We start from the raw sequence: 144,179 nt of genomic DNA, 5'->3' as shown, positions 1-144,179 counted from the left end.
ACCCCCATTTAGAACAATGTATTGCCATTTTGACCCTGCGCTCCCTGTAAGGTATTTCTTTCAAGTGCCAGACTCTCGACTGTGCTGCAAAACCCACCCAACACACCCACTACTAACCTTAAGCATTTTACTACAATATATGTTTTTTTCTCATACTAATAGGTTTGAAGTTTAGGAGATACGTGAAACACAGCTTGATTCTTTTTACATGCACAATAAAGGTCAAGGCCTCTAATTAAAGCCACAAATTACCCAATTGTACTGACAATAATTATTATGTGTAACTTGTGTACAAATATGAAAAGTAGCATAAAATGTTTTAGATAATTTGTTATTTAGTGTTTTTCGAATGCAACATATCAGCTTAGGTAGTGACCACAGTGACCGGACCCTGACCTGCGTGGAGCACAAGATATTTGACGTCCGTCATCTCGTCAGCCACTCAGCCAACCAGAAGGAAGAGATGCCACCCACACCTACAGCACCACACCGCCTGGCCAATCGGGTCCATTTAGCACTTTTTGTTAGAGTTACTTTAATTGATATATATAAGAGTATGATGTAAATGTTGGGGAGGGTTTTTTTGGGTTATTTCCTAGCTGGAAAAATAAACCATCCTTTGAACTCTTGTAGCTGGGTCTCAGTACCTCCTTCCCCGACAGGGGTGGTTATTTTATTTTCTCTCACACATAGTAAGCCGGGGAAAGGCACCTACATCCCATAGAAGCTCAAAAAAAGATTCTCCTGAATAAGAAATTGCATCTCACAAACATAGAAACCAAGAGAGGCTTTGGGGGGTGATTCCTGGGGATCAAGGGCACCTGCGAAGGCAAACGTGTCACTCTGGCCACCCTATAAGCACCCAACTCAGGCCAGATACATTTTTTGACTCAGATCTTCGGGGTGTTGGACGAATGGGCAGAGGGAGCCGTGATATTGGGCAGTGATTTTAACCTTATAATGGACCCCAAACTAGACTGGTGGACAGCGAGAGGGGTGGAGTCAAAAGGGGTCACCAAAGATAACCTAGCGCTGCAGACCCTCCTAAAAGACCATTACTGGGTAGACGTTTGGCGCTCGGCGTATCCGGGCCTGGGGGCTACACCTTCTTCTCTCCCTGACACTACACATACACGAGAATTGACCTGCTCTTGACCTCAGAGGAGGGGTGGCTACACTCCCAGAGGTGGAAGCAATAACATGGTCCGATCACGAGCTGTTGGTGGCAACTTGGTTGCTGCCCTTGCCCCCGAGATCATCACGCTGGCGCTGTACTGACACACTCTTGAGGGACCCAGTATTCAGGGACTTCTTAAGAAACGAAATGGAAGCATACTTCGAGACAAATGACAACGGAGAAACAGACATGGTGACAGTGTGGGAGGCAGCAAAGGCCACCTTCCGGGGACTCCTCATAGCTGAGGGCTCCAGGCATAAACGGGAGAGAGGGCTCATTGAAAACAAGATACAAGCAGAGTTGAAGGCTCTGCGTGCTAGGCTCAACCGGGATGGGGAGGATAGGGAGTCCCTCCTGGCGGAAATGCGAGAGAAGAGACAAGCATTGCATACAGTCCTCGTAGGGGAGGTGGTCAAGAAATTAAGATACAGGATGCAGAGATACTACGAAAGGGGGGACAGGGTGGGGACGCTATTGGCGCGCAGAGCCAGGAGATGTAGAATGGAGAGGAGGGTGGGACCTACCAGGGATGGGGGGGCAACGTGCGCAACAAAAAGGAAGACATAGTAGACTCCTTTGCTGACTTTTATAGGGAACTCTACACAAAGCAGGGGGGGAATCAGTGGAGGAGATCCGGGGATACTTGGAGGAACACCCGCTACCCCGGCTGACTGAGTTAGAACGTTAGGAGTTGGAGGGGGATATAGCGGTGGAGGAGGTTGAGGCAGCCATTAAGAGATTAAAAGTGGGGAAGGCCCCAGGGGAGATGGGTACACGGCGGACTTCTATAAACAATTCCAGCCCACACTAATGGAGCCCCTAGCCAAATTGTTTAACCAAATCAGAAATCAAGACAAAATCCCGCCCACTTTCCTGCAGGCCCTCATCAGGGTAATCCTAAAGCCAGGTAGAGACTTTGCAGATTGTGGATCATATAGACCCATTTCCCTCCTGAACCTCCATTCCAAGATCTTCACCAGAATTCTGGCAACCCACTTAGAGAAATGCCTACCCCGCCTGATCCACCCGGATCAGGCAGGCTTCATCCTCAACAGGCAAGCCTCTGACAGCATGCGTAAAACTCTCCACGTGTTAAACTCAAGGGTGGCCCGAGACGAGGGGGCTCTACTGTTGGCTCTTGACGCAGAGAAGGCCTTCAATTGGGTTAGTTGGGCATTCATGGGGGTGGTCTTCTCTGCGGTAGGGATGGGTCAGAGATGGTTGGGATGGATGTTGGCATTGTACTCCACCCCTGTGGCCAGGGTAGTTGACAATGGGACGGAATTGGAGGCCTTCCCACTATAGAGAGGTACGAGACGGGTATGCCCGCTATCCCCCCTGATATACGCCCTGGTTATGGAGCCCTGGGCGATCTCTGTTCAAAACGACGAAGCAATTAACGGAGTGCGGATAGGCGACTCCCACTGCAAAATCAGCCTATTCGCCGATGACGCTCTCCTCTATGTCACTAAACCTTCACAAACGGTCCCTCATGTGTTGTGGGGTCTGTCGTGCTACGGGGATCTCTCAGGGTTCAGGGTAAATCGGTGGCATTCATAGGGGGTCACCTGTTGGAAACCGAGACAAAATATGTGGAGGAGCTCCCCTTCCGGCTCAAAGAGATGGGTTCCGATACCTGGGAGTTCAGATCACAGCCAACTCGATCGACCACTTCCCCAATAACTTCACCCCACTATGGACAGAAGGCAAGAGGGACACAGAGAGGTGGGCGGGCTCAGGGTTTTCTTGGATGGCATGCCTAAATCTGATTAAAATGGTAGTCCTCCCCAAATTCCTATTCCTCTTTCAGATGCTCCCCGTTCAGGTGCCCAAGACCTTTTTAATGGCAATAAAACGCACCTTGCTCAGGTTCCTCTGGGCGGGCAAGAAACATAGGATCTCATATGACGTACTAACGAGACCCAAGGAAGACGGAAGGGTGGGGTTCCCAGACCTTGAAAGATACCACAAGGCGGCCCAGTTGAGGATCGTTATAGATCACTTCAACCCCGGGACAGAAAACCAGTGGGTGGCATTGGACAATAGGGTACTCTCCCCGGTCACGCTGGATGAGTGGTTATGGGTCTCAAGATCACGGGTCCCTAGACGGTCCTAAACCATCCGGTGCTGGGGGTTTTGTGGTCTATCTGGAAAGAAGGGGGTTACTATAGATGGCTCACCACCTGGCCATCCCCGTTGAGCTGCATTTGGGCCCACCCGTTCATAGACAAAGTGGCCGAACCGGCCGCCTTTCAGTAGTGGTATGAGGCGGGTCTCACCAGGGCGGGTCATCTGTGGGTGGATGGATCCTTCATGCCCTTATTAGACCTTGAGTAGGCCCTGGGGTTGGGTAAACTATCACTGTTCCGTTACCTCCGACTTAAGGGAGTCCTCACTGAGCCCGCATGGGGTGACACCCTCAGGAGGGACCTAATGGACTTCGAGAAAATGATCATCTCCACCCGGGGCTCCAGGGGGGTTATATCCCGCCTATAAAAACTCCTCCTGTTCTAAACCCATGGGGAAACCCCACCAGCACGGACACAATGGGAAAAAGACCTGGGAGAGGTAATAGACGATAAAATGTGGACAAAGATGTGCATCCGAGCCCATCGCTCAACGACCTCGTCTCAATATCGACACCAAGCCTTAAAAGTATTACACAGGTGGCACTATCCCCCACAGAGGATCGCCAGAATGAGCCCTGGCTACGACCCACATTGTTGGAAATGTCGCGAAATGAAAGGGGACTATATAAACATGTGGTGGACATTCCCCAGGGTACAGACATATTGGGAGAGGTCCTATCCTGGATCAAGGGGGTTGATGGAGTGTGCAGGCCCCTGTGCCCCTGGCTGCTCCTCTTTGGGATTGATGTAGGTGATGACCACGAGGGTACCCAGGGCCACATGTTACAGATCATGTGGGTGGTGGCCAGCTGTTGCTTAGCCCAAAGATGGAACAACCCATATATGCCAGAGGAGAAGGAATGGGTCTCCAAGGTTCGGGCCATTTATGACATGGAGTTCCTAACACATGTCCTCGATGAATCCAGGTCCAATATCGAAGAACTTTGGCTCCCCTTTTTTGAAAAGTATGAGCGCCCGACCTGAAGTGAGAAAACCAAACCTGAGGACCTACCCAGTCACCAATGAACAATGGGAATGATGTCCCATAGACATGAGACAATGAACAGATGATCTTTCCAATGGGGCATCAACAAGCCGAGCCCATGACACGTGTGCACAAGACCATTTGACAGACTGAATCTAGGAACGTTCTCTGAGGCGCCTATTGGACAAACGAGATATCAATGCTCGATCATTGGCTGCGGGAGGGGGTGGGGGGAACGGAGATAAGGGTTATTGTTAAAATGTTTTTGGGAAATTCACATTGCTGAAACGTTATGCATGATGTAATAACCTAAAAATTCCAATAAAACTTTATTTAAAAAAAATAAATAAAGGGGCCCACTAAGCAGCCCTGTCGGACTCCTCTCTGAATACGATTCTCCTGCGACAAGTTGCCTGCACTAGATAATCTTACTCTTAGGGTGGAGTTATGGTGCAATTCTATGAGGATAGCCAATAAGGACTCGGGAATCCCCCAGGTCTTCAGTTTCCACCACAACCGCTCTCTGTTTACAGTGTCAAAGGCCTGGGATAGATCCACCCAGGCCCCATAGAGAGGTCTCCCCCTTGACTGTGCTTCCAGAGCTCAAGCAAGTAAGGATGAGGTTGTTGAGTGTGGTAGATAGACCTCTGTGGAATCCCATCTGGAATTTGGAAAGAATTCCCTTAGACGTGGCCCAATTTTCAGGATCTCTCAGGACCAGGGCAGCAAATATTTTGCTGTCCGCGTCCAGAAGAGATATCGGACGATAGTTAGCCCCCGCTAGGTGATCTCCATACTTACGGATGAGGCATCTCCAGGAATCAGGAATGGTAGCTGTTCTGATGATGTTATCAAATAATGCCTTTAGGGCCCTGGTCCAAATATTTGGATTCGATTTTAAGATTGCTTTAGAGAGTCCATTAGGCCCTGCGGCCCGTGACACCAATGATTTGATTATTAGTGATTTGACCTCTTACACAGAGCAGGCCAGGATCCAATTCCCACAAAGTGTATTAAACAACACGTTATTCTCTGGTGAGCCGTAGATCTTAGGGAAATGCTCAACCCAGTATTGCGCCCGTATAATAGTTTCTTGTCCTTGTATATATTTTTTGTTAATCAGGGACCAGAAATTACGAGAGTTTTTGAGACAACCCGTTTTTAACATTTTCTCTCCGTCTCTCTGTGCTCTGATTGACTGGTGCGATCTCATCTAGTTCCTAAATGTATAATTTATCTGCCTGGCCTATAGGGAATATTGAGTTTTAGCCTTATTAGATGTTTTTAGGAGATAGAGCTCTCTTCTTCTTCTTTCTCTCTTTTTATTAGGATCTCGATGTTAAAGCAATGGGTATGAGATGTTTTCTTTTTAGCAGACCCAATTTGAGGAGGCGCCAGATTCCATAACAGTTTTACAAAATAGTTTGGCTCCAAATGAAGCAGATACTCCTGCTCATTACAAGCAGAGGTCATTCTATCTAGCCTGTCATTCAGATTTTGGACCCCCTTATCAAATTTAACCAGCCTATTACCGGTTACATTGCAAGAGAGCTTTGGGTGGTGACCTGTAAAGAGTGGTTGTAGAGTACATTTCAGACGCGATAGAGCAGCAGAAGTGAGCTGGCAGGTGTGTATGTTTGGTTCTGCATGTGAGGTCGCTGGTAGAACATGGTAAAGTTTTGGATGTGTGATTGGAGATTGTGCAATAAAAAGTACTGGGTGCTGTGTGTGCATACTGGCAGTATGGCAGAGGGTATGGTTGAAGTGTAGCTTGTATGGGTTCTTTACTATGCTGTGTGCAGATTTGTTGAAGTAGGGCCAATATTGTGAAAATGTTGTGGTTAGGTTGGTAGTGACACAATACATTGTGAATGGCAGTGGGTAGGAGTGCTGGAGGCTGTGGTATGTTTGTGGATGCTGCTAATTGCGACCTGTTTTTGTGAATGGAGGTTTTATGGTGTGAGGAAGTTGGGTTGAAGTACCGCTACGTATGTTATGTTTGTGCACAATGTTAGCTGCCCACATGGTCTCATGCATGGATTCATAGTGTTGTGCTGGGTGTGGGCAAGGGTGGACTCTTGTGTGCATGGCGAAAGGTGTGCTGGGTGTGCCGCAGGATCATTGTGGATGCTGAAATAGGGCAACCTGTAGGAAAAGGTTGTGGTGGAGGGGCTTTGGAAGCAAAGGGAATGTGCTCTCAGAGTGTTTAACGGGAAATATGGAGTTGTGCACAGAAATGATAGTGTGCAATGCCGAGGTGCAGTTATGTGATTGGCGCAGGCGTTTTTGAAATCTTATGCTTGCCAATACGCGCCACTAAGGGAGTGTTGGAAAATTCAAGTGCAAAGGGAAGAAGTATTGTGTCTGCTTTACTGGGGCATGGCCCCAGCTGTAGCTGGGAAAGCGCACGTGCCACATGTTGGCCTTCTGCGCATGGAGCCTTAGCAAATGAAACTGTGGGGATTCTCCATTGAGGATTCGAGGATGTGGTTAACCGGATGGGGCAGTGACATATTTACCCAAGGTTCGATGCAGTGAGGTTGGCTTTTTGGGGCACAGTTTATGAGTGGGGTTTCAGATGCATGGATCTCCTTTGCAAATGTGTGGCCTCTGTTGGTACTGTAGATGTGGTAGTCGTGCATTTAGGAGGACTACATTTGTGGCACATGTCGTGCTCATGTTTGCTCGCTTACTTAAAGAAGTTGATGACAGCTGTGATGCAGATATTTCCTACTGCAAAGGTGATTTTCTCATCGATGACATCAAGAGGACAATGGGAGCATGCCGGTGTAATTTGTCCACAGCCAGAGGTGGGGAGATGTTGGATAAACAGAAGCATGTGCGACTTTATGTGCAGTGCTGGGATGTTCTGCACCGACTATGAAAGCATTAATAGCCAGCAAGATTTCCAGTGGTTTCAAGGAAATGGCATTTTTTTTTACCTCCATTGGCAATGCTGTTGTGTTTGCCACTCTGCACGAAGCATTGCACAGAATTCTGTAGAAATGTAAGATAAGCGTTCATCTTCAGTCGAGAAAAATGTCAGGAGGAGAAGCAAAGAGACAGTGAGCAAAAGTGAGAAAAACAAGAAAAAAACAGTGCATGAATGCACATAAATACATAACAAAAACACGACAAAAAGAAAAAAATATATAACTGTTTTTAGAGACAATCCTAAAGACACAATCCCCACCCCTATTTCACATCCCCCCACCCCCAAACACTCCGTCAACCACCTCCCCATCCAGTTTATAGCACAGGAATGCTGCAGATTCCGCAGGACTTTGAGGATTAGACGTGGCACATCTGTCTCTTTTTAGGATGGCAGCTATGGTATGATATGATAGTTTATTTATATAGCGCCTATACACAATGTGTTAGCCATTGGGCAATGTGGTTGCTGGTTGTGGTGTGTACACAAACACTGTGACAGAAGGTCTGTTTGTACCGATAAATGTAGGAGGCTATGGTGAAAGTGTGCAAGATAAGGGGCATGCATCCTTTTTGTATGCATGCATTGCACGCACTTGCATAAGGTTGCTAATATTCATTCCCTGCTGCTTTTGTGGGATCACTTTTCCGACATTTGTAGTACATGAATTACAGTGGGAGGACAGAGCATATTGTGAAGTGTACAAGGTACCTGGCAGGCATTATGTTGTCATGAATGCAATGTGTCCATCATATGATATGATGTGCTATGGTATTTTCTGCCATTTGTATCACGCCTACATACGAGTGTGTGAAGGCACGCCGAGGAAAGGGAGCTGGAGCAGAGGCCATACAGAGACATTGATTCCTCTAGGCCAGCTGACATTGAGAGTGTGGAAGTGAATAGAAAGAGGGAGGGCGAAGTGCAGTACATGGGAACAATACAAAATAGAATACCATGGCAAGAGTTTTGTGGGAGTGTTCTGTTTGTTGGTCGTGCTGTTGCTGGTGCCGGAGACGACACGTGCAGTGTTTCTTTCATTGCAATTATTCGAGGAGGAGATTTCCATTAAAACACCCACCCCAAAGCGGAGCGTTGCAGAGTGTCGTGCAAGTGTTCTTTGTGCAGGTTGTGCTGTTGTTGGTGCCGGAGACTGACACGTGCAGTGTTTCTTTCATTGCAATTATTCGAGGAGGAGATTTCCATTAAAACTCCCACCCCGACGCGGAGCTTCGCCGAGTGTCGTGGTAGTGTTCTGTGTGTTGTCGTGCTGTTGCTGGTGCCGGAGACCTACACGGCAGTGTTTCATTCATTGCAATTATTCGAGGAGGAGATTTCCATTAAAACTTCCACCCCGACGCAGAGAGTTACGCAGTGTCGTGGGAGTGTTTGTGTGTTGGTCGTGCTGTTGCTGGTGCCGGAAACCAACATGTGCAGTGTTTCTTTCATTACAATTATTCTATGAGGAATTTTCCATTAAAACTCCCACCCCAACGTGGAGTGTCGCGGAGTGTCGTGGGAGTGTTGTGTGTGTTGGTCGTGCAGTTGCTGGTGCCAGAGACCGACACGTGCAGTGTTTCTTTCATTGCAACTATTCGAGGAGGAGATTTCCATTAAAACTCCCACCCCGATGTGGAGCGTCGCAGAGTGTCATGGGAGTGTTCTTTGTGTTCTGTGGGGGCCTAGCGGGGCAAAGAGGACCAAGTGGAACAGTCAGAGGCCATGGCTGATATGATGAAAATGGACTTAAAGAGAGTGAGTGGGCAGCCCCTGACACGCTCGCAGCTTAAGCGCTGGGACTCTGCAACCGCTCAGAACGCTGATAACACATGTGCCTCAGTCAGCCCAAAAGACACCGGGAGCCTAACAAGTAAGTAAGGCTATGCAGTGCGCAGATGAAAGCGAGAGTGAGATGGTCATACAGAGTGGAGAGAATGTACATTTATTACAGCCGACTCGAGTTGCCTCTGCGCCGCCCTCCGCGTGATTCACAGGTGCCTACAGTACTCCATATAACTAACAAAGAAAACGAAACGAAAGAAGATGATAGCAAACAAATGCTAAGTCATCAGGTAGGAGTGGAAAGAAAGAAAGCAGGGCTAAGTAACAAAATGGAAATCATGAAAATTCCTCCACTAAGGGTGCTAGCATGAAGGGTACATGAAACTGATGACTCTATAAAGAGCCGAGAACGGCCCCTTTTAAATGAGTGCACCAAATAAGAATGGAGCGATAAAGGTAGCGGTACAGTATCCGCCTAGTTCTGAATTATGTAGAGAGCAGCTAAATACAAGTGCACCCTTCGGTCAGAATGAAAAGTGGCACTGGATAGCAAACGAAGGAGTTCATGCAGAAAGTAGTGGACTCGTTAGACAGCTAAATAAAAACAACATAACTGATCTAGAGGACAACGTCTTTAGTGACAAGGAGTGGATGGACAATAACGATTTAGAGAATGGCGAACACAGATATTTGAGTAAAGAAGAAGGCGGGGTTACGTTTTCACCCACGACAAATACAAACTCCCAAAAATATGCCTCGTAAGAAGAGTCTGAGAGTCACAATGAGAAAAGAATCCTGACTGAGAGAAATCTGAGAAGTGACTCCATTGCAGTGGCGGATAAACTGATTAAAGATCTAATAGCCTTGAACGCTCAAATAGGGTGCAGCAATTTAGAAACCATGACGCAAAAAGAGGCTCTTTTAATAGAAACATCTAGTGGAAACCATGTAACACAAAAAAAGGCCTGGAATAGAAACTGAAGTGGAAACAATGGAAAGAGTCTATCAAGGCCAAAGACGACCAGCTAAAAGAAGATGCACTGATTCGAGCCCGATCCCGGCAATTTGATGCTTGCAAAAAAGACATACTCAAGAAATGAAGAAGATCGACCATAACAAAGGGAATTCATGTAAAAAGGCTGGTGTCAGAGCCAGAATGCCAAAATTGAGTAATGAAAGTGAGAGCTCATCGTTTGATGAAGTAGCTACTGGCTCATCTATGGATGATAGAGAGTATACCAAATCCAGACGATATGAGTCACAAAGACAAGAATGTGCCAAGCGGGCACTGGAGAAAAGCAAATTTATGCAGGATGTGATAGAAAATCTCAAACCAAATATAATGTCTGCCATGTCCATCGCTATCACTCCTTTGTCTAAGATGTATGAACAGTTCATTGAAAATTATAGAGATCAAAATACCTTAATAGCCTTGGTCAACTCCAAAATTACAAAGCTTGAGATGGATTTATAAGAGGTGAAATATCAGATCCAGAATGATAAAAACAAATATGCTACAGGAGTCATTAAGAAATAATGGAGAGGACAAAAGACTATTAGCAGAGGTTGCTAAAGAAGCCATAATGATATTGAAAAGAAATCAGTCAACTAGAGACTTGGTGAGTCCCCCAATTGTGGAAACAGTACACATCAGAGACGACGGATGTATCACAGATGACGTAAACCAGTAATGCGGGAGGGCTTCACCCACTCCTACACTAGATGTGGGAAACCTTTCACAGGAACTGGCTGTGAGATTGCAATCCCTGAAAAAAGGCCGCTGAACAGGCCAATCATGTGCCAAAGAAAGAGTGATGCTAACCTTGTGGAGGTGATGAGAAGGGATGTCGAGAACAGGTAAAAAAATAAAGATAAGTCAGATGGCAATCATGACAATGAGACAGAAGATATTGAGGGGGATGTGCGTACCTCGACATCAGCAAATGCATCCGCAAATGCAGAAGGCACGAGTGTGAAACCTGCTAATTGGCCAGCAGTGACCGTAGAAGGTATCGAGAAAACAAGTGAAAACTATGCAATTTTTCTAAGATCAAAAAAGGAACCAGCACGAAAGCAGAAAAGCGATCCTGTGACACATATGAAAATGAAAAAAATACATATATGACAAAAAAAAAAATGCTAGAAATTCCTCTAAATTTCTAAGAAATATTAAAGCAGTAAATGTAACAATACAAACTAACAATGAAGTCAAACAAAAAGATAAAGATAAAGAAGCAACATCGAATAAACAAACAATTAAAAAACCTACTGAAAAACAGGAGAAAATGAAAAACATTTCTGAGCAAGAAAAAGAAGAGGCGTTACTCTTGGAAGAAATTTTAAATATGTCAACATACAAAACCACTGAAGATGAGGGCGAAGAGTTGCCAAAAGTGGCAGAGAAAATGAGAAACATAATATGCCAGAAGTGGTTCGAGAGACGGAGGGAGAGTCTCATCAGGAGTTGGTAGTACAGCTTGACGAACAAAGCAAAAAACAAGAGTGGTCTTTATGTCTCCGCCACCAAAAGAATCAATGATTCGGATATTGAGAAGTTAGAGAACTGACGCCAGTAAGAGATGAGTTCATTACAATTGAAGAAAGAAGAAAAATCCTCATACATAAATTATTACTAAAGAATCAAAGAAATCTAGCAATCAGGACGTGTAAAACTACAGAAAAGATAAAGGTAGTGTCTAAAAACAGTCACATATGCTCTCTGCAAATCAGAGTAACAAAAGAAAAATGATAAATAAAAGTGAAGAGGATGAGTCGTGGAGGAAGGATACACATCTCAAAATTGCATTGGAGGAAGTGGAAAGAATGGAGAACACACAAAAGAAAGACAATAGCTTCTGTTTGTTGCTGGATAGAAACATACCAAAATGCGATGGCTTTATCCTGAATAGATACACGGCCTCATTTCGAGTCCGGCGGTAACCGAGGTGGTAAAACCGCCTGGTTACCGCCGGACTCGTATTACTATTCCGCCTCCGTTATTCCCGGAATTACCGGGGCATTACAACCCTGGTTTTCTGGGAATCACGGAGTCGGAGTGGTGTTAATCCCCATTCCCATTGAGTCCTATTTGACTCAATGGGAATGGGGATCATGGAAATACCGGCAGCATCTCGTAATGCTGCCGGTGTTTCCTCGTCCGCCTGGCGGGAACATCACCTCCCACCTGCAGGAGTCGGGATCAGGTGGTCCGGAAACAACATTGGCGGCGGGTTTACCACCACCGTTATTCCCAGACCGCCTGATTTGAAATGAGGCCCACAATGTTTTACAATTATTACACCATCTGCCAGCGCTTAGCTCGATCAGTTCGAAAGATCTAAAGACAGTGGAATTCATATCAGAGTCCACGTTTGATCGAGTACTAATACATATATACTCGAGAGAGGTTCGGGACATCATTCTAGACTGTGCATGTGATCTATGGAATTTTGGATTCACAATTAAGGAATTAGAGCCAAAACCTGTGACATCTAAAAGCTACAAAAAAACAAAGATCACCCAAAAAAAGATAAAGAGTGCATATTTAAGGAAACACAGGAAAAAGGAAAAATAAAAATTACCAAGAAGAAACAAGTGAGTCTGAGGTCGAGATAACGGACTCAGAGTCCGAAGACAACGTATTGGCAGATATGGCAGAGTAAAAAAAAAACAATAAAAATTATGATTGTTAGCAATAATCAATTGACTATTGCAAATAGTAACACTGACGTAAAAACAATGCACAACAACAAAGATGAAAATTGGAGAAGGCTGGCGGAAGTGCTAAATTAAAAAATGAAAGCTAATGTCCGGAAAAACAAACAGAGGCAGTAAAACAGATGGGATCATGGAACACAAGAGGTGTCGCCCATCTAATTGAAAAGTCATATAATATCTTGAAACCATTAGATATTATTTGTTTGCAAGAAATGTGGTTAGTAAATCCACCATGTGTAGAGGGATATGAGATGGCTTTTAATCCTGCAATCACACAAAGAAAAGGACAGCCGATGTCCAGATTAATGACTTTGGTAAAAGGGAAAAGTGGTTTGCGTATAACAAGCGCAAGTAATCCATCGTCATATATTCAGATGACGACAGTCGAGGCGAAAAGTAGTGTGATTGGAACCCACATGTAGATACATATCCTCAATGTCTATTGGCATCGCGCAGCCACAGGAAAGATGGCATTTATCGATGAAATATGTGATATCTTGTACAATGTCGCCATTGGTCAGTTAAATGCACATATCATCTTATGTGGTGATCTTAATATAGCTTAGTGTCCTTAGATGCAACAAACAAGGGGTGTAGCCCAAATAAGAACTTGAAAAATATGCTAAAAACAACCTGCTTAGAAGAATTAGATGTGAGAAGTATGGTTATATTGAACGGAAATATACAAGGTGACATCCTGGCTAAAGCAACATGGGAAAGGGAACCCATGAAATCAATCATGGACTACTTTGTCATTTCAACTAACATGATAAAAAATATAAAAGAGCTAAACATAGTTAGAACGCAACAAAGTAGTGATCATAACCTAGTCAAAATCCTTCTCAACGTTGAAACATCCAAAGAAACATCTTTGTGGAATCCTCCCATAAATATAGAACCAGGGTGCAATAGACTGAGACTGAATTCTTCACAAATCAGGATGATGACAGAGAAGCTATATGATAATGATAGCAAGCAAGGAGAGAATACCATTGAATATGGAACCCTACTGAAAATGTATAACGTAAACAAGAAAACAAATACAAATGCAATAGTAAGAAAACCCGTTTTTGATCCAAAAAGGGTCCCAAAAAAACAGGAACTACGTAAAAATCTGAGAAACATCACCAAAAATCAAGAGCCAAATTGGGAGAAAGAAAAAAAGAAACTGAAAATGCAATATAAAAATGGTATAAAGTGGCATAAAAGCATAATGGAGCAAAATGATGCAGAAACCATGATAGAAAGCCTTTGACAGAGAAAGTCCAGGGATTTCTGGGACATCTTAAATGAATTGGAAAAACCACAGACCATGAGCCTTAGTAATAGTGTAACTGAAGAACAATGGATTCGACATTATGCAAATCTCTTTCAGAAGCAATGTATAGACACTGAACCGGTACTAATATCACGGGACAAGTGGAACGTTGTAATCATGAGAGATGATATATATGACAACATTAAGAAGCTAAATACATCCAGGGCACGCCATGGCGGCCTGGCAAATCAAATCTTAAAACAGAATCCAGAAGAATGGGCCGACTTTTGCAATAAATAGTTTCAGAATATAATAAAGAAGAGCCAAATACCAAGCACATGGAAACGCACAATAATTGTGCCTATTTTCAAAAAAGGATCAAGGATGGAGCCACACAATTATCACCCCATAGCGCTACTGGATGTAGTAGGAAAAATCTTTGCCACCCAGCTGTTAGGCCAGTTAACATCGTGGATCAAACAGACTGGTGTGGCTGATCGGCGTCAGTGTACTCTGAATCTCTTCATGCTAAATATACTAATAATTGAGGCAATTAGAAAAAAAGGACCTTTATATCTAGCCTTCATAGACTTGGCTACGCATTTGATGGTGTCGATAGAGAGATGCTCTGGAGGAAAATGGAGAAAAGGGGTTGTCCAAAAAGTCTTATCAGTGCAATAAAAGAGCTGTACTCGGAAACCAAAATACAAATGTGTCCAGAGAAAAATGATGAATTGACATCGGCCATAAAGACATTTCAGGCGTAGCAGGGGTGCCCCTTAGGATCAACCATCTTCAATCTGTTCATATCAGACGTAAGCCCTGTACTGGAAGAAGTACAATGATTTCCACCAAAGATCAATGGAAATTGCATCAACTAGATGCTATATGCCGACGATATTGTGCTTCTAGATTTAACCCCTATTGGCCTCCAAAGAAAGATAACGGCACTAAAGGCATACATAGATATTAATGGCCTGGAAATCAACGTGCTAAAACAGAGATCCTGACAATTAAGAACTTGTAAGGATCAAATAGAAGATCTAAAAAAATACAGCTTTAGATGGGAGCTGGGAAAAAATATCTTGAAATGTTTGCCTGAAGCGCAATATCTAGGAACGATATTGAACTCGTCCATCAATGATATGCATATGACCAGAAAAATCGTATAAAAAAGTAGACACCTCGCTGCACAGGCTGCCATGATACATAAAAAATCTGGGAAATATTCACTGATGCCTGTCAAACGCTTCTACAGAAATAAAGTAATTCCCATGCTCACACATGGAGCTGAATCAATGCTGGGTTGCTCTTATAAGCTGTGGTCGCAATGTGAGCACATCATTTGGAAGTAAATTCTCCAATTGCCAAGGGGCTTTCCAACTATCTGCATGAGATATGTGATGACCCTGACTTCTATTAATGCAATAGTGACATGGAAGATCTTAGCATTATATAGAAAAGTGACTGGTGCAGACAACTTGCCCCAATTTGAGATCTTAAATAACTCGGAAGAAAATGATCCCAATTCGCTTCTGAATCAGTGGAGAAAAAAACAGAGAGAATTTTGGAACAGCTAAACCCTGACAGAGAGACACTACAAAAAAATCTGGATGCAGTTCAAAAGAAACTGTTCGGACAAGAATGGATAGAAACTTATGACACAAGAATGCAATACAAACATATGAAGAATGCACCTGTGAAGGCAAAAGAACTAAACGTAATACCGAAATACATGGTAACATTTCTGTGTGATAAACGCAGAACGACATTCTTAAAGTTTAGATTAAACTTATTTAAATCCAAAGACACGGATTATGAAAATAAAAAAGACAGAGAGGCGGATCGATCATGTAGACTGTGTAAAGGCACGGAGGAAACCTTGAAGCATCTTGTGTTGTGGTGTCTGAAATTGGACATAGAAAGATCTAAGTAAATGGGATCTGAAATTGAGAAGTATCCATTGCGAACAGTTTAGCACTGGTGGTCAATACTGCATGAAGGGGAGAATAATAAAATGATCTTCTCTCTAGCCTTCTTTCTTGATGATTTAAGAAAGAAACTGTCAAGCACAGATGTGAGTGAAGAATAAGAACAATAATCGAAAGTATATCATCTATCATACACACATGAAGAAAACCTAGAGAAAGATATTGCGTCCCTCCATGTGCATGTCTTAAATCCAAGTAATTGCAATATGCAGTATATGATATGAAAATATGAGTATATGAAAGTATGTTTTAAAGTAATTTATGTAAAAGAAATTTAAAAGTTTATAAACTAAAAAAAAAAAAAAGAATACCATACAACTACGGCCGGTGCTGGCAAGCGCAAGGATAAATGTAGACATGAAGTGGTGGCTGGACTTTTATGGTTATAGGAAGCAGTCCCCAAGTGTGGGGATTGGTAGAAAGCCAGTGCATGGGTGGAACTGTAGGGATGGAGGTGGCCTGGAGCACAGATTATAGGGTAGGTAGGAAACCAGTGTGCAATACCTTTTAGCCAGGAAGTGAGTAGGGGAGAGTAGGGGAAAAAGAAGAAGCACATAGAAAGGTTTTCAGGTGCTTTCAGACCCTACGATACTTCTCCTCAAGGTCCAGGGAGACAGAGAGCGTGTTACACAGGGAGGCCTCAGCAGAAGAAACACACCTACCACCATCTGATTGCATGTAGAAAGAACTGACCCTGAAGGAGTACAAGGCAGATGAGGGAAGAGCTGGAGCAAGCAGATACTTAGGAAGTGTGAGTGCAAGGTAATGAGGTCCCAGGGACTAGAAGGCCTTCTGCATTATGCACAGGGCTTTTATTTTATTGTTCGCAGCCACTTTGAGCTATTGCAGATATTTTAGTCCAGCAGAGATACAATCCCTGCTGTTCAGGCAAAGGACAAGTGCCGCACTCGTCTCATGGATGAGTTGCAGGCGCAGAGTGGAAGCTGGCAGATTTAAAAAGAGCCTGTGGCAACAGTGCAGTGTACAAAGCGCGACAATCGTGCAGCCACTGACCTTTTGGAAAGTGACTGTAGGTTGCTAAGATACATTTAGTGGTGGCTTTAGTTTCCTTCTTTTTACGAGTTATGTAGTAGGTGGGTTAGTGGGGAACAATTTTCGTAGCATTGTCAGAAGGAAAGAACAGAGTTCCTGTTTCGCTAATATAGTGTATGATATGGGTAAATGAAAACGTTGCAAGCACATATCAACAAATTGCCAGTTTATGGTAGGAGATGGGAGGAACATCAGTATGGTTTTTTAATCACGCAGTGGATGCTTAGAGGCAGGTATCGTGCGCATAGGCACTTATAACAGAGTTGTGCAAAAAAAATGTGCATGGATAATTGCTGCAATGTTTCACAGAACTTTCCACTGGATGTGCTTTCCAATAACAGCACACGTGCAGGCTGATTTTGTAACGGTACATATGAAGTCTTGTGGAGAACTGACATTGTAAGATGCTGAAGTCTTGGAGGGCATTGGTGGAATGCGTGTGTGCGTACTTAGCAATACCTAATAAGGTCGTGGTGGGAAGAGGATAGTGGAAAGAGAAGAAGAACTGTTCATGATTTACTGGGGCGCGGTCTTTACAATACTTTGCAAGGCGCACGTGCTACATTCTGCGCTTTTGAACATGTTGGCCAATGGAAATGCGATTGTTGCAATTGTCCAATCAGATGGTTAGAGTGTGCGTCACAGGAAAGGGCGGCCATATTTTGTTACATTACTCTGTGTAGTGGGGCTGGCAGAGATGGCGAGATGCACAGTTTTCATAGTGGGTGATCGCTTTGTGCTATATCTGGTCCAGTATGCTGTTGAAAGATGCCTTAATGGCAATTTCAATTTGGACAACGTGGAGACTTTGTGGTGCGGTGTCGCTGTCTGTACTTTCGACCATTTGGTTGCAGAATGTCGACGAGTGGCCAATTTAGGTACTGTACACGTTGTGGTACTGCACTATGGAGCATTGCTTTTGGGTTCCATAGCTTGTGCAAGTGTGTACCGTCCACTCAAAAAGATGATGAAAGAAGTGCAGCACATGTTTGCCACTGCAAAGGTGCTTTTCTCATATATACCACCAAGTCCAGTATATAACTATCCCATTGAATGTTGTCGTCAGCCAGAGGTGGGAAGGTGTCTTATCAACAGAAGCATCTGTAACTTTTTGCGTGCTGCTGGGATGTACTCCTGTGACAATGACAACATTGATTATCGATATGTGCACCATCTCAATGGAAGTGGCATTTCATTGTCGCAGAGTGGCAATGACATTTGGTTTTCCAATCTACAGCCTGCACTGAAGAGGCTATTGTAAGAATGTGAGGTGCAGTGCAACAAATAAAAACAATTATAAAAGTCCAAACAAAGAGTTATTACTGTGGAAGCTGGTTTAACCTTTTTTCTTTAAAACAGCTTTTTAAGAGCCACCACTACAAAGATGCCATCACAAATCTCATTCATGACATCAGTGATGACATCACATGTGCATTTAGTTTTAATAGGAAGCCTCCACAAGGGATTGGTATAGTAATGGTGGCAGAAAATGATCAAAGATTATTGGAAGAACTATCATGAGAGAAGAAGGTCATGGAGGAATGCATTGCTAAACACACCATTGTATTACACACTTCTTCTACACACTTCTTCATTGTACATGAAGGAACTCATGTGCAAACGTGGCCATTGTCTGCACCCACCATGCCTCATGGAAGTGTAACCTTCAACATCTTTTCATGTTACATAGTGAAATCATGAATGCATTTATTTTAGAGTGTCGGTACTGTGAAACATGTAAGAAGTAGCTACCATTGCCTTTATAACTAAATAATTGCACTACTCCACAGAAACCATAAAGACACCACAATGCATACAAACATGACCATATACAAGGGAATTGAAGTAAGCTGAAAATGAGCAGTACTATCAGAAACTTTTCATAACATAACTGATTCTCTTCATGCACAGAAACCAGTGCTGTGTTTTACGCTTTCCTCTTCCCCTATATGTATACGTATCATATGATGTGAGTGACCCATAAGGAAAGTAGTTTAAGAACATATGAGAAAGGTGCCGTACACCAATATAGAACCTTTTGAATTGTTTGTTCCTGACTGTTAGTGAAGAAAAGCACCTGCCCTACTTATGGTAGTGAACAAAACAGAGGGAGCCACACATGTGATGTCATCAGTGATGCCATGAATGAGATTTGTGAGGGCATCTTTGATGTCATGGGTGTTAGTCCTTGCAGTGCACGGTGGTGGCGCGAGTGATGGTTGCTTAGCTTACCATAGCTGTCAAATTTCGTTTTTTTTCGGTTTTACCTGTAACCATAACGTCCCTGTAACAACATTTTTCCATTGAATTTCATAGGTTTTTGCTAGTGCAACTTAACCATAACGTCCCTTTAACAACGTTTTTTGTTCGGTCTTCTTTATGACTGCTAAGTAGTTCCCCTGGCTGACTTTGCAAGGTACAGCAATATACTTTATACTTAACAGTATGCGATGTTCCTTCCCACTCTGTTATTACTGTCAGCATGCATAAATGAGTAGCCCCATTTGCTTAATTGTGCCACATTCAGTATAGCTGAAGGCCATTTGTAGCAGGAGAAGTGATGCTGATTTGATCAATGTTAGCAGAAAGAAACAAACTGGTAGAGAAGAAATCAAGCTTTATGCTTTTTTTATTTTTTTTAATGAAAGATGTATTAACAGAAAAACAATTGCAAACGTAGCCAACAGCATTTTTCTTTTGTGACAACAATTCTAAAACAATGGCACTTCTGAGCAGGTTGGTTGCGAAAACCATGTCACCCACACACGTCAACACTGAATGCTCCACTGAGGATGACTTCTCCTCTCTATCTGTAAAGAGAAGAAAAATGTAAGGCTCAACAAAGGGTGGGATGCATAAATAACCAGCACAAGATAACATATGACAGCATGAACATATTAATCAATGATTGGGTATTTATTTCAAATGCGCCTATACAGCAAATGGTGTTTCAAGGCGCATTTATAATAGTGTGAAATTCAAAACTACACCGTGCATTTCATCATAGTAAGCAAAACGGTATGCAGGTTCAGGGCCAGATGTCCCCTGGCAAAGGATGCAGTAAATTGTGAGCATTTTGTCACAGTTGTTGGGGTCTGTTCTCCTGAGGTGTTCCAGCATCCTGTTTCCCACATTTCCTAGCTTCTTACCTACTTTGTTCTCTCTCCCAGGTGGTAGTACAATATTTGGAGTCTTGGAGTGGATTCTATGTACCCATTTAGCATCCATGGGAGAGGCAATGGCCAATCAGGTAACCAGGAGTGGTATATGTCTGTCACTATATATCTATGTGTGTTTTTATCGGCTATGTGAGAAACCGGAGGACGTTCTCACATTTAGTTCACAGGGATCCTTTGCTCAGGTGGCCAGGGAAAGGCCATTGCTTGTGGATCCCAACTCAGGGGCGGGCAAGCGAGGGAGGATCACCCGAGTACAGGGTCTTTGGAAGTAGAAGGGGAAAAGTCCTCGGTGAGACTCAATATGAAATGATATGATATGGCATTTGTAATGCGCCTATACACAAGTGTTTCAAGGCGTGACGAGCAAAGGAAGGGGGATCAGAGGGAAGACAGAGACAGCGATCTTACTAGGCCAAGTGACATTGAGATTGCGTAAGTGCAGGGGAGGGGAAAAGTGCCAGGGGAAAAGGCAAGGGGCACTGCTGTGCACGGGATCAAAACAATAACAAGAAGTGCGGCCAGCAGGTTGCAGGTGCCAGGGTAAGTGCACATAGTAGGTGTCTAAAAGTGCAGGGAGAATATAATATACCTGAGATGTTTTTGTGATATTGGTATTCCTGTCCCATTAACCTGGGAAACATCTGGTAACCACCCCAACATAGAAAAGAGAGGTACCAACCGAAAACATGATACCTTCCATTTGCTACTATTGACTCACCCTACTTAGGTAATAAGTCCAGAGCCGGGGGGGCCATTACTGTGTCAGGTAATGCCCCGGGGCCCATAGTTACAGGCCACAGCAAAGAAAAACAGGAGACCGGCGCGAGGGACATGCTGCAATGTGTGAGGGCTTACCATAAGGTAAGGCTCGGAAATGCACCAATCGGCGCATTGTTTTCATTATGTTTTACGCGCACTGGGTAGTAATGTCCCTTAGTGTTTCGGGGATATTATCAGCCTTATCCTACACTGCCTGCCAAAGTTCGACTAATTACTGAAAAGAGGAAAAAGCCATCAAAAGCAAGGCAAACTTTGTATAGAGAACACCACAATAGGATTGAGGTGAGGAAGAGAGGATTAGACACATCACACATTTATCCTCAACAACGCATTGACCTACCCATGCCCCTTCAGCCTTCATGGGATACTGCAAGTCCCAGAAAACCTATTCCCCACCGTACCGCTCAAGGACTGAAACGAGAAAGAGGGAGAGAAGTCCCCTTAACAAGGTCAGATACTTTAAATTGACCATGCCCACCTGCAGCATGTTACTACTCCACAGGAGTATAAAAGGAGTGATCAGAGAAAGCAAGTTGAACGAGTAGAAGAGTGAGTCAGAGTCACAGTTGAGCCGGAGCAGCCCAGAAGGTAGAGAATGGGACGCTGAGACGCTTATCGACTGCAGAGTGAGGCTGCGAGAGGAATGTGGCAAGGGAACTGTGTCTCAAGGGAGCCAGAGTACAAAGAAGCGGCCCCAGAGGCGTTGTTATCCTTTTGTGAGCCTACTAAATTGCTTGTTCGCCTGGGTAGAGAGGTAAGAGCTCAGAAGTGTCTAAGGGGCAGGAGGTGAGATGCTGACCTCAGCCGTTAGAGCAGAAGCCAACTGAAGCAACAGCAAGACCAGTGAGTTTCAATCAGAAGAAGAATCCTGGTATGCAAGTTAAAGTTGCTGAATTACATTGTGTCAATGCAAACGCATGCAGGTGGCATATTAATAGAAAGCTCCAAGTTAAAGCAAACAAATGAGATACAGACAATGAGATAGTAAAACCTTGTATCAGAGCGGTCGCGCTTAAGAAAAAGCGTTCTCGAAAGTCACTGATATTGAAGGACAATTGAAAAGTATCCATTTTATTAGTTTAGACGAATGAAAGGAATTGAGAATGGCTGTTAGTGTGAAACAGCACAAGGAGAGCTACGCAAAGATGTGAAGTGTGAGAAAAATCCCACCAAAGCCAGATAACGAGGGAAATGGCTAAAGAAAATAAAATGTGAAGAAGGCAATAATGTTTAAAGATGATGAGAATTCTTAAAGATAAAGAAAGAAATATATAAAAAGGGGATATATTTTGTGAAATAGAATTACATGAGGAAAGCACATCAAAAGTCCTGGACACATGGTTGCGCAACCTGTAATGGGTGGTCCGTGCGGTCTGACAACAGCGTCAAGACCAGCGGCGAGCCCGTTGAACAAGTGAACTATGCGACAAGCTAAAAGTGTACAAGTCAAGAGGACTTGGAGTTCGGGAAAGGGAACCCAGAGAGGCCCACAGAAGTTGTGAGAAATAAGGTACTTGACAAGTGAATCCGGAGTGTCTTGAACTTGGGGAAGGGAATTAGAGGAGCTCCAGTGCCAAACTACTTTTACTTTATACACTATTGAGTTTATCAAGTCCCCTACACGTTGTTATTTTATAGAAGTGAGGGCAAGCATAGGTTTTGACACAGATAGTATTTTATTTTGGACTGCTAGCCTCAGACTTCCCTTAGTTTACTTTCATGTAGGGAACATTCCCACCTTAGAGCTAGGGAAAGGTAGGCATTACACCATCCTGACCATTAAAAGAAAGGTTTTTGGACTTCATTTCACTTTTCTGTGTCATGTCTTGATACCAAGCCTGTCTCACATCTACTTTAGTGCCTTCCATGGATATCCATTTTCTGTGTCGGTCATTAACCTGGCACGGCTTTCCCCCTTTACGCCTCTGCTATTCCCATCCCCCGGAATTCTACACCCAACTTCAACATCATACCTCCACTTCTCTCTGTCTCTGACTTCTGCTCTGGAGCGGCTCTGTGCACATGTTGCTAATCGAATTCTCTTCATGAAAATAGTAAAGGCACATTGTCACTTTACTATTTCCAGGTACCCATCCCTCCCTGGAGGGAAAACCTGTAATGCAGGGCAGCCAGAACTCCAGGATGTTCGGGGTGATGTCCCTGGAATTTGGTGCCTGTCTCCCGTGTTGGATGACCCTCCCCAAGTCCAGCGGCGATCCCAGTGAGACCCGGCAGGGTCCCTATCCGTTCTCATAGGGAAACGATGTAACGCATGCAAGCCAGAGCTCCGGGACAGCCGGGGGGTTCTGCCTCTGGGTTTGGGCGCCTGTCTCCCTTGTTGGTCAACCATTCCCAAGTTTAGCAGTGGTCCTAGGTAGCCCCGGCAGGGTCCCAACCCCTCCCCGGATGGAAAAGCTGTAACACAGCCCAGCCAGAGCTCAGGCTCTGTCTCTGGGCTTGGGTGCCTTTGTCCCTTGTTGGTTGATGATCCCCAAGTTCAACGGCGGTCCCAGGGAGCCCCAGCAAGGTCCCCATTCCTCCCTGGAGAGAACACCTGTAATGCAGGACGGCCAGAACTCCTGGACGGTCTTGGGTGATGTTGGCAGCCTTGGGCGCCTGTCTCCCATGTGGGACAACCGTCCACCAGGTCCAGCGGTGGTCCTGGGGAGCCCTGGCAGCGTCCCTGTCCTTTTACAGTTTTTCCCTCCATGAAGGACACGGATTCCGGCGGGGCTCCCTGGGACAGCCGTTGAGCTTGGGGGACATCCACCCAAATGGGACCCAGTCACCCAAGGTTGGGGACATCACCCCAGACTGTCCTGAACCTCTGGCTGGGCTGCATTACAGGTTTTCCCTCTGGGTAGGGATGAGGACCCTGCTGGGGCTCCCTGGGACTGCTGCTGGACTTTGGGACAATCGACCCACATGAGACACAGGCGCCCAAGGCCAGGGACAGCACCCCCGGCTGTCCTGGGTTCCATGTGATTTCATCGCCTGCTCTTTCATCGTGGGGTTTTTAAAAAAATCTGCGGCAAAAAACCCCGCGAAAAAACATCAAGCGATGAAATGACATCGTACCCTGTCCTGGACCTCTGGGTGGGCTGCGTTTGAGCTTTTCCCTCCAGGGCGAAAGGATGGGGATACTGCCGGGGCTTCCTGGGACCCGCTGCTGGCCTTGGGCTCAGTCAACCTACATGGGTTCCATGTGATTTCATCACCTGCTGTTTCATCGTGGTTTTTTACTGCAGATTTCTTTTAGAAAAAAATCATTGCATTTTTTTTGGGGGGGGATTACTCCCCCAAACCCTCCATCCCCTTTAATTATTTGTATATCCCCGTACACCCACACCCAATTTATATAATTTTTTTAACCCCCCCCAAAAAATTCAATGAGTTTTTCAGAAAAAAAATATGCGGCAAAAAACCCCACGAAAAAACATCCGGCAATGAAATGATGTCGTACCCTGTCCTGGACCTCTGGCTGGGCTGCGTTTGAGCTTTTCCCTCCGGAAAGGATGGGGACACTGCCGGGGCTTCCTGGGACCACTGCTGGGCTTGGGCACAGTCAACCTACATGGGTTCCATGTGATTTCATTGCCTGCTGTTTCATCGCAGGGTTTTTTACTGCTGATTTTTTTTTTGAAAAAATCATCACATTTTTTTTTTTGGGGGGTGGTTACCCCCTAGTCCCCCATCCCCTTTAATTATTTTTATATCCCCGTACACCCACACCTTGGTCTTTATCATCTTATTCAGTTGCTCATTCATGTTACCGCTCCTACCCCCTTTGATATGTCTCAGTGCTAGCGCTTACACTTATGTCCAGGGGCAGCATCTGCCTACAATCACAACTCTCTTTGGTCCATGCCCCTGTTGATATCCACAGCTTAATTAGTGTGGCAAGTGCTAATGTTAACCCAACTATATACAGGTATGATCTATAGTAGCATTTGCCGAGTGGGTGAAGGTTGTTCACTGGGAGATGGCTAAGGACGCTGGATTCTGCCCTTATGGGTGTTACCTCTCGTTGTAGTAAGAGTTTCTTTATAGTAGATAACCATGAGGTGCCACATTTGTATAATTATTTGAATATTTTGTTTTCAGTTAAAATTCAAACTTGTCATAAAGTACTCCTCCTGATGAACCATTATGAAGAGATGGGAAATCACGTGTCGAGGGAAACTGTTTGAAAGAAGGAAACTGTTTGAATTTGAAATAAAGCAAGCATATGAAAACACAAACAAGGAAAAGTTTTTATGACTTGATGAAAAGTGTGGAAACAAAAATGACAAAGGGAAATTGTTTGAAACTGAAATACAATCAGTACATGACAACACCAATGAAGAAAATAATCTATATTTTGATGAAATCCCAGGCTTTTTAACTGAATCGGCTGGCAACAGACAAGGCCCAGGAGAAGGCGGCCAATATTCCACCTTCAACAAAAGAGAAGACCGACGCTAGTATAGGTTATAGACACATGGTTCACTGGGTACTGATGGGATTCTCACATCTGTAAGAACAGTGCAAATCTGAAAAGCGGAAGTTCTAGGGAAATACAACCTGACTTCATTGGTAATTCTGTTAAAAACAACAATTTTTAATATAAATAGTAATTGTAAAAAAGCACATAAAAACTAACATAAAGAACTGGCAAAAGTGACAAGTGCTTCATAGAAAGTGCTTAGTGTTCAACAAAAAAGACTGGTTTTGTGCAAAATTCGCAATTGCTCAATGTCTCTTTTCTGAGATACTCTAATAACATCAAGCATACAGGTATACATGTAAACAGTTTTAGATACTTGTAACATTGGTTCTTCACTGAACATTAAACCACACAATGTGTACATACAGAGACTGTCATTATCTAATGTCTCTGGTTATGATGCCTAAATCAACAAATACCTAGAGTGCATCGAGGTTGGTTGATACTCATTTAGATACTGCTCAGTTGTATCTGTGTAAACCCAACATGTTTCGTTCCTTTCAAAATTCAAACTAGTCATAGGAACTTCTTCAGGGGAATAGTTGAGCCAGGGCGATAAGACACCTTTAGCCTAACTAATGGTGGTAACGAATGGACACTTGACGAATTGATGTTGACATAACAGTGAGAATTATTGGTGGCTTATCCCTTTCGGCACTTCATTGAAATGCTGTTCCCACTCCGTTGGAGTTAGATACAAAGAAGTGGATCCAGTGTCAACCGTTTCTCAGTGTCGGTTAAGCATCCTTAGGATACTGCACTGGGGTTCCAAGTCGCAGTTTTAAAGAGAGGACCTTCACTCGTGTCTCTAATTAAATTTGTAGGTTGTCGTAGTAGCAGGAATAGTGGTGGTTCATGAGAGACATCGGTTAGTCAGGGAGGTGGATCAATCTGATAATGGTTGATCTCGGCATGCGCTCGAGCATAGAGGCTGCATGTGGTCCTCGCTCCGTGACGGTTCCACAATATTCCACACCCCAAGAGAGACAATCACTAAAACCTGCGTTTTTTCTCCAGTTAGTTTCAACAAATTGGAAGTCATCCAATGGAAGACAAGCAATTCCGAAGTTTGGAAGCAGAGTCTAACACCAGAGAATTAAGGCGGAAGAACACCTGTGTCTCGTCTGCAAATATATACAATTGCACCCCTTGACTAGCAACAAGATCTGCTAGCTGACACAGGTATAAATTGAACGGAAGAGGAGAAAGAGCGTAGCCTTGCGGGACACCACATTTCAATGCCACTGGGGGAGATTTGAAAGGAGGGAGAAACACTGTTTGAAAACGGTCAGGCAGAAAGGAAGAGAACCAAAGAAGTGGATAGCCTGAAATGCCTGCCCCCTTCAGCCTCTGTAGCAGAATTACATGATCAACAGTGTCAAAGGCTGCAGAGAGGTCCAAGAGAATCAAAACTGTGACCTTCTTGCGGTCCTGAAGTAGGGCAAAATCGTTAAGGATGGAAATTAGCACTGACTCAGTGCCCAAAAGAGGTCTAAAGCCAGACTGAAATGGGTGCAGAATACAGTGATATTCAAGAAATTGTGACAGTTGCAGGGTAACAATGGCCTCCATCAACTTCATGAGAACTGGTAAAAGAGAGATGGGGCAGTAGTTCTCTCTCATACAGGGTTCAAGATGGGCCTTCTTTAACAGCGGAGAGACCAATGCATGCTTTAAAGGCTAAGGGATTGTCCCGGACGAAAAAAGAATGGTGCAAAGCCGTCACAAACAGAGTGACGGTCTTCAAAGGGAGCGTGTGGAGGACCCGCAAATGGAATCGAGTCAGCAGGAGATGCAGGCCTAAGTTTAAGTAGAGCAGTCTGGGTCACCTCAATGGTAACTGGCTCAAATTGAAACAAACTTATAGTGTTTCCCTTGGGCAAAGATTGAACTAGTTCATGGACGTCATTTGGGGGTCGCCAGGGGTTGCAGCTGCGACGCCCGGGTCACAGTTTTCAACCCCTGGGGACAGCCTTGCGACCTCAATTATTTAAAACAATAAAAATATGTTTGTTTTTTTAAATGGAAGCTCCTGGTGTAGTGTGGGCCCCTGCAGCCCCTGTGGTGTGGGTGCCCCTTCCACACTAGGTTGTGGGGGGCGGCCCAGTCCACAACCATCAGGGTGAAGACTGGGCTGGAGAGGTGCTCAGTAGAGGTTGGCGTTAGAGCCGACCATGACATGTGGCACATGTCACATGCCACGTTCAGATTCAATCCCTTCTCCCTCGACTTCCTGGCAGCTCACATACATGAACTTCCTGGTTCCTGTTTTTGAGCAGCACAGAGGAGCCGATGGTGGCCTGGAAGGATAGACCGAAGCTGCAAGAAAACAGTGAGAAGGCTTTAAAAATAAATATGATGTATATTTTGCAATGCATGTGTGAAGTGCTTGTTAGATGTATGTATGTGAATGGTGGGTGAATGAGAAGTAATATGATGTGATGTGTGATTTTGAATGTTCTGGGTGGGTGGGTGTGTGCCTGTGTAGAGAATGCAATGAGTGGATGTAAGAGAAGATGTGAGTGAATGACTGGTGGGTGAATGAGTATGAATGTGATGGTGTGGTTTTGAATGTTCTAGGTGGGTGGGTGGGTGTGGGCATATGTAGAGAATGCAATGGGTGGTGGTAAGTAAACTTGTATGAGTGAGTGACTGGCTAGAATGGCATTTTGGTGCAGTCAGTCTAGCCATTGCTTACTGTGGCATGACATTTACTACTCTGCATCTTTAAAAAAGCAAACGTGATAAGTAGCATTTTCTCACTAGACTGATGTTTTGGTGTAGCGGCCTGTATATCTTTTACTGTAGCATGACTTTTTATTAACTGAGCATCTATGATGAATTAAGCAAGATAAGTGTTCTTATGGGTCTGGACTGGCTTACATTGGAACGAGTTTGGAGAGGTTTCCATATTGTGACATGTCACTTTTAATAGCCAAACCAACGGGATTATGTACTTACATAGGAGTGCTGGCATATGTTGGCAGAGCCAGTTTTGTGCCCAGTGCCAGTAATGATATTATAACAAATAAATATTAAAGCAAACATAAGCATGGTCTGATATGGGAATACTAGCATATGTTGGTGGAGCCAGCATGGAGATGTATGGGCACAGCAAGCAAGAAACCGTTTTTTATGCTGGCATATATTGCAGGGACTGACATGATAATGCATTTGGAAATGCCCTGTGCACTTTTGGTGACTTGCATCTATTGTACTTTTTTATGATTTACCCTACACTCTACAAAACCGATTGTTGGCCTTTTACCCAAATTGTTGGCCTTTTACCCAAAATTTCACTGAAAGTGTGATGTGTAATGCACCATTTTAACCCATTATTCAAAAAATGTTCTCAGGGGAGGGGGTAGAATCCCCCCTAACGCCCCCAAACCCATTTCCGTTGGTTCGAGCGCCCTCGCTACGATCGGTGGCAATTGCATACTTGTGGCAAATATTTACACCCTCCAAAATAATGACTCACCAGCACCGACCCCTTCTTTCTACGCTACGTAAAACATTTAAGCTTTGATTAAACAACATATTTACTTACTTCACTTTCAGCAGTGCATGCTCCTGCAGCGGCATAATCATCATGGACATTGCGCACACGTGGTGGTCCGGGCCAGGCCGGGGTGTGGCATGCCATCCGTGCCAAGAAAAGGGCCCACGTCCAGGCACGGTTGTCAGGTGCATCTAATACGGCAGAACTTTTCAAAATCTGCAGGAAACTAGCCAACCCTTTTGCAGTCTCGTCCTCCCATCTTCCTTCCCAAGCCCTCTGCAATGCACTGGCCACATACTTTGCCACCAAAACTCAGGACATCCTGAACACCCTTGTTACTCACCCAACAAACCCATGCCACACCCCCTTCCTCCTTTGGCCACTCCCCCTCCTCCTTCTGCCTTCTCCTTGTTAGGCAGAAACCTGTGCAGTTCCCTTAGGGACCACTGCAAAAAAGTTTAAGACCACAGGTGTTAGCAGTAAACCCAATTGGTAGCAGTCTGTACCACCCAGATTTACCTGGTAGCTGTGGCTGAGCAGTCAGACTTCTCTCAAGAAGAGTTAGGCAGTATATAGAGTATACACATTAGGTACAAAAAGACAGTAGCACAAGCAAACACTGACCAGAGCTTTGGTATAAAAGTATATAATTATTTATTTAAAAACACACTTGTAAAAATACACTGGCACTAATATGTCAAGCAAGTTCAAACACAGTCACTAGAAATATATACACCTCTCTAATTAATTATTTGACAAGTCTAGGTTAGTACACCACTTATTTAGCAAAACAGAGGTGAGCGCGCAACCATAGATGGCACTCCAATAATGATCTAAAAAGGGAGAGAAAAGGCAGAAATAGGAAAACACACAATACCAACACTTTTAAAGAACCACAGCAAGTCAAGAAAGGAAGAGTCTACTGTAGAGCAAAAAGTTCATAGGCCAGGCCCACTCTTGGAGAGAGCAAGGCGGAATGTGCCCAAGATCACACAGTTGAAGTACACTTTAAAAGTCTTTTCAGATAGTTTAAAAAGGAGTTAGATCAGTTCAGAAAGGTAATGTTAACGGGTCCGAGGTCACCCCAGGATAGAGAGTCAAGGATTTACGGGACACCTTGAACAGTCTGTTTCAAGGGAGACCAGGCGGGACACAGTACCTGAAATGGTGAGAAAGCTCCAGCGGGGGCAGTTGTTCCTTGCAGCGGGTGCAAGTCAGTGCTTCGTCCAGGGGAAGAGAGGATCTCGACGTGGAGGAAAGCTGGAGGTCGCTGCACTGCCAGGAAGGAAACCAGCCGCAGAGTTTATCGGTTAAAAGGCACTACCCTTTTATTCGCGATAGTGGTGAAGTGCGGCTATCCAGCCACCGGGGTGCTTGGCACGGGCGATACAACCACGAGACGATCCAGGAAGGCGAAAAAAGGTGAACTGGTTAACCCCACCAGCTCAAAGGAAGAAGACTCTCCTGGAAGAAGATCTTCTCTGTTGTTGGGAAGCGGTGAGTTCGGTTCAGCAGAGCTCCACCGGTGGTGTCGTCGTTGCAGGTCGGCTCAGCTTCTCCCTCTTCGGATTCTTTAGGTCCTGTGGCGACTTCTGAAGTTCCAGTCCCCAAAGCCCTGCTTTTATGCAGAAAACCCCAATTCATCAGTCCTAGCTGTCACTCAAACATGCTAAGTGGTGAGCTGGGCGGCTCAATACTGGGCCAATCACACAAGAGTGCGACTTGAGTTGCCGAGGCAACTCAGTCCAGGGTGCCTATTCCCCCCTCCCACACATCCTGTAGACCCAGACAGAGTGGCACCACTTTTGGAGGCTTCTGTGCAGAAGCCCGCCAAAAGTGGAACAAAGGGCTCGACTTGGGTTGGAATTACAGAGGCGAACACAAACGCCATTTTGAAACCGAGTCCTGGTAAAAAGTCCCAACCGGGGAATAAATATTAAATAAATAACCCAGCGGTATCTTTAACATTGCACCAAAAAAGTGGTGCGTTTAAAACGAATGGGAAAATGCCATAGGAAATATTCCGGTGGAATATTTCGCTTGGTAACCACTGCCACCAGCCAGAAACTCAACAAGGGGGGATTGGAAAGTGCCCCCTTGAAAAATAGACCCTGGGGCAATCGAATTACCCCTACCAGTATTTCCACAATATGATGGTCTGTACTGGTTCTCTTCACAATTTAAGACTAGTAAAGTCAATGGTGACTTTACATGCCCTGGGAGACATTAGTCAGTCCCAGGGTATGGAGTCTATGTTTGGGGGCCACTATGACACCCCTGTGTTACTGCACTGAGGGTGCTTACCAAAAACACATGAAGCCCTATGGATTAAAAGACCCCATAGCCCATAAAACACATTACAAAGTCAAAGGACATTCTCAAATCATGTCTAAGAGTGGGAGAAAAAGAGTCTCACTTTTAGCAGGAGAAAAAATTAAACCCCAAAATCCAGCAAAGCTGCTGGGGGACTCACTAGGTTTGGGAAATTAGCCTATACAGAGAATTCTCCCTAACACTCCTCCTTCACATCTGTCACACCTGAAAAAGTTACCAGAGTTGTCTGCTCTATGAAGGCTTCTTCTAAACAGGTTCCCCCCTGCTCGTCCAGAACCTTCAAGGACAACATTGGCTCACTTGTCCCCGCAATCACTGATTTCTGCAATGACTCTTTCACCACTGGCTCTTCCCCTCCTCTCTCAAGCATTTCCTTGTGCGCTCACTATTAAAAAAGCCTTCGGCAGACCCTATCTGTCCATCCAACTACCGCCCTATTTCAATCACCCCCCTTCCTGCGGAAACTGCTGGAGAAGCTGGCCTTGCCCCTACTCAACTCGCACACTGAATTTGTCAGTGGTCACCACGATCATCAATCTGGATTCCGAGCATCCAGAGGCACGGAAACTGCTCTTCTGAACACCTTTGAAGAACTGCTTGCATCCCTGGACTCCAACTGCCCAGCTGTCCTCATTCTACTTGATCTCTCTTCTCCCTTTGACACTGTCAGTCAACCATTCCATCCTTATACAAAGGCTCCATGATACCCTTGGTATCTTGGAACGGGCACTGGAATGGCTGACCTCTTTCCTAACTGACCGCTCTTCCCATGTCATCTTGGGCACCTTCTCCTCTCCTACTTCCTTCTCCACCTGTGGTGTCCCTCAATGATCTATCCTCTCCCGATGGCTCTTTAACATCTACCACTTCTCCCCCAACTTCCAGTGTTATGCAGACGACACTCAACTCTTTTTCAGACTTCCTGCTGACTCACTGTCATGATGCCTACCCCCAGGCATCCGGATTTATGATCACTTATCGACCAGGTTGTAAAAATGGCAAGGCAGATGCCTTATCGCGAATAGGGATGGGAGAAGCATATGCGAACCCGGAACCGGTGACTATAATTTCAGAACAAAGAATTCTTGGCATAACCACTCTACAGACACTAGACGATATTCAAGTAAAGATCCAACAACTCTTCGATCCAACAGCCCTGCAGGACTGGGTGAAGAAAGGCCCGGACTACTCAGTCATCAATGACCTACCTTATTATCAAGGGCGACTATTTCTACCACACAAGGAACTACAAGAACTAGTCATCTCCAATTATCATGACACCCTGATGGAAAGACACCCAGGTATCGCAAAAACTGAAGCTAAAATTAAGAGACAATTCTGGTGGCCCACCTGGCGAAAAGACGTAAAGTCATTTGTAATGTCTTGTGGCATTTGCGCCCAAAACAAAAGTCAGAAGAAAAAACCAGCTGGCCTCTTACAACCTTTGGATATTCCACCTACACCATGGCACACCTTATCGTTAGACTTTATTACAGATCTTGAGGAGAACCATCTCCGGTTCCGGAAGCACCTCAAAACCTTCCTCTTCGCTTCTGCCTTCTCTCTCCCTCTCCCCTGCTAAACCTGCTTAACTCCCCACTGAATTCAGCACTAAACCTGCATCTGGGCCACTCTCAGCAACCTCGGTCCAGGGCCCAGCCACTCTCTACTTGCACTGCCTCCCTGGCTCCCCCTACACTGTGGGACTGTCACTGTACCCTACAGCCCCCTTCCCAGCACTTGCTCTGCACTTACCTCGCACTTGCCACCAGCTGGCCCTTTTTATTTATTATTTATTAATTATTATTTTTTACGCTACTTACCTTGTACTGCACTTTCCCCCCCACCTCCTCCCCCTGCACTTCCTCCTTTTCCCCTTACCTCTGCACTTGCGCGATCTGAATGACACCTGGCCTAGTAGGATCGTTTGTCTGTTTTCCCCTTGTTTCCCTCCCTCCCTGCCTCGTCGCGCCTTGAAACACTTGTGCATAGGCGCGTTACAAATACCATATCATATCATATCATATCATATCTACCTCCATGTAATGGATTTAACACCATTCTAGTTATTGTGGATCTTTTTTCCAAGGTGGCCCACTTTATTCCTCTAAAGGGATTACCTTCTGCTTCAATTCTGGCCAAGGAGTTCCTCGAAAACATTGTTCGAATACACGGATTTCCTTCCGTATTGGTCTCTGACCGAGGTAGTCAATTCATTTCACATTTTTGGAAGAAATGTTGTCAACTGGCGCAAATCGACGTGAGGTTATCAACCAGTCACCCTCCCCAGACCGATGGTCAGACGGAGAGGACCAACCAGACCCTTGAACAGTACCTACGTTGCATGCTACACCAGACCGAAAGTAATTGGAAAGATATTTTATGGATTTCCGAGTATGCATACAATAACTCTGTACATTCAGGAACCGGACAAAGCCCCTTTTATACCATATATGGACATCACCCTCGAACCTCAGAACTAGATTCGCCTCAGCATTTAGAAATGCCTGCAGTTAGTCATTTGCATTCTACTATTACACAAGCCTTTAAAGAGGCAACAGAACATTTGAAACAAACAATAGAAAAATATAAGAAAAATGCTGATCAACATAGAAGTGAAACTCCACAATACCAGATTGGGGATCAAGTTTAGCTGGCTACAAAACACATACCTCTGAAGGGAATTCGATATTTGGGACCTTACACTATTAAGGCCATTATCAACCCGGTAGCCGTCAAATTGGAATTACCCTCTAATATGCGCATTCATCCTGTCTTTCATGTTTCACTTTTAAAACCAGTTCAACCAGGAACAAGATTGACCAAACCACCCGACCCCATCTTGATAGATGGAGAACCTAAATTTGAGGTAAAAAATATCCTGGACTCCAAGTTGGTTAAATCAAAACTTTTTTATTTAATCGATTGGAAGGGCTACGGACCACAAGAAAGGTCATGGGAACCTAGTGACCACGTCCAGGCACCTCGGTTGGTGAAAAGATTCCATCGGAACTTCCCAGACAAACCAGGGCCCAGGGGAAGAACAACTTTAGGAGGGGCTTTGGGGGGGAGTGCTGTCATGATGCCTACCCCCAGGCATCCGGACCAAGCCCATCAGCCCCGGGAGCAGGCATCTAGACATTTAATAAAAGCTCAGCAGCCCCGGCTAGGGGCTATCTGGGTTCAATCCTGGCACCTTAGGCGCCAGACTCATAGTAGGAATCAGTCCTGGCGCCTAAGGCGCCAGGCTCATAGTCATTACTTACCTCAGGCAGACCATGCTGCAAATGACTCCAATCCAACATGAAGCCTGAAGGGGACTATTTTTCTACAGGGACTATTTTTTACTCGGGTGTGGTTCTAGGGACTTCTTACCTGGGACTATTTTTGAGGCTATTTAAACCACACCCGACCAGCAACACACGCTTCGCGTTATTCTGCATCCAGCAGCGTAACACTCACCGTGCCTGCAGCCTGCATCCAGTCTTCTGCCACGCCCGCCTCGAATCCGGAGCTCCTAAAACAAAGAGGAAAGAAAGGGACAAGGTTAGAAAACAAACTTATTTCTATTCCACACCTGATTCTGGATCCATCTTGTCTCCGGACCTGTAAAGAACATAATTTCGGCACGCGCCGCACCTCCAGCTGCAGCGCCGCGCCATACTCACCAGTCTTCACAGCATCCTTCGGGTCGGCGCTGCCTCCATCATTTCTTCGCCGAACTTCGGCAGCTAGGAGACAAAAGAAAACCACAAGGTGAGCAGAGGGAACCAACAAATATAATTCTTACCACCATAGACTTACCTGATTTACCACCGGAGGCATCCTTTTGTGACTCTCCATATTTTCAATTGCCGCATCTGTAAAGAGAGACAAAACAACACGTTTTCCTCGTGCAACATTTACCGGACAGCGCAGGGTAATACAGACTCTTACCTGAGCGCCACCAGCTGCCACAAGAGCATCTTTTCACGAGCCAGCTGCAAGACAAGAAAGGAAGGGGGGAACAAGAGTGAACATCGGACATATTGAACTCTATGAACTTAATACTTACTGGTCCTCACCAGGAACCGCAGAGTCAATACTCTCCGGAACTCTCCCGAGCCTTCAAACCAGTGTAGTAACTGGAATCGACGCACCCCTGCAAATCCACGCAGGATGGAGTGCTCATCTTTCAAGAATATAAGGTGAGATTGCTGTGAGGGCATTTCAGAGGTGATTAGTTGGGGAGGACTGTGGGGGTGCCATCACTTGAATCCACAAGTGGCTAAATCCATCTCTCCACTTGCAGGAGAATATTTCTACGGGTTAAGCAGACAAGATTAGGAGGGCAGATCCAGTCAGTCATCGCTGCACTACGCCTCATGTGGGTGGAGACCGCAGCTGTCCAGGTCCGACGACTCCCCTGTGGGAGCCAGGTGAGCGTAACACTCACTCGCACCTTCCTTCATCCCTGGCTGCCTTTCTGCCATGCAGGCTTGGTGCTCTTCCAATGATCTCTGCCTCAATGCCAGAAAAACTGAGATCCTTCCAATTGGGACCCCTGCTCCCTCCTTCTTCCTGGCCTCCCACCTTGGGCTCTCCCCCTGCTCCTTCTTCTGAAAGCCAGAAACCTTGGAGTCATCTTTGACTCCACTTTATCCTTCCTCCCTCACACGCAGGACATTGCCAAGAAGTCCCACTTCCAACTCTTCCTTCTCAAAGGAATTCTCCAAATTTTCACTTTCACCCAGAAGCTCAATGTTTCCTGAGCCCTAGTTCTCTCTAGGCTTGACTAGTGCAACAGCCTACACCTCAATCTACCTTCTTCCATTCTGCGACCCCTTCAGATAATCCAGAATAGGGCAGTGAGACTTATCCTTGGCCTTAAACCAGGGACCGCATCTCTCCTGCTCTAAAAACCCTCCACTGACTCCCGGTTGCTGCACTGATCAAATTGAAATCCCTCTGCATCATCCACAAGGCTTTCTGGGGCTGAGGACCACACTATCTGCAAATCTCTCTTACCAAATTCTCTCCCCCTAGACCTCTACGCTTCTCTGGCACCAACTCTCTGTGTGTAAAGCGTTTCGTTAAACAGAGAGCAGGAGCCCGCTCACTTTCCTCACCTGGATCCCTCCTTTGGAACAGCCCCCCCTCCCTCTGCATCTTAAGCAGGACCTTCTTAAATTCTGAAAGCAACTCAAGACTCTCCTCCTTTCCTGCTCCTTCACTTCTTCCTTCCTCTACTAATTTCACAGTTGCTGTGATTGGTGTCTTGGACCTTTTTGCATCCTAAGTGCCTCTAACCATTCACACCCAATTTCTCCAGCTTCTGTCATCCTTCGGCACTTGCCTCGGCACACCCTTTCCACTCAAAGCGGCTCCTGGCCGCATTGCACTTACCATATCTTGCACTTCATCTGTGGCTCAACTTTGAGCACGGACTCCACAGCACCTACCCGACTGCCCTCTTCCTTGCTGCACTTGCACGTTCTGAATATTCACAAGGCATAGTATGTTCGGGCGTCCCTTCCCCCACTGAATTGTTTTGTATTTAATTGTACTGCTATCCCATGTTCCCTCCGTGGTGCCCTGAGGGTGCTTTGAAACAGAATATATTTCCTGTATAAGCACCTAACAAGCAAACAATGAATAAATAACTAAATGTTGTTGACATGTCTGCAGCATTTGATCTGGTTGATCACACATTGTTGGTCACAAGATTAAAAGAAGTTGCTTATTTTTCTGACAAGGCCGCACTCTGGATTGGTTCATTCTTGAGCAAGCAATGGTGTAGAGTATGCAGCAAGGAGGCAGTGGCCAAACCAACCCACCTTGATTACGGCGTGCCTCAGGGAGCATGTTTATCCACTTCACTATTTAAGATTTTTACGGTACCCTTTTTTAATCTTTTAGAAGAGAATAATGTTGGCTTCACTAGTTATGCTGATGACACGCAATGTGTCGTCCCACTATCTGGGAATCATGCTGAGGATGAAAAAATTGTTAATAAAGTTTACGAACATATTCAAACATGGATATTGGGTAATTATTTGGTGCTCAACAAAGGAATAACAGCTGATGGTGGTCGGCACTGAAAATAAAATACAGCGATTGAGCACAGATTATAAGCTATTTTTAGTGGCCAACTGTAGTATCGAGACACAAAAGAAAGTCAAAATGCTTGAGGTCCATTTGGACCAAAATCTTAACATGCGGGCCCAAGTCAGTAGTTTAGTCTCCTCTACTGCCTATTATATTAAATTGCTGGTGCAACTACGTCCTTACATCTCGCGAGCAAATTGTGAGACGGTGGGTAGGGCCATTGTGGGTTCTAAAATTGATTATTGCAGTAGCCTACAGGTGGGCATAGCCAAATCAGATTGCACAACACTGCAAATCATACAAAATAGTGTGGCTAGGGTTATCACTGGCCTTAAAGGAGAGATCATGTCTCCGATGCTAGGCATAGTTTACATTGGTTGCCTATTGAAGCAAGGCTACAATTTCACTTATTATTGATGACCCACAAGTGCTTGATTAGTTCTAGACCTTTGTACCTGAGTGAAGTAGTGCTTCCTAAACCATGTGTCAGGACCCTTAGGTCCAATAATACCAACCAGCTTGAAATACCGGCCTGTAATCTGACCGAGGTCATGAAAGGTGCTTTTTTCTAGGCTGTACCAAAAGCATGGAATGCGCTGCCCCCTGACTTGAGAGCCCAGACATTGACTGCAATGTTGAGAAATAAACTGAAGACCCTACTGTTTAGATAATGCTTTTGGTTATATTGTTTGAGGACTGTGATATCTCTTGTACCTATTGTACTGGTTCTGACTATTGCATTGTTTTGTCGTCTGTTCTATTATGTTTTGTCCCTGTTAATTGTTTTTTGTCTGCACCCTTAAGCCTCTGGGTCACTGTTGTGCAATACAAATCTATTCAAGTAAAGTAAAGAACTTGTTTCCAAAATTCAATGTTTCTAGCGGTCATACAATGTCCATGGCAATTATAGAAAATGGAACTTTAATGATTGGGAGTGGTTATAAGGGCACTGGTGGTGGCATATGGGTTCTAGGCTTTTGGCAGATTGCACAGAACTGTACAAAAGTCTTGATGTCTGTGTGAATTCCAGGCCAGTAGAATTTGTTGAGGATTTGTGCCTTGGTTTTAGTCTGCCCTAAATGACCCCCTGACAGACAACCTGTTTATGACTCTTAGGTATGACTGTGTTCTCACCATGCCTTCTGAAGTGGTGTCTCCCCTGTACATCAACCCATGATTTATAAAGAAAAAAAGGTCCTCCTTTCTCATGGCCCTCTCGTTCTGGTATGATTTGCAGGAAGGCTTCAGCTAACCGTGGGTCATTTCTTTGTGCAAAGGCTAGGTCTGGAAGAGTTTCTGGTTCTTCTTCCATATCCCTTCTGGGCTCAGGTTTTTGTGGGGTGCCAGGTACTTTGTCACCCGCCCCAACACCTTGGGTGACTCAGTCTGTTATTTCTTTCACAGCCTCTTCCTTTACCCTAGCAAACCTTACAATTTTATCTCCCTGATGGATCTGGAAGGGATCTTTCCCATGGCACTGCAGTAACACCTTTATGTCTCCCCTAAAGCCTGGGTCTATAACCCCTGCTAACACATCAATTCCAAATGTCCATGCTAACCACAAATTGGGAGCCAATCTGATGTATGAATGTGGGGGTGGAATCAAGACCAGATCAGTGGGTACTAGTCCTCTTTCACCTGGTGGAATGGTTTCTTCCCTACTGCTGCAGATATGAAACCCAGTAGAGCCTTCTTTGGCTACTGAGGGGTCTGATGCTTTGGGACTTCTCAAACTTTAGGGTTCCCCAACTCGCATCGGTTGAGCCGCATCCCACAGCTGACACCATTTGTTAAGGCATCATGAAGTAGACACAGACAACTGAATTAAAGTTTGGATTACAAACTTTTATTAATAGAAAAAGGTTGGAAAAGGGCCTTTTGGATGGATTGTGTCCTCCCATGTATTTCTCATCTTTAGATATGTTCCCTTCCAGCTTTAGCTGCTTTCCAAAAATAATTCATCTGAGGGTGCTGTGCACCTATGCGGTCCACTCGATGTCCCTCAAAGGCCTGTCGCAAGGTCGATGTCCTCACAGATAAATATAACACATGCAGCACTCGTTAGCTTCAGTTCAGTTTTTCTGCAATAGCTAGCGCTTCAAGCTTTATGGCACGCTTCAGTTTCCTCAGGAAACATTTGGCGCTGAGGTCAATCAGACTCGCACAGAAGGCCTTTTTGCCCGCTGTATGTGGAAAGAATGTCCTGATAATGGCAGACCACACAGTGGCCATGTACTACCTCAACAAGAGAGGAAGTGTAGGGTCGCTACCACTGTGCAGAGAGGCACTGCACCTCTGGTTCTGGGCAATACAAGAAGGAATCTCCCTATTGGCAGATAACCTACCCAGAGAGGAGGATACAGCGGTGGACGCTCTGAGCCGGCAGAGCACAATCTCCCATGACTGGGAACTAGCTCAGGAAGTAATTCAAGAGATCTTCACCCTTTAGGGAACCCCTCAAGTGGATCTGTTTGTGACCAGTGTCAACAGGAAGTGCAAACTGTTCTGCTCCAGGGAATTTCCCCCAAGAGGATTTTTGGTGGATGCATTCGTAGTGGCCTGGGAGCTTCAACTCCTGTATGTGTTTTCTCCAGTCTCCGTCATTCCCCAAGTCATCAGGAGGTTGAGAAAGTTTGGGAAATCCATGATCCTAATTGCTCCAGATTGGGCCAGGAGGATGTGGTACCCAGACCTTCTGGACATGTCCATCTGCCCTCCAATGTGTCTTCCGCAAATAGAGAACCGTCTCTCGCGAGAGGAGGGTCAGATTCTTCATCCAGAGGTCCAAACACTCAACATTCATGCATGGTTTCTGAGAGGTTGAGTTATAAGGATTGGGACCTTCCACATGACGTAATGGAGATTGTCCTTTCAGCCAGAAGGCCAGCAACAACATCCTTGAAACCGCTGCCCTTGGAACAAATTCTGCAGCTGGTGCAGGGAAAAGAATGTGAACCCTTTTCAGTGCGCTAAACCTATTGTGTTGTCTTTCTTATTACATCTGGCAAATCTGGGGCTCCAGATTGGAACCATCAAAGGGTACTTGACGGCGCTTTCAATCGTCAAGCACATGTCTGAAAAAGTTTCATATTTCAAAATGCCACTGATTATACAATTTCTAAATGGGCTCACAAATGTGTTCCCTCCTACACCAGTTCAAGTCATTTGAATCTTGTACAAGCATTTCTTATGTGCGCTCCATTTGAGCCGCTCCACTTATGCCCATTGAGACTGCTGACTTTTAAGACCATCTTATTTGTCGCTTTAACATCAGCCTGCAGAGTGAGTGTTAAGACTTGATGGTCGTGTAGATGATGAAACCTCCGTCCCCAAGTACCACAAAGGCAAATAATAAAATCACTGCCCATGCAATCTTTGAGGCCACAGATGTAGAGTACCATCAGCCTGGAAACAGGAACGCAGGAAGGACCCCCCTGACCACTGCAAGGCAAGCAAGGAGGTTAGGCAATGGAAAACGATTCTAATGAGACCAGTGAAAAAAGGCACACAAGAAAGCTTACCCGGATGAAGGTGACAGGATGCCCTGGGTGTAGCAAATGGGTAGGGGTTTGTAGTGGTCGACGGCAGCAGGCGACAGATGGTAATCAGAATGGCACTCTAGGTAGATGGTGCACACCTGAAACAGCAGAGGAGCATGAGCATGGTACAATGGCAGGAAAATCAGTAAGCAGTCCAGTACACAATCCGAGGTCAGAAACCAGGAGGTAGCGTCTATTGCAGGGGAAATCCAAGAAACAATCCATAAGACAAACCAAGGTCAAGAGTTCCAGGTGAGGCAAAAAATGCAGAAGTACCAAGGAGAGACAAGGAGAGGTCCATGCAAGCAGTCCGTGATTGATTGAGCCAAAGGAACGATAACAATGAAGATGCCAAACAGTACCTGGCGAGAGCAGCTGTGAATCGTTGTCTGGAGTCCGCTCAATTCATTTGAAATGGTAGTGTGGTCACATGATCAGATCACGTGACGCGAGCACCGTGTCACGTGCTATTTCCACTGGGATGCCTTCCTGATCATATGGATCACGTGATGTGTGATCAGCGTCCCTCCTTCCTCTCCTAAGTTACTTCCTGGTCACGTGCTGATGCAAGCGACGAGCCCCCAAGCACCGCCGAAAACCATGGTGCAGCGTGGATAGACACCACGGCAATCGCCACCGGAGGAAAGGAGTCCGCACCGGGCACAGGATCCTCCCATGCCTGCGCCAGGATCTGTCGCGCAACTGCCATCGCCGGGTGTGTGGAGGCAAGTGGGAAGCCGGGGGGGTTGGTTTGTGACTGAGGATGTGTCAGGGGATGTGACAGAGCCCCCCCCCAAAGGTCCACAACCCTGTGGGCTGGAAGGGTGATCCCTATGAAAACGGGCGACCAACAGCGGGCCATGGACATCCGAAGAGGAAACCCAGAAGCGGTCCTCAGGACCGTAACCCACCCAATCCACCACGTACTGCAACCGCCCCCGGTAGAGACGAGAACCCAAAATGGCACTGACCTTCAACGCAGCAAGGGACCCTACAGAAACAGAAGCAGGAGGAGAGACAAGGCGGGTTGGGCCCAGGCAGGGTTTGAGCAATGAGGTATGGAACACCGGATGTAGCCGCCAGGCAGAGGAGACAGCGAGACGGTAAGCAACCGGATTCAGAACCTTGGAAACCCGATAGGGCCCAACAAAACGCAGAGGTAGTTTTCGGCAACCAGGGATATGCAGATGGCGAGAGGACAACCATACCCGTTCACCCACACAGTAAGTAGGAGCATCCACCCGCCTTTTATCAGGAGCTGCCTTCATGGATGACTGGGCCTCACGGAGTTGGACTAGGGTCTGGGCATGAACCGTGGCCAGATCACGGGCACAGGCATTAGCTGCAGAGGTACTGGTGGGGGCGAAATCAGGAAAAGGAAGAGTGCGAGGGTGTTGGCCATAAAGGGAATAGAATGGGGAAAAACCAGTGGAGAATGTAAGGCATTGTTGTATGCGAATTCCGCAAGGTGAAGCGAACTAAGCCAGGTGTATTGAAACTGGAGGGACAAGCAATGTAGGCACTGCTCGAAAGCCTGATTCACCCTCTCAGTCTGTCCGTCACTCTCAGCATGGTAGGCGGAAGAGAAACGCGCATCGATGCCAAGAAGCTTGGTAAGGGCCCGCCAAAAGCGGGACGTGAATTGGAAGCCACGGTCTGACACGATAACCTGCAGCAAACCGAACAGACAAAAGACAGACCTGAAAAACATCCAGGCTAGAGAGGGAGCAGAAGGGATACCTTTAGAGGGGACAAAGCGAGCCATCTTGGTATATGAGTCCACCACTACCCAAACCGTGTCGAAACCCTGTGTGCGAGGTAAATCAGCGATCAGGTCCATCGAGACCGTATGCCAGGGCCTCAGAGGTATTGGCAGAGGTTGTAGCAGTCCCAGTGTGCGGCCTCTTCGTGATTTGCATTGAGCACATATCGAGCAGGAGTTCACGTAGTTCTCCACATCGCATCTCATCGATGGCCACCAACACCATCATTTCAGCAGATCTAAGGTGTGCCTTTGTCCCGGATGGCCATTGATGAGAGCGTTGTGGGACCAATCCAGGGCTTGATTACGTGTGTCACTGGTCGGCAAAAATAGCTTCCCTTGTATGAACGGCAAGCCATCCTGAAATATTCGGTACCACTCAGTCAATGCTTGGGGATGTTGCAACACCCATTGGCGTATGGCGGACAACATGGGTTGTGAGGGAGAGCACGCACATACTACGTGTCCCTGTTCTAACAACGTGTCCGGAAAGGACGGGAGAGACACCCCCCCTGGTGAACGGGACAAAGCATCTCTCTTACCCTGACCCACCCCCAGCCTGTGTTTCACCACAAAGTCGTAGGCAGCAAAGAACAGATGCCAATGGACTTGTCGGCTGTTAACACATTTGAGTGATGCCAGGTCCTGTAGATTCTTGTGATCGGTGTACACGACAGTCTGGTTTTTAGCCCCTAGAAGATGGTGTCTCCAAACCTGAAAAGCGTCCTTGATGGCAAGGAGCTCTTTCTCCGTGACCGTATAATGTATTTCGGTTGACTTGAATTTTCGTGAGTGATATGCCACCGGATGCAGATGACCAGTCGTTGGACAGGGCTGAGAAAGGACAGCAACCAATGTGAACAAAGACGCATCTGCTTCCACAATGAAGGGGAGTTCTGGGTTCGGGTTTTGTAGGACCGGAGCTGTAGTGAACGTAGTCTTAAGGGTATCAAAGGCAGCTTGGTGGTCAATAGACCAGGAGAAAGGTACAAGAGGACTGGTCAAGGCAGTTAAGGGGGCCATAATAGAAGAAAAGCTAGCGATGAAACGTCGGTAAAAATTAGCAAACCCTAAGAAAGATTGGAGTTACTTAAGGTTTTCTGGAACCGGCCAGTCTGTGATTGCACGGATCTTAGACTGATTCATCGCTAACCCTCCTGGAGAGATATGGAACCCCAAGAATTCGACTTCCCTAGTATGAAACAGACACTTTTCAGGTTTCGCGAATAACGCGTTCTTCCTGAGTTGGGATAACACTTCTCTGACGTGGAGGATATGTTCCTCTCTGACGTGGATGATATGTTCCTCAAGTGTAGAGGAGAACACAAGTATGTTATCCAAATATACCACGACATAGATGTCTAAGATGTCGCTACATACATCATTAATAAAGCGCTGAAAGGTGGCCGGAGCGTTACACAAGCCGAAGGGCATCACAGTATACTCAAACAGAACTTGGCGAGTGCAGAACGCTGTCTTCCACTCATCCCCTCTGCACATACGGATCAGATTGTAGGCCCATGGAGATCCAGTTTGGTGTATATAGATGCATGGGTTAGTTTATCTAAGAGCGTAGAGATGAGAGGGATTGGGTAGCTATTTTTTATGGTGACAGAATTCAAACGCCTGTAATCCACACAAGGGCGTAGATCCCCCTCTTTCTTCAGGACGAAGAATATGGGGCTGGCTGCGGGCGAGGAAGAGGGTCTGATGTGGCCCAGAAGTAGGGCTTGTTGGACGTACTCTTTCAGGGCCTGTTCTTCAGAAGGCGACAGGGAATAGATACAGCCTTTTGGTATCGAGGCCTCGGGAGCCAAATCAATGGGGCAGTCATATGGCCTATGCAGTGGTAAACCCTCTGCCGATACCTTATCGAACACAACGTGTAAATCGTGATAGACCGAGGGTGTGCCAGTTAGGGTCGCCCCTACCGTATGTGAAACACCAGCCGATACCACCTCCCCGAGTGTTAAAGAAGCCACCGCCCCAAGAGCCCTTGCAGGGTTGGACATGCCCTCTGGTTCCACCAAACAGTAGTGCTGACATACTTCGGACTCAAAAAGAACCTGGCCCATACCCCAGTTAATAAGCGGGTTATGCTATCTCAACCAGGGCATGCCGAGTATGATCCCAAACTGTGGTGTGGAAATGAGGTCAAAGGATAACGTTTCCTTATGGGTGCCTTGAATGACTACCTCCATAGGGGCGGTTTGTTGTTTGATCGGACCAGATGCAAGTGAGGTACCATCAATGGCCTGGACGGGTTCGGGATGCTTCTTGGTGATCAGTGGTAAATTCAATGTGTTGGCCAACGCGATATCAATGAAACAACCAATAGCCCCTGAGTCTATGACTATGTGTACAGAGTGTGAGCACTACCTGGTGGGGTATAGCAGAGCATGGACTATGACTGGTTTTATAGGACCAAAGGTCGGGATAACCTCGGAGGAGTTTTGCAACAAGCTCGCCTTGTCCCCTGATCTCAAGGGCGAGCTTTCTGAAAATCCGGATTCCTGTTTTTTGGGCGATGGGGACACTCCTTGACATAATGACCATTGAGACCGCAATAAAAACAGGCATTGTCTGTTCTTCTGCGTTCTCGCTGAGCACGGGTGATGGGGCTGCGTATTCCCCCTATTTGCATAGGTTCACTGGTAGTATCTGACTGAGGGGGGATTGGTTGCTAGAAAGGCCGGCTTCTGCCCGACGCTCGGTTCTCCGGGCGTCTACCTGCAGGGTCAGATCGACCAAGTCAGAATAAGAGGCTGGGAGGGATGGAACAACCGAGAGGGCATCTTTCAAAGCACTGCACAAACCTCTATAGAACACCACGGCTTTCTTGTTCTCGGGCCAGGATGTTTCTGCGGATAACTGGTTGAACCGTGTGATGTATTCTATTAGGGTTTGTCTGCCCTGAGCGAGGTCTAATAGCTCTAGGTCCCGGGATTGTGCCTTATGCCTGGTTTCAAAGACTTTGGACATCTCGCTTTTTAAGAGGTCAAAATCGTAAAGGGCCGAGTGGTCACTTTCCAACAGAGGGTTCGCCCAAGTAGCAGCTACAACCGTCAAGTGTGAGAGCAAAAAGGCCGCCTTGGTGGTTGAGTCATGGAAGGCTTGGGGCCGGCAGAGGAAATGGAGTTTGCATTGGTTGAGGAACGTCCGGTACTTCCTGGGATCGCCCTGATACCTTTCTGGGGCAGCTAGAGGGAACGGGGTAGGGATCACCACGGGAACCGGCGGTGTGGGGGGTGTGGAGGGGCCAGGGTTTTGGGGTGTGGAATCACCAAACTCAGAGTCCGCCGGTAGAAGGTGGCGGGCACCCTGCAAGGAATCCAGACCGTGATGGATAGCAGTAGTGGCTGCAGCCATGTCCGTCCTAAGGGCTGTGACGGCTTGCATTAAAGCGGCCACGGGGTCCCCAGCTGAGGCTTCCATAATCTAGACGACCTGTAGGCTTCAGTCAAGTTGGGAAGCACGAGAGGGCTGCATACCTGGTTTCTTGGTCTTTGATCTTGCCGTGGTCGCCAGTCTGTATCCAGTCGAAAGACGAGCTTGTGGCACGAGAGACCAGCCTCTCCGCCACCCAAAAACTGATACTGGGTGGAGGATGGGCCGATTCCCAATGTCACGGAAAGCACTCTCCTGATTAACGTGACGAAGGGACTGTGCAAGCACAGGCAGGAGAGGCTACGGTCTTGTTGCAGATCACGGGCAAGGATGGAGTCCGATGGAATAAAGTCCAAAGTACGAGAACTGAAGCGGAGGTCAAAGATTCCGGCGTGGCAGATATATTCTTGGTCCACAGGAACGGATGAAGAGGGTAAGGCCGGACAGGAAAGGAAGGAACCAAGGCTGAGCAGGAGATCTAACTGAAGGAGCACGAAAGGTTACTCTAGGGCAGCAATCGCTGGGGACCTTGGTCAGTGTATGCTGGCAGACCCAGGGAGGTCCAGGTAAAGGTATGCCGGCAGGTCCTGAGTTTTTTCTGGTAAGTTGCTGGCAGAACCAGGGGAACCCAAGTATGATAAGCTGGCAGGCCCAGGGAGAACCCAGGTAGGGTAAGCTGGCAGGCCCAGAGAGAACCCAGGTAAGGTAAGCTGGCTGGCCCAGGGAGAACCCCGGTAAGAAATGCTGGCAGGCCCAGGGAGAACCCAGGTAAGAAATGCTGGCAGGCCCAGGGAGAACCCAGGTAAGGTAAGCTGGCAGGCCCAGGGAGAACCCAGGTAAGGTAAGCTGGCAGGCCCAGGGAGGAACTCAGGTAAGGAATACTGCAGGCCCAGGGAGGAATTCAGGTAGGTATGCTGCAGGCCCAGGGAGGAACTCAGGTAAGATATGCTGCAGGCCGAGGGAGGAATTCAGGTAAGGTATGCTGCAGGCCCAGGGAGGAACTCAGGTAAGATATGCTGCAGGCCCAAGGAGGAATTCAGGTAAGAAATGCTGCAGGCCCAGGAAGAAATTCAGGAGGTAGCAGGCAGCCCAGAGCGGGCTCAGGTGAGTGGCAGGCAGCCCAGGTTGGAAAGCTCGCAGAACGAAGCAAACCGTGTTGAGACGCGGCTTGCCTCGGTCTGCGACTCCTTTTATGGGTCGCAGGCGCCCGTGAGGCTTGGAACGCAAGCCGCTTCACCTCCGGGCGCCTGCGTACCCAAAGCGAGTCCTGGAAGGCAAGCCCTTCCTAGGGCTCGAGCCCAGTCCACGGCTCATGCGCGGAACCGAGACAGAGGTCTTCCGCGCATGCGCCGTAGCCCTCCGGCCCCGACACCCAACGCTCTCCCTCTGGCGAGCCCCCAGGCGCGGAAGTGCGGGTAGACTCGCCAGGAGGTGAGGGGAAGAGCGGGCGCGGCGGACCCCGGTCTCCAATGTGGCGTGACACTCTGCCCCCTCCCAGGAAGGCCTGGGGCACTGGATTTCCAAGGAAACTGCCTATAGAACTCACGCACCAAGCGGGAAGCATGAACATGCCGATGTGGTTCCCAAGTACGATCACAAGCTGGGTACCCTTTCCAATCCACCAAATAGTGGAGCACCCCCCTGCGATAACGAGCATCGCAGATCTCCTGTACCTCAAATTCCGGGACGCCGTGCACAATGACTGAGGTTGGGCGAGGGCAGGAGCAGCCGTAGGTATCGACAACATAAGGCTTCAACAAGGAGACATGGAAAACTGGGTGTATATGCCAAGAGGGAGGTAACTGGAGACGGAACGCTACTGAGGACAGCCGCTTGGTAATAAGGAATGGACCAAAATAACGGGGAGCCAGTTTGGCAGGCAAATTGTGAAGCGGCAGGTTCCTAGAGGATAACCAAACCTTGTCCCTGACTTGAAAATCTGGTTCCACACTCCTCTTCCTGTCCGCCTGAGCCTTCATCCTATCCTTGGTTTCTCTCAGGATCTTGCGCACCAACTCCTGTTGCTGTTGGATGCTTGAGACCAGGGCATCAGCGGATGGAACAGTACTGGCGGGTACGGGATGGAAGGGCATCACTTTGGGATGTTGGCCAGTTGAGCAGAAGAACGGACTGACCCCAATGGAGGCATGAACAGTATTGTTATAGGATACCTCAGCAAGGTCTAACTTAGCCTTCCAGTTGGACTGAGTAGCGTTAGCAAAACAGCGGAGGTACTCCTCCAACCTCTGATTAGTCCTTTCGGTGAGCCCATTGGTCTGTGGGTGATAACCCGAGCTTAGAGCTCTATGAATTCCTAGATGGCCACACTCCAAAAAGAAGAGATGAACTGGGAGCCACGATCTGAAATGATCTTTTCCGGAAGGCCATGTAACCGATACATGTCATGCAGAAACGCTGAAGCCATTTGGGTCACCGTAGAAATCTTGTTAAATGGAATGAAATGAGCTAATTTGGTGAAACCATCCACAACAACCGTTATGCAGGTAAATCCTTCGGAAGGGGGCAGATCCACAATGAAGTCCGTGGCGATGGTATGCCACGGGTAGGGTGCCACTTCAGTAGGTACCAGCAATCTCAACGGCCGTCTTCTCGGAATCTTGTACTGGGCACAAACAGGACAGCTTTCGACGTATTTCTGAAATTCGGTAGCCCATCCAGGCCACCAAAACTGTCGGGATATCAATTCTCGTGTAGCTCTCATTCCTCAATGACCTCCGATAGATGAATCATGAAATCCATGCAATATGCTATCCCGGATTGTTCCCTTAGGAATGTACAGCCGTTTCCGGAAAAACAAGAGCCCATTATGTTTGTACACTGACCGACGTCTGAGAAGGGCTGACCTTTCAGGATCCGTCCGGGTGGCGTCAGCGATTGACTCAAGGTGAGGTGACAAAGTCAGTAAAAAATGCTGAGGGGAAATCAGTGGCTGATCCGGACAGGCCGTCTCTACCTCTTTCTCCAGGGATCGGGAGAGAGCATCTGCTTTCAGGTTGGAGGTTCCCGGAACGTAAGTGACATGAAACACAAACGGAGAGAAAAAGAAGGCCCACCTGGCTTGACGAGACGTTCGACATTGTAAGGAGTGTAGGTACTGCAAATTGCGATGATCAGTCCGAACTTCCACAGAAAAGCGAGCTCCGAGTAGATGATGTCTCCATTCCTCAAAAGCGGTCTTAATAGCCAACAGTTCCTTTTCAATAACCGCGCAGTTTCTCTCGCTGGGATTCAATTTGCGAGAGAAATAGGCTAGTGGATGTTCTACTGACGCCTCTGGATCTTTCTGTAGGAGAACAGCTCCGACAGCCAAGTTGGAAGCGTCGGCCTCCACAATGTAGGTTAGATCATCCTGTGGATGGCGCAGAATCGGGGCTGCCATAAAAGCTGACTTCAAGGTGTCAAAAGCCTGAGAAGCAGAGGAATCCCACTTGAAAACCACTTTACTACTGGTCAGCCTGGTAAGGGGCGCTGAGATCTGAGAAAACTGTGGAATAAAGCGCCTGTAGAAAGATAGCGGGTGCATTGTATCCCACTTGAAAACCACTTTACTACTGGTCAGCCTGGTAAGGGGCGCTGAGATCTGAGAAAACTGTGGAATAAAGCACCTGTAGAAATTGGCAAATCCCAGAAAGCGTTGAAGAGATTTCACGTCGTGGGGTGGTTTCCACTCTTGTATTGCTTGCACCTTCTTAGGATCCATCTCTATCCCATCTTGGTTTATCACAAATCCTAAAAACTCGATACTAGGCTGATGAAAGCAGCATTTTTCCGCCTTTGCGAATAGATGATTACAGGACAACCGGCGAAGGACCTCTCGAACGTGTTCCACATGCTCTTCAAAGGATTTGGAAAAAACCAGGATATCATCCAAATACACCCAGACTGACAAACCAATTAGATCACCAAAGATGTTATCCATAAACCGATGGAAGATAGCGGGTGCATTGCATAGACCGAATGGCATAACTCTATATTCATAATGCCCAAAAGGTGTCTTGAAAGCCGTTTTCCATTCATCTCCACTCTTAATGCAGACCAAGTGGTAGGCCCCGCGTAAGTCCAGTTTGGTGAAGATCCGAGCTGTGTGTAAAGTTTCTAGGATACTGCGAATCAATGGTAATGGATAACGGTCCTTTGCAGTTATGTCATTTAGTTGCCGTTAATCCACACAGGGTCTCAAGGTGCCTTCCTTCTTCTTCACAAAAAACATGGGAAATCCTGCGGGCGACTTGGACGGAACAATGTATCCTTTCTGCAAGCAATCTGACAAGTAATCCTGCAGTACTTGTCTTTCGTCCCGGGTTAAAGTATACAGTTTCCCATGGGGAATGACACAGTCCGGCAACAACTCGATGGGGCAGTCGAATGAACGATGTGGCGGAAGAGGTATGTCGCCTGGTTCAGAGAATACCTGTTCAAAGTCTGCGTACTCCTGCGGGATCAGAGAAGTGGCACAAAGACGGACCCCACTGCCATATGTTTCCAGAGCGGTTGAGAAAACCTGGGTAGGAGCTGATAATTTGCATTTCTGGGCCAAACTGCGGAGGAAAAGGTCAAGGTCTGTGTTCTCCAATCTATAACCGGGTTATGGTGTTGTAGCCAAGGTAACCCCAGGACCACCTTATAGGTAGGAGACTTGATAACATCCAAGGCGAGTTCCTCAGAATGACCAGCGATCTGGAGGATTAGACCTCTACTGGTAGGGCGGTGAGTCTAGACAAGAGGCAGGCCCAGGGAGAACCCAGGTAGGGTAAGCTGGCAGGCCCAGAGAGAACCCAGGTAAGGTAAGCTGGCTGGCCCAGGGAGAACCCCGGTAAGAAATGCTGGCAGGCCCACGGAGAACCCAGGTAAGGTAAGCTGGCAGGCCCAGGGAGAACCCAGGTAAGGTAAGCTGGCAGGCCCAGGGAGGAATTCAGGTAAGGTATGCTGCAGGCCCAGGGAGGAACTCAGGTAAGATATGCTGCAGGCCCAAGGAGGAATTCAGGTAAGAAATGCTGCAGGCCCAGGAAGGAATTCAGGAGGTAGCAGGCAGCCCAGAGCGGGCTCAGGTGAGTGGCAGGCAGCCCAGGTTGGAAAGCTCGCAGAACGAAGCAAACCGCGTTGAGATGCGGCTTGCCTCGATCTGTGGCTCCTTTTATTGGTCGCCGGCCCCGTGAGGCTTGGAACGCAAGCCACTTCACCTCCGGGCGCCTGCGTACCCAAAGCGAGTCCTGGAAGGCAAGCCCTTCCTAGGGCTCGAGCCCAGTCCACGGCGCATGCGCGGAACCGAGACAGAGGTCTTCCGCGCATGCGCCGTAGCCCTCCGGCCCCGACACCCAACGCTCTCCCTCTGGCGAGCCCCCAGGCGCGGAAGCGCGGGTAGACTCGCCAGGAGGTGAAGGGAAGAGCGGGCGCAGCGGACCCCGGTCTCCAATGTGGCGTGACAGCTTCACAGTCTGTTAAGACTTGATGGTCGTGTAGATGATGAAACCTCCGTTCCCAAGTACCACACGGGCAAACAATAAAATCACTGCCCGTGCAATCTTTGAGGTCACAGATGTAGAGTACCGTCAGTCTGGAAACAGGAACGCCGGAAGGACCCCCCTGATCACTGCAAGGCAAGCAAGGAGGTTAGGCAATGGAAAACAATTCTAATGAGACCAGTGAAAAAAGGCACACAAGAAAGCTTACCCAGATGAAGGTGGTAGGATCCCCTGGATGTAGCAAATGGGTAGGGGTTTGTAGTGGTCGATGGCAGCAGGTGACAGATGGTAATCAGAATGGCACTCTAGGTAGATGATGCACACCTGAATCAGCAGAGGAGCATGAGCATGGTACAATGGCAGGAAAATCCGTAAGCAGTCCAGTACACAATCCGAGGTCAGAAACCAGGAGGTAGCATCTATTGCAGGGGAAATCCAAGAAACAATCCAGAAGACAAGCCAAGGTCAAGAGTTCTAGGTGAGGCAAAAAATGCAGAAGTACCAAGGAGAGACAAGGAAAGGTCCGTGGAAGCAGTCTGTGATCGATTGAGCCAAAGGAACGATAACAATGAAGACGCCAAATAGTACCTGCCGAGAGCAGCTCTGAAGCGTTGTCTGGAGTCCGCTCGATTAATTTGAAACAGTAGAGTGGTCACATGATCGGATCATGTGACGCAAGCACCGTGTCACATGCTATTTCCACTGGGATGCCTTCCTGGTCATATGGATCACGTGATGTGTGATCAGCGTGCCTCCTTCCTCTCCTAAGTCACTTCCTGGTCACGTGCTGATGCACGCAACAAGCCCCCAAGCACCGCCGAAAACCATGGTGCAGTGTGGATAAACGCCACGGCAATCGCCACCGGAGGATAGGAGTCCGCACCGGGCACAGGATCCTCCCATGCCTACGCCAGGAACTGTCGCGCAACTGCCGTCGTCGGGTGTGTGGAGGCAAGTGGGAAGCCGGGAGGGGGTTGGTTCGTGACTGAGGATGTGACAGGGGACGTGACAGTGAGCGAGTTACAGGCCTTATCTAGTAAACCACCGTTCCCAACCTCCTATTAGGACAAAATTGGTTAAGTCTACATTTCTTCCGAAAGTCGGATTTTCCCATCTCTCAGAATAATTGTTTTGCTGACATTTTATCTGCCTCCACATCCTGGCAAGGAGGAGGAAAGGCTACACAGACTAGATCCAAAAAGGGCACTTAGTTTTTACATTTCACATTTGGCTAAAATACGACAAAATGACCAACTCTTTGTGTGGTACACCGGACACAAATTGGGACTGGCAGTCACAAAGCAAACATTATCCAGATGGATAATACTAGGCATTACAGAATGCTACAGGCTTGCAGGAAAAGATCCCCCAGAAGGCCTGAGAACTTCCTCCACAAGCAGCACGGCTGCGTCTTCTGCTTTGCAAAGAGGGGTGCCGATAAATGAAATATGTGTGGCAGCCACCTGGTCTACTGTTCACACATTCACAAAACGCTACTGCCTGGATTCGTCTTTAGGCCAGGAAGGAGGATTTGGAAAAACGGTTTTACATTCTGTCAATGACAATATTTGGGAGTCTATCTAAAGATGAGAAATACGTGGGAGAACACAATCCATTCGAAGAACAAGTTACCTAGCCCTAGTAACGTTCTTTCGACTGGATGTTCCTCGCACGTATTCCTCACCACCCCTCCCAGCCTACCCTGCAGTATTCCATGCATTACACCTTGCGCTCCTTCATTGTCTGATACTGTCTTGGACACACTAATGCCGGTAATCTTATGAGAAGGAGGTGAAAAAACAGAACTGAAGCTAACGGTGTGTGTTATATATACCTGTGATGACATCGAACTCGAGACGGGGCCTTTGAGTCGACTGCATCGACACACAGCGCCCTCTGCCAAAAACAATTTCCAAAGCAGTTAAAGCTGAAAGGGAAGATATCTAAAGATTAGGAATATGTGGGAGAACATTCAGTCGAAAAAGCTTTACCAGGGGTAAGTAACTTGTTCATCTTGCCCTCTGCTAAGGTGGAATTTCCCAACCTAAATAAACTAAGGATAGTCTACGTCAGGCAGTCCAAAGCAAAATTTTGTCTGTGTCCAAAACCTATGCTTACCCTCACATCTGTTTGCATACAATATGTAGGGATGTCAGCATCAAAATGAGAAGTGTTCAAATAAAAGTTCAGAGTTTCTTCCAGCTCTTGGTTTTTAAAGGGTTTCCCTTCTCCAAAGTTCAAATAGTTCACAATGCAAAGGGGTTCCCTTCCCCAAGCTTTCAAGTCTTTCAAGTCATTCACAATGCAGTTCTTTATACTACTTATCAGCTCTTCTGGTTTGGTTATCTCTCACCAAGTTCACAAAGTACAGTGCCTTAATTTCAGTTCTTACCAACCTTCCTTGATATTAAATCACAAGCTTCTTTGTAGGTATTTTAAGTGGCTTTCTCATATGTAGATGTCCTTGGTCTAGGTGCAGTTATCGGACCACACGGTCCACCCATTACAGGTGTGAGGAATTTGACTATCTGCACAGGGAGTATGTGCTCGCCTGGGCTTTTTTAAATTTGGTAATGAAATTGAATGATGGGAGATCAACCTCTGGAAAATGTTTGGGGCGAATCTGCACACATTTTCCTATGCTTGCCGCACTACAAACACATAGTCATGTGTTCTCTGGTTGGACACAGTCCTCCTGTGTTGTTCAGCTGGAATGTGACAGCCACAGGTACATCAAAGCATCTCAAGAAGGGAGAAGGCAAAATCTTCCTCCTGCCATGGCCAGTGTCATTAACTGACAAAGGCTCCATGGATCTGCCTTATCCTTTGTCCACCCTGCTGGTGGCAGCGCATAATGATGAGAAGTTAATTGAAGCAGTCCTGCGAGAGGCCTCGTCACACGACTGACAAAGGACACCTTTTTGATATGCATCTGTGTCAACCTGAAGTTAGCTCCTGCCTCTTAGTATCAAGGGTAGCAAAATGTCATGTCTGGGACAACTGTTTACAGTGGTCATCTCCACAAGGGGACCCCATTCAGGAAGGTACGAGTATGTGATTTGGCAGCGACCATAAGTCTGGTCTGAACGCCACTTAAAGGGAGACCTGGCGCTTTTAATCAACAACCACAGAGAGATCAATTAACCAGAGAGACACTTTGATCCACAACAGACAGGAAGACAGGTGGGACTTAGTAGTACCTGTTGTCACTTCTTTACCTTTCCTGTTGCAAAGCACCCCGGTTATGACCTCACGCATAACAGAAGATTGTTGGTTGGGACCGAGGATTGGTTCATTAAGGTAGGCTTAGCCTGCACCAATCACTGTGGCCAATTTGGCTTTAAATGAGGGTTGTGCCCCTCTTTTAGCAGATCATCCGATGACTTCGAAAGGAGTAAGAAGAAGGACTTATTTGGACCCTCGCTGAAGGTACAGTCTGCCTTACAGATTCTGCCAATGATGCAATGCCATGATTTCCAAGAGGGAAGCATGATACCTCCCCTAAACATCTCACAGGAAACAGAGGGAGATTACGAACTTAAAAGACACATTCAGCAGCTCCAGAACCATTACCCAGCCAGCACATAGCGTGCCTTACTAGGTTCTGCCAGCAAAGCTTCTTTGGTGGTAAGTGCCAGAGAGTCTCTAAACAAAGGACAAGGCCGTTGCCTGCAAACACTCTCCTCAGCTTTGGGCCGTACGCCTTAAAGGACGACACAAGCCCAGCGAAGAAGCTAGAAGGAGTGCCACCACAAGCATCAACCAGCATCCATCTTTTAAGGACATTTTCGGGCAGTCGAGCCCTTGAACCCCGACCTGCTGCACCACTGACTGTTGTCATGCTGCAGTCACTGAAGCTGTCTGAGGCGCCTCAACCAGCATTCCAGATCCACCAACCAGCACAGAGGCAAAGATTCTTGACCCAGAACTGCTGTGTAGGCCAGCCCGCAGTCGTCCCTCCATCCTCACTTGGCGAACTGCCTACCACCTGATACCCACAGCTGTCTCCCATCTTGTACTCTGTCGTAGGAGCTCCAAGTGCCTTGGAATTGACTCAACCCTGTCGAGCATCAAGAACATCCCAAGCACCAGTTACATGGTGGTTCCGTCCCCCTGGTCCTTCTCCGAAGGCCCATAGTGACATTTACAACCCATTGCTCCCTTGGTGCTGAAACCAAATAGCATTGAACAGTTATGACTGATTGCTTTACCGACTACCCTTCTGTCAGTATCCAGAGTGCATCCCTTTTCCTTTGTGAAACTGTACGTCCTCTGTGTTCCTTTACAGGATGGGTTGTATTTGTAGTTTGCTAGAACTGCCTGTTATAATGATAATAAATGACATATTTGTATACAACCTTGACTGGACAGTCCCTTTTATCATTGGATAATAATTGTATTTTCACTGTGTTGCAACTATCCAACGATCATGCGGAGATAAGCCTGCCGTTCCGTCCACATTACCAAAATTGGACAAGGAGGTTTATAATTGACTTGTGGTTGCAATCTGTTCGGATCTCTTTTGGTCTACTAGAGGTGTGGGCATGATTGATGGTTTAGAAACCGGTATTCATCCCTGGACCACGGGTGCCCCGGTAGTTGATTCGTCACAACAGGTCACGCAGCCGAGACACCTGTCTTCTTCCTTGTATGCATGTTGCCACTGTTTCAGCTCTACAGTGATGCCTGATTGTTTCTTATTTCACATCCAAATAATGATTTTTCATTTGCTTGCTTTGCCACTATTCACTTGTTGTACTTTCACATCTTCTTGTGGCTCTTGCCAATGCTTGTTCTCTCAAATTATACAGATCCTTAGCAGCATATAATTCCACAAAACTGCTTTCATTCAGCTCAGAGTACTTGCTTTTCATTCGGTTTGGTATTCATAAGTACTTCCATTTGCATTTTTCTTTTATATAGCTCTACGAACCCTCAGGTATCTGAGCGCTGCTTATTATTACCCATGGTGTGTGGTTCTCATTTATCGACCCCGGAAGGATGAAAGGCTGAGTTTGGCCCTGACGGGATTCGAAGCTGCGTTGGCAGGCTCTGCACGGATGTCAATGCGAGCCCTCCACTCGCTGTGCTATCTGACCGACATACTTTCTTGCTTTCATTCAAATTGATGTTCAAAAGTGTTTGCTTTCTTGTTTTCATTCAAATCGTTATTCAAAAGTACTTATTTTCCTTTGGATCGACATTCATTAAAGGCTGTACCAGTGTAACATTCTCACCTGCCACCCCAGTGTCCCCCTTCCTAGGTTGACTCACTGGTCGATGCTTACGGCACTCCAGCAAGGCTTCCGGCCGCCACAAGCTCGCTCCTTCTCTTGTACGGCGCCTCGCTCTGTCTCCACAGCAGCTCTCCGTGGCTTTGCTCCCGCCACTGATGCGTCTCTCCCAGCCTGGCCATTACAGTGAAACTTTGCTTGGTGATGCCAGTTCCCGTTCCATAGTTTGCTGCAGGCCTCCAGTTTCTTTCTGTCTTGCTTCCCGCTGCATACACTCTGCACCATGCTGGGGCTCTCGAGTACTCTGTCTGCCACACCGCCTTGCAGGAGTGGTCTGCGCTTCTCCAGCAGTCCGTAGACCTGCTTCCACAGCTGACTCAATTTTCATTGTTTTTGCTGCTTTTAAACTTCCTGCCAGGTTGATTGGTCAAAAAAGGACTAGACCTCTCATTGCTGACTTCGAAGTTCTGCATTGCTCTTGCTTGTCTCCTCCTCATTCGGTCAACAACACCCTGTCCCTTCTCCAATGCAGCTCTCGCCACCTACCACAATAATTGGGCAGGGGTTGGGAGGAGGGATTATATTCAATTAAAGACACAGAAGTCAGGATTAGTATGCAGCATAATAATCTGTTAATGCGATGCATAGACATTTTTTTATTTTTAAATGTATCTTCTTTGCTGCTAGAACATACATTTTTTTAAAAAAACATCTTCCATGCATCGCATTAACAGTTTCCAAAGAGATATGAAATGGAGGGTAATTATGTCAAGCGTTTATTTTAATATGATAAATGTTTTTCTACTGGCGCCTCACGAACTATGCCTTACAGTACAGAGCTTCTGCAGGCTGCAGTGATTGTCCTCATGCGAAATCTGGAGTTCTGTGCTTCATCGCACTTCCCTTTTCCTGAGACCTGTGCTCATGTTTCTGTCTCCCTGCCCAAACGCTTTGACCAGCGGCTACGAGCTAATTCATGAGGTTCTCTGCAGCGTCTCTCTGGTTACTTCAAGAGAGAAACTTGGGTGTCAGCCCTATACCGTCCCCCGTGATCTGAAGCTGCCCTGTAGAACGCTGCAGGTGACCATGGCTGTGAAACTCCTGTAGACTGCCCCACTCCTACTTACATAGCAGTCCAGTATTTGTGCAAGATCGGTCTGAAACTCTGCTTAGTTCCGCTCTGATGAGGACAGTGTTGTGTGTGGCACATTTAATGGTGGGTGCTTTGCCCCTTTAAGAAAGTGTGTCATGACCTTGTCATGACTGTTCTCTATACAAGGGGTTCTGCTGGCACGTGAGAGGCACTGCAGCAGAGCCCCACGAAGTGGCAACTCTGAGTCTGTGTGATCTTTGGATTCAGACCTCTGTGTGAGCATGGCCCATTGTCGCAGCCCCGGCCTGGGTGTCCCCAGAGCCTAGGCTACCATCAGCTGGGTGCCCCCCAGCTCTGGTATCCGCATCCGGTGATCCAGATGTCACAGGGTGTGAACGCAGCGTGACTGTAATTCCGGGAGACCCCGGTAATTGGTGAGACCTGCCCGGAAGCCAAGGGACAGGTTGCTACTTTGGGGAAGAGGAGGGTGGTCCAGGGCCCGTACTTTGTTATAGTGCGGGCTGCCTGGTGCCCACGAGGACAAAGAAGAAGTGTCAACCACGTGTGTGTGGGCATGGCCTGGTGTGTCCTGGGCCCATGGCGGTGAAGGTGTGGAGCACCGGGGCCAGGTGACGACTCCCTGCGGTCCGTGCTCTGTCTCGTCAGGTTTCCAGAGGGGAACAAGAAGCAGGCCAGGAAACACAACCCCAGATTCCTTCCGAATGTTTAGTTTTGGGTGGAGCATCGCATGAAGATGATTTGTAAGAAGAGGTCCAGGAAAGCATGAGCAGGTTGAAGATGAGAAATGGAAATGACTAGATCCAGCTTGAAAACTGAGAGATGGTCTGCCCTATTTAGATTCAAAACTCTTCCTTCCTACCAAAGCTTTGAGGGAGAGAATTCTGAAGGAGTGCCACGAGTCAGCTCAAACTGGTCACCCAGGTTTTTGTAAGACTCTAGAATTGGTTCAGAGACATTTCTGGTGGAGTACTATGTGAGAGGATACACTGAACCTTGTGAAGAAATGTGAAGTTTGTGCACAATCCAAGAGTCGAGTTGGAAGACCTTACATATTGCTGGAGACACTTCAAATTCCTCCTCAACCTTGGCATACATTAACTTTAGATTTTATTATTGACCTTCCGAAAGATCAAGGTTGTTCAACTGTTTTAGTGGTTGTTGATGTTCTTACAAAGGAAGGGCATTTCATTCCCATTAAAGGGGAGGTTACGGCTCAAAGATTGGCGCCCATTTTTTTTCAGTAGGTGGTGCGTTTGCACGGTTTACCCAGTCAGGTTATTTCAGACAGGGGTGCTCCTTTCTAAGTTTTGGAGGACGTTCTGTAAGGAACTGGGGGTAGAGGTGAAACTCACTTCAGGATATCATCCAGAAACTAATGGGCAGGTGGAACGAGTTAACCAAGAATTGGAAAAATACTTAAGGTGCTATCTGAAGGCAGGAGACAGCAGGGTGGATTTATTTTGGCTAGCTAGGTTTGCTTACAATCATTCTGCTAAAGATTCCATTTCTATGGGCCTAATTACGAGGTGGGTGGTAAGGGATTACTAGCACCGGTAAGGGCACAGGTGCCGGTAGTACCGTAACGCCCTACTATGAGTTCCCTTTGCGGGTCTTTCTCTAACGCCTGGTTTTTCCAGGCGTTAAGGACGGGACCCGCAAAGGGATACCGGGGTCAATAACGGTACCGCAATTTGCGGTACCGTTATTGCCGCCTTCCCCCTTCCCATTGAGCCCTATGGGGTCTCAGATGGGAATGGGGAATCGCTCTGGTGAATGGGGAATCACCGGTCCCTCTGTCCTCGAAATGGACCGGTAATTGCTCCATCCACCAGACCGGAGTCGGAACGATTTTGGAGGCAGCTATGGCACTAATAGCGCCATGGCTACCTCCAACCTCGTAATGAGGCCCTCTGTCCCCTTTCTATTGTAGTCAGGGGTTTCATCCATGCTTTTTGAGAGAGGAGATAGGGAGGGAGTCTGAAAGTCCTTTTGTGGAGAAGAGATTACGGGCTATGATATTGAATCTCGAAAGAGCAGTGGTTATTTAATGAAGAGTAAAGCCAGTTACAAGCAATTTGCTGATAGGAAGCATAAGATCTGTCCTGAATACAAGAGTGGAGATTGGGTATGGTTATCTACTAAGGATCTGAGAATCAAAGGGAGGAATACATGTAGTGCCCTTTTTGTTGGACCTTTTGAGGTGGAGAAGGTAGTAAATCCAGCTGCAGTTAGGCAAAGTTACCTTTACGATGAAGGTGCATCCAACATTTCATGTGAGTTTGTTGAAGCCACTTCAGGAAGGCACTAGATTGAGTCCTATTCCCCCTCCAGTTCAAGTGGATATTGATTCAGAGGAATATGAGGTGAGAACTATTTTGCAGTCTAGGAAATCTAGAGGGAGACTTCAAAATTTGATTGACTGGAACGTTCTTGGAAGTCAGCGGTAGATGTACATGCCCCCCAATTGGTGGCTAGATTTCATAGGAGGAATCCAAGTAAGCATGGCCCTGGGACAGGGCCGCGGAGAGCAGTACTGTCAGGTCCAGGGGTAGAAAGGCTTGAGGCACTCCTGTGGCCTTGTGTTACGCTCACCTGGCTCCCACAGGGTTGTTGATCTGAACTGGACAGCTGCGGCTTCCACCACTGTGACGCGTAGTGCCGAGATGACGGACTGGACTGGCCCACCTAGCTTTGTTTGCTTGGCCCGTAGGAATATTCTTCTGCAAATGGAGAAAGGGAATTAACTACCCGTGGAGTTGAGTGATAACCCTCCCCCACTCCCGCTGTTCTCCCCACTGATCACCTTTGATGTCCCCTCTTATAGTCTCACCTGATGGTTTGGAAAGATGAGCTCTCCATCCTGCATTGAGTGCAGGAGCGCGTTGATAACCAGTTGCTTCACTGGCTCGAAGGAATTGGTGAGTTCCAGAACAATATTGACTCTGAGATTCCCAGCAAGACGCCGTAAGTATGTAGTTCGTAAGTGTTCAAATGTCTGACTTTCACTCTTGTCCGATTCCTTGCAGGTTGCAGCTTGACCCTAGCGAAGAGTTCCTCGTGGCAACCGGAAATATTCAGGTAAGGATTTGTATTATCCAACACAGTTCGATAAAATAATGTCAATATGTAACCTGTTGCTTTCTCCCTTATTCAGGCGCTGAGAGAAAATATGAAGTCTCAGGGAATAATGCCTCCGGCGGTAAAATCAGGTAAGTCTATTGTGGTGAGGAGGTTTCCCCTTGTTTGTCCCTTTGTTTCACCTTGCTGTCCTTTTGTTTCCCCTTAGGGGCCGGGATTCGGCGAGGATGCAGTGGAAGCTGCGCCGACCCGTGAAGAGGAATAGTACCCCCGGTGGTAAATCAGGTAAGTCTATGGGGGGGTAACTAATATTGCCTCTGTGCATTCCCTTGGCTCACCTTGCTGTCCTTGTCTTCCCCTTAGGTGCCGGAGTGAGGCGGGAGCATACAGAAGGATGCGTGGAATGTGAAGATGCTACGAAGGCCGGTGAGTTCAGCGCGACACTCCTGCAGGCGAGGCGACGCGCATAAAATAACTTCTTTCTTCCAGCTGGAAGGCGGGATGGATCGGGAATTCAGGTAAGGATCAAAGGTATTGCTCTTGTTCTAACCTTTTCTCCTTCTCTCCCCTTTTTCTAGGATCTCCGGACTCGAGGCGGGCGTGGCAGAAGACTGGATGCAGACTTGCAGGCACGGTGAGCGTTACGCTGCTGGATGCAGAATAACGCGAAGCGTGTGCTGCTCTTCGGGTGTGGTTTAAATAGCAAGTCATCAAGGTTATTTTAGTGAGTAAGATCAGGAGAAATCTGTGTATATCAGCTAAAGTCAGTAAAACAAAGGTTGTGGCAAGCACCAGTTGAAAGTAATCAAATTACTTCAAGACTTTGCGGCACACATGTATTTGGAAGCAGCGTGTTATGTTATTGTGAGACCATCTGTGAGAGAAAGCTTGAAGGTCTGCAGGCATAATAAGCTACGGCTGTGAGTTAGTAATGCACTTGTAGGAGCGAACAATAACAGGAAAGAAAGAATGACAGAGCGCGGCTTGCACAGAGACATCTTTGGAAGCTGAAGGCTGCTTGGTTTTCTTAACGTAGCAGGAACCCGTAGCGAGGCGAGCGCGGCGACGGAGATTCCATGGAAGCTTTTGGGTTTGGAAGACCTCTGGTGGGCATCCATGATATTGCATTCATGAGCAGTAACCTATAATTCTGAGCACTTTGGAGCGCGGTAGGAGCAGAACGTTTGATAAAATGTGTACCGTCCTTTCATCATCAGTCATTTTAACAACTGCATTCTTTACAAGTATAGAATTACAAAAAACCTAATCGAAATGTTGGGGGTGGGGGGAGAGGGCAGAAAAGGGAATAGTTAAAAATAGGCCCCAAAAAAACCCAATTCTGATGGCCCTTTTCGTTATTATGCACTCTTTAGAAAGGCAGTCGTGAGAATGCCTGGTGATGAAAGAACAGAGAACCAGATGAACTGCATTTGTTGAACAGATGGAGTGAGTCTCTGTTAAAAAAGTCCATCCTACAGACACTTTGTAAATTAGTCATTCCAGTTGTTAAGCTGTTCCCCAGTACTGGTGAAGACTTCTCAATGGTTGAAATCTGGCAATTGTCAAAGACTTTTTGAAGAAGACAAACAACCAAGAGATCTTGCAAGAAACTATCCCTCTGGCAGTCAGAGGGGGAAATGCAGGTACAGTGGGCACATTCCAGGGGAAGAAATAGGACAAGGGTAGTAGATGAAATAAGAATGTTAAACTAGCGTGTAACCTTTCTCACCCCAATACAGATATGCACCAAGGGCAAGGCTGGGAATCCGTTTGTTATTTTATCCACTTGGGGGGTGTTTTCAGACTCAGCCATATTAGAATCTGGTTGATGGTGCAGTTGAGGGTGCAACACTTTTGAGGCACCGTGGGGTTCAGCAGCTCCTGAGGACATTACCGAGCTGACAACATTTATTGCATCTCTACTCACACCAGCCCTAGCCAGCATTGTCAATGGCAAGGCAACATAGGTGGAGTTGTCCAAATCATCAGGAGACGTTTAGGTTGCAGACCCATATACAAATGTCAAAACGTTAGTACAAGAGGCATAAAAATAATAATAATAATTTCAAAACGCTATTTGTCAATGCTCGTTTCTTTTGGTTTTGTAACATTGCAAAAGGAAACAGAAACTGACACGCTTGGAGAGGCACTGAGGGTTCAGTGCATTGTGACAAATGCAATGGGTTGATGCTTCATCACTACGACATTAGTTGTGAGGTTGTGAGTACGTTCCTGAGGCAGGAAGGCAATGAAGAAAATTTGACTCCCACCCTGCCAGCTCCTTTTTTAAATAACCTTGTTAAAGTAGATTTTGGTGCTTTTGTTTTGAGGTTCCCAAACAATTACAACAAAAAACAATAAAACCAAAACAGAATATAACTACTAGTGCCAACTTGCAATACTGCATTTACATTTAGATGCACTTTGAGCAGCATTAACCATTGGGGCTCAGCAGGTGGAGGGGTTCTGGTCACTGCTTGCTAGAAGGAGGTAGTCTCCTCCTGTATTGAGGCTCCCAGTAATGGTTTGAAATAATCTCAACCTCTTTGGGTAAACTAAAAATAATGACAATGGTGTCTTTTGATTGTGATATCTTTATTGAAAATTGCACTCTCGTATGGCCTGCTTTTCTTAATTTCTTAGCTTGCTATATTATTTTTAAACTTGGGGGTTTTGGTGGCTGCTTTGGTGTAGATGTTGAAATCCTGCAGGTTGGTTAATACCACCTCTGTTCGCACCCTGCACCTTTTCACATGGGATCTAGTTGCGGTTATGTTATGTTACGGGAAGATAGCTCACGGGCAACGTGCTCACCTTGGAAGCAAGACGACACTGAGCACCACAGGTTTGATCCCCGGATCTGTGCTTAGAAACCTCTGGGTATTAAGCATGTTATAAATAACCTATCATATCATATCATATGTGTGAACAGCTGAGGGAGGAGTGGTGGGCGACGGTAGGGCAGTGCAGAGGATTAAGGTTTTACTTTACAAAAGCAACAAAATAAAGCACCTAACTAAAATAAAAAGACGTCAATAAGCTAAGCCATCGGAGTAGAACATAGTGGCCTGAATTTGGTACCATAAAAAATTTACTATATTAAGATGTGTGTTGGATAGTAAGTGGGGTTCAAAATGTGGCAATTATTGTGGAGCAGGAATTGCTAGTTGACTTTTCTCCTTGGACATCCAAGTCAGAAGATTAGTTGCCCACTGCATTGCCTAGGACTCCCATCTGCTCATTTTAATTCTGTAGTTCTGTAATAAATAATAAAGGGTAATTCCAAAAAGCATTGATGGAGGTGGCATAGTAACCCAGCTCTCATGACTGCTCCTCATTCGGAAGACAATCTCAAAGCCAATAGCCAATCAGACTTCGTGTGAGTAAAGTCTAAAAGGCACAGATGTAGCTTAACATATCCCCACAATGCACTCAGCTCCGGCAAAACCTTGCACATGGGCAGCAGGGTCTCAGTCGAGCGCAACACCATGGGCAGAGTAGAGCGGTGTTACTTTCCCATTCCGCATATCGGCAATGGGAATAAAAGCAATAAGTCAAGCCGATGAGACAACACGTCTTGCATTGGGACAAAGAAAGCATCACGTGTTAGCCGATATTACAACAGTCGAGGACAGGTCATGTATGTGCATACCAAACATGACGCAGCTTCTGAATGTAAGTGTTGCTGCCTCTCATTTATTGGAACCTTGTAGATGGAACTATTGATTCATTTAGGTATGTCTCTATTATCACATTCAGGCAGCAAAAAGGAATGTGTCCACTTTTATAGTTTGGGCATTGTCTTTTCAGCTATGTTCCTGTGTCTGGGTCTGGCACAGAGTGATGTATTCTGCCTGCTTGAAGAAATGGGATTTCACAGCATGTGAACATGAGCACTTTCAAGTGGAGGATAGCTCAGGGGCAACGTGCTTGCCTTGGAAGCAAGACGACATGGAGCAACATGGGTTCGTTCCCCGGGTCCACGCTTAGACACCTCTGGGTATTAGGTGCGTTATAAATAACCTATCACCTGCAGCCTTGCATGTAACTTTCAGTAGCACATTTGAGCAACATGTAACTAGATCTATTTTAGGGAATCGGAGGTAACACGTTCAAAGCTCTGAGTGAACACTTGAATGTTCAGTAACTAGGCCTACTTTGGGAGATTGTAGTTAGCACACACATGAGAGACAGAGCACCCTTTGGATTATGTTTCTGTCATTTACTGGAGAACAATACTGAGTCAAGGGTTTATAGTATTATAGCTTTAAGACAGTATTGCGTCTTTCCCTCTCTTGGGATCTATGATCCATATACTAGTGACTCACTAGGCTCTGGTAGCATCCATGATTAGTCCTCTCTGAATGCAAGGAGCCTGATCCTGTCAGAGGCTCTAAGCTCAAACTAGGAATGAGCTCTCTCAGCTCTGCAAAGAAATGCATTCAGTTGCATGGCAAATGTAGGATTTAGGGGCCTTCACCATGACTGCACAGGAGGGGCCGCAGGGAGGACCCACAAAAGAGGACACAAGTCTGCCACACTTCAATCTGAATCTGAGATTCATCAGCAATTTCTTCATTGGCAGCACACAACCTTTTCTCTCTTCTGGGTGCTTCTGATTACTCACATTTACTGTCTCAGTCAGCATTTGTATTTACCATGCCATTGTAATATGTCTCCCAACATGTATGTCTTAAACTTGGCCTGCTCCCTATTTCAGCAGAATCTTCACCACACAAAGGCATATTGGAGCATATTATCTGTCACAGTGACTCACTGTGACTCAGCAAAACCAACACATTTCAAAGGCACCTCTGACCCCCAGTCTCTGTGTTACAGTTAATACACTGGCCCTCATTACATGTCTGGAGTTATTCCGGCAGTAAATCCGCTGCAATACCAGAAAATTGAATTGCCATTACTGGCACTTGGTCTGCTGGAATTACCAGCAGATTACAAGTGCTGGTAAGGGCAGTAAATCCACATTCAATGGAGTTCCACCGGACTCCATGTTGGGAGTTTGCCGCAATTACTGGCTGTACAGTAATAAAGGCAGTTTCTTGCCGGTAGGGAGCAGATTTACCTCCAGCTATAAGCTGGAGGTAAATCCTTAACCCCTACCAGCTAAATTGTAGTTGGCCAATCCGGTAAAAGTGCTGGTAAACGTTATTACTGGCACTTTTACTGTGTACCGGCAAACTCAGAATGAGGCTGTGTTTGGATGAGACTACAAAGATTAGTGACCCCAGATGCTGTCACCCTGTGGGCTCCAGTGGCCACTGTTTTCGATTTACAGTGATGCTGTTACATGAACCTGTTACATCAAATAATTAATTTTCTTTGTATTCAAACTAGTTGATTTGTGTTCAATTAATCCACATTTTTTCAATTTACTTACATTATTTTATAATAGTTGACTAGTTATAACATCAAATGGAAACATTCAACTTGACCATTGACGTAAAATCTGTCTGGGTAGCGTTGTCCTACAATCAGAGCTCTTTGGATACACATCTGTATTCTGTTCATGTTCTCATTGTGATTTTAGTGTGTGGTATTAAATCAGTGAGTGTCAGAGACTCTATACCATTGCCTTCTTTGTGCATTACTCGCCTTCATGAGAAAGCCCCGCTGTGATCATCTCACAGTAATCTTTGTAGGAATGTAAACTCTCTTCTTTCAACTGTTCTTGCAATGGGTCACGTGATTAATCCTCTGGTGGAGAGGCCATTAGATAAGGCAGGTGGAGGGAGTGCTGCTACCAGGTAACGTCACATTTTGTAGTCCTTCATTTTAGACCTGACTCTTTCGCTTGATCACTTAAATAGCCTGCCTCCTTCTGTGGTTTTACAGTCATTGGCCCTCATTACAACACCGGCGCTAAACCATGGCGCTATTAGCACCATGGTTGGTGCCGGTGTTGTAACGAGTCCGCCATGAGGAAATGGGGAAATACCGCCCCATTCCAAGGTTGGCGGGGCAGTATTTCCCCATTTCCCCATTCCCATTTTTGCCCCATAGGGCTCAATCGGAATGGGGAAGACGGCAATTACGGTACCGCAAATTGCGGTACCGTAATTGCCTGCGAGGTCCCTGTGCGGGTCCCTACTTTAGCGGCTTGTCCAGACCAGCCATTCAGGTCGGGTCCCACAAAGGGACCTCGTAGTTAGGCGCTAAGTGGTTAACGGCGCTGCAGCCTTTTACGGCGCCGTTAACCACTTAGCGCCAGGGTCGTAATGAGGCCCATTGTGTCCTTCCCATATGTCCACTCTTGAGCTTCCACCAAACCTGTTGCAGGCCCTGATTTACTGAACAAAAAAGGCTCAAGAGTGAGGGGTAGCATCCCTTGTAGCTTGTGATCCGGCTCTTCGTGCACTTCTGAGAGAGGGGGAGTTCTGAATCCTAACCTTTTAGTATGGAGTGGCCATGTGAGGGAATATCCGGCCTATCTTCATGTTTAACACACCCCACTTGCCTTCATGCAGCCATGGGAACACTTGTAGGTGACATTTCTAAATAGACATTTCTATGTTGTCACTGCTTGGCTGCAACACTGCACATACAGTCTTTATACTTTTATTTGTATGTTTCTTACCAACAACAACAGGAAAGCAGTGTATCTTTGGCTGCTTCCACATACATCTATTAACAGCACTCCACTCTCCCTCACCAGAACTGTAGAACTGTAGAGCTGTCATTCTGGCTAACAGCCTGCTCGCAGGCCTTCATGTGCCCAGTCACCCTGTGATCCCTGCCACAGCCCACCTGGTGCTTCTTCATTATTCCTCCGTGGAAGCTGCTGAACCCCACAGTTCCTCACTGACTGCTCTGTGTCCTACTGATTCTATAATTCCAGCAAGTCCCAGGTCAGCCTGGGGGAAATGGGAATTGGATAAAATAACAAAAGTCACTGGAGCTCTTCCTGGTTCACTGCTGGGCTCCCTGTACAAGAATCAGGCAAAGTTATTACAAGGCACGTTTAACTCCCAACCTTTCTCTCATCCCGCTCTGAATTACCTGTGTATCCTCTGCCTATGCCAAGAGAATTTAATTCAACTGTGGTTGCACTGGATGAACACAGTATGCCTGTTATTCCTGTTACTGAAAACATTCTTGCATACTTCTGCCCAATTTTTTAAATGGAAAGTGTTATTTATCTTAATCTTGCATTTGCGACCATCATAACCTTGCTTTTCTTCATGAAAAACTGTTTTCTTATCCCTTCAAACTTTTTGTGCAACCTTGTTTTCTTACTCCTTTAACCTCCACTTTCATTAATTGTGCTGCCTTTTTATAGTGGCTTTAAACGTTTGAAACTAGCAATGCTAAACTGTTCTTTTCATTTCTTGAACTACAGACAAAAATATCTAAGCAAAAAACGACAACTCCCTAATGGCAAAGAAAAGGCATGCTGGAGTCTTCAAAAGAGCAACAAGCTCCAAAGTGACTAAAACGCTTCAATTTCATGGAGTTATCCACTTTGCCGGATCTCGCATTATTTTCTATCTAAGGTAAGTGTATAACTTTAGTATTAGTTACAGGGTAGTATTTGCCATGGGTCCCCTACGTAATAAGGCCCAGCCCCCCATACCTCAAAGGCACTCGGACAAAGGTCTGCTTACTACGGGCTTCCGGAGGCTACTGCCGAACACGGGTGTTCCCTTTTATTCAACTGCGCATGTGCAACGGCTCCCCAGCCGTCACGCATGCGTCTACATGCACGTGACTCTGTAACATCCCTCCTTTTTCATAACAAACAATAAGGGCATTACTTACATCAACTTGTTGTCAACATGACACTTGCAACGGAACAGAACACACTAATCTCACTCCAATCCCAACGTGGGCAACATCTGTCCCATTCGGGCCCACCTTAACTTGGGTCCAGAATGTAGTCATTGAACCGGGTCGGACACCTCCGGCCTTCTCGACGGGGGTAGCGTCCTTCATCCCGGCTGGCATCCTAGCTGGGCACTCCGGGTTCAAGGTCTTCAGGATCCTCTTCAGGCCCCGGCCCACTCATCAATGCTCTGGCCGGGGACCCGCCTCCAGCATGTTCCTCCCGTGGAACACGGGCGTCAACCTTCTTGAAGAAGGAGGAGTTTCTCGTAACCATTCCCCGATAGTCAGGCACCGTCACCATGGATCCGATGACATGAGTTAGCCCCATGGGGGTCGACTCGTAGTTTAGGGACAGTTTACCCTGTGGGTGCCGGTTCCTCACCAGTACTGTATCCCCTACTTCAATGTACACCGACTCCAACCATCTCCTTGCATTCTCACGCTCATTTCTAACCCGCCGGTCCTCCAGTGTCTTTCGTTCATCAATAATCCTGAGAGGCCGGCCGTTAATCTCGGGTAGCAACCCCCTTGGGCATTGGTTGAACAGGGCCTCTGCGGGGGCCACCCCGGTGGGCTGATGGTGTGTAGACCTATACTCACGCAGGAACTAGTATAGATTCCTTTGCAGTTCCCCTCCTTGGCCCTGAGTGATCCAAAATATCTTGTTGAGGGTCCGCATGAACCGCTCCACCTCCCAATTTACTTGCGGCTAGCTGGGAGTCACTTTCCTCTGTGTGACCCCACAGTTGTCCATGAAGGTCGCAAACTGGCGGCCATGAAATGGGGGTCCGTTGTCCGAACACAAACCTGGGGAAAACCACGAGTTGCGAAGATCTTTTCCAGTGCTTGTATGGTCTAATCATTGGACGTGGATTCCACCAGCTCCACCTCTGGGTATCGGGACCACTGGCCAATGAGCAATAAGAAATACATGCCCCTCCCCGTGGACCCAAAGTCAGCATGTACTGTGCTCCATGGGGTCCTACTCCTTTCCATCGATTCAATACATGGTTCTTTGGTCACGGGCGCAGCAGCTTGACACCAGAGACATAGGTGAACATGTTCATCAACCCTTCTCTCAAGGTCAGGGAACCATACCTTGGCTCTCAGCCTTGCTTTAGTCTTGGCAGTGCCCTGATGGCCACTTTGTGCCAGCTCCAGTACCCTTTCCACCAACCTTCCTGGGACCACAATCTTTCTCCCTCGCAGCAGCAGGCCGTCCTCTGACTTGGACAACTCGTGTCGTGCTCGCCACAGTGACTGTACATCACGCTGGATGTTTTTTTCCTTCCGGGACATGTCCGCCATCCCCAACTTCCAGTCCCCACTGTCAATGGTGTTTCGGACCAGTTGAAAACATCCATTCACCTGCGAAGCCTCGGCCAGTTCCGTCAGTGTCAGAGCTATCGGCATGGCCACCTCAACCACCTGCCTGACAAACTCTTTGCAGTCCCCCACTGACTGCCATATCTGCCTGCACCCAACACTGGGATGGCGAGATAGGGAGTCCGCCGGGTTGTGTGTGCCTGCCCTGTACTGCAACTTGACACCATACTTCAAGAGGGCGAGCATCCACCTATCAATCCTTGGTGGCAGTTTAGATGACGACCCCGTCATGATGGGGATCAGAGGTTTGTGGTCCGTAATGACAGATACAGGCTTGCCCCAGATATAGATCCGAAAGTGTCTGCAGCCCCACAGAATGGCGAGGGCTTCTCTTTCAATTTGGGAATATCTTTGCTCCGTGACCTTCAATGCCTTGCTGGCATATACAATGGGCTCATTTGTCCTTGCAGATTGGGTTGAAGCAGCACAGCCCCAAACCCCATCGGCTGGCATCCACAACCAGCTCGGACTCCTTATTCGGGTCGAAAAAGGCCATGGTCTCGTCACCCATAAGTGCAGCTTTGATGGTGTCAAAAAGCTCCTTACATCACAGCCGACCATATCCAGGTGGTATCCTTCTTAGTGAGGGCCCTGAGGGGTTCCGAAAGAGATGCTAGGTTCTTGATGAACCTCCCGCAATAATTCACCATCCCTAGGAAGCTCTGCACCACAGGTCTGGTGGTCTCGCATCCTGTATGCCCTTCAACTTCTGCGGGTCAGGTGAGATCCCTCACATCGTGGTTGATGAACCCGAAGAACTCAATGCTCCCCTTCAGGAACTCACATTTTTCACAGTGCAATGTCAGACCCAGATCCTGGATTCTTTCCAGCGTCTTCTCCAGTCTCACCATGTGCTCTGACTCGGACGTTGCTTATACCAGGATATCATCACTCAGGTTGATTACCCCCTCCAATGCCGCAAGGGCACCCCTGATGACGTTCTGGAAGACCTTGGAGGCTGAGGAGACCCCAAACCTCAACCGTTTATACCGATACAGGGCGTTGTTGGTGGGGACCGTGGTAATATATCGGGAGTCTGGGTGCAACTCAAGCTGGTGATAGCTCGAGTGCAAATCCAGCTCCGAGAACACTTTGGTCCCCTACAGCTCGCCTACGACATCATCGAGCGTTAGAGTCAGGTGGCGTTCCCTCTTGATGGCCAGGTTGGGCAGCATCATGTCCACGAAAATGCGTACTGCCTCCAGCTGCTTTGGCTTGGCCACCCTGACAATGGGGGACACCCAGGGTGCTGGGCCCTCAACCTTCTCGATGATATCTAGGTCCACAAGATTTTGCAGCTCCTGCTCCACCTGCGATCGGAGGTGGAATGGTATGCGTCTGTGCTTCAACGCCGTAGGGCAAACTGACTTGTCTATATGGAGTTTGACCAGTTCCCCTTTTAGCTTCCCAACTCCTTGAAAAAGGTCTGCAAACCTGGTGGTAATGTCTTGGATATCCGCTGTGCACACAGAGAGTGCAAATTGCATGATGTCAAGTGCGTTGGACGCGGCACAACTCAGGAGCGAATGTGGGCTGATGTCTGTCACAAAGAATTTCGCCTTCATAGAACGGTCGGCGTGAGCGACAGCCACCATAAACACCCCCTGGAGTGGTAGAGGCTGATCCCCACCGAAGGAATAGATTTTTACTTTTTCCGCTGGTGGTCCTGGTAGCGCCTCATAATGCTGTGTCACCATCACACAGACTGACGCACCCGTGTCGATTAACACCAGGGTAGGAGTCTCGCAGATGTTCACCACACACGTGGGCTGCCTTCATTTCTTGGACTTGGAATCAATGTTCGATATAAAGAGCACTTCTTCATCTTCTTCTTCTTCCGCAATCTCTAGCTTCTGAAGCTCCTGGCCCACTGCAACCATTGGCTAATATTGCTCGACCTGCTCGGACCTCTCGGGATGGCCACTGGATTCGGCACCCGGCACATACTAGCAAAATGTCCTGTGGTCCCACACTGCCCACACACCCTCCCTTTACCAGGGAAATAATGGGATTGTGGAAGGACGTACCCACATTTTGGGCATTTTTGTGGCACGTCGGTCTTCTTCTGGGACCACCTTGGGCGAGGCAGGCCAATGTTCACAGTCTGACCCACAGCATAGGCCTCTTCCCCCTTCCCTGATTTGACTGCACCGTCCAACCTGGTGGCGCGACTATCTGCCAGTTCATAGGACCTTCCCATGTCGAGCATCTGCACCAACGTGAGCCCAGGTTCTCGAAGCACCTGTCGCCGTAGCTTCCCCGAACTACAGCCTTAGATGAGCAGGTTCTGGACCATCCCCTCTTCATTCTCCCACTGGCATATGCTAGCCAGGTGTCACAGTCTCCCGCAGAAATGATCAAGTGACTCGTCCTCGTGTTGCCTCTCACTGCACATCACAAAGCGATCGAAGTCTTGGTTGGCCAGGGGTAGGAAATATTCCTTGAGGACGTCCTTCACCGCCTGATAGGTGACAGCAGGAGAGTTCAGTGACTCGAAGACCCGATGGACATCAGAACCAGCAGCATACAGAAGCGTCGCCACCTTCGCGTCATCTTCCGTCTCCCCAGTGGCCCTGAAGTACATTTCCAGCTTCTTGACCCATAAGAGCCACTTTGGGCCCAGTTTTGATGGAAGGCCCGACATATCAAATTCTGGCATGGGAGCCAGTGTGCCCTGTTGTCTGGGTATTGGCCTGACAGGAGGCTGGGCACCAACTGGAGGTGGGGCCCCTGCCCCTTGGGTGCCACCAGCATTGTCAACCATGGCTGTGGACCGCACAGGCACCTCTCACACCACTGGAGGCCGCAAGTCCACAGCGGCGAAGGTGTCCAGAAGCAGCAGCAAGTCCTGGCGTCGCTGTGTCCCACTAGGCACTGTGCAAGGTGTGCCCCACCCTTGGCAAGATGTGCGAGGATGATGGCGCAGAACAATATCCCTGTACTAGGGAAAAGAAGATGCCTCCTTCATATACAAGAGTTCACACAAAGGCCTCCCCACCTGCCAATCCAGCAGATGGCCCAACTTGTAAAGTAAGACGATGAAAGGACATTAGACAAGGATAACAGTGAAGAGAAAAAAAAAGATGTTTTTTTCTGTTGTCGAATAAAGTTCACAAAATGTCACTGAAATTGCTGAAAATCTCCTGCAAAGGCTCACAAAATTGCCATGGACGGCGCACAAGCAACTCGTGAGGGTCTGCAACCGTCAGGCACACAAGATGGCGGGCACACATGCACCGCGCGAGTGATGCATCTAGTGGGCGTCAAGAAAATGCTCCAAATCGAGTCATTGAACTCTGAGTGTCTCTCCCCCCTCAGCGGCGTCCTCGTCGCAAATGTTACAGGGTAGTATTTGCCCCGGGTCCCCTCCGTAATAAGGCTCTGCACCCCGTACCTCAAGAGGCACTCGGACACAGGTCTGCTTACTACAGATTCCCGGCGGCCTCTGCAACACAGGCATTCACCTTTATTCAACTGCGCATGCACGATGGCTCCCCGGCCGTCACGCATGCGTCTACATGCACGTGACTCTGTAACAGTATTTACAAACTATTCTAAATTTAGGCCTTGTTTGTGCGAACCGTGGCATCCTACGTCCTCTAGTGGCGAACGTGCATAATTGCAGTTCACTTTAATTTCATTTAAAAATACAAGTATTTCACCGGCAAGCTGTCTAGGATTTCCCTGCGCATTTCTGAATGTGTCTTTTCCTTTCAAAGCAAGAGCAAGTGCAGATTTAAATTATTTAGCTTTCCGAATCATGAAAACTGTCTTGCTCCTTTCATACTGGACTCTTCTCTCTCTCTCACAGACTTTGCTTACTTTATACTGTTCAATAAAATGTTCAAAGGTAAAGGAATATCAGAACAGTAATCGCTTGCCAGTAGTGCGGTCACAGAAGCAAATTAGAAATACAAAATAATAAACATTTAGCAATCGCTCTAATTGCAGCGCTCCCGCCTGTTCTTCTATTTTCTTCAACTTCTGTCCTGATCTCTTTTCCAAGGTAGGAGTCATAGGAACAAACTTAACACAGGACTGCTTCTTGTGGTCATTTTGATGAAAGGCAGTTGGAAAAAAGAGTTCACCTCCAGCCTGTCCTTAACATTCCATTATGGAATGTTACTGAGGGGAAACTCCATTTTACCCTGGGTTAATGCTCAATCCTCCATCTTGAGAACAGACTACTGCAGATCTCTGGATTAAAAGGTTAAGGAACTTGGTATGCAGTTTCTTTTGCTCCCAAACACCCCTGAAACTGTCTGTGCACAATTAATCCTGCGTGTCCTCACTCCCAACCTAAATCTTGTACCACACCAACCTAGAACCCTGACAGTACCCCCACCGCAAGGACCTGTCCCAGGGCCTTACTTCAAAGGAAACCTCTTATGAAATCTAGTCACTAAAAATGGGGTGTGGACATCCTCTGCAGATTCCCATGATCTCTCTTCAGGACCAAATCCCTTCCAGTCAATCAAATACTGCAACTTCCTCCTACTGTGATGAGAATCTAGAAGGTTTTGAACTTCATACTCCTCTCCTTCTGAATCAATTATCTCAGGAGCAGGTTGCACAGTCAAGTGTGTGTCTGTCACTACTGGTTTAATGAGACTTACATGAAAGGTGTTATGTATTTTTGTTTGTTTGTTTATTATATTATAACGCGCGCCAGACCCGAAGGTATCAGGGCGCAAGGACAAGTATATTTTAAGCTTACATAGTTGCATAATGTAGTACATGGAATTTACATAGTTACATATTACAGAGCGGAGTGGCATTACAAGTTATAATACAGAGCATAGCAGAGTTGGCAGATTACATTTACAAAATAGGGATATATAGGGACGTTATATCATACAAGTTACAATACAAAGGATGGCAGTGTTGGCAAATTACAAAATAAAATACAATGATGTATACAGATGGCATATCGTGGAGTTCTATTAGTTACAAAAAAGGGAAGTCCTAAGGCGGCTAGTGGGGAGACAGGGAAAGAGGTGGGAGAGGTTGGGAGAACCTTCTCTCTCTGGTATGGCTTTAGAGATCATTGGATTTAAGCCAGTTGATAATGTTAAGTCTGAAATGTGAGTACAATTGGTTCTCCCTGAGGTGAGGAGGGAGGGAGTTCCAAAGTTGGGTGGCTTTTACAGGGAAGCTGTTTCTGCCAATGGTAGCTCTTTTCAATAGAGGGACTGTCAGACAGTTGGTGTAGGTCATTCTAGTAGGTCGGAGTGTCGATCTTTTGCTAAACCTCTCAGTTAGGTACAAAGGTGCTGCATTGTTGAGGGATTTGAATGGTAGGGAGGTGGTTTTGAGTCTGATTTTATCAAGAGAAGATAGCCAGTTAGCCTTTCTCCTAGCTGTGGAGATATGATCTCTTTTGGTCATTCCTAGCGCTGCTCTCAGGGCGTTATTTTGGAGTATTTGCATTTTCTTAGTGATGTATTTGTTAACTCCAATGTAGAGGGCATTACAGTAGTCCAATTTAGATAGCACAAGTGCTCTTGCCAGTGTGGTACACCTGCTCGTTGAGAGGAAAGGTTTAGCAGATCTAATCAGTTTACATGGGGAAGCCATAGCGGATGCCATAGCATTCACTTGTTTTGTCAAGGTAAGACCGGAATCAAGGTAGAAACCTAATGTTTTTACGTCCTTCATTACCTTAATTGTGTTGCCATCTATGTCGAAGGAAGTATATTTATGGCCAATTTTGTTAATATTAAGTGTGGTGCCCAGGATGATGAGTTCCGTTATATCATCATTCAGGCATAGACCATGGAGTGCCATCCATGCCTGGATGATGAGGTATATCCTATTCACCAAGGCCAAATCCTCGTCGTAATCCCCTGTAAGTGGGAAGAGAATCTGAGTGTGATCTGCATAGTTAGTGTAGGTGACACCAAGACAATCTAGATCATCAAAGAGGGTCTTGGTAAAAATGTTATACAAAGTAGGGGAGACGCAGGAGCCCTGTGGAACACCACATGAGATAGGGATGGGATCAGCTGCTTCTGAGGTGGAGAAGACTCTCATAGTTCATTCACTTAAGAAAGATTGGATCCGGGGGCGCTGTTGAGCAGCCAAGGAAAATGGCCGCTTAGCCTGTGAGCTCCGTCGTGGCCCACCAGAATCCTTCCAACATCGGTGCTAATCCTGACTGCTTGCTACAGCCACTACCACGTTCTTGTTGCTGGCATCGCCCTCTACGCGTACCTGTAATTTGGGGCTGAATTGGTGCCCAGGGCCCGCACATCTGACATCTGCGTGCGGCCTCCGTGCGGGGCCTCGTCGCGGCCTTTCGCAGCTGCTCGCGGCCGCCGGCTCCGCTGCCGTCTGGAAGTACGGTGGCACCTGATCCTGCTACGCTGCTGTCTGCGGCCAGCTGTGGTGCTTCCTCGCTGCGAGGACTGGCTTCCTCTTTGTTGCCCGGGGGGACTGGACCCCGAGGCTTTTTGCCGTCTTGATCACTAACTTGCAGCGGGCGCCCCGGCGCTGCCGGCTCCTGGCTGACGTGGCGGTGCGGCGCTCTGGTCGGCCCCACATGCCACGGGCCGGGCTTTAGCCCACTGCCTCCGCATACGGGCGCGCACCTCCCGCCCGGCTTTTGGGGCTGTGCGGGCCGTGCCGGCTGGGTGTGCTTGCGGCTGCTTGGGTGCCGGGTACCCGGACCGTCCGGCGGACGGGCGGTCGCTCCCCCGCGGCGGGGGGGTGCCTGCGACACCATCCGAGAGGCACCTGTGCACAGACTCCTACCACCTTTCCTCGTCCGCGAGGATCACGCCGCTGAACTGCTGCCGACTGCGGACCTGTGCCCATTAGCCTCCAGATGACACGCGGGTCTAGCCACCCTTAAGGCTGCAAGGTGAGTGCTGGGGGCTGCGCTGTATCCCCCCTGTTCTCTCCTGGTGAGGGCCCCCAGCTGCTAGTATCACGTCCTGTGTGCCAGTGGACGAAGTGTACAAAAAGAAGTAGTGGAACTATGTTCCCTGCTGGCCTGGACCCACTCCCCACTAACCTCATCACCACGTCCCCTCCCACACACTATACACACCCCCAAACACTTGCACCTGCTTTTTAAGGGAACGTTCAGTGCAGTGCACTGAAAGTGCAAATTTCAACTTCTTCCTACACTTTTATTTTAAAACGAAACCATTCAGGAACGGTTGCTTTTTAAAATAAAAGTATAGGAGCTGTAAAAGGTCATTAAAAAAAGTATAGGAGCACCGCTCCCGATCGCTCCCGCTCACTTCGACCACTGCTGTGTGCCCTCATCGCCCACTGTGGGTCTGCCTGCACAGGAGCTCGGCTCCCGGCTGACTTTTATGCCTGCGGAACGTGGCTCCTGCGTCTTACCTTGCCACCGGTGCTGCGGCCTACCTGGCAGTGGTGGTCGCGCGCCCACCTCCTCGCCCCCGCCACATCTTGCTCCACAAATCATTGTGCCGGGGCTCCTACAGCGAACTGACATACCTCGGGGTGCCATTGTAAGGGGAGGCGCCCCACTCACCCTATTGTGCGATTGATTGCGGTGTCATTCCCTTGGTTGTGTGTGGTTCCACGGGTCGACTGGCCGTCGGCTCGGTGCCTGGGCCTAAGCCTACCCCAGAGAGTCAATACTCACACAGAATATGCTGGGGCCCCTCAGTTCCTTCTATCAGCGAGGCCTGCGCTCCCCACGAGACCCGCGCTGTTCTGGACCCACGTATACCCCCTGTCTGGCCTTGGCTCACGGCTATATCACCTCTGCTGCCTCGCCGAAATCTGCTTTCCCCACCCATTCTGCATAATAGCAGCATCTCTGAACCTTCAATACCAACAGACCGCAGCTGCTGCTCTGCCACCATCTCCCCCGCTGTCAGGATCCTCTACCGAACCTCCTGGTTTGAAGACTCTCCCCTCCCCCTCCTCCTCACCTGATGTCCCAGTGTCCGATGTTTGGATCTGTCTCTTCTGCCACAGAGCCTTTTTTTTTGTGAGTGGATAGGGTCTACCTCGGAAGGAAGCCACCCTGACCGAGGATTTGGAGGTCTAAGGGGGGGGGGGGGCCCTCTTCCGAAGCAAACGGAAAGGGGAAAAAAGCCAGTCGGCATAAAAAAAACCTGCTCTGGGCAATGCTGGTCGAGGTTGAGGTGTCCAGAGGGTTGCAAACAACTGTTCCAGATGACGGACCACAGGCTGAAGGCACTGGATGAAGGTGGGTAGCACTAGAATAACAGAGAAAAGAGAAAAAGAGGAAGCCAGTCGGTACGGAGGAAAAAAGGGAGGAAAAAATGTTAACAACTAAGATAGAAGAAGAGGAGATAAGATAACACCTGGCGGGGGGGAAGGAAGAGCAGGCAAAGGCGCCGGCCGGTAACCAGAGAGGAGAGGGCAGAGAGAATGAAGCGAAGGCACAGCGAAGCGGAGAGAAAACTCGAGCAGCGTCTCACCCGAAGCCTGATGCGATAGGGTTGCAAAGCGCAGGCTTCCGGGTGAGACGCACAGAAAAGGCTGGCTACGGCAGAGTGTCCTCAGAGACTAGACCGTCACTGGGGGAAATGCGGAAGGTGTGACGGAACAATCAATGGCCGCTCAAGCGCCACCTGTTCCATAAACGCCAAAGACTACGGCGTGTGACAGTATGCCCCCTTCCATTCTGACCACCCCCGGGTCTATCAGGATGGGCCCTGTGACACTTCCTGGTCAAAAGAGGAGCGTGCACATGTGATCTTGCTTCCCAAGAGTCCTCAGACCGGGGATAGCCCTTCCAGGCTATTAAGTATTCTAGGCAACCTCTTCTAACCCGAGAATCTAGTATTCGGGATACTTCGTATTCTTCTGAAGTGGGAGTGGGACAGTTGGGTAGGCCATGTCCTTTGTTGGAAGGCATGTTGGGATCGACAGAACGAAGTAAGGAAGAGTGGAATACAGGATGTATCCTGCTTAAGGATTTGGGAAGCTTAAGGCGCAAAGCAACAGGATTGATTCTTTGTGAGATTCTGAAAGGCCCAATGAAGCGAGGAGACAATTTAGTGGGGTGGAGCCAGCGAGGCAAATACTTGGTGGATAGCCAAACCTGGTCTCCCTCCTTCCACGGAGGACAGGGTAAACAATGTCGATTAGCTTGAACTCTATTTCTTTCCTCGGTGGCAGATAAACAAAGTTGAGCAGTCTTGTGGGCAGTGGCGATTTCTGTCAAAGTATGTTCAATGGAGGGTATATTGGAGGGGGCACGAAACACTGGTAAGATGCCCCTAGGATGAATCCCATATGTGCAGTAAAATGGACTGAGGTTCGTAGCTGAGTGTACAGTGTTGTTATAAGAGAACTCCGCAGTAGGCAACAGTGACACCCAGTTGACATGATGACAGTTAATGTAACATCTAAGATACTGTTCAAGAGTTGCATTTAGTCGCTCAGTTTGACCATTAGTTTGGGGATGGAACCCAGAAGAAAGAGCTCTCTCTATGTTCAATCGCTGGCATAAAGCCTTCCAGAACCGAGATGTAAACTGACTACCCCTGTCGGAAATGATCTTGTCAGGAAGGCCGTGAAGACGAAAAATGTCTTTAAGGAAGAAGTCAGCCATCTCAGACGCTGAAGGAACACCCGGCAATGGAGTAAAATGTGCCAACTTGGAAAAAGAGTCCACTGTAACCATCAGGCAGGTAAAACCTTGGGATACTGGGAGATCCACAATAAAGTCAGTTGAAATCTGGGACCAAGGTCTGTTGGGAGGTTCAGATTGATGCAACAAACCTAATGGTTTGCTTGTAGGAGTCTTATTCTTGGCACATACCGGGCAGGATCTGCAGTACTTCTTCACATCTGAGTACAAGGTAGGCCAAAAGAAGGAACGGGACGCCAATTCCCAGGTACCTCTTTGACCTCGATGCCCAGCCGTGGCATGGTCGTGACACCACCTTAACACCTTCTGCTGCAAAGATCGAGTGGGTACAAAGTGTCAAGCTCTGATGTAACTCCCTTCCCCTTCTCCTCACCTGAGAGATCTGAGGAATCGTCTTGGTACTTCTTCTTCAGTCTCTCTTGCCTCTCTGTGTTTATCTTCTTCCTGGTCTTTTTATCGTGCAAAAAGGGACGAGCTCCCTGGGATGCCACACTGTCGGTATATGATATAACCGGACAGGGGGGTCTCCCGGGAGCCGGTTCCGGAGCAGGGAAAAAGCCAAATGGCAGAAAAAACCCTGCTAGTTGGTTCCACGGTGTGTAGGCCGGTTGGAGGCGTATGCGGTTGAGTAGAGTCCGGATGAAAAGATACTTGGCATGCAGGAGATTCTGGAGCTGATAATGGAGCAGATCCACGAGAGATTCCAACAAGAGAACTGAGAGGTAAGTTTGCCCAGAGAGGAGGAAACCCAGACCGGACAGCAAGAAGAGACGGGTAAGTAGCTGGGAAACACAGGAGGGGAAATACAAGATATCCGAAGCGGGTAACAGGGCTGAAAGGAAGGGACGCAAGCAGCGTCAGGAGCAAGAGACAGAGAGACTCGGGGGAGAAGCAATAGCAGAAGGGAAGCGAAAACGAAGGATGAACAAACACAGAAGCGTTACCTTCGCGGAGCGTAGAAGGTGCAACGCGAGGAGGAAAGGATCGAACCTGCATAAATAGATGCGGCGGCCATCTTGGAGAACAACTAGAACGTTGAATCCGAACGGCCGCTGACGTAACGGAACCGCTAATGGCGCTTCCAGATGTCCCACAAACGCCGCCATGCGGAATGCATGACAGCATGCCTCCTCCACACCGGGGGGCCTCCCGGTTTGCCGGGATGTAACATATGGAATCTCCTGATTAATAAAGGTGCGTGTATGTGTCGCACAGGTTCCCAAGATCGTTCTGCCACTGGATACCCCTTGCAATGTACCAGGTATTGTAGTACACCATGATGGTAGCGTGAATCCACTAGATGAGAGACTTCATATTCTGCAGGCTCTACCGGAACAGTTCTGGTCGTTCTGCTAGATCTTCTCTTATAAGGATCTGGTAGATAAGGCTTCAGAAGTGAGGCATGGAACACAGGATGAACATGCTTCAAGTAAGTGGGTAGTTGGAGCTTAAAGGCTACCGGATTGATCTTCTTAATGATCTGGAAAGGACCGATATATCTCGGCGCAAACTTCCCTGTATGTGTCCATCGTGGTAGATACCTAGTAGCCAACCAAACCTTGCTGCCCTCGGCCCAGGGGGGGGAGCCTTCCTCTTTTTGTCGGCCCAAGTCTTGTACGAAAGGCGACTAGCATCTGTTATATCCGCCCTACGTCCCGCAGCGCGGTGACGTAGGGCCGCTAAATAAAAGCCCCGCCCCCTGGAGTGGGAGGCAGTTCCGGGCGAAAGCAGACCAGCGTGTGCATGTGTTTTATTTAGCGCTCATGCCCAGGCTGCGATCAAGGCCGCGCGGCCTACTGGACCGGAGCCCGCCCCTCGTGCTGGGCCTCCGGGAGAACAGCATTTAACAATGGCGACGAGGAAGTGAGCGAACATCCACGCGCTCCACCACCATTTCACACGCGGATGCCACACGGACGCTCCGTGTAAATTTTTGGACACCCGGTGGGGGCCCCCACCATCACGTGACCCCCACCCCCAAAAAAAAAAAAAAAAAAATGTTTTTCTCTTCATTCCCCTTCCACACCTCATCCTCAGGGGGTGAAAGTTTTTTTTTCTCATCGTATCCCGGTCATCACCTGCACAACGCCTCCTGCATGGCACACAGGCCACGAAGCGCAAATCAATCGGAGCACAAGTGCCGGTAGGAGCTGTCACCACGTGGGACACTGCCTCACCACAGGGTGCGCACGAACCCAGAGGGCAGAGAATTGTTGACCAGGCGAACGCAACACCATGGCGACTGGGTCATCTACCCCTGGACCCTCAACACCGTACAGGATGGCGGCAAACCTATCAATGGCGTCACCACCGCCTCGCACGCAGGGGAGTTCGTCGACGTTAATCCAACCATTCGACCCATTCACAGACCCATCATCCAGTGGGCCCAGATGGCAGCTATGGCTACAAAAGTTTGAGATGGCCATGGAATGTAAGGACATCACGTCATCCAGAAAGATGAAAGCTCATCTACTCCTCAGTGTGGGCGACGAGGTGCTGCGCATTTTCAACTCCCTGGATGTGGATGACGGCCAAGACGCATACCTGAGTGCAAAGGACGCTTTAACAGCACATTTTCTCCCGCAACTCAATCCAGACTATGAAACTTTTATCTTTTGCACGACCATCCAGGCCACCGATGAGACTCTCAACGCCTACCACACGAAGCTGAGGAAGCTGGCCATGTCGTGTGAGTTTACGAACGCTGAAAGGGAGATTAGGAGGCAAATCATAAATGGAATTCACTCGGAGAAGCTGAGGCGTCTCGTGCTCAGTGAAAAGGGCATCCCTCTACAACGCATCCTGGAACTGGGTCGACAGAGGGAGCTTGCCCACTCCAGGGCCGCCAACATGGAAGCAACCCTACAAAAACTCCAGCCGTCACTCTCCACAGCGATGGTCGCTCAAATCTCGGACAGACAATCAATGAGAAGCGAAAGTGGCAGCGGTTACACCCAGAACAGGTGGCAGCCTCGAGCACCAGGACCAACAGAATGTGGATGGTGTGGTGGTCAAAGGCACGGAAGGCGAAACTGCCTGGCGCAAGGCACCACGTGCGGAGCGTGTGGCAGGAAGGATCACTACGCGAAAGTGTGCAGATCAGCGAACACGCCATTACAGCCTCCGCAAGGCTCCCAGGAAAAAGGGTCATCGAAAAAAAAGAAACAAGCCAGCGCGAGGAGGGTAGCGGTAGTCAACTCCTCGACGGAAGAAGAAGGCGATGACCTCTCAGCCCTAGGACAAACAGCAGGCATGGAGAACGAAGGAAAGGGCCGAAAAGTATACTTAGTATCGACACTAAACCAAGGGCCAGCACCGTCGAAAAGAACCGCCAGGCGACGAAAATGCATGGTCAACATACAGGGCCAGGACATACAGATGACCATTGACACGGGGGCCTCGGTAAACGTCATGCCAACCACCGTCTTCCAAACCCTCGCACCACGACCTGAGCTAAAATCCACAGACACTCGGTTGTTTGCCTACTGCAGTCGGAGACCCTTACCAGTCATCGGGAGGTTCCGCACCACTCTTGAGCATGGCGAACAGAAGTTGTGGTCGAAGATCTATGTTGTCAAGGCGGGAATTGAAAGCCTGCTGAGCGGAGATGCGGCTGAAGACCTGGGCGTGGTCAAATTCATATGCCACATTGATGACACGTCCGAGGTCGAGAACTTCCTCAGGCAACACCCCAAACTACAGAAGGGGATAGGCTGTCTCAAAGGAAAGACCATCAAACTACATATTGATCAATCAGTGCAACCACGTGCGGTAAGACACCGAAGGACACCGTTCCACAGGAGGGAACAGGTTGAGAAGGAGTTAAGGTCACTCGAAGCCGCTGGCATTATTGAAGAAGTCACGGGACCAACACTGTGGGTCTCCCCGATGGTGGTCACCAGGAAGCCTAAACAGCCAGGAAAAGTTCGGATCTGCATTGACATGCGCCTGCCAAATGCAGCCATAAAAAGAGAGCGACACATAACACCTACAATTGATGAAATCATCACCGACCTCACTGGATCTTGTGTGTTCTCGAAGGTAGACCTAAAGGCGGGGTACCACCAGATCAAGCTCCACAGAGAGTCGCGCTATATCACCACGTTCTCAACCCACCTAGGTCTGAGGAGGTACAAGCGCCTGAGTTTCGGCATATCATCGGCCGCGGAGGTTTTTCAACAGACCATCCAGGAGGTCATCAGAGGCATACCAGGGGTATTGAACGTGAGCGATGACATCCTAATACATGCACCAGACACCAAGGAACACATCACGAGACTCAAGACACTACTGGGCAGGTTGGAAGACGCCGGACTCACAATTCATCGAGAGAAGTGCGAATTCCTAAAACCAGAAATAACTTTTTTTGGCTACAGGTTCGACCGCACCGGCATATCACCTGATCCCCAGAAGGTGGCGGACATCCAAGCTGCCAGTCCCCCAACGACTCCCACCGAGGTGCGCAGTTTTCTGGGAATGGCCACCTACTGTGGCAGATTCATTCGGAACCTAGCAACCCTATCCGAACCGCTGCGGGAGCTAACAAAGGCCAGCACCAAGTGGGACTGGGGGCCCGAATGCCAGGAAGCATTTGAGAGCATAAAAGACTCCCTATCAATGGATACCAAGATGGCCTACTATGACACGGACCTCCCGACAGAACTATTTGTGGATGCCAGCCCAGTCGGACTTGGAGCAATCCTGATGCAGGTCACAAAAGAGGGCACAAAAAGGTCGATTGCATATGCATCCAGGGCGCTCACAGGAACGGAACAAAGGTACTCCCATATAGAAAAGGAGGCAATCGCCGTTCTATGGGGGTGTCGACACTTCCACATGTACCTATATGGGCGCAAGTTCACGGCGATCACCGACCACAAGCCCCTAATACCAATCTTCATTGGGTCATCGGCACACCCACCAGCCAGAATCACCAAGTGGCTGCTATACCTCCAGCAAATGATTTCGAACTTGTCTACCAACCGGGCAGTGGCAACCCCGCGGACTTCCTGTCGAGACACCCACGACCAGCCACCCAGCAGGAAGTGCTAGTCGCCAAAGAAACGGAGGAGCACATTTGTCAAGTAGTCCACACCATGAGGCCCAAAGCGATAAACATTGAGGACATTGCAACAGAAACCCAGAATGACCCCTGTTGCGATCTGGTAAAAGATGCCATCATGTCAGGCAACTGGAAAGAATTCATGTCGCACACACGTAACAGAACCGAGGGGGCCAAGGAGTTCCTAGCAGGCATGTTCACGGTTCGACAAGACCTCTGAATCACTGAGGGAGGGCTCCTGTTAAGGGGTGACCGCATCATCATACCCCCAAGGCTGCAAGACAGGATAGTTGCCCTAGCGCATGAAGGACACCAAGGGCTCGCAAGAACAAAGGCCCGGGTCAGACACAGGGTATGGTTCCCTCACATCGACGATTGTGTCGAGGACCTAGTGAACACATGTCTACCCTGCCAAATAACGAGTGGGCCACCAGACCCAGAACCAATCCTATCGGCCGAGCGTGGCCGGGCACGATGGGAAGCGATCAGCATTGACTTTTGCAAAATCAGAGAGGGTCTACATCTACTGGTGGCAAGCGATGATCACTCACGCTATCCAGAGGTCGAGATACTGGAATCCACCACCGCGGAAGTGGTCATCCCGGTGATAGAAAAGATGTTTGCCACCCATGGTCTGCCCACGACCATTAAGAGTGACAATGGACCCCCGTTCACAGGGGAGGAATTCAGGTCATACCTACAGGAACTGGGCATTAAATACCACCACATCATGCCAAGGTGGCCACAAGCTAATGGGGACGTCGAGCGATTCATGAGGACCATCAACAAGGTACTCAGAGTATCAAAGGCAAACGCCAGCCCGTGGAGGATCGACCTATTCCGGTTCCTAAGGAACTATCGGGTCACCCCCCACAGTACCACGGGCATACCACCTGCTGACCTTATGTTTGGAACTATCATCAACTCGTCAATTCCCCATCATCCAAGCAGGACCCCTGACGACGTCGACCATGCACGCGTGGAAACGAGGAGAACACGTGCCAATGCTCACATGAGCGCCAAGAGAAGAGCAAGGCCCTCAAACCACAGAGTGGGTGACCAAGTCATCGTGTTGCGAAACCCCACGAAATCCAAGCTAGACACCAGGTACGAAGAACTGCCATGGACTATTAGCAACCGGCGCGGGACCATGATAACTGTCACCCGGGGAGGTCGGAAAGTAACTAGGAACGCCTCCTGGTTCAAGCCCGTGCCCCAGCATCTCTGGACGGATTGCGAGGGGCATCACAACGACAACGAGCAACAAAGCAGCGACGTGCCGGCGCAAGACCCTGAGGAAGAATCCGCAGGGGATCGCAGCTGGCAAACACCGAGACTGCCCAGCCGTGATGACACATGCAGCGAAGGTGAGCAAACTTACGAACCGAGCGGGGACAGCCCCCAAGCAAAGCGGTACAGTCTAAGGAAGACCACGAGACCGCCTGCGAGGCTGAATGACTATGTATGCTAGGCCAAGAACAGCGGCAGGAGGTTATAGTTGAGCATGTTGTTTATGTTGTTTGTTAGGTTAATTTGAAATAAAGGAGGAATGTTATATCCGCCCTACGTCCCGCAGCGCGGTGACGTAGGGCCGCTAAATAAAAGCCCCGCCCCCTGGAGTGGGAGGCAGTTCCGGGCGAAAGCAGACCAGCGTGTGCGTGTGTTTTATTTAGCGCTCATGCCCAGGCTGCGATCAAGGCCGCGCGGCCTACTGGACCGGAGCCCGCCCCTCGTGCTGGGCCTCCGGGAGAACAGCATTTAACAGCATCCAGAGTCTCCCTGGCTATTCTATGAGAATTCTTGAGCTCCTGCAAGAGGTGTTCAATGGCAGGCAGTTTAGATGGTCTCCTCTGGGCAAAAGGAAGATGGGTTGGGTGGTAACCATAAGTGCAAAAAAAAGGAGACATTTGGATGGCGGTATGTCTGGTGTTATTATAGGCGAATTTGGCCATGGGGAGGAAGGTACACCAGTCTTCTTGCTTCTTGCTGCAAAAACAACGGAGGTATTGTTCTAAGGTGTGATTTAGTCTCTCGGTCTGCCCATTGCTTTGGGGATGAAACCCAGATGAAAGAGCCCGCTGGACACCCAGTTGCTTGCAAAGGGATCCCCAAAACAAAGAGGTGAACTGTGGTCCACGATCCGAAACGATAGTGTCGGGAAGGCCATGTAACCGTACAATTTCCTTGAGGAACACTCTGGCCATTTCAGGAGCTGTTGGTACTGCTCTTAGTGGAGTAAAATGGGCCAACTTACTTAAGGAATCTATAGTGACCATAATGGCAGTATTGCCTTCTGATCGGGGTAGATCAACAATAAAATCCGTAGAGACATGAGTCCAGGGTTGCTTGGGCGCTGGTTCCTGTTGAAGTAAACCAAGAGGTTTAGAAGTAGAGTATTTGTTAGAAGCGCAGATGGGACAGGATTCGACATATGACTGGACATCTTGGCTCCAAGTAGGCCACCAGAACAGTCTCGAGATGAGATCCTTGGTAGCGCGAATGCCCTTGTGGCCTGCTAACGGTGCATCATGACACCAGGAGAGGGCCATTCTTTGATGTCTACTATCGGGTAGATACAAGGCTCGCCCCTTGAATAGATAGCCTTCTCTGTCTTCTAACCGAGGATCCACAGATTCCTTCATGAGTTTCCCTTGTTGTCTGAGTTGTACATCCCGTAGGAAAGCATTAGCTATGGTCTTGAAATTCTTGCCTGCTAATATCAAGTCATGGACTAGGTTCTTTTCAGCATCTCCTTGATAGCCACTGGATAAAGCGTCGGCCAGGATGTTCTCTTTACCAGGAAGATAGGTGACTTCAAAGTCGAACTGGGAAAAATAATAGGCCCATCGAGCAGGACGGGCGTTATGACACTCCATCTGCTGAAGAACTCGAAGATTGCTATGGTCTGTGCGGACAGTAAACCGGTGTCGGGCCCCTTGAAGGAGGTGTCGCCATTCCTCACAGGCATGCTTGATGGCTAATAGTTCTCTTTCAATAACGGAGTAATTTCTTTCGCTGGTAGAGAGAGTCTTGGAGTAATAGGCCACTGGATGTTCCAGACCATCTAAGCTCTTTTGGAGAAGAGCAGCCCCAATAGCACCTCCTGAGGCGTCTGTTTGTACGATGAAGGGCAATGCTTGATCAGGCTGGATTAGAATGGGTGCGGAAGTAAAAGCCTTCTTAAGAGTTTGAAATGCGACGTCTGCTTCTGGTGCCCAGTTGAATTGTATCCCTTTCTTGAGCAAAGAGGTGATTGGAAGGACCAAATTGGAGAAACCAGAAATAAATTGTCTGTAGAAATTCGCGAGTCCTAGAAAACGTTGGGTCTCCTTGACGTTCCTGGGTACAGGCCACTGAATTATAGCTTGTATCTTCCTCGGATCCATGCGGATACCTTCTTGTGAGAGAATGAAACCCAGATAGGATACAGAAGGGGAATCAAAAACGCATTTTTCTGGTTTAACATAGAGTTGATTCTTCATTAGACGGTCCAAGACCACGCAAACATGTTTACGGTGTTCAGTAGGAGAAGAAGAATAAATCAAAATGTCATCTAGATAAACCACTACGGAAGAAAACAGGAGGTCTGCTAGAAGTTTGTCCATAAAGCGTTGGAACACCGCTGGGGCATTCACAAGACCGAAGGGCATGACCCGATACTCAAAATGACCCAGGGGTGTCCTAAAGGCTGTCTTCCACTCATCCCCTTGCCTAATGCGGAGCAGATGGTAAGCCCCTCTTAAATCCAGTTTACTGAAAATTGAAGCACCTTGAACAGCCTCCAATATCTCTTTGATCAGAGGCATCGGATAACGGTCCTTTATGGTGAGTTGATTAAGACCTCGGTAATCAATGCAGGGGCGAAGTTCACAGGAGTCTTTCTTAGGTATGAAAAACAATGAAGCTCCTGCAGGTGACTTGGATTCCTGAATGAGACCGTTTTGCAGGTTACAATCGAGGTATTCCTCAAGGGCCTTGCGCTCGGGTAGAGACAGAGGGTACATCCTTCCAAATGGAACGGAAGCATTGGGAATGGTGTCAATGGCACAATCTTTGTTCCTGTGGGGAGGAAGGGAGTGTGGCTGCTTTTCCATAAAAACCTCGAGGAAGTCTTGGCAATGCTCTGGAACCAGATGTAAAGAGGCTGCCAGTAACGAACTCTTGCTGTTGGATAGCCTGGTTAAAGAAGTCTGATGAAGGCAGTACTCTTGACAATAGGAGGACTGGAATTGTATGGTATTAGCTGACCAGTCTACGAGAGGGTTGTGGCGACGCAGCCATGGCATCCCCAGAATCACCGGAAAATGGGCTGCCATTATAAGGTCAAACACAATCTCTTCCTTATGTTGGAACAATTGCACCTGTATTGGAAGAGTCTCTTGAGTAATGGGTCCGGAAGACAAAGGTGTGCCATCCACCCCTTCAACCGGGATGGACCTGTCCTTAGAGTGAATGGGTATCTTCATCTTCCTTGCCCACGAAGCATCAATGAAATTCCCCGCTGCCCCACAGTCTAACATGGCAATAACATCCCAGACTGCTGAAGATCCACTGGACAACTTAATCTGAAAAAACATCAGCCGATGATCTTCTTGAGAGGAGAGAGGCAAAGAGCTGTTACAGGGATCCTTGAAAACTTCCCCCGACCTGACCCTGTTCAGGTTCGGGGGAGACCATTTCCCTGACGGCGAGGAGGAACCTCTGGACAATTGCGCAATAAATGTTTATTGGAGCCACAACACATACACAATCCCAGATCTCTTCTTCGCTTCCTTTCTTCAGCTGTTAGGGGACCTCTGGCTGTGCCAATTTGCATAGGTTCTTCCCCTAACTGGGATGCAGAATGATTACTAGCCGCAGGTGAAGACAATGGCGGGAGAGGGAGTCTTGGTCTCCTTCGTTCTTGTCTCCTCTCCCCTAATCTGAATTCAATTTGTAAGGCCAGAGAGACAAGTTCCTCAAAAGACTGTGGTCTAGCTACGCGGGCCAACTCATCCTTAATGTCTTCATGTAGGCCTCGGCGAAACAATGTTTGTTGGGCAGAGTCCGGCCACCCTGCCTCAGTTGCTAGGCGCAAGAACGTCGATACATAAGTCTGGACATCATGAGATCCTTGTCTGATGTCTACAATGGCCTCATAGGTGGTGTATAAAACTTCGGGTCTTTCAAAACGTGTCTTAAATCGTTGGATAAACTGGTCGTACTCATGAGTAGAGGGGTCTGACTGAAGGATTAGCGGTGTTGCCCAAGCAAGGGCATTCCCATCTAGATTAGAGGCTAGGAACCCCACCTTGGATTTAGCTGTCTCATAAGCCCGAGGACGAAAGGTGAAGTACAGTTGACAGGCGTCTAGAAACTTTATTAAAGTCTTGGGGTCCCCATCATATTTCCCAAATGGGAAAGGAAGCGGGGGTAATTCTCCTCTGGATTCATCTCGAGCAGTAACCTGTTGCTTCAAGGTTTGGTTTTCAGCGCGAAGGGATTGAACTTCTACAGTGAGACCTTGAATAGCAGCTACCAATTCCTGGTACTGTTCCAACGAAGCCATTGTCTTTCTTAGGCGTTGCACTCTGTCAAGCTCTGATGTAACTCCCTTCCCCTTCTCCTCACCTGAGAGATCTGAGGAATCGTCTTGGTACTTCTTCTTCAGTCTCTCTTGCCTCTCTGTGTTTATCTTCTTCCTGGTCTTTTTATCGTGCAAAAAGGGACGAGCTCCCTGGGATGCCACACTGTCGGTATATGATATAACCGGACAGGGGGGTCTCCCGGGAGCCGGTTCCGGAGCAGGGAAAAAGCCAAATGGCAGAAAAAACCCTGCTAGTTGGTTCCACGGTGTGTAGGCCGGTTGGAGGCGTATGCGGTTGAGTAGAGTCCGGATGAAAAGATACTTGGCATGCAGGAGATTCTGGAGCTGATAATGGAGCAGATCCACGAGAGATTCCAACAAGAGAACTGAGAGGTAAGTTTGCCCAGAGAGGAGGAAACCCAGACCGGACAGCAAGAAGAGACGGGTAAGTAGCTGGGAAACACAGGAGGGGAAATACAAGATATCCGAAGCGGGTAACAGGGCTGAAAGGAAGGGACGCGAGCAGCGTCAGGAGCAAGAGACTGAGAGACTCAGGGGAGAAGCAATAGCAGAAGGGAAGCGAAAACGAAGGGTGAACAAACACAGAAGCGTTACCTTCGCGGAGCGTAGAAGGTGCAACGCGAGGAGGAAAGGATCGAACCTGCATAAATAGATGCGGCGGCCATCTTGGAGAACAACTAGAACGTTGAATCCGAACGGCCGCTGACGTAACGGAACCGCTAATGGCGCTTCCAGATGTCCCACAAACGCCGCCATGCGGAATGCATGACACAAAGAGCCTCTGGTCGACCCACAACAAGCCCTCTTTCCATAGCAGATCATGATGCTTGTTACGGGGCACTTCAGATCTTAGGTCAGGAGTCGTAACGGATCTGACCTCCTGCAGAAAGGTGGAAACTGTGCCCACAATTCTGTTCCGCGGAAAGAAGTATTCTACAGATGGAACATAAGGTACGCCGGGAGAGTCTCGACGTGATAAAGCATCGGCCAGGTAATTCTGCATGCCGGGAATGTAAGTGATGGTGAAGTCATACTGACTGAAGAAGTGTGCCCATCGGACTTGACGGGAATTGAAGCATTCCATATTTCTGAGGATCCGAAGATTCTTGTGATCAGTGCATAGAGTGAACGGTTGAAAGCAGCCTTGTAATAAGTGTCTCCATTCCTCACAGGCAACTTTTAGAGCAAGTAATTCCTTTTCTATCACTGAATAGTTCTTCTGGCTTGCAGACAATGTTTGAGAAAGATAAGCTATAGGATGTTCTTTACCTTCATGTTCTTGAAGCAAAACCGCCCCAAGAGCATCTGAAGATTGCATCCGCTTCAACCACAAATGGTTTGCCTTTGTCTGGTTGGCATAGTATAGGGGCAGAACAAAACATCCTTTTCAAGAGAATGAAGGCTTGATTAGCCTGATCAGACCATAGAAAAGGTTTGGACTCCTTTTTAAGCAGAGCAGTAATGGGTAACACTATCTGTGAAAAACGGTTAATAAACTTCCGATAGAAGTTTGCTAGACCTAAGAATCTCTGTGCTTCCTTCAAGGTGGTGGGAGCGGGCCATTCTAAGATGGCGGATACCTTCTTGGGATCCATAGTGATACCCTCCTTGGAAAGAATGTATCCAAGGTATTGAACTGAAGAGGCATTGAAGATACACTTCTCCTGTTTGACTAGGAGGTTATTCTTCTGTAGTGGACGTAACACCTCCTTAAGATGTTGAATATGTTCTTGCTGTGACTGTGAGAATACCAAAATGTCATCTAAGTAAACAATGGTATTCAGAAATAGGATATCCGAGAATAGCCAATACATAAATCTTTGGAAAATTGCAGGGGCATTGCCGAGGCTGAAAGGCATCACCTTGTATTCATATAGACCGAAGGGTGTCCGAAAAGCAGTCTTCCATTCATCCCCTTTGTGTATACGAAGGAGATGATAGGCACTCCTAAGATCCAACTTAGAAAAGACAGTAGCCCCCTGGACCGCCTCAAGGATGTCAGAGATGAGGGGCATCGGATATCGGTCTCTGACAGTCACCTTATTGAGACCTCTATAATCTATACAGGGTCTCAATTCAGAGGAGTCACGTTTGGGTATGAAAAACAATGACGCACCAGCGGGAGATCTGGAATGTTGGATCAGTCCATTAACCAAGTGGGAATCCAAGTACTTCTGTAAGGCGTCTTTTTCCGTAAGAGACAGAGGGAACATACGCCCAAAGGGAACCAAAGCGTCAGGTGTCAATTCTATGGCGCAATCCTCTGGACGATGCGGAGGTAAATCCAAGATGGTTTTATTATCAAATACTTCTTTAAAGTCTTGATATTCTGAGGGGATACAACACACGCCACAAGCAGTGGAAGCCTCCGAAGGGAGAATTCTCACCGTTTCTTGACGAAGATGGGGTAAGCAAAACTTCCTGCAGTATCCGGATTGAAAAGCCATAGTGTTTAGAGTCCTGTCCAGTCGATCACTGGGTTATGTTTCCTTAACCAAGGAATACCCAAAATCACAGGGAAGTAAGCAGCTCGTATGAGATCGAAACTCAAAAGTTCTGCATGCTGCAAGACCTTTACCGATAATATTTCTGTGGTATGTGTAATGGGCCCGGAGGATAAGGGGGAGCCATCAACACCCTCAACCTTTTGAGAGTCTTCCCGTGGCACTAGAGTGAGGCCTTGTTCATCTGCCCAGAGGGTGTCCATGAAGACCCCAGCTGCACCACAGTCGATAAGGGCCAAAGTGGTTAATTGTTTGAGTTGTGTTTGTATCTGAATGGAAACTACCATGAGACGAGAGTCCATAGCTTCTGAGTGAGGGGCGATAGTCATGGTAACATAGGGACTAGAAAAGGTACCTCGGGAACTTGTCCCCATTAGTTCCGAGGTCTGTCGTTTCCCGCACGACGAGGAGGGACTTTGGGGCAGTTACAAAGCAGGTGAGTATTGGCTCCACAGTACATACATAGTCCAGTATCTCCCTGTCTCTTCCTTTCATCGGGAGTCAGATCCAACCTGCATGGGTTCTTCCTTTTTTGCATTTGAAGGTTGTGGTGGGAGGGGAGGAGATGTGGGGGTCTGAGAGTTTGGGATACGGACCTTCCGTCTTTCGGCGCGACGTTCACTCAGTCAGTACTCTATCTGTAGAACACTGGACATCAGGTCCGAAAGGGTGGTAGGTCGAGTTATTCAAGCCAATTCGTCCTTTAGCTCGTCTTTCAGGCCACGACGGAATATAGTATATTGTGCTTGCTCGGGCCAACCGGCGTCTGCTGCAAGACGTTTGAAGTTGGAGATATAGGTGCGCAAATCACTAGTCCCCTGCTGAACGTCGAGTAGTTCTTCTGCTGCCACAAGTGTAATTTCAGGTTGCTCAAACGTTTGTTTCAGCAAGGTCAGAAACGCCCCATGATCCTGAAGAAAGGGACTATTTTCGGTAACTAGCGGGGTGGCCCAAGCCAGAGCGTCTCCCATCAGGTTTGAGATCATAAATCCCACCTTAGCGTGTCCACTAGCAAAGGTGTTAGGTCGAAAGGCAAAATATATGGCACATGCTTCCAAATACTCTTTCAACCTCTTGGGGTTTCCGTCGTATTTGCCCGACGACAATGACATGGGAGGGAGATCTATCTCTCTGGTTTCTCTAGATGATACCAATTGTCTGAGTGCCGCATTCTCGGCTTTAACATTCTATAGTTCCAGGTTCATGCTTTGTACAGCAGATACCAGCTCGTGGAACTGTTCTGGGGTAGCCATAGATCTGTTTTGGTGTTGCAAACTGTCAGGATCCTCTACCGAACCTCCTGGTTCGAAGACTCTCCCCTCCCCCTCCTCCTCACCTGATGTCCCAGTGTCCGATGTTTGGATCTGTCTCTTCTGCCACAGAGCCTTTTTTTTTTGTGAGTGGATAGGGTCTACCTCGGAAGGAAGCCACCCTGACCAAGGATTTGGAGGTCTAAGAGGGGGGCCCCTCTTCCGAAGCAAACGGAAAGGGGAAAAAAGCCAGTCGGCATAAAAAAACCCCGCTCTGGGCAATGTTGGTCGAGGTCGAGGTGTCCAGAGGGTTGCAAACAACTGTTCCAGATGACAGACCACAGGCTGAAGGCACTGGATGAAGGTGGTAGCACTAGAATAACAGAGAAAAGAGAAAAAGAGGAAGCCAGCCGGTACGGAGGAAAAAAGGGAGGAAAAAACGGTAACAACTAAGATAGAAGAAGAGAGAAAGGATAACACCTGGCGGGGGGGGGAGGACGAGCAGGCAAAGGCGCCGGCCGGTAACCAGAGAGGAGAGGGCAGAAAGAACGAAGCGAAGATACAGCGAAGCAGAGAGAAAACTCGAGCAGCGTCTCACCCGAAGCCTGACGCGATAGGGTTGCAACGCGCAGGCTTCTGGGTGAGACGCACAGAAAAGGCTGGCTACGGCAGAGTGTCCTGAGAGACTAGACCGTCACTGGGGGAAATGCAGAAGGTGTGACAGAACAATCAAAAGACTACGGCGTGTGACACCCGCGACGCCTCAGCCGCCGTCCACCTCCAACTCTCCCAGGTTGAGCGGGACTCCCCACCATAGGAATGCCCAACAGAGCGCGAGGTGCTAACAAGATGGGCGCTATGGACAGGTTTGCCAAGGTGGCGCCTCGGGTGGACCTGGCGTCCTCCTCGACAGCACAGGAAGATAGCGAGACACTGCCGGACCCCCGCAACCGGACCTAACTACCATGATGGAGTCCATGGCAAAAAACTTTGCATCCTTCCATGAAAAGCTGGACGACATCAATGCTAATGTAGCCTCCTTATGAGCTCAAATTGACCAACATGGGACCAGGCTCACAGAGACGGAGCAAAGGATAGGGACCAACGAGGATCACATTCATACTCTTCAAAACACAGTCACAGAGCTCGTCCGCGACATGAAACAGGTCAAAGCCAAGAATGATGACCTCGAATCGAGGTCACGGCGAAATAACATTCGCATAGTGGGGGTTCCTGAATCTGCACTGAAGGGACGCATGGAACACGCGGTCGAGCAACTCATCAAAGATCTCCTTGGCAACCCCAAGCTCTCACCATTCTTTACAGTTGAAAGAGCGCATCACTCTCTGGCACCCCGGCCTAAACCAGGCGATTTCCCCAGGCCAATCATTGCGAAATTACTGAGCTACAAAGACAGGGATCACATACTCCGTTTGGCCATAGAGAGAGGGGAGCTGCGGCTCGAGTCGCAAATCATCAGGATCTTCCCTGACTTTTCGGTGGGAGTCCAGATGGAGAGACGCCGATTTAGCGGGGTGAAGAAGATGCTGAGAGATAGAAAAATTGAGTGTTCTATGCTATTCCCTGCCCGACTGAAATTCATTAATCGCAATAAAAGCTATTTCTTTACAGTCCCTGACGAGGCTGTTAAGTTTATCGAAGCACAGATCCCACTGTTGACTCCTCCAGAGGAACCAATGGACGACGATTGATGCTGTAACCCCCAGGCTCCTTCGCTGGCCTCTGGTGGACGGGGCAACCAGGAGACTGTTCACCTGGCGTACTGTTGCCCGCCCCCTGGATATCCCATTTGTTGGTCTGCCTTGGTCCTCTGGCGCCACATCTAGTATCTTATCTCCTGCGGGAGTTATCTCCCTGTATCCCATGTATCTCTTGCCACATTCCGGGCATGCACTCCGGAAACTGGGCCGCACTGTCATGCACTGACCTGTGGTAGTTCCAATTTCGTCCTTGCTATCCTGAAAACTATGGTTATCCTTTTCTTGTAACCTCTACTTTACTACTCGAACAATGCTGAAAAATGTAAATGATGTCTTATCATGCAAAGCTTTAACATTGATGGGCTAGACGGCAGCAGCACTAACCACTGCAGCTGCAATGCCGTTTACGGCAGTGGGTTTGTGTTCAAGCCCCGTTTGTGTTCAAGCCCCGGTTGGGATACTTCTCAGGCACTGCCAAGTTGGGGATGGCAAGCAGTTTGTTTTAAGGGTGGTTGTCAATGCACTGCTAGTCATTACTGGGCCGTGAGGGTGGGGGGAGGGACAGTTGGGGTTTGTTTTACACAAAATGGCGGGATGGTCCTGACTGGTACTAAAAGGTGGCAGGCCTGCCCCAACACAGCGCTCCTGGTGATATTCGAAGTGAGATTCCACATCTGGGATGTTCATTAACTCTTTAGTATGGCTATTAAAGTGTTGACGTGGAATGTACGGGGGCTGACCAATTTTACCAAATCTCGTAGGATAACGGCGTATGCACAGAGGCATGGGGTCAAAGTTCTCCTATTGCAGGAGACACACGCTAAGAAACTCTTGTCATCAAATCTTGCACAGACCTGGGGCCCCAACAGATACTATACTCAGTACTCCACTCAGTCCAGGGGAGTCCTCACCCTCATCCACAAATCGGTAGGGTTCACACTTCACACATCGATCCAGAAGGCAGATATGTGATCCTACATTGTACCTTAGCTAACGAAGAATGCCTGCTTGTGAATTCGTATGCTCCCAGATACAGTATCTGCCATTCTTATGAAATATGTAGATGTCCCCATTATATGGGGAGGAGACATGAACCTTATACTCGATACGTCCCTGGACAGAACAACCATTGCCCGCAGACCCATAACCCGAGCGGCCAAACAGCTTCTAACTCACATGGGCTCTTTGAATTTACACGATGCTGGGAGAACACTTCACCCCCAGGAGAGAGACTACACCTTTTACTCTACGGTGCACGATAGTTCCTCAAGAATAGATCTATTCCTCCTGTCGGGCGACCGGATGGGCAGGGTTTCTGATGTTAAGATCCTCGCACGACCACTCTCTGGCCACTCCCCCGTGCTGCTACAGATCCAACTTGGTAATGCCTCTGGGGCCCGTCCCGCCTGGCGTTTCAAATCCGACGCCCTATCAGATATCGTCTTTAGGGCTGAGATACTAGCGGGCATAAACTTGTTCTTCGAAAACAACAATGCCTCCGACACGCCCGCGGGGACCCTCTGGGAGGCATTCAAAGTTTACATCAGAGGAATGTGCATCTCTAGGGAAGCAGGGGTCCTCAAAGCCATAAGGCAGTCTTTAAATCACTCCAAAACCAAGCTTAAAACCCTAGAACAAGAGTATGCTTCCAATCCAGCACCTGCTACCATAGCGAAGATTAGGACAGAACTGGAACAATTTGAAGCACATGCCCTAAGTGAAATGAGATACTATGCCCGCCCCGTGGCTGCCCGAAGGTATGGTAAGGGGGATAGGCCGGGCAGAACCTTGGCTAAACTGGTGCGGTCTGAGGGAGGTAGGACCCGGATAGATAGTATTATCGATGAGAAGGGGTCAAGACACTGGTCGGACCAGGCCATCCTTGAAACTTTCACCAGCTTTTACGCCAACCTATACGGTCCCCAGCCTGAGCACACAGCCCGAGAACTTGACAACCTACTACAGTCCATCCCTATGACCTTGATCTCTCAAAGCACCAAAGAACTTCTTGATGCCCCGTTTTCCTTAGACGAGATAGTCCAGGTGATCTCGGATCTCTCTATGGGCAAGGCCCCGGGCCCCGATGGGTTCACATCCGAGTTCTATCAAGAGCATATTGCCATATTAGCGCCCATACTACATGGGGTCTGGACTGAATCACTCCGTTCACATACCCTCCCCCCTCTTTAAGAGAAGCATTAATCACTGTCCTCCCTAAACCAGGGAAACCTCCAGACGAATGTGGTTCCTATAGGCCCCTGTCCCTCATCAATACTGACATGAAGATCTTTGCTAAGGTAATTGCCAATAGGTTCCTCCCATTCATGCCCCACTTGGTCCATGCCGACCAAAGCGGATTCGTCCGCTCTAAGGCACTTAACATCTGGCGTCTATTTAACGTGCTGTCTAGAATCGATCCGAATGCGGACGCAGTGGCAGTTACATTAGACGCTCAAAAGGCGTTCGACATGGTTTCATGGCAATATTTATGGGCTGTCTTGGAAAAAATGGGAATAGGGCCGAATATGATCTCCTATTTAAAGCTGTTGTACACGGGACCGTCGGCAAGGGTGCTAATCAACTCCGTCCCCTCCTCCCCCTTTGAATTACACAGGGGTACCCGACAGGGCTGCCCATTCTCCCCCATCCTCTTTGCGCTTGCCATCGAGCCCATGGCCGATCATGTCAGGGATCGACATACTCGTAAGGGTGTTCGTCTGCAGGATAAATCATCTCATTGTAAGTGGATGACGCGGATGACGTACTCCTCTACGTCAGACAACCTTTCACATACTTGGACCCCATCATTCGAGACATAACAAAAATAGGCACATACTCGGGCTTCACCATAAACTACTCTAAATCCGAAATTTTCCCTCTCACTAAAACAACCCAGCAACCGTCCTGCGAATTCCCCCTACGCTGGCCCCGGGCGGAATCAAGTAACTCGGGTTGCAGGTGTCACTGGCTAAAGTTTCCTTGCTGGCAGACAATTACGAAGCAATGGCACAGCTCATTGAATCCAAGATGCCCAAATGGCGCAATCTCCCTCTATCCCTTGCGGGCAGACTCTCCCTAATAAAAATGATTGCGGTCCCCAAGCTTCTCTATATATTTGCGAATGTGCCAGGCATGCAGTATTTCAAGAGGCTGCACACAGCGTTTGCTCAATTTCTCTGGCACTCCGGGGCGGTCCGCAAGAAGTGGCAGCATATGACCCTGCCTTATGAAAAAGGGGCTTTAATGCCCCTGATCTAATTTATACTGGAACGCTGCACAGGCCCAACATGCTACCCATTGGTACACACACCCAAATCGGCCCCACATGTTAAAGTGGAGAAAATGGCGGGGGATGGCACCCACATCATGACATTACTACTACACTATGGATTTCGTGCGGATGCCCCATTAGACCTGGTGGCTACCACGATCCGGGCATGGAATAATATCCTTCCCTCCAGTCAAGAGCAATGTCCATATTATAAGTGGCTCCCCTTATGGCAATTTCCTGGCCTCACCCCTACACACGATCCACATCTCTCTCGGCGTTGGGAATGCCTGGTATATCGGGCCCTGACTGATCTTTATCCTGATGGTTCATTTATTACCCCCCGAACATTGCGCCCCGGCCACCCCAGCTCTGCGCTTGACTTGTTGCAATACTACAGGCTGAGAGCAATGGTACGGGCAGTGTGGCCCTCCTTCCCAGAGGAACCTCCAGACTCACCTGAACTCCAATACATAGCAGATGGGCAAACTAGAGAATATGTCCCCGGAACCAAGGGAAGCATGGGCCGGGGAGCTCGAAAACGGAGATCACTGACGAAATGTGGGGCAAAATGTGTGCACACACACGCAAGGTTAGCCCCAGGTTCCGCTGCATACAATACAAACTTCTCAATAGGCTTTACAACATGCCGTACAGAGTTGCAAAATTCACGCTCACCTTGGCACATACATGCCCGAAATGCAAATCGAACGAGGCAGATCATGTTCATATGTTTTGGTCCTGTGCTGCGCTGAACCGGTTTTGGGTGGAGGTGACAGAGGTGCTCTCGGAGATAATTGGCTCCCCAGTGGAGATGGACCCATTAGCCTTGCTGTTTGGTATTTGGACTGGAGAAAATGTAAGGAAAATGTCAAAATTCTTGAATGTAATTGCTATTGTTGCCAAAAGATGGATATTACAATGCTGGAAGCGATGCAACCCCCCCCCCCCCCACCCTCACCATGTGGGTACAAACATGCGAGGAGGAGTACATAGGATCCTTGCCCATGCCTTCACGCCCTAGAAATGTGTGGTCGGAATTTTGCAGTTATCTGAATAACAAAGACGTGGTCGAGTGGACCTCTGCCCCCTCACCAGCCCAGCCGGACTCATCCTGATGTACGACCCATACGTGCTATTCCAAAATGTCCACCCCCTCTAAAATGTGCTTTTGATAATAGCTGTGATGCAATGCGTATACATGCTGTTATGTTGTTTGCTTGTTTACATGCTATCTGTGCTGTACCTGTCTTAAAAAAAAAGTAAGAAAAAAAAAAAGAAAGATTGGATCCAGATCCAATCTATGGCTTGTTGTGAGAAGTGTGCAGCTGATTCTAGGTGGTTGCAAAGAACTGTGTGGTCCACCAGGTCGAACGCTGCTGAAAGATTTAAGAGGAGTAGTAGGGCGCATTTACCCTGATCTCTCAGCTCATCGACCTGGGCCTTAAGGTCGATGAGTGACCTCTCGGTTCTGTGCTGAGGTCTGAAACCTGATCGCTGGGTACCAAGGGGTTTGTTCTGTTCCAGAAAGCTCTGAATCTGTAAGTACACCACCCTGTCTAATATCTTTAGGAGGAATGGCAACGTTGTGATTGGCCTATAGTTTGTAGGTATAGCAAGGTCAAGTTTTTGTTTCTTCAGGAGCGGGAGGACCCAAGATTCCTTGAGGGTACTTGGAATAGTGCCTGAAGTGAATGACGCGTTAATAAGCTTGGAGATAAAGGGTGACAGATCTCTTGCGGCATCTTTTATCATTTGGGCAGGACATTGATCTCCTCAGCAGTTAGTAGGTTTGAGAGAATGTATTATTTTTTCCACTTCTATTATTGTGATTTTAGTGAAATTAAAACGGAGTTCTGGTTTAGGTGCGATCAATGGATTTCTAGGTTGGGTAGTAGATGTTGGTACGTAAAAAAATTCTTGCCAATTTTTACTTGGAGAGTGGCCATTTTATCTGTGAGTGCTTTCTGTATGTCACAGCACCAGATCTTGTCTTTGAAACAGTTATCAGGTACACAAATGGGGTTTTCTAATTCCTTTAGTATAGAAAAGAGTTCCGTAGTCCCTGATTTGGCATGTAGTATCCTATTGTCAAAGCTTTCTTTTTTTGTTGCAGTATTTCATTTTTGATTTTGTAGAGATGCTGATAAGGTTCACTTTAATCACCTCAGATAGTGTTAACCTCCATATGGATTCACTTTTCCATTTTTCTTTTCTAAGTGACGTTTGGTATGGTGTAAAACAAGCATTTAAATGTGCTTGTGGTTTACTGCTCATTATTTTTAGCAGGTCGATGGTGTTGAGTGCTTCTGTCATAACTTTGTTAAATTCATTCACTAAGGTAAATGGCTGAAGTGAGTCTGGTAGTGATTATAGCGTGGGGAGTATAAGTGGTACGAGTCTATCTGGAGTTATATTCTTTTTATTTCTAGTTAGCATAGCGGATGCTATCGGGTTGTTAGGGGTTGGGTTGATTTTAGCATCTATAGTGAAGGCTATGAGCGAGTGGTCTGTCCACACCTGAGCGCTGATGGAAGTGATGGTGATGTTGCAGTTGTAGTCGGCCACCCAATCAAGAGTCATGCCCTTGTCATGGGTGGTCTGAGTTACTTTTTGCAAAAAGCCAAGTTCTGAGAGGACATTGGCAATAGATGTGGCTTGAGTGTCTTTGGGATCATTGTAGCCTAGGTTCATGTCACCTATTAGGAATGCCTGAGATGCATTTTTTAGGTTGTCTGACAGAATCATGGAGAGGTCCTCCTCAAAGGAGCCAATGGGGCCAGGAGGTTTATAATGAGATATATCGTAATAGTTTGTGCACCTGAAATAGGTAACTTAACTGTGAGGGATTCGCAAGAGTTAACATGCAGCAGAGCTACTAATCTCATTGCTAGGCTGGATTTAGCTATAATTGCTATATCCCAACACGGTTATTGGCTCTATCTTCTCTTAGGATCGTGTAGTTAGCTGTCAGAGTGATCATCAAGGCTGGGCCTGATGTAGCCACGATTCAGTAATGGCTAAGAAGTCATAGTTCTCTGTTTCTATCATGTCAGCGATTTCTGTAGCGTGTGCTACTGGAGATCTTGTGTTGATAAGTGCTCCTTTGAGGGGATGGGTCGGTAAGGCTGGTATTATGGTAGACGCGGTCTTACTATGACGGTGAGTCGTTGTGGTGCGACATGTATAAAGTTTAGTTTTGGAGTCATCTCATAGGTAGGTCTAAAGTTAGTGGCGATCAGTTTTATAGGGGTGGTGTCATAATCTTTGCTAAAATGGGTGTGACTAGCAGCGTGACAAGCTGGTGGTTCATATAATTTAGATAGTCTTGAGCGTAATTTGGAATTCCTGACCATAAGGTTGCATGGGACATTTGTTCTGGGAGGGTTAGGTAGAACACTAGGCTGGGTAGATCTAGTCACAGGATAGGAATGGCTGGTCATAGTATTCTGGGACATATTTTGGCTAGTCAGACCGGCCGTAGAGGATAGTGTGGTCATGGTAGCCATTAGGTAGAGGGTGGTGGCAAACATTATATACTGTAGTGCTTAGATGCAGTGGTAGCTGTGGGTATGTCACTCAATGTATAGTCACAGTGGGCAGGTGCCAGGTGCAGGGGATAGTATGGCAAGAGTGGAGCAGGAGTGGTCTAGGTAGACTGGTATCTAGATCAGGTGGGCAGTAGCAGCAACAGTAGATGGTAGCAGTAGGTGCGGGATCACAGTGGGTGATACTCAGATTAGATTGATGTAGGCAGTGCAGGTGCTTATTATAGGAATGAATAGCATGTGTTATAAGGGTGATGCAGACAGTTAACTTAGTAGCATACAAATAGTGGCATTAGCGGAGGGCCGTAAAGTGTCAGAGAGCGAAACACATAATGTTTTTGTTACATCAATAGACAACAGGCAAGCAGCTAGGTAATATACAGAGCTTTTAAGCATCCGAGTGGGGAGTCGTGTTAGAACAAAGGTTATCCGTGTGGAGTTGCTAACATTTAGTAAATGGCATTACGTATCGAGGTAAGCCCATAATGACAAAACTCAGTGGCGATGATGATAGCTACCAATTCATATTACTCGAAGTCAATGAGGATAGAGGCTAGAAGAGGAGCTTGGACGGCTTGTAAGCAGTACATAAATCTATCAGGTAATACAATATTACATGTTTCAGTAGTTCAGATCGTATCGCAAGTACAAGATGCAGAGTGGCAAACTTGTGAACAGTAATCGTGGACACAAGAAATCGCAGTGCAACGTGAGCTTGGGATCAGTGCATGAGACCAGGTAATGTAGTACAGTTGTGATTGCGGCGAAGGCAAATCACATTACAAGTACAAAAGTCAGTTACGCCTTTCAGTGGGGAAGTATGCGTTCAGAGCCATTAGGCTTTTCGTGTTGCGCAGCAAGAAGTATGAAGGTTCGTCAAAACAATGGGTCAGTCATAATGGGCGTGGGCTAGATTGGGCTAGATTGGCAAGTTACGAAAGTACTCGTGGTTACGGAACCAGGGAGAGAGCAACAAGCAGCAGTATCTCCAGGTGACGGCTCGTGAAGCCACGGACAGGCACAGACAGGCATGTGCCTTAGGAGAGTGCCTTGTGAGGAGGGCCGGCTTGCGCCTTCCGGCAATGCACTCTGGGGGAAAACGGGTGCCTCCAGCCAATGCGAGCATGACTCGTTCGAGTAGGTTGCTAGGCAACCAGTGTAACACAGAATGCGGCGGCCATTTTTCGTCAGCTCCTCGTGTCGGAGCACGAAAACAGGGGCATCGGAATGACCCAAAAATGCTAAATTAATGGCCAATTTTAGGCTACCAGGCAATTTTAGTTTCATTGATACCGGACTTACAATTTTCTCAACCTCAAACGGTCCTATGAATCTAGGACTGAACTTGTTTCTAGCTTTGAGTTTAACATTTTTAGTTGATAACGACACCTTGTCCACAATTTTACACTGCAGGCTGTTCTGCCGAAACCGATCTGCAAAATGTTTCCTACTTTCTTTGCTGCTCTGTAAAGCCCATCTAGCCCGTTCCAAATGTTTCCTCATGATGTGCAATCTTTCTTCTACTTCTGGACAAGAGACTTCATTGATGGGCTCACTGCGTAGAAATCGAGGGTAAACCTTGGTTGCAGAACAAAGGCGACATTTTAATTGTATCCTTAGTTGCGTTTTTAAAGCAGAACCCTGCCAACCACAGCAGATCAACCCAACCGTCTTTGGACAGAAGGTTACATTGCAGAAATGTTTCAAGCTCCTGATTGACTCTTTCTGTGAGTCCATTGGTCTGAGGGTGGTATGCTGAAGATAAGCTCACTTCCATTCGGAGTTCCATGCAAAAAGCTGTCCAAAACCTTGATACAAATTGTGAGCCACGAACAGAAATTATACGAGTTGGCAGCCCATGCAATCTCACGATTTCTTGCAAAAATGATCTTGCCAAATTAGATGCTGATGCCTTTCCTTTCATTGGAATGAAATGCCCGGCCTTAGACAAATGATCCACGACTACTAATATTGAGGTGCACCCTTGATCTGGTGGTAAATCAACAATAAAACCGAGTGATATCGTATGCCAAGGGCAAGGTGGCACTGGTAAAGGGTGTAATAAGCCTGCAGGTTTACCATGATGTACTTTAGCTCGAGCACACACTTCACAAATTTTTACAAAATTGAGCACATCAGTTCTCATCTTGGGCCACCAAAAATGCCTTCGGACCAGCTCGAATGTTTTCCTATAACCGGGATGTCCTGCCAGACAGGATTTGTGGCATTCTCTAAGAGCCTCCTGTCTCAACTCCTCATTCGGCAGGAAATGGCGATCATCCACTTTGGGTAATCTTTCCTGGATGCTTCGGGCTGGATCTTCCCTAACCCAAACTTGCATCTGTTCCCGATTCATTAGTTCTGTTACTCTAGCTTTTCTCTCAAGGCAGGACAGGAAAAATGGTCTTCGGAAATCAAAGGAGCTGATTTATCCCCCAACAGCTTCAAACTCCCCGGGTATTGATGTGAAAGCGCATCAGCCTTTCTGTTTTGTCTTCCTGGTTTAAAAGTTATAATGAAATCTAATTCGGAGAAGAATAAACACCACTGCAGTTGTCTCAGGGTAAGTATCTTTGCTGACTTTAAGAACAAAAGATTCTGATGATAAGTTAGAACTGTGATAGTGTGTCGTGCACCTAACAAATAGTGTCTCCATTCTTGGAAGGTCACCTTAATGGCCAATAACTTGCAATCTGTAATAGTGTAGTTTATCTCAGCTGGAGCCACCTTCTTAGAGAAATATGCCACTGGATGGAGCAGGCCTGTTTCTTTATGTCATTGAGACAATACTCTCCTACAGCCAAATTTGAAGCGTCAGCCTCAACAAAATACGGTTGACCTGGGTCGGGATGAATCAGAATAGGCCTTGAAACAAAACTCTTCTTCAATTCTTGAAATGCCTGATCCGCCTCTGCCGACAAAACGTAGCCCCCTTTTAGAGTAACCGGGTGATTGGTGTAACTTTCAAAGAAAAATCCTTAATGAATCGCTGATAAAATTGGCAAAGCCCAGAAAACTTTGAACCTCTTTAACGCAAGTGGGAGGAGGCCAACTTGCTACAGCCTGAACCTTTCGAGTGTCCACTTTCAATCCTTGAGGCGAGATCACAAAACCCAGGAATTCAACTAACTCTGTATGGAACTGTGATTTTTCCAATTTAGCAAATAAATTGTGTTCAAACAGCTTCTGTAGAACCTTTTTAACATGTTCTTGGTGCTGATACTCATTCATAGAGTAGATTAACATATCATTAAATGTATACTATTACAAAGACATCCAGGAATTATCTCAACACCTCATTAATAAAGAACTGAAATGCTGCGGGTGCGTTGCACAATCCAAACGGCATCACCAAATATTCGAACAGCCCAAATTTTGTCTTGAATGTTGTCTCTTCCATTCGTCTCCTTCTCACACTCTAATACGATGGTACATCCCACGCAGATCCAACTTGGTGAAAATCTTTGAGCCCTGAATTTGATCAAGCATCACTGAGATTAAAGGAAGACGATAGCGATTTTTGATGGTAATGCAATTTAATGCGCGATAATCTATGCAAGTCCTCAAGGTTTTATCTTTCTTCGGCATGAAAAACAGAGGCGATGCTGCTGGCGACTGAGATGGGCAAATAAACCCCTTAGCTAGATTCTCCTCCAGATAACCCTTTAAATGTTAATTTTCTTTTTCAGTAAGTGCGTATATCCTACTACAAGGAATTGGAGCTCCCGCTTCCAAATCTATTTTACAATCGTAGGGCCTATATGGTGGAAGTTCTCCAGCTCCTTTCTCATCAAACATGCTCCAAAAGTCTTTATAACAGCTCGGTAACTCTCCCATTACTGCTCCAATGGTATCCCATAACTGCTCCTACGGTGATACTCTTGGCTCCACCTTCCGCAATCCAAAGCACCTTATTTCCTTTGCTGTCTTCTAACGACAACTACTCATGTCGAAGTCTCCGACCCAGACAGTGCAAGGCATCCCTAAAATCAGCAACAATTGTTGTGCATCAATTAACTCCCACACTAACTCCTCCTCATGTCCCCCCTCTATCTCCATCCAAAGGGGAACCGTCTCATGAGCGATTGGTCCTGAAGAGAGTTGTGAGCCACCTACTGCCCTAATTTGTTCTGGACTAGACTTTTGTACCACAGCAATTCCCAAAGACTTGGACAAACCCAATCCATAAAATTCCAGCCAAGTACAAGGATACGTTCAAGGTGAGATGAGGAACTGCTGATGGTAATGTATTTGCCACCACCTTGGAGTTTGAAACTGACTTAGGAATTCTACGTTTTACCCTTGGACAATCTTTCAATAAATGCCCTGCTCTTCCACAGTACACACAGAGACCTTCTCTCGTTCTCTTCTCACGTTCTTCCTTAGACAACGGGCCCCTAGGTTTAGATAAGATTTCCTTGATCTCCACTGAGGTCTAAATTCTCGACTTCCTACTACCCCCTTGATTTTCTTTAATAGGAAATTCTGCCTGACTTCAGGGCTACTTTTCCTACGTTCACTTTTACGTTCACTGAGACGGAAATGTAGTTGCATAACTAGAGCAATCAGATCCTCACACGAAGAAGGTCTATCCACCACCACTGAAAGAGCATCTTTGAGTTCATCTCTCAAACCTCTATAGAATAGGGTTGCCCTCTTCTCCTCTGGCCTTTAGTCTCCAACACCAAAGCCTTGAATTGAGTGATGTAACTAACCAACTCCTTACCTCCCTGTCTTAGTTCCAACAACTCGCCATCTACTTCCTGGGATACCTGTCGCCTGTCAAACATCTTTCCAAACTCTTTCAAAAATTCATTCAAATCACCTAAAAGTGGACACTTCTGACTAACCAACAGCACTGCCCAAGAAGGGGAACCGTCTCATGAGTGATTGGTCCTGAAGAGAGTTGTGAGCCACCTACTGCCCTAATTTGTTCTGGACTAGACTTTTGTACCAGAGCAATTCCCAAAGTCTTGGACAAACCCAATCCATAAAATTCCAGCCAAGTACAAGGATACTTTCAAGGTGAGATGAGGAACTGCTGATGGTAATGTATTTGCCACCACCTTGGAGTTTGAAACTGACTTAGGAATTCTACGTTTTACTCTTGGACAATCTTTCAATAAATGCCCTGCTCTTCCACAGTACACACAGAGACCATCTCTCGTTCTCTTCTCACGTTCTTCCTTAGATAACGGGCCCCTAGGTTTCGATAAGATTTCCTTGTTCTCCACTGAGGTCTAAATTCTCGACTTCCTACTACCCCCTTGATTTTCTTTAATAGGAAATTCTGCCTGACTTCAGGGCTACTTTTCCTATGTTCACTTTTACGTTCACTGAGACGGAAATGTAGTTGCATAACTAGAGCAATCAGATCCTCACACGAAGAAGGTCTATCCACTACCACTGAAAGAGCATCTTTGAGTTCATCTCTCAAACCTCTATAGAATAGGGTTGCCCTCTTCTCCTCTGGCCTTTAGTCTCCAACACCAAAGCCTTGAATTGAGTGATGTAACTAACCAACTCCTTACCTCCCTGTCTTAGTTCCAACAACTCGCCATCTACTTCCTGGGATACCTGTCGCCTGTCAAACATCTTTCCAAACTCTTTCAAAAATTCATTCAAATCACCTAAAAGTGGACACTTCTGACTAACCAAAAGCACTGCCCAAGAAGCGGCATCACCAACCAAATAGGAAAGGATGAAGGCTACTTTTGAAGCTCCTGAAGGGAAAACCTCAGGGCGACACAATAAATGTAATCCACATTGAGTACAAAGACAGAGAACTTCCTAGACTCTCCCCCTGTTACGCTCACCTGGCTACCACAGGGGCGTCAATCTGAACTGGACAGCTGCGGTCTCCACCAATGTGACGCGTAGTGCCGAGATGACGGACTGGACTGGCCCACCTAGCTTTGTTTGCTTGGCCCGTAGGAATATTCTTCTGCAAATGGAGAAAGGGAATTAACCACCCATGGAGTTGAGCGTTAACCCCCCCCCACTCCCGCTGTTCTCCCCACTGATCACCTTTGATGTCCCCTCTTATAGTCTCACCTGATGGTTTGGAAAGATGAGCTCTCCATCCTGCATTGAGCGCAGGGGCGCGTAGATAACCAGTTGCTTCACTGGCTCGAAGGAATTGGTGAGTTCCAGAACAATATTGACTCTGAGATTCCCGGCAAGACGCTGTAAGTATGTAGGTCGTAAGAGTTCAAATGTCTGACTTTCACTCTTGTCCGATTCCTTGCAGGTTGCAGCTTGACCCTAGCGAAGAGTTCCTCGTGGCAACCGGTAATATTCAGGTAAGGATTTGTATTATCCAACACAGTTCGATAAAAAAAAACCTGTTGCTTTCTCCCTTATTCAGCCACTGAGAGAAAGTATGAAGTCTCGGGGAATAATGCCTCCAGCAGTAAAATCAGGTCTATTGTGGTGAGGAGGTTTCCTCTTGTTTGTCCCTTTGTTTCACCTTGCTGTCCTTTTGTTTCCCCTTAGGGGCCGGGGTTCGGCGAGGATGCAGTGGAAGCTGCGCCGACCCGAGAAGAGGAATAGTACTCCCGGTGGTAAAATCAGGTAAGTCTATGGGGTTAACTAATATTGCCTCTGTGTATTCCCTTGGCTCACCTTGCTGTTCTTGTCTTCCCCTTAGGGGCCGGAGTGCGGCGGGAACATGCAGAAGGATGCAGTGGAATGTGAAGATGCTGCAAAGGCCAGTGAGTTCAGCGCAGCGCTGCAGCAGGCGAGGCGACGCGCATTAAATAACTTCTTTCTTCCAGTTTGAAGGCCCGATGGATCGGGAATGCAGGTAAGCATCAAAGGTATTGCTCTTGTTATAACCTTTTCTCCTTCTTTCTCCCTTTTTCTAGGAGCTACAGAATTGAGGCGGGCGTGGCAGAAGACTGGATGAAGACTTGCAGGCACGGTGAGCTTTACGCTGCTGGATGCAGAATAACGCAAAGCGTGTGCTGCTCTTCGGGCGTGGTTTAAATAGCCTCCAAAGTAGTCCCAGGTAAGTATTCCTCCCCAGCCCCACCCGAGTAAAAAATAGTCCCTAGGTAAAGTAGTCTCTTCCAAGCCTCTTTTGGCTTGGGACTCGCAGCATGTTCTGCATCAGGTAAGTTTGCAGCATGGTCTGCATCAGGTACGTTTTAATCTATGAGCCTGGTACCTATGGCGCCAGGACTGACTCTCCATATGAGCCTGGCTCCATAGACGCCAGGACTGCACCCAAATAGCCCCTAGCAGGGGTTGTTGGGCTTGCTTGGAATAACTTGATGCCTGCTTCTGGGGTTGCTGGACTTGGTCTGGGTCCCCGGGGGTAGGCATCATGACAGCACTCCCCCCCAAGGCCCCTCCTAAAGTCTTTCTTCCCTGTGGTTTCGGTTTGTCTGGGATAATTTCGGTGGAATCTTTTCACCAATCCAGGTGCATGAACCTGGTCACTACGTTCCCATGACCTTTCCTGTGGTCCGTAACCATTCCAGTTGATTAAATAAAAAAGCTTTGACTTTATCCGCTTGGAGTCCAGGATGTTCTTAACTTCAAATTCGGGTTCCCCGTCTAGAACGATGGGGTCTGGTGGCTTGGTTAGTCTTGTCCCTGGTTGCACTGGCTTCAAAAGTGACACATGAAAGACGGGGTGAATTTGCATATCAGCAGGTAAGTCCAACTTGACAGCCACCGGGTTGATAATGGCCTTAATAGAGTAAGGTCCCAAATATCTGGGGTTAAAGGTGCGTGTTCTCTTTAGAGGTATATGTTTTGTGACTAACCATACTTGGTCCCCTATCTGGTATTGTGGAGTATCACTTCTATGCCGATCAGCATCTTTCTTGTATTTTTCTTTCGCCTGTTTTAAATGTGCAGTTGCTTCCTTAAAGGCTTGTGTAATCGTAGCGTGCAGATCGTCCACTTCGGGCATTTCTAAGTGTTGGGGTGAGTCAAAGTCTGAGGTTCGAGGATGGTGCCCATATAAGGTATAAAAGGGGCTTTGTCCAGTTCCAGAATGTACTGAATTATTGTATGCATATTCGGCGATCCAAAGAATGTCTTTCCAATTACTCTCAGTCTGATGTAACATACAACGCAGGTATTGTTCGAGAGTCTGGTTGGTCCTCTGCGTTTGACTGTCGGTTTGGGGGTGGTGACTGGTCGATAACCTCACATCGATTTGCGCCAATTGACAACATTTTTTCCAAAAATGTGAAATGAATTGACTGCCCCGGTCAGAGACCAATACGGACAGAAATCCGTGTATGCGAACAATGTTTTCGAGGAACTCCTTGGCCAGGATTGAAGCTGAAGGTAATCCCTTCAAAGGAATAAAGTGGGCCATCTTGAAAAAACGATCCACAATAACTAGAATGGTGTTAAATCCATTGCAAGGGGGTAGATCAGTAATAAAGTCTAACGATAAGGTGTGCCATGGTGTAGGCGGAATGTCTAAAGGTTGTAAGAGTCCAGCTGGTTTTTTCTTTTGACTTTTGTTTTGGGCGCAAATGCCACAAGACATAACAAATGATTTAATATCCTTTCGCCAGGTGGGCCACCAGAAATGTCTCTTAATTTTAGCTTCAGTTTTTGCAATACCTGGGTGCCCCTCCATTAGGGTATCATGATAACGGGAAATGACTAGCTCTTGTAGTTCCTTGTGTGGCAGAAATAGCCACCCTTGGTAATAAGGCAGGTCAGTGGTGACCGAGTAGTCCGGGCCTTTCTTTACCCAGTCCTGCAGGGCTGTAGGATCAAAGAGTTGCTGGATCTTTACCTGAATGTCCTCTAGTGTCTATATAGTAGTCATGCCAAGAATCCTTTGTTCGGAAATTATAGGTACTGGTTCTGGGTTCACTTCTGCCTCTCCCATCCCTATTCGGGATAAGGCATCTGCTTTACCATTCTTACAACCAGGTCGATAGGTTATCACGAAATCGACCTCGGCAAAGAACAATGCCCATCGGAGTTGGCGTGACGATTGGGCCTTGGCTGTCTTTAAATACTGTAAGTTCCGGTGATCGGTGATCACAGTAATGGTATGCCTGGCACCGATAAGATAGTGCCGCCAAGCCTTGAAGGCGGATTTAATGGTTAATAACTCCTTGTCGGTAACCGCATAGTTTAACCTTCTGGACCAAAATGCTACTGGGTGAAGCTGGCCAGTTTCAGGGTCCTTTTGAGACAGGACAGCTCCCATGGCTAGACTGGATGCATCAGTTTCCACTATGTATGGAGGTTCAGGGCGCGGGTGTTTTAATACATGTGCAGACGTGAATTTCGCTTTCAGCTCTTGGAAGGCATTTTCAGCTTTTTCAGTCCACAAAAAGTGTTTATTTTTTCGCAAAAGTGCTTTGATGGGATGTACAACATGTGATAAATCCGGGATGAATCTGCGGTAGAAATTGGCAAAGCCGAGCATGCTTTGTACTCCTTTAACTGAACTTGGTGATGGCCACTTAAGGATTGCGTCCACCTTTAGTGAGTCAATTCGGACTCCTTTTGGGGTCAGGATAAACCCAAGGAATTCAACTTCTCTGGCATGAAAAATGCATTTTTCCAGTTTTGCATATAGTTTGTGCTGGCGCAATTTCCCAAGGACTGCTTGAACATGCTTCACATGGTCAGATTCTGAAGAGGAGTATACTAGAATATCATCGATATATACGACAACACAAACGTCAATGAGTTCACGAAGGACATCGTTCATGAAGTATTGGAAGGCTGCTGGTGCATTGCACAACCCGAAAGGCATCAACTGGTATTCGAATAACCCATACTTAGTGCGAAAAGCAGTCTTCCATCCGTCGCCCTCTTTTACACGTACCAGATGGTATGCCCCCCGGAGATCCAACTTAGTGTATATGCAAGCGTCCTTCACTTGGTCTAGTAGTTCAGGGATCATAGGCAATGAGTATCGGTTCTTAACAGTTATCTGGTTCAATGCGCGGTAGTCTATGCACGTTCTGAGGTCACCTTCCTTTTTGGGCACGAAGCACAAAGCTGATGATGCAGGGGACTTGGATGGGCGAATGAAGCCATTAGCAAGGTACTGGTCTAACTATTGTCGTAGGTGAAGGTTGGTGCACCGGGTATGAGATCGATTTGACAATCGTATGATCTGTGAGATGGTACGGTGTTTGCCTGTTCTTTTTGGAAGACATCCTGGAATTCTTGGTATTCTGGAGGTAGTTGCACGACTGCTGTGGTTACTGTGGCCAGGCCTGCATTCAGATTTTTCTTTGGGTAACAGGTTTGTGCACAATCCGGGAAGGTTTTTCTCTTCTCTTGCCAATCAATACAAGGATTATGTGTTTCCAACCAAGGTATCCCCAGTATTATTTGAAACTGTGGGGCTTTGATTAGATCAAACACAATAGTCTCTCAATGCCAATCCTGACCCAATAATGTCATCTCTGCGGTGGAATGAGTTACAGGCCCAGAGGCAATTTCAATTCTATCGACTGTGATGATGACATCTGAGGTGGTTTTTCGGCAGAGAGGTAGATTCATCCTGGAAGCCAATTCGTAGTCCACATAGTTTCCTATGGCCCCGCTATCAATGTATGCCCTTACTGCGTGCATACGCGATGGCTGCCTTGGATCTACGAGGACCACTGGTATGATGAAATGCGAGGTCTGAGTATCCTTCTTCAAGCTCGGCAAGCGGACCTCTACGCTTGTCTGGCGTGGTTGTTTCCCGAGTCTGACTCCATATGGCTTTTATCAGCAGCTCCTACCACCTTCTTGGGTGGTTTTACAGGACAATCCCGTAGAAAATACCTAGAAGTTCCACAATATAGACACAATTGCATTTGTCGTCTCCTTTCCCTTTCCTTCTGGGTTAAGGGTCCTTTAACCCCTCCGATTTGCATGGGTTCTGAAGCATCTGCTCCTTTGGGGTTAGCGTGGGTTTTGTCCAACACCCGATTCTCAAACTTGGCTCGATCAGCCTTTCTGTTCTGAAGTCTGTGATCTAACTGGACCACTAAGTCTATATATTCAGCGCAGTCTTGAGGTGGGTTCACGACTTGAGCCAAGACATCCTTGAGTTCTCTTCGAAACCTTCGATGAAATAACGTGATTCATTTTACCTCAGGCCATCCAGTTTCTACTATCAACCTATTAACGCGATGTAGGATAGAAGGTCCTGGTTACCCTGTCGTAGGGACAAAAGTTAGTTATCCAGGGCCTGTCCTTGGGAGTGCCGGGCAAATAGTCTTTCCATGCTCATTTGAAAGCCCTGAAAATCCAGAAGAATTGGGTCATCCTGAGAGTAACTAGTGGAATTGACCAATCAGCTGCACTGCCGCTGAGATATGACAATACGAAGGCTACCTTGGCTTGATCGTTTGGGAAGGCTCCAGGTCTACATAAAAAGTGCAAGCGGCATTGGTTCATAAACACGGCAAACCTTTTGGGATCTCCGGCAAAGCGTTCGGGTGGAGCTAATGGAATATTTCCTGGTAGGTTTATTTGCACAGGGTTACTCGATAACACAGGAGCTGGATTTCCCTCGGAACCAGGTAGGGGTGCTTGTCCAGCCTGGCTTTGCAATAGTTGCCTAGCAAGGTCATCAGTTCGCTCCTTTGACAAGATCAGTTCTCTCCTAAGAGCATTGGTTTCTAGACAGGCAGAATGCACTTCAGCCCTCAGTTCCCCTAGTAATTGGGCCAATTGGTCAGTCTCTTAGGTATTCATAACGCCCGGGTGGGGATTTGTGGGTAGGCTTTGCGTTCTGTTATGCTCACCTGGCTCCCACAGGGGCGTCGATCTGAACTGGACAGCTGCGGTCTCCACCAATGTGACGCGTAGTGCCGAGATGACTGACTGGACTGGCCCACCTAGCTTCGTTTGCTTGGCCCGTAGGAATATTCTTCTGCAAATGGAGAAAGGGAATTAACCACCCGTGGAGTTGAGCGTTAACCCCCCCCACTCCCGCTGTTCTCCCCACTGATCACCTTTGATGCCCCCTCTTATAGTCTCACCTGATGGTTTGGAAAGATGAGCTCTCCATCCTGCATTGAGCACAGGGGCGCGTAGATAACCAGTTGCTTCACTGGCTCGAAGGAATTGGTGAGTTCCAGAACAATATTGACTCTGAGATTCCCGGCAAGACGCCGTAAGTATGTAGGTCGTAAGAGTTCAAATGTCTGACTTTCACTCTGTCTGATTCCATGCAGGTTGCAGCTTGACCCTAGCGAAGAGTTCCTCGTGGCAACCGGTAAAATTCAGGTAAGGATTTGTATTATCCAACACAGTTCGATAAAATAATGTCAATATGTAACTTGTTGCTTTTTCCCTTATTCAGGCGGTGGTAAAATCAGTTAAGTCTATGGGGGGTAACTAATATAGCCTCTGTGTATTCCCTTGGCTCACCTTGCTGTTCTTGTCTTCCCCTTAGGTGCCGGAGTGCGGCGGGAACATGCAGAAGGATGCAGTGTAATGTGAAGATGCTGCGAAGGCCGGTGAGTTCAGCGCAGCGCTGCAGCAGGTGAGGCAACGCGCATTAAATAACTTCTTTCTTCCAGCTCGAAGGCGCGATGGATCGGGAATGCAAGTAAGGATCAAAGGTATTGCTCTTGTTCTAACCTTTTCTCCTTCTTTCTCCCTTTTTCTAGGAGCTCCAGACTCGAGGCGGGCATGGCAGAAGACTGGATGCAGACTTGCAGGCACGGTGAGCGTTACGCTGCTGGATGCAGAATAACGCAAAACGTGTGCTGCTCTTCGGGCGTGGTTTAAATAGCCCTCCAAAGTAGTCCCAGGTAAGTATTCCTCCCCAGCCCCACCCGAGTAAAAAATAGTCCCTAGGTAAAGTAGTCCCTTCCAAGCCTCTTTTGGCTTGGAGCTCTTGCAGCATGGTCTGCATCAGGTATGTTTGCAGCATGGTCTGCATCAGGTAAGCTTTAATCTATGAGCCTGGCGCCTATGGTGCCAGGACTGACTCTCCATATGAGCCTGGTGCCATAGACGCCAGGACTGCACCCAAATAGCCCCTAGCAGGGGTTGTTGGGCTTGCTTGGAATAACTTGATGCCTGCTTCTGGGGTTGCTGGACTTGGTCTGGGTCCCCAGGGGTAGGCATCATGACACCCCGGTAACGTTCAGGAACAGCTAGAGGAATTGGATAGTGACATTCCCTGCCAGTGTATAAATTAGGTAAATGAAATTCCGCTCGCTCCTCCTCCTGAGTTAAATCCGGAGGCTCAAGGTCATCAAATTTGTCTAATGGTGAAGGAATTGCCTTGGCCCTCATCTCTTTCATCTGACCACCCAAACTATCAACCTTCTCACTTAAAGCTACATTATTGCTCCTGACCGCTCTCAATTCTTGATGTAACTCACTCAGAATCTCACCCAACGCTCTCAGTGAAAACCATGTGGGGTCCATAGTAGCTTGGACAGAAAGATCAACTTGGGCCTTTCATTCTGTCTGGTGCTTCTTCATTATTGCTCTGTGGAAGCTGCTGAACCCCACAGTTCCTCACTGACTGTTCTGTGTCCTACTGATTCTATAATTCCAGCAAGACCCAGGTCAGCCTGGGGGAAATGGAATTGGCTAAAATAACAAAACACACTAGAGCTCTTCCTGGTTCGCTGCTGGGCTCCCTGTGCAAGAATTAGGCAAAGTTATTACAAGGCACTTTTAACTCCCCACGTTTCTCTCATCCCGCTCTGAATTACTTGTGTATCCTCTGCCTATGCCAAGAGAATTGAATTCATCTCTGGTTGCACTGGATCGACACTGTGCGCCTATTATTCCGGTTACTGAAAACCTACTTGCATCCTTCTGTCCAATTTTTTTAATGGAAAGTCTTATTTATCTTAATCTTGTATTTGCGACCATCATAACCTTGCTTTTCTTCATGAAAACTGTGTTCTTATCTCTTCAAACTTTTTTGCAACATTGTTTTCTTACCCAGTCCTTCAACTTCCACTTTCATTAATTGTGCTGCCTTTTTAAAGTGGCTTTAAAGGTTTGAAACTAGCAATGCTAAACTGTTATTTTAATCTCTTGAACTACAGAAAAAAATATCAAAGCAAAAAAACTACAACTCCCTAATGGCAAAGAAAATGCCTGCTGGAGTCTTCAGAAGAGCAACAAGCTCCAAAGTGACTACAACGCTTCAATTTCATGGAGTTATCCCGCAGGATTCTGCATTATTTTCTATTTAAGGTAACTATTCTAAATGTCGGCCTTGTTCGTGCAAACCGTGGCTTCTTTCGCCATCTAGTGGCGAACGCGCATAATTGCAGTTCACTTTAATTTCATTTAAAAATACAAGTATTTCACCGGCAAGCTGTCTATGATTTCCCTGCACATTTCTGAATGTGTCTTTTCCTTTCAAAGCAAGACCAAGTGCGGATTTAAATTATTTAGCTTTCCTAATCATAAAAACTGTGTTGCTCCTTTCATACTCGACTCTTCTCTTTCTCACAGACTTCGCTTCCTTTATACTGTTCAATAAAATGTTCAAAGGTAAAGGAAGATCAGAACATTAATCTCTTGCCAGTAGTGCAGTCACAGAAGCAAATTAGAAATATAAAAAAAAATAAACATTTAGCAATATCTCTAATTGCAGTTCTCTCACCGGTAAATAGTTGCTGCAGCTGTTCTTCAACTTTTCTCCTGATCTCTTTTCCAAGGCGGACCTCATAGGAACAATCTTAAAATTGGACTGCTTCTTATGGTCATTTTGAGGAAACGCAGTTGGAAAAAAGAGTTCACCTCCAACCTGCCCTTTACATTCCATTATGGAATGTTACCAAGGGGAAACTCCATCTTGCCCTGGGTTAATGCCCAATCCTCCATCTTGAGAACAGACTGCCGCAGATCTCTGGATTAAAAGGTTAAGTGACTTGGTATGCAGTTTCTTTTGCTCCAAAACACCCCTGAAACTGTCTGAGCGCAATTAATCCTGCGTGTCCTCACTCCCAACCTAAATCTTGTACCCCGCCTACCTAGAACCCTGACACAGCCTGCTCACAGGCCTTAATGTACCTAATCACCCTATGATCCCTGCCACAGGCCAAGAGAATGATGTGTGATGATCAAATATGCGTTAACAAAAATGTGACTATTTTGTACAAAACAAAGGAAGGGATGAAGTAAGATAACCATATGAATGTACATTTCCTGGAAAGAGAGTGATGGTTCGGGAGTGATCAGAAAACAATAATGATTGTTCATAAAGTCTGGGGCTAGTCCATTGCTACAACTGTGGTCCTGAGTCCCAAAAGAGGTCTAGTGCAACACAGTTCCTGGTCAGACTGACCTCCTCTGAAGGATGCTATCAAAGGGACAAGAAACAATACAAATTCAGCCACAGTTCTCAAGGTCATGAGCATTGACATCTCCTGAGCTGTGGAGCTAGTTTACTGTAGCCCATCTAGGCCTGTGGTTGAAGTCTTTCTTGGCCAGAGGCTATAGCCCTCCTGGACCATAGTCGCTAGACCCTTGCCAATTGTGAGGCATCTGTGCGGTGGTCAATAGGCACCGGCAAAGATTGTTTGCATGATCATACCACAGTCTTACGCTTTATGGGGACCCTACTATCTAGGAATGTTACTGAGCCCTTTGTCTTGGGCCGATGGTGGGTAGTGTTCTTTTGTTACTTTGGATGAATTGATAATCACACCAGATGCTGTGCCAAGGCTCCTGGCTAGCCTTTTTATCTGTCTTTTTCTTGGAGTCTTTAGGTGGTGGCCCTATCACTACCTGTCCCGGTTGAATAGACTCTGAAACTCTTCATCACCAGGCTAAGGTGTGTTCTCTCCTGGGGACCTCTCTGTTCCTGCCCTCCTTCTGTTCCTGTCCTCTGTCCCTGTCCTCCTTCTCCTCTCTGACCTCTCTCCTCCAACTTCACAAATGGACCTCCGCTGATGTTGTAAGTTCCTCCTGTGCCTTTTCATTCCCTCGCACTCTAAGTTGGAAAATCAGGAACCCGTTCCAGGTTTTACAGGAGACATAGGTCTGAACTCTACCCTTTTGATGTTGATTGTCTTCCTTCATTTCACTATACATTTTCCTTTTGCTTGAAGGAGACATCCAGTGCTTGTCATCAAATAAAGAGATGGTAGTGGGAGTAAAAATAAATATCCCTGGGAGGAGAGTCAGTAAGACACTGAGGCAGAAGAATGTATAGATTAAGTTATCCTTTTCTTAGGAATGATCCTCTTCTGCATTTCATTAACTGTTTTTCTTTATGAATCCATTCCTGCTCTTTAGTCCAGAGCTCCAGGGATCCCTGCTGTTACAGATTGTTTCATCCTGCAGCCATCTTGCCTCTTACACTGCACGCACCCTTTCCCTCACCTGCACGCCTTGCAATGGTGTGATCAATATCTCTGGTTCACTTATAGAGAAAAGGATATTGCCCTCTAACAAGAACATTGTATTGTATACCACAGGTACCTTGATACCTCAAGCTTCTTCCATTTTCATGATATTTGCAACTCATGCACAGCGCCTTGTGAAAATAGAAGGGAAAGCAAAGAGCATCTCTTTCCATTTTTATTGTTACAACCTGATGAATTGTCACATGGTACTTTTCATATGAGGTCAACCCTTCATGTTTTTTATGCTTTGCACACATCTTTCAGGAAACCTTACTGAGCTGCCAACATGAATGTGTAGCCCTTTTCATTGATGTGGAATGATGCACTTGGATATAAACGGGATAAGCCATGGCCTGATGGCCACCTGAGTGTCTTTTTATATTTCCCTTCTCACCATCATGACCCACCTCTTTGCTTAAAATACCAGTTTCTTTATTAATTTCCAATTGGGTCCAGAAATAAGTCATAAAAACCGGTATGTGAATAAAACATCTCACATTAATTCATCAGATGCATACCAAAAAAGACACTGAGTCCGGTAGTAAGTTTTAGTGTGTTATATTTAAATCAAGGAAATGGCATGCAATTGTCATACAACATTAATGGGTAATTGTCATGTACATTTAATTCCTTAACTTTATATACAGCTTTAAGTCTTTGCAGTAACATGTCCTGAGAGACCATTTACACACTACACTTAGATATTGGTAAGTGGAGAATTATATGTGTCATTTAGGAAACCCTTTTTTGTTGATATATTTTATGTTTTTGAGTTTACAGACACTTCAATTACATATTACCTTTTTGGTATTTTTAGCATAAGAAATAGCTTCAGCCTTTTATTCAAATAACCTGTTGTAACGAGCATATACTAATTGTGTCAAGTATGATATTTTCTATTTTTTTATACTGATGTTTTTATTGGTTGTCTATTTTTTGTAATGTTAAAGTATTTTATAATGGTATCCTTTATTTTCCATTTCTTTCATTTTTTCTAAAGGCCGCATTTGAGGCAGGAATGATTTGAGGACATTCTGTTAAATATTTGCAACATACCACATCATTTGATTGTATTCTAATAATAATGTATGATTACTTAGAGGTATTTCCCCTGATGAAAGATGTATTTCTGAAATGCATTGAAATAGCATCTATGCCTCTATGCCTCTATTATTAAATAATGTTTTAAAGTAGGGGCCATTCTGCTGAAGAGATTGTTATAATGTAAAGTACTGCACAATGAAAGATTGAATTACTACTTCAATGGTTTGAGCTTCTTCAATGTAATTCAGTTGGTGGGGCTGCCACTAGATTTACCCCACTTTATGGTCTACCAGATTCATATTCCAGGGTCAGCTGTAAATATTTCCACACTATCTACCCTTGCAGTCTCATATAGGAGTTATCGATGTCATTACATACAACGTTTTTATTAATTAAATCTGAGGGTAATGGAGACATGTTGGTTAAGTATAAGAAAAATAATGTTCTCTTGACCATTGAAATAGCACATTTTGAAGAGTTATGTGACCTGTCAGCCGTCACCCACACAGGTAGAATGGACCCACTTTCCACTTACTGGAGCAGTGTAAGATGTAACTCATCGAAGGTGCCACATTCTGAGGGAGGAGGAGGAGAGTCTGAAAATACACTAGGGTTGGATAGGGCAGAATTGGGAAAGGGTTATTTCTTTGTTCAGCCCTACTTGTTTTTACCTTTGGTTATGGTTAAAGTGGGACAAACAATTGGAAACTGTACAGGAAGCAGTTATAATGAAGAAATGACTGTGAAATCCCTGCGAAGAAGTGAAAGCAAGGATGTTGTATATATATCTTGTGGAAGGGTGCATTTTCTTTTCACTCGTACTTTTTTCCTGAAGTAGTAGAACTGAGTAGATTATTGAAACATGTCTTATTAATTGTTGAAATATGAATTATTATATTTTTAAATGTGTATTATTAGTGTCGTTATTATTAAATATTTAAATATTGTATTCATTATTGAAAAGAAAAACCTTCTTTATTAGAAGATTATTAGACTCATTCTTGTAAAAGAGAATTTCTATTTTTTTCAAATTGGTTCCATTTTATAACTTTTTTCAAAAAATCTTTTTTCTCTATGGTGACATTTTGGCAAAACGGTTAATATTCAACATTTCCCGGCAAAAAAGAGCACATTTTTCTAGCACTAGTGTTTAACTACTAGTTATGATTATGCTGAAAATGTTTGAGAGGATCCAGTGGGACTTCAAATTGCCAACTGTGCAAAATGTAGTTATAATGAAGAGCTGGCTGTGAAATACCTGCGAGGAAGCAACAGCTAAGCTGTCCTGTATCTGATGAATTTTTTAATAAGTTTGCCTTTTCCGTGCACATTTGTGTTTTGAAGTAATAGATTTGAGAATATTATTGTTTTTTTAATTAATTATAGAAAGATTCATTATTAGTCATTAATACTATTATTATATTAATTCTTGAAAAGAAGAGCCATTTTATTAGCCATGTTTTTGTAAGAGTAAATAAGCTACTTTATTTCAAACCAGTTGCTTTTTTTAACATTATTGCAAAACATGTTTTTTGTGAGGGTGCCTTTTTTGTAGAAAGGGTACAATTGAACTGTTTCACAAAGTACATTTGTCCAGCACTAGATTATAACCTCTGGCTATGATTATGCTGGAAAGATTTTGAGAGGGTCCATTGGGACTTTAAATTGGAAATTGTGCAGAAGACAGATATGATGATGGGCTGACTGTGAAATCCCTGTGCTAAAGTGAAAACTAAAATGTTCTGTATTTGCATAGATATTTTTAAAGGGTGAATTTTCTTTGTATTTGTACTGTTTTCTTGAAGTGATAGAGGTGAAAAGATTGTTGAAACATTTTTATTAATTATTTTAAAAAATGGTTTATTAAATGTTAGGCATCTTATATATAGTGTCATTATTAATCTTAAATATTACAATTATTTACTAATTATTGAAAAGAAAAACCTTTTTTACTAGGCTGATTTATGTGAAAGAAAATGTCTATTTTTTAAAATCAGTTTCTTTTGATAAGACTTTTGCAGAAAACACATTTTTGTGATGGTGACCTTTTAGCAAAAAGGGTAAAATTGAAACAAAATGTTCCAGCAAAGCAGAGTAAATTTGTCGAGCCATAGTTTTTTACCATTGGTTATGATTATGCTGAAAATGTTTTGAGAGGGTTCAGTGGGACTTTAAATTAGCATCAATCAAGCATTGCATGTGTCACACATGGCACTCATGAATACATAGCCTGAACTGGCAGTCAATCACAACACATCACACAAGCAACACACACATGGGCTCGACACACAAGCATCAACACTCACCGGACGTTGCATCATAATCCGGCATCTCCCCCACTCCCTGGATAAGGCCCCGATCGATGAACTTCGCAGCGATTTCCACGTGCGGATTTTGTTCATCCTCCCCTGGTGGTGGCCCACTGCCAGTCACCAGAGTCAGGGAGTAATTACAGTCCCGCTTTTGTTTTGCACAGCGTCAGAGGTCAGTCCAACGCGTGTAGCAATCCTGAGCTGTGCGCCTCTCATATCCCATGGCACTGACACTTTCCGCAATTAACTGCCTGTGGACCTGACACTAGGCAGGCATAGTATGGCAACCTGAGTCCACCAGCTTATCGCAGTCGTGTTCCGACACGTAGTCCACAAGGAAGTCCAGTTCGTGCTTATTGAAATGCTTCTTCCTTGCCATGCTGGAGACCAGAGCCGTGTCTGGGGTCCCAGCCTCTTACACAGATGTACACTTCCTCCTCTTGGCCGGTTGTGCGGACCCTGAGTGGCTAATGCCGCTATGGTCAGTAGGGGCAGTGGCAATGGTGGACTGGCCAATGTGAGTAGTAATTGGCATGAGGACTGAAGGCCTGGATTGTGTAATTGGCTGCTGGACCCAGCAGCACAACTGCCTCAGTGCCAAGGGCTGTGACCAACACAGTCCTGGCTGGCAGACTCACAGCCGGGGTGGTGTTGGCTGCATCTAGCCCTGCAGCTCCCACCACCTGGCTGCTCTGGGCAGCAGATGCCACCACTGCCCCAAATACATGTGCCTTGGTCACAGCTTCCTTAGGCACATGTGGCTTGGCTTTCCTCAGCTGAAATTCTGCCTGGCAGTCCTCCTGTGCCAAGGCAGCCTGCGCTGGCTGACCACAAGCATGGCTGCTGGATGCTACAGCTGCACAAGCAGCTTCCACTACCTGGTGGCCCGTGCCAGCAGATGACACTGGCTGTGGGGTCAGATGTGCGCCGGGATGTCTGCAGCAGCAGCATCTTCCTGAGGTGCTGGGGGTGGTGGCATGGCTGTTCCAGCATGTGGCTGGACATCCTGGCCCTGTGGAACAGCCTGGCAATGTCCCCCTTGGCCTCCCTGGACTCCCTGGACACCCCGGCCACATGCCCCACCACGCCCAGCTCTGGGAGGTCCCCCAACTTTGCCACCCTTCCCTTTTGGTGGCCTCCCAACCATGGCACGGATGTACTATTGCCAATGGGAGGTGCACACAACAATTGTCCTGGGCAATTGGGGTTAAGGGGGCAGGGTACGTGATGGTAGATGGTAGGCTGTATGTGACCCCTGGTGAATAAAGACAGGTCACGCAACGCTCAGGCACCCCAAGTAAACAAATAAAACATGCACGCAACCCCCGGTAGCCCATGAATAAACCTCCCGCAGTATGCCGTGGCACCCAGGGACACAAACAAAAGCATACGCGTGGAACACGCAGGCTACTCTGACCTCAAAAACGGGTTATGCAACACACAGGGGGATCCACAGTGGGAAGAATAATTGTGTGCACCTCACCGTCTGCCTTGTGTGAAAAAAGAAAAACACACGCACGTGTGCGCATAGGCAACTCCCCCGCCAAAACAAGAAGTACGGACTATAAGCCCTGTGACGATGTCGTGTTTGAACCCACAAGTTGTAGAAACACACGCGTCGGTCTCCACGAAAAGCACATACAGCGAACTGCTGTCCCGCGGAGACCTTTAACCCGTGCGGAAGGCAACACCCGTGCATGTCATTTCACTTCCGAGCTTACGCGCTACGGGCCTTTCCTCGAATTTCACACTAAAGTGCTGTTTTTCACGCACAGAGTCACTCTGCATCAAGCTGGCCATGCAACTACACACGGAAGACCACGCTCCTGCCCAGAAGGCCATTTACCTGCCCGATCAAAGCCCCAAGCAGCCTCCTACGAGCCATCTGCTGCTGCCAGCCAGCCTTGCTATTTGGTGCCTGCACAGAAGACATTGCCAGAGGTCCTCTTGCTGCGACCACCTCTGCTGATACAGAATACTCCCGACTGCTGTACCATCGCTCCACAGCCCAGCCCCCGGACCCAGTTGCCCACCCACACCTGCCTCGGGGGTTGCCATGTCGGACCTAGCAACATCTGAGGCTAGTGGCAACCCCCAGTCAGAGAGGCATATGGCTGCCAGCTTCAGTGCCAATGAAGTTGACATCCTGATGGAGCAAGTCCTGGGGGGCATTATGATGCCCTCTTCTCGACAAGGAAGGACGGAGGAGGATCTGGTCGGACATTGTGGATGCCATCAATGAGGTGGGGGTGGCATCCTGCGACTACCAACGCGTCCGGAAGCGCTGGAAGGACTTCAGGTCCAGGACCCACAGCAAGGCCTGGCGCCTCGTTGAGGCTCGTGGAGAAGTGGGGCTACGGGACCGGTTAAGCAACATTAAGATGCGGGTCCTAGAGTGCACAAACCCAGTGCTTCACCACCACGTCCTCGATTTGCTGACCAGTCTGGAGTCGAGTGGTAAGTGTGCATGTGTTCTTGTCCAGCATACTGCATGTTGAGGTGTGGCAGGAGTGTGACCCTCGACTGTATGTCTGGCATGCCCCATGTATGGATGTCTGTGTGCAGGGACAGGATGGTGCTGCATGTGAGTCCAGTCAAGCGTGTTCCACATCAATGGTGTCTGTGTTTCAATGCATGTGTGTGTACTTGCCCATGTTTGTGGTGTGATACATGGATGCTTATGTCACCTTCATGGATGTGCACAGTGTACATGTGCATGTGTCTGAGTGCTGTGTGTGTGACTGGGAATCGCCATGGATGCATGACACATGGCCATCTCAATGACTGATTGACTGACGCGGCACAGTTGCCTATGTGTGCTCTGTGACAGGAGGTAGACATGGCGAGATGCATGACTGTCCGGTGGTGTGTGTGCATGTGATCGGCATGTCCCATGATACATGTGACGTTCAGCCCCCCCTTCTGATGTTCCAACAGTGCCTTGGACATGGATGTAAATGTCTGTTGCACGTGCCATGCTTGTTTGTGCGTGTGTGTTTCTTGCACTGACCTGTGTGTTGTGGACGTTGATGTTGGTAGTGACGTTTGACAGTGCCACTCATGTGCATTTGCTTTGTGTCTAGCAGACCATTATACAGTATCCTGATGCTGGTGTTCAATGTCTCCCTATCTACAGGGGATGCCCCCACCAGCCGGAGATGCAAGGCCCAGTCACCCTCCTAGGACAAGTCATCTTCCGGGAGCGAGGGGACTGGTGCCGCATCCACCACTACGGCGGCAGCTGGTTGGACGCGGGCTCCTCGGCAGCAGAAGTGGCAGGTGAGCCCCTACAGGGGCAGGACAGTGCGGAAGACGGTGTGGAGGCATCCATGTCAGTGGTGGTTGAGGAGGAGGCCGCATCAGGCCCACACATGGGGCCTGCAGGGGGTGATGCCACCGGTGCAAGTGGTGCAGTCCAGGTGCAGGAGGCAGCACAGGTCACAGCGCAGGGGCCTGTGCCTAATCATGTCCCTGAAACTGAGACTGCATCATCGTGCACTGGCACGCATGCCTCAGCCCAGGCCCGTTCACAAGTAGGGGAGCAGTCCACGACACCAGACATTCCTCTAACTGCAGACGTGGCAATCCGTGACAGGGTTGAGCCCGTCCTAGTCGGTATTGCTATGCGGACACGCGTCATTCGTGATGATGTGTGTGATTCCTGGCAGGAGCACGCACGTCATCACGAACAGGGGTGTGCCATCATGAACTGGCTAGGACGGCTCATTGTCAGGGGTTTCCTCCATGTGCTGAGTGGTTTTGCGACCGCCTCCTCCTCTTCACCCACTATGCGCCAGTCATCCGCCATGCCGTCTTCCGGCCCAGATGCCACCAGGGCCCCCTGTGGACCTGCCAAATCCACCACGGCCAGGTTGGTGGAGATCCCATCCCTGCCACAGTCGGGGGTCGGAGGATCAGCAGAGGTGGTCACCCCAGCAACAGGACCCCTGGCAATGGAGGTTGTGCAGGCACCTTCGAGCAGGGCACGTGCACGATGGCCCCGGGGGTTGCCATCTTCCCAGAGGCAGTCGTGGTGGCACAGGAAGGTGGCTAATAGGCAGTAGCTGGCTCAATGTTGGAGGCGCCAGGACTCGGGCCAAGTACATCACAGGGGCAGGCAACGGTCGAAGGGCAGGAGGACCCTGGACAAAGTGTGTCTTCCGTGTGGCAGACGATGGGCCAGCAGATAGATGCAGAGCGGCGGCGGGCAGAGAGGGCACGGCTCACCATGGTCAGGGCGGAGAACTCCATGCAGCGGGCAGAAAGGCGGGCTGAGTTCCTCGAGGAGACTCGCAGGGAGTTGGTGGAGAACATGGCAGTGTCCCTGAGAGCCCTCGAGGATAGAGCACAGTCCCGCCTCCGGGCCATAGACACAGAGTTCGATGATGCCCTGGCCAAAACTCTTGGTAAGAACGGTGAGCCGTAGGACTAGCCCGCCGCCATTGTAAATAGTTCTTTAGGGTTAGATTTCCTTTCTTTTTCTTTTTTCTTTGAAGTCCATGGACATTGCTCCACTTTTTGTATATAGTTGTATTTTTATAGACCCTTCAAACTTTCCGTGTATATAGTTGGAGTATTGTGGATTTTGGGTTATTGTTTTCACACATGGAGGAATGGTTTTTTTTGGTTTACCGTTTGGATGTGGATTATTTGACTTTGGACAAGGACCAGTTTAAGGATTAGCACTTTTTTGGATTTCATGTTCTGTTTGTTGGATTTTGCATGTCATTTAAATTTACATTCATTTCTTTTTCATTGTCATGTTTGCTTTTCCTTTGGTCATTTTCATTTGTATTGATACATTTCCATGCAGTCATATATTTCTGTTGTCTGCTCTCATTTGTTTGGTGCATGTGTCAGCCGTCATTGCCTCAGTCATGTGTCACTGCTGTGTGGCCATGTTGGGCATGTCTTTGGGTGCATGCATGTGCGCTTCAGTGAATGACATGCCCTGGGGCCTGTACTGGGAAGTGGGGACAATGGATGGGTGTGGAGTTGCACTGTGGGGGGGCAGAGTGGGGTGGCATTTGGGTGGACATTTGCTACATGAATGTATGTTGTGACAATGTGTTGGTTGGGGGACAGGAGTCAGGCCTGCTTGCCGGTGCCCGTCACTAGTGGGGGTCAGGAGTTGGGGCCTGCTTGCAGGTGCCTGTCACTGGTGGGGGTCAAGAGTCAGGGCCTGCAATGCGGTGTATGGTGCCATGTTGGCTGCCTGCGGGACATGGTCACGGGTGATGGGTGGTCCCGTGTGGCATGGTCTGCCTGCAGGGAATGGTCACGGGTGATGGGCTGCCTGCAGCGCATGGTCAGGGGTGTTGGGTTGTCCCCTGTGGCATGGGTTGCCTGCGGGGCATGGTCAGGGGTTTCCGGTGGTCCTCTGTGGCGTGGGCTGCCTGCGGGGCATGGTCAGGGGTGTTGGGGGGTCCCCTGTGGTGTGGGCTGCCTGCGGGGCATGGTGAGGGGTGTTGGGTGGTCCCCTGTGGCGTGGGCTGCCTGCGGGGCATGGTCACGGGTGATGGGCTGCCTGTGGGACATGGTCACGGGTGATGGGTGGTTCCCTGTGACGTGGGCTGCCTGCGGGCATGGTCAGAGGTGATGGGCTGCCTGCGGGGCATGGTCACGGGTGATGGGTGGACCCCTGTGACGTGGGGTGCCTGCGGGGCATGGTCACGGGTGATGGGCTGTCTGTGGGGCATGGTCAGGGGTGTTGGGGGGTCCCCCATGTTATGGGCTGCCTGAGGGGCATGGTCAGGGGTGTTTGGTGGTCCCTTGTGGCGTGGGCTGCCTACAGGGCATGGTCACGGGTGATGGGTGGTCCCCTGTGGCATGGTCTGCCTGCGGTGCATGGTCACGGGTGATGGGCTGCCTCCCCCTAAACCCATGGCCATGCCCCGCAGGCAGCCCATGGCACAGGGGACCACCCAAAACCCCTAACCATGCCCTGCAGGCAGCCCACACCACAGGGGTCCACCCATCACCCCTGACCATGCCCCGCAGGCAGGCCACGCCACAGGGGTCCACCCATCACCCGTGACCATGCCCCGCATGCAGCCCACACCACAGGGGACCACCCAATACACCTGACCATGCCCCGCAGGCATCCCACACTACAGCGGATCCCTATACACCCATGGCCATGCCCTGCAGGCAGCCCAACACCCCTGACCATGCCCCACAGGCAGCCCATGCCACAGGGGACCTCCCAACACCCCTGACCATCCACCGCCGGCAGCCCATGCCACAGGGGTCCCCCCATCACGTCTGACCATGCCCCACAGGCAGCCCACGCCACAGGGGTCCACCCATCACCCATGACCATGCCCCGCAGTCAGCCCATCACCCATGACCATGCCCCGCATGCAGCCCACACCACAGGGGACCACCCAATACCCCTGACCATGCCCCGCAGACATCCCTCACCACAGCGGATCCCTATACATCCATGGCCATGCCCTGCAGGCAGCCCAACATCCCTGACCATGCCCCACAGGCAGCCCATGCCACAGGGGACCTCCCAACAGCCCTGACCATGCCCCACAGGCAGCCCATGCCACAGGGGTCCCCCATCATCCCTGACCATGCTCCACAGGCAACCCACGCCACAGGGGTCCACCCATCACCCAGGACCATGCCTGCAGGCAGCCCATCACCCGTGACCATGCCCCGCAGGTAGCCCACGCCACAGGGGACCACCCAACACCCATGTCCATGCCCCGTAGGCAGCCCAAACCACGGGGGGCCTCCCTATACCCATGGCCATGCCCTGTAGGCAGCCCACACCACAGGGGGTCCCCCCAACACCTGTCACCACACGTGCAGCCTTTTCCACGCGATTTGGCTGGCACGAGCGGGGTATGCATATTCAAGGGGGTGCGTGAGTTGATTTTCACACAATTTGGCTGGCCGAGCGGGGTACGTGTATTCGCAGGGTTAAAGTAGGCCTTTTTCACGTGATTTGGGAGGCACGAGTATGGTACGCGTATTCAAGGGGGTGCACGGGGAGATTTTAACGTGTTTTGGCTGGCGCAAGCGGGGTACGCGTATTCAAGGGGGTGTGCATGGAGATTTTCCCGCGTTTTGGCTGGCCTGAGCGGGGTATGCGTATACAAGGGGGTGCGTGAGTATATTTTCACGCGTTTTGGATGCTGCGAGCGGGATACGCAGTTTTTTACGCGATTACGGTGTCGGGGGGATGTCACCATTTGGAGCCATTTGCGCCATATTGGGGATTTCTATGGCTTTTTCTGGCGCAAGGGGCGTTACTGGGGGCATTACTGGCGCTGCTGAATTTTCCCTGCAACACGGCTGCAAATGGTTCGGGAAATCCATGAATACACGGTGTGCCAAAATGCTGTTTGGTGCTGCGCCTGGAGCATGCGTGACGCACGCTCCCTCTCTGCCCCAGGCGTGTGCGCTATTTCTGCGCTGAAATCTATTAATTGACCCGTATATTTTTATCAATGTTTTTCTAAGGTGCATTTCCTTTTTAGTAGTACATTTTTTGTGATTTGTTGGAGGGGAATAGATAATTGAAAGTTTTAATTAATGATTGAAATATTATTTATTAAATACTACAATTTCTATTTTTAGCAATATTATTAGTATTCATCATTGAAGAGAAAAACAGTTTTGATTAGGCCGATTTTTGTGAAAGAAAGGCTTTTTTTTCAAATCAGTTTCTTTTTACAACATTTCTGCAAACAATCTTTTTGTGAAGGTGACTTTTCAGTGAAAATGATAAGATTCAAAATGTTCCAGCAAAGCAGAGTAAATTTGCTGAGCCCTCATTTTTAACCACTGGTTATGATTAAGCTGGAACTGTTTTAAGATGATCTAGTGAACTTTAAATTTGCAACTGTGCAGAAAGCAGTTATAATGAAAAGCTGGCTGTGAAATCAATGTGATGAAGTGAAAGCAAAGATGTTATCTTTTTTTATTTTAAAGGGGTATTTTTTTTACTTGCACTTTTATTTTTTGAAGTAATAGATTCAAGTAGATTACTGAAACTATTGTATTAATGAATGAAATATTCATAATTACTAAATGATTACATTATTATATTACCTTATGTAGTCATTATTGAAAAGAAGAATGGTTTATGTGCTTATTTTTATAACAGTATGTTGCAAATTATTCAAATAGGTTCCTTTTTGTTACATTGTTGCAAACAAATCTTTTTTTGTGAAGGTAACTTTTTTGTTGAAAGGCTAAAATGTGAAATGTTCCAGCAAAGTAAATTTGTCCAGCCCTACCTTTCGACCCCAGCCATGTTTATGCTGGAAAGTTTTTGAGTGGGTCCAGTCGGACTTTAAATTGCACCTGTGCAGAAGGCAGTTATGATGAAGGGCTGACTGTGAAATCCATGTACAGATATTAAAGCTAAGATGTGCTGTATTTGTATGGATGTTTTGAACGGTTGCATTTTATTTTTATTTTTAACTTTTTTCTGAATTATTGAAATAAAGCATCTTTGTTGTTAGGTTGATTTTTGTGAAACAAACATGCTATTTTTGGAGTTTCTTTTTATAACATTTTTGCAAACCCTCTTCTTCGTGATGGGTATATTTTAGCAAAAAGGGTAAGTGTCAAAATGTCCGAGCAAAGTAGGGTAAATTAGTTGAGCTCTAGTTTTTAACCACTGGTTATGAATATGCTGGCAAATGTTTGAGAGGATCCAGTGGGACTTCAAATTGCCAACTGTGCAGAATGTTTTTAAGTTTGTCTTTTCCTTTTCCTTGCACATTTGGTTTTTGAAGTGATAGATTTGAGTATATTATTGAACATTTCTTTACTAATTATTGAAAGATTAATTATTAGTAATTAATATAATTATCATATTAATTATTGAAAAGAAGAGCCTTTTTACTAGACGTGTTTTTGTAAGAGTAAATAAACTACTTTGTCCAAATCAGTTCCTCTTTGTAACACTTTTGCAAAACATTTTTTTTGTGAGGGTGGCTTTTTAAAAAGATCTGAACTGTTTCACCAACACAAAGTACATTTGTCCAGCCCTAGATTTTAACCTCTGTCTATGATTATGCTGTAAAGGTTTTGAGAGGGTCCATTGGACCTCAAATTGGCAATTGTGCATGAGACAGATGTGATGATGGGCTGTGAAATCCCTGTCATGCAGTGAAAACTAAGATAATATGTATTTGCATAGATATTTTTAAAGGGTGAATTTTCTTTGTATTTGCACTATTTTCTTGAAGTGATAGAGATAAAAAGATTGTTGAAACATTTTCACTAATGATTTAAACATTGTTTATTAAATGTTAGGATTTTTTATTTTTAGTGTAATTATTCATCTTAAATATTACAATTATTTACTAATTATTGAAAAGAAATACCTTTTTTACTAGCCTGATTTATGTGAAAGAAAATGTCTATTTTTTAAAATCAGTTTCTTTTGATAAGATTTTTGCTGAAAACACATTTTTGTGATGGTGACCTTTTAGCAAAAAGGGTGAAATTCAAACTAAATGTTCCAGCAAAGCAGAGTAAATTTGTCGAGCCATAGTTTTTAACCATTGGTTATGATTATGCTGAAAATGTTTTGAGAGGGTTCAGTGGGACTTTAAATTGGCAACTTTGCGCAGAGCTTTTATAATTAAAGTTGGCTGCGAAATCCCTGTGAGGAAGTGAAAGCAAAGATATCCTATGGATGGTTTTCAAAGGTGCATTTCCTTTTTAGTAGTACTTTTTGTTTCTGATTTGATGGAGGTGAATAGATAATTTCAAGTTTTAATAATTATTGAAATATTATTTATTAAATATTACAATTTCTATTTTTACATCATTATAAGTATTACATTTCACAATGGTGTATTATTAAACATTGAAGAGAAAAACTGTTTTTATTAGGCCAATTTATGTGAAAGAAATGTTTTTTTTTCAAATCGTTTTTTTACAACATTTTTTAAGCTTTTTGTGAAGCTGACTTTTCAGTGAAAAGGGTACGATTCAAAATGCTGCAGCAAAGCAGAGTAATTTTGCTGAGCCTTACTTTTTAACCACTGGTTATGATTAAACTGGAACATTTTTGTGTTTCAAGGGACTTACATTTTCAACTGTGCAGAAAGCAGTTATAATGAAAAGCTGGCTGTGAAATCCATTTGATGAAGTGAAAGCAAAGGTGTTATCTATTTTTTTGAAGAAGGAATTTCTTTTTACTTGTTCTTTTATTTTCTGAAGTAATAGATTCAAATAGATTATTGAAATTATTTTATTAATGAATGAAATATTCATTATTAGTAAATGATGACATTATTATATTACATTATGTAGTAACTATTGGAAAACTAATGTTTTATGTGGTTATTTTTATAACAGTATGTAGCTAATTATTCAAATAGGTTCCTTTTTGTAACATATTTGCAAACACATCTTTTTTTGTGAAGGTAACTTTTTTGTAGAAAGGGTAAAATGTGAAATGTTCCAGCAAAGTAAATTTGTCCAGCCCTACTTTTTAACCCCATCCATGGCTATGCTGGAAAGGTTTTGGGAGGGTTCAGTCGGACTTTAAATTGCACCTGTGCAGAAGTCAGATATAATGAAGGGCTGACAGTGAAATCCATGCACTGAAATGAAAACTAAGATGTGCTGTATCTGTATGGAAGTTTTGAACAGTTGCATTTTCTTTTTATTTGTACATTTTTCTTTATTATTGAAATACATTTTTTTGTTGTTAGGCTGATTTTTGTGAAACGAACATCCTATTTTTGGAGTTTCTTTTTATAACATTTTTGCAAACCATCTTCTTTGTGATGGTTATATATGAGCAAAAAGGGTAAGTGTCAAAATGTCCCAGCAAAGTAGGGTAAATTAGTTGAGCTCTAGTTTTTAACCACTGGTTATGATTATGCTGGCAAATGTTTGAGAGGATCCAGTGGGACTTCCAATTGCCAACTGTGCAGAATGTAGTTGTGAAAGAGCTGGCTGTGAAATACCTGTGAGGTAGCAACAGCTAAAATGTTCTGTATTTGAAGAATGTTTTATAAGTTTGTCTTTTTCTTTTCCTTGCACGTTTGGTTTTTGAAGTGATAGATTTAGTATATTATTGAAATTTTCTTTACTAATTATTGAAAGATTAATTATTAATAATTAATATAATTATCATATTAATTCTTGAAAAGAAGAGCCTTTTTACTAGACATGTTTTTGTAAGAGGAAATAAGCTACATTGTCCAAATCAGTTCCTCTTTGTAACACTTTTGCAAAAAAATGTTTGTGAGGGTGGCTTTTTTTTTAAAAAAAAAGGTAAGATTTGAATTGTTTCACCAAAACAAAGTACATTTGTCCAGCCCTAGATTTTAACCTCTGTCTATGATTATGCTGGAAAGGTTTTGAGAGGGTCCATTGGGACCTCAAATTGGCAATTGTGCCTAAGACAGATGTGATGATGGGCTGGCTGTAAAATCCCTGTTATGAAGTGAAAACTACGATAATCTGTATTTGCATAGATATTTTTAAAGGGTGAATTTTCTTTGTATTTGCACTGTTTTCTTGAAATGATAGAGGTGAAAAGATTATTGAAACATTTTCATTAATCATTTAAACATTGTTTATTAAATGTTAGTATTTTTTATTTTTGGTGTAATTATTAATCTTAAATATTACAATTGTGTACTAATTATTGAAAGGAAAAATGTTTTTGCTAGGCTGATTTTTGGGAAATAATTTTTCTATTTTTTCAAAATGGTTTCTTTTTATAATTTTTTTGCGAAAAACACATTTTTGTGATGTGACCTTTTAGCAAAAAGGGTGAAATTCAAAATGTTCCAGCAAAGCAGAGTAAATTTGTTGAACCATAGTTTTTAAACAACGATTATGATTATACTGAAATGTTTTGAGAGGGTTCAGTGGGACTTTAAATTGGCAACTTTGCAGAGACCATTTATAACAAAAGTTGGCAGCGAAATCCCTGAGGAAGTGAAAGCAAAGATATCCTATGGATGTTTTTCAAAGGTGCATTTCCTTTTTAGTAGTACTTTTTGTTTCTGATTTGATGGATGTGAATAGATAATTTAAAGTTTTAATAATTATTGAAATATTGTTTATTGAATATTACAATTTCTATTTTTAGTATCATTATAAGTATTACATTTTACAATTATGTATTAATCATTGAAGAGAAAAACTGTTTTCATTAGGCCAATTTTTGTGAAAGAACAGGGGTTTTTTTCAAAACATTTTTTTACACCATTTTTCCAACCAATCTTTTTGTGAATGTGACTTTTCAGTGAAAAGGGTAAGATTTAAAAGGTTGCAGCAAAGCAGAGTACATTTGCAGAGCCTTAGTTTTTAACCACTGGTTATGATTAAGCTGGAACAGTTTTGAGATGGTGTTGTGGACTTTATATTTGCACCTGTGCAGAAAGCAGTTATAATGAACTGCTGGCTGTGAAATCCATCTGATGAAGTGAAAGCAAAGATGTTATCTATTTTTTTAGGGGGGTATTTTTTTTACTTGTACTTTTATTTTCTGAAGTAATAAATTCAAATAGATTATTGAAACAATTTTATGAATTAATGAAATATACATTATTAGTAAATGATTACATTATTATATTACATTATGTCGTAATTATTGAAAGGAAGAATATTGCATGTGCTTATTTTTATAACAATATGTTGCTAATTATTCAAATAGGTTCCTTTTTGTAACATTTTTGCAAACACATCTTTTTTTGTGAAGGTAACATTTTTGTAGAACGGCTATCATTTGAAATGTTCCAGCAAAGTAAATTTGTCCAGCCCTTGTTTTTAGCCATGGTTATGCTGGAGAGGTTTTGAGACGGTCCAATCAGACTTTAAATTACACCTGTGCAGATGGCAGATATAATGAAGGGCTGACTATGAAATCCATGCACTGAAATGAAAGCTAAGATGTGCTGTATTTGTATGGATGTTTTGAATGGTTGCATTTTCTTTTTATTTGTATTTTATTTCTGAATTATTGAAATAAAACATCTTTCTTGTTAGGCTGGTTTTTGTGAAACAAACATGCTATTTTTGGAGTTTCTTTTTATAACATTTTTGCAAACCATCTTCTTTGTGATGGTTATATTTGAGCAAAAAGGGTAAGTGGCAAAATGTCCCAGCAATGTAGGGTAAATTAATTGAAGTAATAGATTTGAGTTTGTTATTGAAAACATTTTCATTAATAATTGAAAAGTAATTATTAGTAATTAATATAATTATTATATTAATTCTTGAAATTAAGAACCTTTTTACTAAGTGTATTTTTACAACAGTAAATAAGCTACTTTTTCCAAATCAGTTACTCTTTGTAAACAAAATTAAAAACATGTTTTTGTGAGGGTGGCTTTTTTTTATAAAAAGGGTAAGATTTTAACTGTTTCCCCAAAAAAGTACATTTGTCCAATCCTAGATTTTAACCTCTTACTATGATTATCCTGGAAAGGTTTTGAGATGGTCCATTGGGACTTTAAATTTGCAATTGTGCAGAAGACAGATATGATGATGGGCTGACTGTGAAATCCCTGTCCTGAAGTGAAAACTAAGATGTTCTGTATTTGCATAGATATTTTAAAAGGGTGCATTTTCTTTATATTTGTACTGTTTTCTTGAAGTGATAGAGGTGAAAAGGTTGTTGAAATATTTTCATTAATTGTTTAAATATTGTTTATCACATTTTAGGCTTTGTATCTTTAGAGTAATTATTCATCTTAAATATTACAATAATTTACTACTTATTGAAAAGAAAAACCTTTTTACTAGGCTGATTTTTGTGAAAGAACATGTCTATTTTTTTCAAATCGGTTTCTTTTCGTAACATTTTTGGAAAAACAAATTCTTTTGAGGGTGACCTTTTAGCGAAAAATGTGAAATTCAAAATGGTCCAGCAAAGCAGAGTAAATTTGTCTAGCCATAGTTATTAACCATTGGTTATACGTTTTGTGAGGGTCCAGTGGGAATTTAAATTGGCAACTGTGCAGGAGGCAATTATAACAAAGTCTGTGAACTCCTTGCGAAGAAGTGACAGTCAATGTGATCTGTATTTGATGGATGTTTTTAAAATATGCATTTCCTTTTCCTTGCCCATTTATTTTTTGAATAGATTTGACATCATGAAACCACTGAGAAGAAGAACCTTTCTAAAAGTTTTTTTAAGAAAATCTTAGTTTTTCAATTGTCAGCTAATTGATGTCCAATGGCACATACTCAACCGTTCCTTATATGTAAAATTATAACATCTCTTATGATCAAAATTGTCCCTTCCCTCTCCAACCACTAATATGTTTGTCTCAGAAGAACAATTGGCTATTATTTCTAAAAAAAAGTTCCTATTTGTAACATTTTTGCAAAACAATCATTTTATTTAGAGAGTAACTTTCTGTATGTTCCAGCAAAACAAAGTACATTTGTCCAGCAATGGTTTTGAACCTCAGTCTAAGATTATGCTGGCATGGTTTTGAGAGGGTACAGAAGGCACTTTAAATTGGCAACCGTGCAGAAGGTAGTTATAATGAAGAGCTGGCTGTGTGATCGCTGTGATGAAGAAAAACAAATAGGTTCTCTATTTCTGTATAGGTCAATTTTTACAGGTTGATTTTTCTTTTTACTTGAAGTTTTATTTTCCGTAGTAATAGATTTGAATCAATTATTGAAGCTATTGTATTAATGATTCCAATATTCATTAACAATAAATAATCAAATTATTATCATAATATTAAATTATATAGTAATTATTTAAAAGAAGAATGTTTTAATAGGCTTATTTTTTATAATATTAAATCCCTACTTCTTCCAGATAGGTTCTTTTTGCAATATTTTCGGAATAAATCATTTTAGTGAGGTTGACTTTTATGTAGAAAAGGTACGATTTTAAATGTTCCAGCAAAGTAAATTTTTCCAGCCTTACGTTTTAACCCAGCTATTGTTATGCTGGAAAGGTTTTGGTAAAGGGTTCAGTGTGACTTCAAATTGGCAACTGTGTCGAAGGCAAAAATAATGAAGGGCTGAATGTGGAATCCGTGCACTGAAGTGAAAGTTAAGATGCTCTGTATTTGTACGGCTGTTTTTAAAAGGTGCATTTTCTTTTAATTTGAATTTTCGTTCTGAAGTGATAGATCTGAATAGATTATGGAAACATTTACATTAATTATTTAAATATAACATTTATTTTTAGTTTAATTATTACTCTTAGATATTACAATTATTTATTCATCATGGAAAAGAAATAACTTTTTATTAGGCCGATTTATGTGGGGGAAATCCTATTTTTGAAATCTTTTTAATAACTTTTTTGGCAAAAAATCTTTTTGTGAAGGTGAATTGTTAGCAAAAAGGGTAAGATTCTTAATGTTCCAGCAAAGCAGAATACATTTGTCAAGCCATAGTTTGAAACCACTGACTTTTTGCTGCAAAGTTTTGTGAGGGTCCAGGGGGACTTTAAATTGCCAACTATGCAGAAGGCAGATATAATGAAGAGCTGCTGTGAAATCCCTGTGAAGATGTTATAGCTAAGATATTCTGTATTTGTTGGGTATTTTTAAAGTTTGTTTTTCCCTTTTCCCTTTATTAATTATAGAAAAGAAGAACATTCTCAATAGTATACTTTTAATAGCCACAGATAAAAAAAACTGCCATCCCTGAAGATGAGCCCATTGATCTTAGAGCAGTAAATCCCCCTTTTAAGTATCAAGCAATTAAAGTGTCTCTTTTGGACACACGGTCGCTAGGTAAATATGCCATTGATATTCATGATTACATCATGGATAATTATATTGATGTCATGTGTGTGGCGGAAACATGGCTAAAAGACTCAAGCAGACCAAAAATAGACCTGGTTACAATTCTGTCTGTTAAAATCTCGACTAAGGTGACTGCAGGGTCGAAGGGTCTATTCTGGCTAAGAAATAACTATCGTGCTATGTCGCCCACCAGACGATATGCCCTGTTTTAATGAGGAAATTGTATGCCTTTTGGTTTAATTAAATAAACCAAATTGCTCTACTATAATACTGGATGCCCTTAATCGATGGCTTGGAGACGCCTCCGATAAGAAGGTGCTAAATCTTGATCAGCATCTCAATAATATTTATTTATGTATTTATTTATTTTTGCATTTATTTCAACACACAAAACCCACAGGCATATGGGCGCTAGTTACAGAAAGTGCAATGTACAGTTTCAAAGTGCAGAAAACACGCTTAATAGTTACAGAGTGAGTACACAGAATGGTGAAACCCCGCCTCATGGTACAGGGGGCTAAATCAGGTGTGCAGACAAGCAAAGGACAAAATCAGTGGGTGTGCCCAGTCTGGTAAAGCATCACGTCATGGTACAGGTGCTACATCAGGTGTGCAGACAAGCAAAGGACAATAAATGGGTGTGCAGAGTCTGGTAAAGCCTCACCTCAGGGTATAGGGGGCTGCATCAGGTGTGCAGACAAACAAAGGACAAAATCAGTGGGTGTGCAGTCTGGTAAAGCCTTGCCTCATGGTATGGGGATACATTAGGTGTGTGCGTGGTCAAAGAGAAACAACTGTTGAAATGGCACACATATTGAACATAGTTGTGGTAGATGTATATTAGAGGATGTTCGGAAATGTATTACAAAGGGCCAGGGCAGCTTCAGTAGGGAATGCAGTACCTCAGGAAATGGCAATACAACCGCTACTGGATGCACTCCAGGGCTCATTTAGCGAATATTCAACACAGTCAAAGTATATGTATTAAGAATGGATGTGCGAGGCTGTGAATGCACCCTGTGCATGGAACAAAGAAACAGCGTCCAGGTCTGGGAGAGCCACACTCAATGTGCCCTGGGGTACTACAGACAAGGGAGGCAAGATGTTACAGTCACAGCAACATGCTTATAGAATGGTGTTGCACTTGGCATGAGTGCGAGGCATATGCCAGAGGAAATTGGCTGCAGGCAAAGATCTGGCGCTGTGAGGGGACATGTATTCTGCTCAGCCGTGGTCAGCATATATAAACCTTAGCAATGTGGGTAATTAACTCGTCGAAGGTAGGAGAAGACAGCTAGGTGGGGATAGTGTAGCAGGCAAGTATAAGCACATGAAGAGCATGGGCTCTTCTTACCTTTGCATGGAGGGTCTGGAAGAAGAATCAGCACTAAAACAGCAGCATATGTCAGCCCACCGACTCTCGGGAGGGCTGGGGTCGCAGCATTATTTCAAAGCAACATGGCCTGACAGGGATTAACTTCGGTAGCCTTAAAAGGCTGCCTTAAAGGAGGCTGGGATTGACTGCAGGCTCTCCGGAGGAAGTTCCATTTATTTAGCAGCCCTCGTATCGGCAGATCCTGGAGGCGGAAAAACAGAAGGCCAGACATCAGGAGGATTTGTGCTTAGCAGTGGGTCAGCCATTTTCAAGTGGCTTCCTGCAATGTGTAAATCCAGCCCATCAGGGATTTCTTGGTAAGAGGTTCTGATGTGATGAGGGTCTCATGTCCCAGCACTGAATCCTGCAGGGGAAGAAGATGAGTCCTCCAGACTCCTTAGTCTGGTCCTCCCAACAATCTTTAGATTACAACTGCTGAGGTAATCAAGTCGGGGGGAAATGGGAAGTGGATCAAATAATAAAAGAACAGGTTCCGTCCAAAAGCCTCAATCTCCAATATCTTGCAGCTTCAGGAATCCGGCAAACAAATACATCTTATGGTTACACAATCCTTACATCATAAATATTTCTTCCTGAAATTATATTTCTAATCCCTTAGTTACCTGGCTACCTCCGCCCTAAACTAGGACGTTCTCTTCTGAACAGTATGTGTAATTTCTCGACTCAGCTTGCTTTTGTACCCTTTTTTTCTGTATTAGGCTTGTGTAGAAATTCTTTTAGGAAAAATCCAGCACTGCTTTGGTTTTGTCCATTAAGTTCTTGAGTATCACAACAAGCTGTTATAATTCCTATCTCCTGAAAATATTTCTTACTTGGTTCTTTTTCTGCAGATGTCAAGCCTTTGTTTTCTGAATATCACTTTCTGTTTTCTTTCTCTTTTGCCTAAACTTGGTCTGATTGATTTTGCAGACATTCCTCTCAAAAAGAATTAACTTATGGTAGTCGTCCTAAACTTAAAAATGTTCAAAGTCTTCTCAGCTGGTCATCCTCTGATGACTTCGTAGAAAGAATGTTCACTTAGTTGCAATCTACTATCCTAAAACGAAACTGGAGTTCGAACTGCGATTTTCCCAAATCTAATTACATTGCATTTCTCGCCAAGCGCATCCTGGTTAACTCGACACCCGCTCCACTTATTCCGGAAAGTGTGGAAATAGATGCCTCAGACTACTGCTGCGGTTCTCCTGAGGCTGCCCAGCTATTTTCCATAATTCTCGATGGACGCAGCCTTCCTCCAATTTACGCAGTTGACACACTGATGCATCTTAAGGTCTTTTACTCGGATCCTCTGCCTAAGGTGATGGGAACCGTGCACGCCTCATTTAACAATGCAATGACATAGAGAAACATTTCTGCATTTGATCGTTTGCACGTTTGTCTCTGAAATTTCTCCTTTAACTATTTACAATAACGTTACTGAAAGGCAACGAAAAGCATAGAGTTGCACTGTCTCAAAACAAGTTATCCACAAGCCAAGTCAATGTAAATGCAGTTCAAGCAAACTTCTTTACATGTCATCTCAAGATAAAGTTCCTCTGATTTAAAACACCACTTATGTGTTTCTTTCTTTTACTGCATCTCTCAGAAAGTTGATTTCTATTAGTCTGCTTCGGTCTTCAGATAATCTCTGGTTTTCTCTTAATCTTTCTCAGGAGCCCCCAACAGCTGTGACCTTCCTTTGGCTTAACTTGAATGAAAGGCAGTTTAGAATCTTCATTAGACTCCAAACTACCTCACAAACTCTCCAGAGCCAATCATTGTCACTCAGCATGCCCCCATTTTGGATTGGAACCACTCCAGTATCCTGAAAGTCAATGTTAAGGAAAAGATATTCTTACCCCTGGATTCCTACCCTAAACAATAAACTTAAAACTTTCAACCTTCCTGCGCAAAGCACTGTTATACCTAACTCCGAACTTCCTTCTGGATGAAATACTAAATGGGAACCTTACAGAGGGTCATGCGGGCACTCCTGTACCACGATGTTCGGCAGACAGGGCTCGACAGGGATTCACTTCAGTAGCCTAAAAAGTCTGCCTTAAAGGGGGCCGGCTTCGCATTCCAGCTGCCTGGAGGAAGTTCCATTTGTGTAGCAGCCTCCTATCGGCGGCTGCAGGAGGGGGACAAACAGGAGGCCAGACATCAGGAGGACTTCTGCTTAGCAGCGAGTCAGCCATTTTCAAGTGGCTTCCTGCAATCTGTAAATCCAGCCCAACGGGGCTATCTTGGTGAAATGTTCTGACATGATGAGTGATGCGGGCACTCCGGTGCCATGACTATCGGCAGACAGCGCCTGACAGGGATTACCTTCAGTAGCTTTAAAAGGCTGCAGGCTCCACGGAGGAAGCTCCATTGGTGTATCAGCCTTCCTATCGGCTGCTGCAGGAGACAAGCAAACTGGAGGCCAGACATCAGATAATGTCCCTGCAAAAAATGTCGCCATACAAGAATGGCACAGATTTTTTGCAGCAACATTACCATATGGAACCTGCGGGAGACACCCTTAAAAACCCCACATTTTTTAAAGGGAGCGGGGGACATCTCTGGAACCCCGCTCCCATTTACTCCATATATTGTCCCCATAAATAATGTCGCCATACATATAGTCACCGGGAAACAGCATAGGCGACATTATTTATGGGGATAATATTACCTGATACCCAATGTGTAAATCCAGCCCAACAGGGCTACCTTGGTGAGATGTTCCGACGTGATGAGGGTCATGCTGGCCTGCCTGTACCACGATGTTTGGAGGGCAGGGCCCAACAGGGATTACCTTCAGTAGCCTTAAAAATCTGCCTAAAAGGGGGCCGGTATCATTTTCAGGCTCCCCGGAGTTAGTTCCATTTGTATAGCAGCCCTCCTATCGACTGCGGCATGAGGTGGGCAAACAGGAGGCCAGACATCAGAAGGACTTGTGCTTAGCAGCGAGTCAGTCATTTTCAAGTAGCTTCCTGCAATGTGTAAATCCTGGGCTATCTTGGTGAAATCTTCTGACGTGGGGAGGGTCATGCAGACACTCAAGTACCACAGTGTTCGGCAGACAGTGTCGTAATATTGATATTACAGTACAAAATAAAGAACCCACCCATGTTAAATGAAACATCTTAGATTGGATAGCATCCCGGAATATCAATAGTGCAAAAAAACGAATGGCCCTAAGAAAGTTGTCAGTAGGATCCTGAACCAGGTAAAATCAGAAGACCTAGGCAACTGCTTAAAATTACTCATGGACTCTTCCACAGACTGAAATAACCCATCTGAGTAATTCATGGAATAAATGTGTGCAGAAAGCGGGGGCGCAAGCGTGAAAATCGCAGCGCATGCGTGCGAAATGCGCACAAGCGCTCGTTCCCCTATTCATGGAACACATTGCGCGTGGCTTACCCTCGACTTCCGCCGAATCCGCGCACACCGTCCAGCGCACACACCTAAAAAGGGGGCAGAAAACGCAGAATGGGGAACAACAAGCGAACATGTGAGGGTTACGGGGGAAGTACCGCTGCAAAATCCTCGCAATGCCCACACGCGCCCTAACAACACATTCATGGAATCCAACAGGACAAACCTGTGTGCGCCAAAAGACGTGCAATGTGCGCACGAACAACAAGCAAATACAGCTACGATGAACGTACCATTTCTCGCAGCAGTGATCATGGGACACCGCAGGAGGAGGAACGTAGCAAGGCCCCGCATTTTTCTACACAGGACCAACCTTTTTGGGATGCCTGATGACCAGGTCTATGGCAGGTATAGGTTTCCACCTCATTTCATCCTAGACCTGGTCACTGCGTGGGAGGATGACCTCACATCACCCACCATGTGCTCTCAAGCACTGTGCCCCTTGGAAAAGGTGCTCAATGTCCTGCTTTTTTTGGCCACTGGGTAATTTCAGCAGGCAACTGCCATAGTTGGGAGAATCTCACAGCCCACGCAGTCACGCTGCCTACACCAGGTGTTGCCATTCATGACTGCACGCCCCTCAGTCCGCAGGCACATATACATGCCCAGAACACCCGCAGAAAGGCAGGCTGTGGCCCAGGACTTTTACGAGGTGGCACACTTCCCCAAAGTGATCGGTGCCATTTATTGCACACATGTTGCCCTACATCCACCTAGGGCCACTGAGCACATCTATCGCAACCGCAAGCACTGGCATTCCATCAACGTGCAAGTTGTATGCGATGCCAAGGGAATCATCACCTCTGTCTATGCAAACTATCCAGGGTCCACCCATGACAGTTTCATATTCAGAATGTCAGCCCTAAACCGGGACCTGGAAGATGGTAGGCATGGCAACACATGGCTCATTGGTGAGTACAAATGCATACATTTGTCTGTGTGCACATGCATGCATCTCACACACAGACAAATAGACAAACCCAACTAATGACAACCATTCTCAACTCGTCGCTGTTGTCACCCTCTGGTTGAATATCAGGAGGTGTGCGTGGTAAGGGTGCCTGCCCATGCATAGCCCCGGCATGCCCCTCCATGGCAGCAAGCATGCAGGTCTGGTAAGCCTGGTCCTGCAGGAAGATGGCACGGAGGTCCCCATGCAACACCTCACGTGTAGCACGGAGTTCCTCCTGCAAGGTCTCATGTGTAGCACG

The sequence above is a fragment of the Ambystoma mexicanum genome, chromosome 6p (assembly GCF_040938575.1).
Source record: "Ambystoma mexicanum isolate Mex_15411 chromosome 6p, UKY_AmexF1_1, whole genome shotgun sequence".
In the NCBI taxonomy this organism is placed as follows: Eukaryota; Metazoa; Chordata; class Amphibia; order Caudata; family Ambystomatidae; genus Ambystoma; species Ambystoma mexicanum.
The sequence above is the reverse complement of the archived record's forward strand: the minus strand, read 5'-3'. Positions refer to the sequence as shown.